At 47.8% G+C, this 126,718-nt stretch overlaps 2 protein-coding genes across 4 annotated transcripts; both read right to left on the minus strand.

The window, feature by feature from the left end:
- Positions 1–20,786: 20,786 nt before the first annotated feature.
- On the minus strand, positions 20,787–83,642 carry GRIPAP1 (GRIP1 associated protein 1). Of its 2 annotated transcripts, XM_081894000.1 has the most exons (26): positions 83,373–83,642; positions 79,530–79,596; positions 78,186–78,247; positions 77,562–77,588; positions 76,156–76,263; positions 75,057–75,210; positions 73,834–74,057; positions 71,147–71,194; positions 70,973–71,004; positions 70,402–70,449; positions 69,538–69,637; positions 68,613–68,690; positions 63,528–63,620; positions 62,925–63,059; positions 61,916–62,011; positions 59,804–60,016; positions 58,717–58,830; positions 58,486–58,563; positions 56,834–56,929; positions 55,385–55,441; positions 53,673–53,772; positions 43,315–43,442; positions 40,568–40,696; positions 39,138–39,231; positions 28,316–28,470; positions 20,787–21,883 (listed from the first exon to the last, which is right to left on the minus strand). In XM_081894000.1, exons 1-26 carry the CDS (start codon positions 83,412–83,414, stop codon positions 21,791–21,793), a joined length of 2,571 nt encoding a protein of 856 aa, XP_081750126.1. In that variant the 5' UTR covers positions 83,415–83,642; the 3' UTR covers positions 20,787–21,790. The 2 variants fall into 2 exon arrangements, with proteins under 2 accessions (XP_081750126.1, XP_081750127.1); XM_081894001.1 differs by lacking the exon at positions 63,528–63,620.
- Positions 83,643–87,527: 3,885 nt separating this feature from the next.
- TFE3 (transcription factor binding to IGHM enhancer 3) lies at positions 87,528–121,688 on the minus strand. Of its 2 annotated transcripts, none has more exons than XM_081894396.1 (10): positions 121,348–121,688; positions 109,463–109,576; positions 100,743–100,956; positions 98,062–98,337; positions 97,857–97,946; positions 96,873–96,990; positions 96,685–96,741; positions 93,503–93,578; positions 90,040–90,187; positions 87,528–89,926 (listed from the first exon to the last, which is right to left on the minus strand). In XM_081894396.1, exons 1-10 carry the CDS (start codon positions 121,455–121,457, stop codon positions 89,618–89,620), a joined length of 1,512 nt encoding a protein of 503 aa, XP_081750522.1. In that variant the 5' UTR covers positions 121,458–121,688; the 3' UTR covers positions 87,528–89,617. The 2 variants fall into 2 exon arrangements, with proteins under 2 accessions (XP_081750522.1, XP_081750521.1); XM_081894395.1 differs by having other exon boundaries at positions 96,685–96,744.
- Between the last annotated feature and the right edge of the window lie 5,030 nt (positions 121,689–126,718).

Genomic DNA, 126,718 nt, shown 5'->3' on the forward strand with positions numbered 1-126,718 from the left:
GGATAAAATGGGGAGGGAAAGAACCATGTGTGGCCCCCTAGGCTCCTGGGATATAGATATTGTAAGTAAATAATAAATAGGAAATAAGCAGGGACCAACCAGGGGGCACTTGCAGAAAAGCAGAGCCTCACACTTGTGAAATCCTGGATTGATCATCTTCATGTTGGTGAGGGGCTCGACAGCGCAACTGCAAAGTGGTGTCTGGTCCTGCAGTTACAACTTCCCCATCATGCTTGGGGACAAATTCCTCTAAATCAGTGGTTCCCAAAGACCTAAGTGCTATCAACCCCCCGTTTTTCAAAAGATAAGCCATGGATCCCTTAATTCAAAAAATAAAATAAAAAATTGATAGTTTTTGCCAATGCTATTTTTCTAGAAAAGTAGGTGCTGGAACTCACCACGAACACCTCTCTCATTCTCTTATTGACAATGGCGCCCACCTGAGAGGTGCCGGAACAGAGTTCCGGTGAGTTCCAGCTGAAAAAGCTTGGGGTTTTGCTATGTGAATGGTGCCACAGACCACCACCAATTGGGAACCACTGCTCTAAATACTAATTACATACCAATAGCACCAGCAAGGTTCCAAAGGGCAGGTCTGGGGAGAATACATATTTTTCTTTCTTTGCAATTACTTTTATTGATAGAGCCTGGGAAAGGATGTGTATTGTGGGACACATGGACCACCAAAGGGGAGCAAGGAGCAAGGGAGCAACCAGCAAAGTATTATGGGAAGTGCAGCTTGTCATGCTGTTAAAATTCCCTCTTAAAGGCACAGGAACCCTGTTGCATGTGGTCACCACCACATAATCTCTTTTCATTCCACCAATAAGTCAACCTTGCATTCATGTAGGGTTGCCAACTGATCAGAAAACAAATAGGCTTGGTCTGCTCTTATGCCTTCAGCAGCAGCCCGGTGTGCAAAAAAAGGGAGCAAAGTCTTTCACAGTACAGTTGAGGAACTTCCAGACTGTCACTATTTTTGGGTGGGATTCAGTCACATACCAGCAAATTGAGGCTGAGCAATTAAAGCTGACTTGGAGCTCTTGTGCAACCAACACGCTTCCGCAAAAGATCAGTCTTTTGTGATAAGGAGAGGGATGGGGGAACACACCAGAGAATGTGGGATAATGCTGGCTTTGACGCAAGAGCTGTCTAACATCTCCGCAAACAAATCAGAGTGAATGCAGCTCATTAAAGAGTTGTCATCTAATCTCCCGGCATGAGTACTCAACAAACAGGGTGTCTGGGAGCACTCCTAAATCTCTCCCCATACCCCATGGATGAAGTTGTTTATTTAAAAAAAGAAAACAGTGACTGTGGCCAGTAGGAAAAGTTGGCAACTCTGCATTTTATGTAGAACTTGGCAGCGCCTGCCAGCTTGCTTGAATGGGACAGGCTCTATTTCAGTGTTTATGCTCCCTAAATCAAGCTGTCTTACAAAATGCAAATATTTGCTTTTTAATAAAATGCCTTCCGTAATAAAACGGTATAAAGCACCTGCTTAAGACAAGCCTCCCTTGAGAGGCCATTTAATAGCGTTTTGCCACAGCCCCAAAGGCATTTGCTCCCTTCATCCTCACCAGCCACACCTTGACAAAGGGATGACAACTGAATGCAGATCTCCAGCTAGTTGTGGGGTGGGGCAGTGAGCAATAATGCTTGATATTTATTTTATTTTATTTGTTGAGCTTTATACCCCACCCTTCCTCCTGAAGGAGCCCAAAGCTGGTCCCAGGTGGCTTAGGGCTTTTAAAAGCCACAGGCAGCACCTTGAATTGAGCCCAGACACAAATTGGTAGCCAGAATGACCGTCAGTGGTTCAGACTCAAGCTGAAAGCCTGGCCACAGCATTCTGAACCAACTGAACTTCCTGGACTTCCTTCAGAGACACCTCAACATGGATTGTATTTCAGTAATCCACTGTGAACCTGGGCATGAGTGACCAAGGCCAGGTCTGACTTTTGTCTAGGAAGTGTAGCTGGAGAACCCGGTGGAGTTAGCAAAGGGCACTTACTGGTTCCACTGTCACCAGTAAGCAAATGGTTTCAAGAACACCCCCTACAATCCATGCCTGTTGCTTTAGGGTGAATGAAACTCCACCTAACACATGGGTAGGCAAACTAAGGCCTGGGGGCTGGATCCGGCTCAATCGCCTTCTAAATCCGGCCTGTGGTCCAGGAATCAGCATGTTTTTACATGAGTAGAATGTGTGCTTTTATTTAAAATGCACCTCTGTGTTATTTGTGGGGCATAGGAATTCGTTCATTTTTTCCCCCTTCAAAATATAGTCCAGCCCCCCACAAGCTCTAAGGGACAGTGGACCGGGCCCCTGATGAAAAGGTTTGCTGACCCCATAACCGAAATACCTCTTCCCAGATCTTCAGTACTTCCACAATAGTGCCTCTGTTGTGTCTGGATTACATTTAGTTTGTTCAATGCCCTCTCCTCCAAAATTGTGATGAGACACAAGTTTAGAACTTTCATTGCCTTCCCAGAATCAGGCAATGGAAACGGGACACAAACTTGAATCCCAACCCACATCTGTGAATGACTTCTCTCAGTGGTTTTGCCTAGATCAGGAGTGAGGAACCTGTGGCCTTCAAGATGTTGCTGGACATCATTCCTGACTACTGGCCATGCTGGCTGAGGATGATGGGAGTTGTAGTTAAAAACATATGGAGGGCATCAGTTTGAGGAAGGCTGATTGAGATGTTAAGAAGCATGAGGGGGCATGGCAACTGTGGGGAACGTTTGGTCCTCCAGTTATTGCTGACCTGCAGCTCCATTCAGTCCCTGCAAGCATGGCCAATAGTTGGGAGTTGTAGCTCAGTAACATCTTGAAGGCCATAGGTTCCCCATCGCTGAGCTACAGGGTGAGGCAGTAGTTCATCGTACCAAGAAGGAGCAAAGCCACTGCAAAAGTGTGCCACTTCTCCTAGAAAGCCTATCTAGGCAGGGCAGCCCAGAACGATGATGTGGTCAATACTATCAAAAGCTGTATTGAAGTCTAGGAGAATCAACAGGTTTGTACTCAACCCTGTTCTCCCTCATCTCTCTCAGCACAGGTCATTCATGGAGGGGCAAGTTTCAGTCCCAGAGCTATGCTAAAAACTAGACAGGAAGGGAGCAAAATAATTAGTTTCAAATATAAAAACCTGGAATCAACTGGTCACCACACATTCTAGGACTGTCGCCCGTGAAAGGTAGAGTGATTTCATTGTAATGGAGAGATTCAGGAACAGGAGAGTTTTTGCTACAGTCTCCGTAGGTGAGATCATGGCTCCCTTGATACCCTCCTTGACCTGGTCACACGCTGTTCTGACATTTATTAAGCGACCACGAGCACAGATCTTAAGTGCACACAGCAGGGGGCCACATCATTCCGCATCCTTGTCTTGCGCAAACTGAAAAGTATCCATCACAAATGGACTATCACTATATGGAGTCTCTGTGACTCTTGGAATGGAAACCATCATGACTAAATAATAATAATAATAATAATAATAATAATAATAATAATAATAATAATAATAATTTGTTATTTGTACCCCGCCCATCTGGCTGGGTTTCCCCAGCCACTCTGGGCAGCTTTCAACAAAGATTAAAAATACATTAAAATGTCACACATTAAAAACTTCCCTGAACAGGGATGCCTTCAGATGTCTTCTAAATGTTAGGTAGTTGTTTATCTCTTTGACATCTGGTGGGAGGGCGTTCCACAGGGCGGGCGCCACTACCGAGAAGGCCCTCTGCCTGGTTCCCCATCCTATGCACACCACACATCCCAACACCATTCCAAAGTGGGTCTGAGTTGGAGCAAGTGCCCCCCACCAGCGTTCACTGCACCCCACTCTCTTCTGAAGAGGCAGGATCCTTCCATAGACACGAACACACCTGAGGCCCCTGGTGCCCACGTCAGCTCTCAATTAGCTCGGCGCCTGTGACAGCCACCGCTCTTTAATCTGGAGCCTTCAAAGCCAGCTCAGCGACAGGCTGGTGACGGTGACCCCGATATGTCAGCGCTTGGGAGAGATGCGCCCCAGAAAAACAACCGGTTTCAGAAGAAGGAGGCTCACTCCACCCTCCCCCACTCCCCAGAACCCCCCTCCCCTGTGGAACCATGGATGCGAAAAGAGGGAAGGACTGTCTTCGCTCCATGATGCATGGAACACACTCTGTTGCTTGTGGAAGGTTTCAGGTTGGGGCTTGTGGCACCTTCCCTTAACAGGGTCCTCAGCTGCAAGACGGGGAAAGGCTCTAGTGAGAATAACGGCTGCTGTTAGCCACACTCCCGAGGAGACCCTGGAGAGCTGCCATATCAGACCACGCAGGGGAGGCGTAGATTTCAGAGGGAGAGCAAGATTCTCAGCAAAGATGAGAAGATATATTCAAGATGACACTGCAAAAAAAAAAAAAGCTGCGGTGTCATCACCTTTTGGGGTTTTTAATACTGTCACAAAATAACTGTAGCAAGGACTTTTTGTGGCACCTTAAAGACTAAGGGCAGTCTTCCTCAACTCCGTTTTCTCCAGATATTTGTGTTGGCTGCGGCTGAAGGGAGTTCTGCTCCCCAACACATCTGGTGGCCACCTGGCTGGGTGGGGATGGCTAAGAAGCGCAAACAGGGAACGTACAAATTATTGTGGCCGAAGCATTTGTGGGCCACAGTCTGCGTGGCGAGCTGCACAAAGCTCCATCCTGAATTGGCAAACATAAGCGCATACATGGGAGGTTTTTTGTGTATGTAGAGAGAGGAGTGAAGTGGGAGGGGAAATAAATGAAACAAGGACAGAGTGGCAATTACCTAAGGTGAAATTGTTGCAGTGACCGATGATCTAGGCAGAATGGTGACAGGGCTAATCTTCTGGAAACTACTGCAAAGTTATCAACACATATCAACAACCTCTCTCCCCTCTATATTTTAAAGCAAAGGGAGTTGTGCCCTTTAATATGAATTGTGCATATGCTCATTGACGCTGGTCATAATAATCACTAGATGCATAGGCCCAGCATGAACTGGTCCATAATACATGTGCCCTTGAGGTATATAACACATTGTGCTACAACAACCTCCCCTTCTCCAACACAAAGCATTGTGACCGCTCTCAAAACTCTTCCTCAGTGGCATCGCAGAATCATTCTGCATTCCAGCGCTGAGAAGAAGGGTTCCAACTTCCCCCATTTTCAAACTACCCCAATCCATTGCAACCTACTGTTGATTTCCAAAGTGAGTGCTTCCAGAGCTCTGTGCCATTGTAGAAGCTCTTCCTGCGTTCCCAGATAATAATAATAATAATAATAATAATAATAATAATAATAATAATAATAATAATAAATTTTATTTATATCCCGCCCTCCCCAGCTGAAGCCGGGCTCAGAGCGGGTAACATCAAATGTATAACACATTAACATAAAATCAGACAATCAATTAAAATACATCCTCAAATCAGATCAGGATCAGAATAAAATCCAATCAGATAGGGGGGAATTATAGTCTATACATGCTCAGAGGCACTCTTAATTGTTGGTTCACACTTCCATTGCCAAGTGGCAATGATTCAGAAAAATCAATGTTTAAAGAAAGGCAAGCGGCACCTGCTGAAATTCCTGCTCTTCTGTGCAATTACTGAAGGTGCAAAGAGTCTGGTTCTCTTTTTTCGCCTGGAGACCCTAACCTCATTTTGCAGCCTCAGTCAAGCCTAATTCGAAGGAAACACTAGCTCTAGAAAGCCCACCCTTAAAACGTTAGGGGAAACTGAGCACTTAAATGCTGGGAAGCCAAGTAACATGACCAAAAGTTAGCTTATTTCCCTGCAAGGGATACATGCAAGGTGAGGGGTTGTATTCTGGTTCATAGGAGCCGACTCCTAGGGGCTGAAGTCCCTTTGCCCCCCCCAAATAAAATATTAGAGGGAGCTGGGACCCCCCAAAGTTGATGGACATTGCTGTGTGTGCACTGCATCTTGTGATCAGTGTATGAGGTGTTACCTGCCCCCCCCAATATTTTATTCAAGTTGGCACCCTTGCCCCCATTTGTGTGCATTGATTAGCAGCTTGATCGCCAAACACTGAGTGGTGCAGTGGTACCTTGGTTCTCAAACTTAATAAGTCCCGAAGTCTGTTCCAAAACCAAAGCGTTCCAAAACCAAGGAACGCTTTCCCATAAAAAGTAATGCAAAAGAGATTAATGCATTCCAGACTTTTAAAAACAACCCCTAAAACAGCAATTTAACATGAACTTTACTACCGAATGAGACCATTGATCCATAAAATGAAAGCAAAAATCAATGTACCGTACTATAAAATAAATAAGACAGTATTGTAGATGATAAAAAAAAATTTCAACAAATTTCTTACCTGCACAGATGATAGTCATGGGGGGCTTTTATCCATTTCCGCAGTCACACCATCAATCATTCAGTAGCTGAACTGGGTTCCACACAGTCACAGAAACAAATTAACCAAAAAAGTCTCAAAAACAAAAATGCAAAATAAATAGCAAAACAAAAGCACCAAACTTAAAAGAGAATTTGGGGAGCTCACAGATAACCATAACAGAAAAAACGAACAAGCATCATTTTCAAGTTTCTGATAAAAGCAAAGAAACAGGCCAGAATTTCTCCTCTCTGATCAGCTGGGAAGCAATAGTTTTCACGTGAGGCTGGGGAACCTGTGTTCCTCCATGTTTCACTGGACTCCAGCTCCCCTTAGACCCAGCCAGCATTTCCAGTGGTCAAGGACAGTGGAGTTTGGAGTTTAGCAACATCTGGAGGGTGACAGTTCACTGTTTTGGGACCCTAACTGGAAGGATCTAGGTCTTCCTTGAATCCAGCTTTGAGGCTCTTAGGAATACAATTTTGCAGGAGGGGATGTAACAGACTGCTTTTCCTGCAAATTCAATTTCGTGTCCCACACTGGCTCCTTCCCATCCCTGAATATCCATCTACCTGTCATCCCCACATTGAATCAGACTAACGGCTCCATTTATAGATTTTGAAAGAAAGCTTACAATCTTTATCCTTGTCATCAACAATGATAGTCCCAATTTTACAATTGCAGACTTTTGCTTTTAGCAGTTGCGTAACGACGGAAACTTCACCTGTGGATTTCTGCCTGTTTTGCAACTGCTAAAGGCATAGAGACAATTCCACATGGCCGATATTTTCAGGTGAGTTTCAATCCCATACTGGCTCATTGCAGCTGAGTGAGAGATCTTGCGCAACAAACCCACTTCCACAAAGGTCAGGTTTTTTGCAGTAAGGAAAGTGATAGGAAAATGCATTGGAAAGTGTGGGGTTACAATTGCTATAACACAACGTTCTGTCTAACCAACGTAATTTAATACTCATTTCGTAGCCAGTGTTGTCTCATTTCCCTGCAAACAAATCAAGATGAAAGCTCAATAAACAGCCCACCTGGAAACACCAAAAGAATCTATCCACAGATATGGTGGCAACTTTAGGCATCTAGTGCTACAGGTTCCATGCTAAGATTGTCAACTGACTGGCAAGGATGGGATAACTGTGGTCTTCCAGACAGTGTTGGACTCCAACTCCCAGCAGCTGCTCCCCTTTTCCCAGCAAGCTTGGCCAATGGTTGGGAATGATGGGAGTTGGAGTCCAGCCATATTTGGAGGGCATTCCAGTGTCAAAACACAGGCAAACATTTAGGATGTACAGTGGTACCTCGGGTTAAGTACTTAATTCATTCCGGAGGTCCGTTCTTAACCTGAAACTGTTCTTAACCTGAAGCACCACTTTAGCTAATGGGGCCTCCTGCAGTCGCCACACCTCCGGAGCACAATTTCTGTTCTCATCCTGAAGCAAAGTTCTTAACCTGAAGCACCATTTCTGGGTTAGTGGAGTCTGTAACCTGAAGTGTCTGTAACCTGAAGCGTCTGAACCCGAGGTACCACTGTATATAGCACAGAAGAGAAGCCAGCTGATTTCTCATCCAGATCACCCCAGATAAAATCTTCAGTTAATTTGCACCTAACCCCCAGCTCAGCTTCTCTTCAATTCAGGCACTGCCAGTTTATTTCCAAAAGGTCCTATACCCACACAAGATCAATTCAATTGTCTTTCCACTAACCCCAGGCATTATCTGCCAAATCACCTCTAGATAAAATCAAATTGATTTACCCACATTCATATCCTACTCAGTAACCCAGATCAGGCCTCCCCACCCAGAATCATTACTTACAGAAGAAGAAAAAGAAGAAGAGGAGGAGGAGGAGGAGGGGGAGGAGGAGGAGGAGTTTGGACTTGATATCCTGCCTTTCACTCCCCTTAAGGAGTCTCAAAGCAGCTCACAATCTCCTTTCCCTTCCTCCCTCACAACAGGCTGAGAGACTTCAAAGAAGTGTGACTGGCCCAAGGTCACCCAGCAGCTGCATGTGGAGGAGCAGGGAAGTGAACCTGGTTCACCAGATTACGAGTCCACTGCTCTTAACCACTACACCACGCTGGCTCTCAAGACACCTAGAAAGGTATTTGGGGACTGTGCTCCTTGGCCCATCCCTATAAGCAACACCTCTCTGCTTGACTTGCTTCTGTGGCTTTAGCAGCAGCTGAAGCTTTCCAGAATAGGGACATAAACTGTAGCTACTGCTAATTGGAAACTGATGCTAAGGCACAACTATGGAGCCTGGCTAAGAAGTTGGCAGCTCTCCCACAGATAGCAAGTATCAATACTTGCCATCATGCCTTTGTCGCTGAGAATCCTTTCTCCAATTATCTATTCCTCTCCACCAAACTAAATTAAGGATTATTAATATTATGGTCATTAAATATATATATTATGGTCATTGATCTATTCTACCCAAGTGCTTTGAAAACTGATCAATGGCAAGCCCGCTCTACTGACAAGGCAGGACGGGAGGGGAACAGGAACAGAGGTGCTGCCACTGCTGCCTAATTTAAGTTGCTAGATAGTCCTGCTTTGTATTAGATGGGGACAGCCAAAAAAACCACCCCAAGCTCTTTTATTTCTCTGAAAATTGGAATTCTTACAATTTTATCAAGAAAAGTTTTTCTCCTGGCCAAGACAGAAGATTCATTGGGGGTGAATTTTGCATACTGCCTGATCCTAGCCGAAAGTGTTTGCCAATCAGGAATCTGGATCCGTTTTTGTATAGAAAATTTAAAATGCAAGTGAAGGACAGAGATGAAGCCATCATGGGGAATCAAGAAAAAATCCTGCAAATTCCCTGCAGGGTACGTGTGTCAGGCTAATCATAAACGGCTCTCCCTAATTTGCTTACACAAACCAAAGCTTACATTATGTTTGGGCAGCTGCATACACATCAGACATTTAAAGAACACCCCCCTTGGCAAAGAATCATGGGAAATACAGTTTACTTCTCACGGTGCTACGATTTCCCAACTACTCTTAAGAAACTACAGTTCCCAGGGTTCTTGGTGAAGTTTTTGTTAGTTTACTGGGCAGTCAGGTTGCAAAGGGACAATATTTTCTCTGTGTCCTGCATCAACTGCACCACAATGGCAACTAGGTATAAGGCCAGGGCTTCAGGTGGTACATGACCCCAGTCAAGCTTGCAAAAATTTATCATTTGCCCGATAATAAATGTTGGAAATGTAGAGAAAATGAAGGCACATTCTTTCACCTTTGGTGGACGTGCCCAAGGATTAAGGCTTTCTGGGAGACGATATATAATGAACTGAAAAAGGTATTTAAATATACCCTCTTGAAGAAACCAGAGGCCTTTCTTCTGGGCATAGTTGACCAATCGGTGTTAAACAAGGATAGAACTTTCTTTATGTATGCCACAACAGCAGCAAGAATACTCATCGCAAAATATTGGAAGACACAAGATCTACCCACTTTGGAAGAATGGCAGATGAAGGTGATGGATTAGATGGAATTGGTGGAAATGACCGGCAGGATCCGAGACCAGGGAGAAGAGTCAGTGGAAGAAGACTGGAAGAAATTTAAAGACTATTTACAGAGACACTGCAAAATTAATGAATTTTAGAATAATGTTGGATTGGAATTAAGTGGTTTCTAGCTGTAATGGGTTAAAAGAATATGAAAAAATGGGTTTATATAAGTAAAAATTCAAGATTGTAATAATTTAAGAATAAAGATTTGGGTAGCATAAAGAGGGAAAGAAATTGCTGAGCTAATAACTCGAATTGGAATACAAAAAAGGGAGGTATGAGGAGGTCCGAGAAACAGGTAAATGAAAAATAATGTGATGGAAAGATTGATTGTTTTTAACAATTTTTATTTTGTATTTTTTCTTTTTTCTTTTTCTTTTTTCTTTTTGTAATGCAAAAACCTTAATAAAAATTTTATAAATATATATATATATAAGGCCAGGGCTTAATGCAAACAAGGACTCGGCTCCAGAACCTCTTTTCCTGATAGAATTGGAGACAGATATTTGTAAAATGCTGGAAGGCAAAAAAAGGCTCCCTGGAGAGTTATTAAGGTCTCTCCCCCCCCTTTTCTTCTTTTCTTTTAACAGCACACCTGCTCCTGTGCTTTTAAAAGCAGCCTGACAACCTCACTTTCAAGAAATTAATCATTGTCCCAAACTCTCCGGATGCTTCAGCAAAGGCTGGCTCAAGATGCTTAGATGCCCTCGGCAGAAAACCTAAATATGCATAATACATACACAATAACGAAGGATTGCCAACTTTTGAACTGGCCCTTTAAAAACCGTGTAATTTGCAGCCATCGGAAAGTAATAACATCTCTCCCCATCTGCACTACTAGCCTTGGAAACCTTAATATAGGCTGCTAATTCCTGCAAATTGAGTTGCTGTTAGGGGTGCAAGAGCAGGTCTGCAGGCTGTTTCTGGCTAGTTGGCAGTCCTGAACTAGGAGCGCATTCCATCGGGAAGTTCTTATTGAAATGGAGGGGGCTCAGAAGAGTTCTAGCGCATACAGCGCTTTCCCTTCTGGACTTTCGTTCCAGCGGGAGGTGGGCATTATAGAACCCTGGAGTACAGTTGCCAACTTACAGGGAAAATTCACTGGCACTGGGGGCTCCAACAGCAGCTTGATCCACAGATACAAGACAGATGATGTTTTTCACAGCATGAGGAGGTGTTAGCACCTGCTAATTCCAGCCAGTGAAGCTGCTGTTTGATGCATGGGTACAGAGGCATGTTGAAAAATTGACTCTACTTGACTGTGGTGCAACAGTAGGCAAAGTGTTGAGTTTGGCCAGAAAAATATGGGTTCAAATCTCTGCTCAGCTAGGAAGCTCTGTGCATGATATTGGGCCAGCTGCTATCTCTCAGACTAATCTACCTTATAGGGCTGTTGAGAGGGGGGAAACTGTGCTTGCATAGCTCATGCTCACTTCTGTGAGGTCTGCACATGATGCACTGGACTCCATAGGCCTGAGCCTTCTTTGAATCAGCAGCTAGGAGCAGCTCTTCTCACCTTACCTCATGGTCATGGCAGTTCCTGGGCTTGACACTTTCTCAGGTCCAGGCCAAAGTCTCCCTCCAATGGCCAGATTCACTTTTTAAAGTCACTTTCACCCCACCTTTCCTGACAGGTTGATCGACAACCTGGCACAATCGCTACAGAGGCTCCAGGAAGGCCAGAAACTGTGACTGTTTCTGCAGATACTCAGCATATTTAAAGGTAAAGGTAAAGGGACCCCTGACCATTAGGTCCACTCATAGCCGACTCTGGGGTTGCGGCGCTCATCTTGCTTTATTGGCCGAGGGAGCTGGCATACAGCTTCCGGGTCATGTGGCCAGCATGACTAAGCCGCTTCTGGCGAACCAGAGCAACGCAAGGAAATGCCGTTTACCTTCCCGTCGGAGCGGTACCTATTTATCTACTTGCATTTGATGTGCATTCGAACTGCTAGGTTGGCAGGAGCAGGGACCGAGCAACAGGAGCTCACCCGGTCATGGGGATTCAAAACGCCAACCTTCTGATCAGCAAGCCTTAGGCTCTGTGGTTTAACCCATAGAGCCACCCGCGTCCCTCCACTCAGGATATTTAGGAGCAGGGAAATCACAAGAGCAGCATTCACAACCCAAACAACACACACACAGATTGTAGCCTTATTGCTTTTGCTGTTCAATTCTTTTCTGCTGTGCAGTTCTGCTTTAGAGTGGCCCTGGAGGACAAAGATGTCTCCACTTGAAATGGCTCTGCAAATGGAGTTGGAACCTCTCAGGAAGTCTTGCTCACTCCAGCTCACTGTCCTCTTTTCCTCGGATCTCTTGTTATCCAATTCCCCCCTGGATTCCTGGTTGGTTGTGATGTAACATACACAGCAATCTCTCTCTCTCCCCTCATCCGGTCCTGCCCATCCCTCTGTCCCAGGGCTTGCCACTTTTAGGGACACCAGCCTTGCACACACATAAAGGAACAAAAACTTCACTGGCTGAATTTCAGCAAAAAGCAAAAAGACCCTGACAGAAGGAAAAGGTGGCAAGACACCTGGAGTTGGTAGATAGGATTGCCAGCTCCCCTTTTTTAAAGCAAGCCCCTATTCCAGTGTCTTTTACCAGCAGCATGGAAAAGTTTCCCTGCCAGTGGCGTAGCGTGGGGGGTGCAGGGGGGCCGGCCGCACCGGGCGCAACATCAGGGGGGGCGCGCTCGCACTCGCAGCTCTCTGCCCCTACCTGGCTCCACGGGTTAGGGGGCACAAAATACTTGCCTTGCCCCAGGTGCTGACAACCCACGCTACGCCACTGTTCCCTGCTGCTATCTGCAAACAAAGCCATTGTTAAAGGCAAACACGCAGGGGAGGTGGTTGCTGTTTTTCCTGGTGAACTAGCAAGCTTCTTTGCTAAATGGGAACAGGGGGCTTAGTGCTAAACAGCAGCATCTCTGTATCCTTGCCCCCCTCCCCAATTGGTCCACAGATGCGCCATAATTACAACATCCAGGCTTAATGTTGCAAAAGGTTGGCCGTCCCATTTCATCTATTTATAAAATAAATATAGTATTTATACAACTATCTATTTATAGTGACATCTTAATCACGCACAAGCTTTTTAATTGCAAGGTGTTTATTGTTGGGCTTAAAAAAACAACACCCAAATGTACACAGGGGAGCATTCATATATACAGTTCCCCTCCTCAAGTGGCACAGTCTCAGTCTCTGTGTTACTTTACAGCTGTGCTCTATTTCTTCAGCATTACCATTTTTTATTTTTTAGTAAATTGCTGAGTGGTCTCCTACTGAGTGGGCACTATATATTTTTGTTAACTAAAATTAATTTGACTCTTTCTGAATGTGTGTGTTAGGTCTTAGCGGTCGTGAGCTGGGTTTGCCGCCTCTTACCAAGAAAATGCCACGTATAGCTTTGAATCTCCAGGTGTGTCTCTCTTGCCTTCCTTCACATCTGAGCTGCCTGCCCTCCTCACCTGCAGCACCTGTCCCCAACTTAAGAGATGGCAAGGAACTGTGGTGAGCGTCGCATGAGCAAGTGGTAGTGACTCTGGATTCCTTATTGTAGAGTACAAGAACCAGTTGCGCATCTACACAGTTAACGCCACTCACGTTACAGACTGCATCTTCACTCACAGGGGCTGTACTGACAAGAACCCAGATTCTAAAAGTAGCTTTGTGTATTAAACATGTGCCAAATTATGCAAAAACAATAATCCTGGATGTTTATGTAACACTTTCAGCGTTCAAACCACTTGACAAACGTTATCAGAGTAACATTTTGCATTGTTTAGAGAGAAGAAGAAGAGTTTGGATTTGATATCCTGCTTTATCACTACCCGAAGGAGTCTCAAAGCGAATAACATTCTCCTTTCCCTTCCTCCCCCACAACAAACATTCTGTGAGGTGAGTGAGGCTGAGACTTCAGAGAAGTGTGACTGGCCCAAGGTCACCCAGCAGCTGCATGTGGAGGAGCGGGGAAGCGAACCCGGTTCACCAGATTACGAGTCTACCGTCTTAACCACTGCACCACCATTGTGGTGTCGTGCTTAGAGTGTCAGGCTAGAGCAGGGGTCGGCAACCTAAGGCCCATGGGCTACAAGCGGCCCACAGGGGTCGTTTAACTGGCTCATGAGCTGCTCCTGAACCGAGCTGTCTGCTCATTGAGTCCCTGCGCGCCACGCTAAACTGCTGCGGTGCAGGAACTCGCTTCCGCGGGACCAAAAATCTCGCCTGTGCATGCGCAGACGCCAGAAATCGCGTCTGCGCAGATGTAGACACTGGAAATTGCGGGCACGCACACTCATGCACATGCGCAATCCAGCCTGCAGAGGGATCTCCGCTGGAGTGAACCAGCCCAGGCGAGGTAAACCTTGCCAAGCCCTGGGCTAGGGTCTCAGGGACCCGGGTTCAAATCCCCACTCAGCCATGAGGCTCCCTGGCTGACTTTGGGGGCTATTCACTGCCCCTCAGCCTAACCAACCTCATAGGGTTGCTGTGGGGATTAAATGGGGGGGCATGTATGTCACCTTGAGCTCCTTGGAGAAACAGAGGAATAGAAATGCAAGATATATAAATACACTCTGTGAGGCAGATCAGTTGCTGTTATCATTATCAGGATGTGAGCAGTCCACCTAAGACCAAGAAGCTGTGGAGTGGAAAAACTTTCTGGAGTATTTCGAAAATAATTGTAAACAGGTGAAAATGCTAACAGCATTAAGGTCAATTCAACAGCATAAGAAGTCCTGGTGTAACTGGTCTAAAAGGAAGGTTTTATCCCTCTCAACTGGATCCTGGGTTGCAGCCGATTTCCTTTTCCTAACAGGAGGAAAGAGGGAGTCATTTGGAATGGTTTGTTACTTGGTATAATGGGAATACTGGGTTTTTATTATAGGTAGGTGCATGTAAAGGAAAGGTAAAGGGACTCCTGACCATTAGGTCCAGTCGTGACCGACTCTGGGGTTGCGGAGCTCATCTCGCTTCATTGGCCGAGGGAGCCGGCGTACAGCTTCCGGGTCATGTGGCCAGTATGACTAAGCCGCTTCTGGCAAACCAGAGCAGCGCATGGAAACGCCGTTTACCTTCCCGCCGGAGCGGTACCTATTTATCTACTTGCACTTTGACGTGCTTTTGAACTGCTAGGTTGGCAGGAGCAGGGACCGAGCAACGGGAGCTCACCCCGTCGCGGGGATTCGAACCGCCGACCTTCTGATCGGCAAGCCCTAGGCTCTGTGGTTTAACCCACTGCGCCACCCGCATCCCTAGGTGTATCCTACCACAAATATAGGGAATCAGTATTGGGGGGGGGGAATTGATGGAGGGGTAGGAAACTAGTCTGATGGATACAATTTGCATCTCCTCCTCGACTGGCAACACCTGCATGTTGGAATGTTGCTAAGTCCCTGATGCACGGATAAATATTTCATTGTTATTGTTTCCCCAGATCAAAGGCCCAGTTTTATTTAGATTCTCGGAGGCGTCTTAAGCAGTAGAAGAAAGGGAGGGGCGGGGGAGGAACAAGAGAAATCCAGGCGCTTTGGTTTCAGCATCTCAAAGAAAGACTTTGCGGGTGAAGAGAGCCTGAAACAGAGCTGCCCTCGAAGGCATCGCTTGAATCCGGGCACCAATCGAGTTGCTGCGCAGCTGGGAAATCCTATTGCTGACACCTGCACAATGAGAGATGGTCTCTCTTCTCATCCACTTTCTTCCCCTCACAAACAAAGCAGGATCCTGGCCCTCGTGGTTGCAGAGAAACACTTGGAAGTTTTGTGAGTGAGCTCAAAAGCAAGGGTCCAGCATTGCTCCATGCCTTCTTCCCAAGATGGTTACAGTGGTACCTCGGGTTACATATGCTTCAGGTTACATACACTCCAGGATACATACTCCGCTAACCCAGAAATAGTACCTCAGGTTAAGAACTTTGCTTCAGGATGAGAACACAAAATCGTGCAGCAGCAGGAGGCCCCATTAGCTAAAGTGGTGCTTCAGGTTAAGAACATTTCAGGTTAAGAACGGACCTCCAGAACGAATTAAGTACTTAACCCAAGGTACCACTGTATTTTCTAGAGCCAGGCATTTGTTTCTCATTTGACAAGGGAGGGCAGTGCTCAAGGCTGCACAGAAACATCACAAACCCAGAAGTCTTGAGATGAGGTTATGGAAATAATTTTGCACCTGATGGGAGGCGATCTGGGCTCTGGAAACAATATTTGACACCTCCTCTGAAAGAAGCTGAGAGACACCTGCTCGCCTTATTTCAGTTACCAGAGCCTCCCTCCATTCTCACAGCATTTTTCAAAGAGGGAGGGGAGGCAGGTTATTTGTACACCTGACTCTTAGAAGCAAAATTAACTATTTTTATGGGACAGAATAGTTGAGCTGCAGAAGCTGCCATCAGGTTGTCTTGCTGGGGTGGAAGGTTCAACACTTCCCTTTTCTTTCGCCAGGGTCAAGCAAGAGTTTGTGTTTTTATGGAACTGCTCTGACAGACGACCAGCAGAGTACACACACAAACTTTTGAGGCACTAAAAGTCTGTTGCAATCCCTGGCATCTCAGTGGAAGACCCACATAAAAACATTATTTTGGTTTTTTCTAGGAAAGGCTGAGCTTGCTGATCATTCCCGCTCTGTGAGGCGAAAGTCCTTTCCTCAATGGAAGCACTGGGGAGGGGGGCAAGCAGTTGCCAAGCTCTGGGGCTGGGCCTGCAAGGTCAGGTTTTCACTGGGGCCACAAACACAGACAAGAGCCCACTGCTCCACCATTCTCCCTTTGCAGGGAGCTCCCAAAAGGTCTGGAGAGAGGCATGAGTAAATCCTTGGCTTGCATTGCCTCTTCCAGACAAAGAGAAGGAGTTGAGAGAGCACCCAAAATGTTGGTGAGTGTCAAAGGAACACGGTGTTATAGGAATTCTAAGCTCCTATAAAATAAATAGGAGTATAGCATCTAGATCAAGGGAAGTAATAGTGCCACTGTATTCTGCTCTGGTCAGACCTCACCTGGAGTACTGTGTCCAGTTCTGGGCACCACAGTTCAAGAAGGACACTGACAAACTGGAACGTGTCCAGAGGAGGGCAACCAAAATGGTCAAAGGCCTGGAAACGATGCCTTATGAGGAACGGCTAAGGGAGCTGGGCATGTTTAGCCTGGAGAAGAGGAGGTTAAGGGGTGATATGATAGCCATGTTCAAATATATAAAAGGATGTCACATAGAGGAAGGAGAAAGGTTGTTTTCTGCTGCTCCAGAGAAGCAGACACGGAGCAATGGATCCAAACTACAAGAAAGAAGATTCCACCTAAACATTAGGAAGAACTTCCTGACAGTAAGAGCTGTTCGACAGTGGAATTTGCTGCCAAGGAGTGTGGTGGAGTCTCCTTCTTTGAAGGTCTTTAAGCAGAGGCTTGACAACCATATGTCAGGAGTGCTCTGATGGTGTTTCCTGCTTGGCAGGGGGTTGGACTCAATGGCCCAACTCTGTGATTCTATGAAATGTTCATAAATGTACAAGGCAAACACATGTGTCCAGGGCAGCTGTTTACCAGCTCCATCTGATACGTAGGCTGAGACCCTATCAGCCTGCGGACCGTCTCGCCAGAGTGGTGCATGCTCTGGTTATCTCCCGCTTGGACTACTACAATGCGCTCTACGTGGGGCTACCTTTGAAGGTGACCCGGAAACTACAACTAATCCAGAATGCGGCAGCTAGACTGGTGATAGGGAGCGGACGCCGAGACCATATAACACCGGTCTTGAAAGACCTACACTGGCTCCCAGTACATTTCCGAGCACAATTCAAAGTGTTGGTGCTGACCTTTAAAGCCCTAAACGGCCTCGGTCCAGTATATCTGAAGGATCGTCTCCACCCCCATCGTTCAGCCAGGACACTGAGATCCAGTGCCGAGGGCCTTCTGGCGGTTCCCTCATTGCGAGAAGCCAAGTTACAGGGAACCAGGCAGAGGGCCTTCTCGGTAGTGGCGCCCTCCCTGTGGAATGCCCTCCCACCAGATGTCAAAGAGAACAACAACTACCAGACTTTTAGAAGACATCTGAAAGCAGCCCTGTTTAGGGAAGCTTTTAATGTCTGATGTATTACAGTATTTTAATATTTTTTGGGAAGCCGCCCAGAGTGGCTGGGGAAGCCCAGCCAGATGGGCGGGGTATAAATAATAAATTATTATTATTAGTAGTAGTAGTATATAAACCACGTGTCTGAAATAGTACAGGAGAACAATCCTGAAGCCATTTTGACTCTCCCAAATTGACCTCAAATATTTCTCTGCAAGAAGGAAGGAAATGGGAAAAGCTTTCCAATTGTCTTTGGACTGTAGGGGCTTTCGCCTCCTTGTAAATACAGTCTGGCAAGTATCTGTTAAGCTGAGCACACTATCAATATGCATAAGACTTTTGCAAACTTTTTTCAAAGAGGGCCAGATTTGATGACGTGAAAATGAGTGAGGGCCGACCTTGCCTGGCGTAAGAGATTCAGGAACTAAGTATTTACCATCTCAAAGGAATGGCCAGGCTGTCCAGAAAAGGCAATCAGATAAGGCATTATCAGGTATCCTGGCAGTACTTGAAAGAAGCAACAGACTCAAATTTCTGCTGGGCACTAGAAGAAGAAGAAGAGTTTGTATTTGATATCCCGCCTTTCACTCCCTTTAAGGAGTCTCAAGCGGCTAACATTCTCCTTTCCCTTCCTCCCCCACAACAAACACTCTGTGAGGTGAGTGGGGCTGAGAGACTTCAGAGAAGTGTGACTGGTCCAAGGTCACCCAGCAGCTGCAGGTGGAGGAGCGGAGACGCGAACCCGGTTCCCCAGATTACGTGACTACCGCTCTTAACCACTACACCACACTGGCTCTCTTTCTGTGATGTATGTACTGTATGATGTTTTGGTGGGTGGTCTTGAGCTACAGGGTAGGCAATTTCAAAAGTCTATAGAAGAGCTTGCACACCAATGTTCAGGGTTCATCTCCTCCCTCCCTGCGTGGGGTGAGCGGGGGACCCTGTTGAAACAGTTTAATAATGATCAGGCTTACTATCTGCTTTGCTTCTCAATATTCTCTGGTTGGCCTCTGATATTTTCTCCTACCGACAGAAAACCTACATAAGGACTCTATACGGGCTCTTGGATACCCCATAAGGGATAAAGGAGCAGCTTTTTCTTATAACACCAGGATGGGGAAGAACCAGGGTCACTTTACTTTGGTGATGTGCCTTAAGTCCCCACAACTGTTAATAATAATAATAATAAGAATAAGAATTTATTATTTGTACCCCGCCCATCTGGCTGGGTTTCCCCAGCAACTCTGGGCGGCTTCCATAGAAACCAGAAAACACTAAAATATCATACATTAAAAACTTGCCTGAACAGGGCTGCCTTAAGATGTCTTCTGAATGTCAGGTAGTTGTTTATTGTTTTGACATCTGATGGGAGGGCATTCCACAGGGCGGGCGCCACTACCGAAAAGGCCCTCTGCCTGGTTCCCTGTAGCTTTGCTTCTCGCAATGAGGGAACCGCCAGAAGGCCCTCAGCGCTGGACCTCAGCGTCCGGGCAGAACAATGGGGATGGAGACGCTCCTTCAGGTATACTGGGCCGAGGCCGTTTAGGGCTTTAAAGGTCAGCACCAACACTGTTGAATGGTTTCTTTAAATGTAACGGTTCATCATTGTTCCACCCAATGTGTATGTCTTTAAGGGGCCAGAGCAAAATAACGAGACCCAGCTTTACGGCTGTGAAACATAGCAGGTGCTGCTGAGTTGTATTGATTAAGCTGTGTCAGCAATTGGGTGTAGTATATAAGGAGCAGCACCTAGCTCTCCCATTACCCTGGGGGATGGGTTGGTGGTTGGGTCTGGTTTGTTGTTGATGTATTTAGTGTATAAGGAGTTTTTGTTTTTCTTATTAAAACCTTGTGTGATGGCCTGGGAATCCGATTCAGAGGCTGAACCGGAGGAATCCCAGCCTGCACACGAGTCCCCGCCTCCAGGGCTGGCTGAGCTGGGGCAGGGCCTTGATTCTGAAGTGCCTACACCTGTGCCAGATCCTCAGGAGCAGGCACCAGGTGAATCCACTCTGGCTCCGGAGGTGGTTGAGGACTCAGTGCCTACAGGTGAGTCTCCCCCTGGGCCCAGTAACCCTTCAGCCTCTGCTGAACTGCAGAGGCTCAGGGCAGAGAGGCGAAGGGAACTGGTTTCTCCCAGGAGGGGTGCTCGCCTTAAGGCCAGGAGAGGTGGGTCTCCTGGGGGCCGGGACCACCCCTGGCCTCAGAGAAGATAAAGGCCAGTCAGCCCAGTCCCAGGTTGCAGGAGCAATGTCGTCGAAGAGCTGTTTTGGCCAGCACCCAGTCCTGTTCCCCCAGAGTTCCTGTCCTTCCCAGCTTCTCGCTGTGGACCCTACTTCGCCCGTGGAGGACTGTCTGCTGACCCTCAACTCAGGTCCTGGACCTCGTCCCACGGTAACCTCCCCCCTGGACCAGCACACCTTGTTTAAGTTATTTTTGAGTCCCTTTTTAATGCATGGTCTCCCCAGCAAGCTCTCTGCAGCGCTACCATACTGCAAATAGCCAACAACAACACCCTTCTCAAGTCTACGAATGGCACCCACTTGCCTCTTCCCAGTAGTAAGGATCCACTGCAGGGCCAGCAAGTGAAGATTTGCAGGGGATGAGCGGAGAGGGGATCTGACTCTGGTCTAACCTCTTAAAAGAGAGAGCAGGGTGGACTTAGCTCAGGTGTCGATGCCACACCAGCAAACACAGCATGTCAAGCGCCATTGGAACAGCCCCCCCCCTTACCATGAATCCAGCGTTCTGGAAGCAACTGACTCAGGCATAGAAAGAGAGCTCAGCCCCATTTCACCCCCCCTCCTCAAAACAAGAACAACACACAGAGCTGAAGCCAGTCAAAAATCATTGTTTGCATTATCAGTTGCTCAACAATTACAGCCTTGTACAAGTCATTGATACGTTAAATAAAACACACACGCTACCCTCACCCAACAGGAGAAAAAAAAGTGCAGCTGGAACCTTGAATGAGCCCCAAGAGTCCCCCCTCCTGGAGACACAAGGGTTTTGCTCCGCTTGGGTCAAGTCCCACCCAGAGGGAGGGAATCAGCACAAATATATATATATATCTATATATATATTTATATTTATTTATCTATAATATTTTACCTTTTTTATTAACAGCAGCAACAGTTGGACAGAGCTGGGGCAGAATAAGATTCAGGACTGACTGAGCATGCAAGGTGATGGGACAACAGGGGAAGGAGGTGGTATGAATGAATCAGGAAGGTAGGATTCAGAGACGTAGCTTGAAGAGTCAGAAGCAGGCAGAGAGGCTTGGGAGAAAGTTAAACATCCCTAGAGCAATAGTATTTCAAGAGCGGTGCTTGAAATGGCTGTTTACCATGGCAGGAATACCTCCCATTCTGCTTTGCAGCTCCTCTGTTATTCCCCTCTGTTCACAGCATCCCACCCCACCCCGGGTCAACTTTAAGAACCAAGCTGCAGTTTGCCCTCCAGCCCACAAGGAGTGCTGCTGCAGGAAGGCCACCTCAACCAGTGCTTCTTAAAGGGCCAGCATTTACAGCCTTGAAGAGAAGCAGATAGAGGATAGTCAGTGTGTGTGTTACTTAGGAGAAACAAATCCGTTTCAGGGCAGGGAGTGGGGAGGCCTGAGTTGGGAGGCGGTTAAAGGGCAGACTTGTTTGTTGGCGCCGAGACGGGGAAAGACAGCTAGCTGGAGAGGACTGAACACCTCCCTAAAACAAAACAAGGTTAAGAGAATTGACCCATTGGGAGGGAGGCAGAAGGCGCCAATAACCACGCCCTCTCCCGTGCCAGCAGTGCAGTCGAGGGCAAAGTGAAGGATGGGCATCACAGGACGGGACTGAGCTCAGACGGCGTCATCCAGGGCAGGCTCAGCGTCAGGGGACGGAACACACTCCTTGCTGAGGCGGACAATCTCCTGGGAGAGCACTTCCAAATCCTAGTGAGGGAGAAAGAAAGGAAGGGGAAGAAGCAGGTCAGCTGAGCCCACGGGAAGATGGTGCCATCATCTCCCACAGGACAAACCCTGCCCATATTCACACTCTGCCCCTACTCAGGTTAATGGTCGAAGTTTGCAGCTACCTGGTAAAACTTTTAATCTCAAGATCAGGCCCAGACGGGGGGGGGGGGCATATGGGCCGGGCCTCCGATTCCAAAGGGGGCCTCAGTCACCGAAAGAAATTGCCGATCAAATACTAAACTTGAATTTGGAAAACGCTTTCCCAAATTTTCTAATTGCATGACGCATTTTCTTATCATTACCCGCTACGGTGGCCTCCAATGGGAGAAGTTTCGAGATATTAAAACGAATTACCGGTAAGTCTTTCTTTCGATCAACATTGGCTCAAGAACGCCTAAATGGTTTAGCAATGATAAACATAAACCACGATAAGGCGACGTTGATTGATTTTTCCTACGTAATTCAAGAATTCACAGAAAAGAAAGCTAGGAAAGCATTTTTAAATGTAAATACTTAAAATAATCCTTTTCCCTATGTACCGTATTTTTCGCTCTATAAGATGCACCAGACCACAAGACGCACCTAGTTTTTGGAGGAGGAAAACAAGAAAAAAAATATTCTGAATCTCAGAAGCCAGAACAGCAAGAGGGATCACTGCGCAGTGAAAGCAGCAATCCCTCTTGCTGTTCTGGCTTCTGGGATAGCTGCGCAGCCTGCATTCGGTCCATAAGACGCACACACATTTCCCCTTACTTTTTAGGAAGGAAAAAGTGAGTCTTATAGAGCAAAAAATACGGTATTTTAAAAAAGCACTATTGTATATTTATATTTTCCATTTTTCCTTTATATGCAGATACTGTTCAAGCCTTGAAATAAAATTATTTGTCAGCATAACTTTTGTGAAAATTATTTATATACTTACTTATCTATAAGACTTCAGTTATCCCCAGGGTAAAAAAGGGGGGCACATTATCTACCTGGCCCGGGCCTCTGCCTGGCTCTGCTCGGGATCATGGATTCAAGCCCCATGTTGGGCAAAAGGTTCCTGCATGCAGGGGGTTTGGACCAGATGACCCCCGCAGCCCCTTCCAATTCTACGGTTCTGTGTTCTGCCAGGCTCCACCCTGGCCGGCCAGTTTTCTTCAAGCCCTGCTTCTGGTCCATCAAGTTCTGGCTTGCCTCTGAGACACTACTGCCTTAGCTCTCTTTGTCTTCTTCGGGGACGGCGGGGGGGCGGGGAGAGTCTTTTTTTCCAAAGCAGTAAGTTGGCAACCCCGACAACAGAGGCACAGGCAGAAGCCACAGGCACAAATCTGAGTTTGGGAAAGGAAGGGAATGCAATGCTTCAGTCCCCTGCCCCATAGTCATACCTCGGGTTGAAGTAGCTTCAGGTTGAGTGTTTTCTAGTTGCGCTCCGCGGCGACCCAGAAGTAACAGAGCGCGTTACTTCCGGGTTTTGCCACTCGTGCAGACGCTCAAAATGATGTCATGCGCATGCGAGGAAGCGGCGAATCGCGACATGCGCAGACGCCTATTGTGTTCACTTCAGGATCATAGCTGTCAACGTTTCCCTTTTTTTAAAGGGAAATTCCCTTATTCTGAATAGGATTCCTCGCAAGAAAAGGGAAAAGTTGGCAGCTATGTTCAGGATGCGAACGGGGCTCCGGAACGGATCCCGTTTGCATCCAGAGGTACCACTGAATTGGGAAAAGATGCAGCTAAGAAGAAACACCAGATCCGAACAGGACACCCTTCTCAGGCTGTGCCTATTGACATACATCAATGAGATGACTTGTGACCAGAGCCAGCATTAAAACCTTATAAATATATAACTTCATTATGGGATTATGCAGTTAAAAATTGCTTATTGATCACCATTGGGCTTGAGTTCAGAGGGAAACTGTTTCTTAAAATCATGAGATAAAGAACCAATCACAATCAATAAAAGAGGCAGAGAGAGAACGAACCAAGTGTGGATTTCGATAGCGAAAGGGTCCTCTTGGATGCAAGCCACGTGCCACCTCTCAGACCACGCTCCCTCGGCTACAGCATGCCCCCCCCCAAAGGCTCCTTCTGACCAGTGCCTCTTCCTACCACACCACCTGCAGTATTTCTGGCTGCACAGCGCCCCCTAGAGGCCCCCACTCAGGTCGCCCACACACCTTAACCTGCCCCAAACCCCTCCTCCCCAGCACTACATTATCTGTGGATTTGCACCCCCTGCAACACGCCCACCCTGTCTCCAAGACAGCATCCTCCCTCTGCCCCCCCCCCGCTGCACTGACCGCTCCTTTGCAGCCCCAACCTTGACAGTCCGTCCTCTGAAGCAGCTCCGCTCCCCCCCACCCCTCCCCACTCAGATGCAGCTATAAATAGCCGCCTCTTTCCGCTGACATCACTCTTTCGTCCCCTTGCTCCATTAGGACGTTGGAAGGATCAGATTCTACATCAAGTTAATATTGAAAAAGGAAAGGGTGGGGGGGGGAGGCCAATATGCTGCAAAGTCTTTTGTTGGGGCGGGCTCCCTCTCGCCTCTCCCTGTAGCCTGTGTTGGTGAGCACTGGTGATTAAAACAGGTGAGCACATGAACGGCCTTGCAGGATCAGGCTTAAGGTCTACCCAGCCCTGATTGCTAAGCAGCCGCCAGCCAGATGCTTCTGAGAAACTTTTAAGAGCATGGCAGGGAGACTGACGTCCGCCCGCTGCTATGTCCCCATCAACTGGTATTTGGAGGTACACTGCCTCTGAATATGGAGGGTTCACTTAGCTCTCGTGGCTGATAGGGGTGCATTGGAAGACATATTTCCCATGAATCCCACCCCCTGCAATAAGCTGCTGCAAGCTTTCCAAAGGGAAGAATACAGTGGAGTGGGGAGAAAACCCTTTGCATATGCTCAGAATATATCCTATACAGTGGTACCTGGGCTTAAGTACTTAATTCCATATTCCTTATCACCGCCCCAAAATCCCCTCCCTGCTCATCAAAAAATAATATGCTAGGGAGAAAGGCTAGCCAGGGGTCAGCAAACTTTTCCAGCAGGGGGCCACTCCAGACCTTGTGGGGGGCCGGACTATTGGGGGGGGGAATGAACGAATTCCTTTGCCCCACAAATAACCCAGAGATGCATTTTAAATACAGTGGTACCTCAGGTTAAGTACTTAATTCATTTTGTTCTGAACCCGAAACTGTTCTTAACCTGAGGTACCACTTTAGCTAATGGGGCCTCCCACTGCCACCGCTGCGCGATTTCTGTTCTCATCCTGAAGCAAAGTTCTTAACCCGAGGTACTGTTTCTGGGTTAGCAGAGTCTGTAACCTGAAGCGTCTGTAACCCAAGGTACCACTGTATAAGATGCTCCTCATCCTTAGGTGGGGTTCTGAGTGGCCAGGTCTTGTGCCCAGGCTCTCACTGCCCCTTTTCAAGGATCTGAGCATTTTCGGCTCTCCGAGCACAAGGGCTGGGGAGGGCACTAGCATCCTCTTCTTCTCTCCCCCACCCCTCTGCATCTTCCCGGGGTGAGGAGGGGCAAAGAAGGGCAAGACCCAGGACACAGCACCCCCGCTGCCATGCCAGAACGGACCCCCCACCCGTCCCCATTCAAGGCTGCGGGGACAATTTCTGCCCTGCGCACCCTATCCTGTTCTGTTTGACTGCTCAGCCCCAGAGGCAGCCTCCCTCTCTGGCTTTGGGTGGTCACTCATTTGTGACACGGGGAGAGAGAGGCGGCTCCAGCCCCAGCAGATCTCTGGCACAAGGAAGCGGCGGTGGCGGCAGCTGCTCCTCTGCAGCTCAAGGTCACCACGGCTCATAATGGGGAGGGAAACCTGCTACTCCCTCAGCTGCCGCTCGGTGCCAGGAGCCAGGCTCCCGCTGGCTTCCTCGGTTCCCCTCGCAGTCACCTTGACCTGCATCCCAAGACCAGGAGGATGGAGAGAGGCAGCGGGAGGGCAGCTGCGGGAGCCCGGCCCCTGTGGACTCACGGCAGGAGCACCCGGAAAAGATGCCAGCGTCCCAGGAGCTGCCAGCTGCCCTTATTTGCCGGGGAAAATATCTCCCCATCTCCTGCAGCTGTGGAGATGCTCCCCCTTCCGCTGCTCGCTTTCAGCTCTCAGTTGTTCCTTACCAACTGGGTACATGTACCAGCCCCACGCCTGAAGTTGCGTGTGAAATCAGGGGTGGGACGAAAGCTGGCTTGTGGGGAAGGGCCCTGGGCCCCTGCGGCTGGTTCGCTGTGATGGCAACCTCCAAGCTGGCCCCTTTGCCACCCTGCTTGCAATCTCTCTGGAACAGGGGTAGGCAACCTGCGGCCCACAAGCGGTCCACAGGGGTCGTCTAAACAGCCCACAAGCCGCCCCTCAACCGAGCTGCCCGCTCGGCGAGTCCCTGGCGCAGTGCGGAGCAGGGACTCGCTTCCACGGTGCCTGCCCACAGATTGATCTCCGCAGGAGTGAAGCAGCCCAGGCAAGGTAAACCTTGCAGACCCCTGGTCTGGAACCACCCCAAGTCCTTACTGCCTCCATTTTGCAGTTGCATGTCCCTGATAAGATGCAGCAGGACTCTCCTCCCACGGACCCCACCTTCTGCTGCTATTTGCTGGGGTCCCTCCCTGGAGCATTTGCCCCACCCAACCCATTTCTGTCCCTGTCAGTCCCTGGGGAGCTAGGTACTCCAATAAGGCTTCCTCTCTTGACCCCATGCAATTTACATGTGCCAATTGGGTTTTTTTGGGGGGGATACCCAAAAAACCCTACTCCCTCAGGTTGTGTGCTTCTGAGCATGTGCAGAGTTCCTTTTCCACGCAAGGAATAGTCTAATAATAAGAAGAAGTACTGTGAGGGGAGAGACTTCGTCAGGCAAGCCCTCCCTTCCACCTGCCTTGCTCCACCCTCTAGCCTCTGCCTCTCTGTTTGTATTGTATTATTTTATGTACTGCGGTTTGCCGTTGTTTTATTGATTATAGTTTAGAAATTATTTATTGCAACTGCTGAGTGGATTTCTGTTTAACTTTTATACGTTGTTATTATTATTACTATTCAATACTATTCTAGTGATTGTTGAACGTTACTTTTTTGATATAGGTTACGTATTTTAAAGTTATGTTTTATTGTCACATATTTCTTTTGCATTAGATTGTGATAAGATGTACGTTTTCGGTTTCTTCAGCTTGTAAGCAGCCTTGAGTATTGTAAGATAGAAATACGGTATACAAATTAAAAATGATGATTAAAAAATGATGATTATAATAATAATATACTGCTTTTCATCACAAGACCCCAGGGTGGTTCACAGGATAAAATACAAGGTAAAAGCACAGGTGAATAGTTAAAACAAAAACAACAAAACAATAACAACAGATCTAGGGGCAAAGTCTCTCCAAGAACACAAGAAGAGCCTGCAGGAGCAAGTGTGGCCCCAGCGCTGAGCAGTGCTGTCGATTCACCCAGCCGGATGAGAGCACAGAACCCAGTTGATGCCGCATGTGGGGGAACTGAGTCGGATGAGCTGGTACCTCCTCTAGGAACTCTCTGCTCCTCCTCGGAAGGACCCTCATCCTATGGTAAAACTGCTCCAGGACTGTGCCATTCCAGACTGCAAGTAGCAGCCGCATAACGGCATGCTTTCTGCCCCTCCAAAAAGTTTGCTAGGACTTCTAACGTTCTCCCATGCATTGTTGTGTGTATGCGCTACATATATAGACTAGGAACACTTTTAACCACATAGAATCATAGAATTGCAGAGCTGGGACCCCAAGGATCATCTAGTCCAACCCCCTGAAATGCAGGAACAGGCAGCTGTCCCATACAGGGATTGAACCTGCAACCTTGGCGTTATCAGCACCACACTCTGTATCCAGGCTGATGTGTGTTCAGAAATGTGCCCATGATCCTATACAGGTAGATCGCTGGTTTCCTTGACGTGACTGCAGCTTTACGTGGAATGGTGAAAAATAAATACATAAACACAAAGGGGAAGGAGGGGAAGAGGAAGGGGGGGATGACCGGCAAACCCATCGACCACTGGGAGAGCATTTGGGTGTGGCTGGAGAGTTGGTGGAGCAGAAGAAGTTGCAGAGAATTTTGGAGGTGCATGGAGAGAGTTGTGGAGGAGGTTGGAGAGTCATCAGAGGAGTGTTTGGGTGATTTGCTCAGTTGTCGGGGTTTTTGTTTTGTTTTTCTGGCTTTGCATGCTAGCCTGGAACGTAACCCCATGAAAGATGAGATCTATCTGGACTATGTTAATGTCCACTTTCAATTGGGACCAGGGAGCGGGGTTCAGGGCTGGCTGTTGCTCTGCTGTCTTCTCTTGGCTCTGCCGTTCTCCTGGAACCGGCTCCCATCTCTAACGCCCTCAGATAACGCCCTCCCCAGGCACACACCTCACCCGCGATCCCCAAGACTGCGCCCACAAACCTTCTGCAAGTGCATGTTTTTGGTCAGCTGCTCCTCCAGCATGTTCTGAAGCTTCTTGTTCATCTCCCGCACATTCTCATCTCCCGGCTTCACCAGGTCTCGCAAGACGCTGCTCAGGCTGCTGCGGTCGACTTGCCCGTGGGCCCCCGACACGTCTGTCAGAATTGGGCAGAGGGGAAGAGAGGAGAGAGAGAGAGAGAGAGTGTTGTGGTTTGATGGGCATCTCAAACTTAGTTCTCAGGGGGGAGAGACAAACCTCTGTCAGGGATGTACCATTTGTGAGAGCAAAAGGGGGCCTCACACGACTAGGTGCTCCTTAACCTGAAAACAATTCTCTGTACACAGAAAGCTAGCATGTCAGGATTCTGCTAGAATCCTGCTCCTTGACAACTACCTTTCTATAGCCCCATCTGCACCATACATTTAAAGAAGTATCATAAAACTGTAAGCAGTCATGGCTTCCCCACAAAGCATCCTGGGAACTGTAGTTCCTTAAGGGTGCTGAGTTGTTAGGAGACCCTTATTCCCCTTGGGAAGGGAGGTTGCTTGTTACACCACACTGGGAATTGTAGCTCTGTGAGGGAAAGAGGGGTCTCTCCTAACAGCTTTCAGCTCATTTGAGAAACTACAGTTCCCAGGATTCTTTGACAGAAGCCATGACTATTGAAAGTGATTGGATATTAAACGTATGATACGGAGGGGACTTGTGTAGAAAATGTACCGTACTTCTCCCCAACACCAGTCTGAAGTAGCAGCATCGGACACGGGTCTAGCACATCAGAGAGGGAGAGAGAGACTGCAAAAAGTCACGTCAGGAAATCTGGTGGAATCCAGCAGAAGTTCAGTGCTAATTTTTAATTGTTCCCAGGAAAAAAAAATCCACGTGCAACTCCATTTCCACTTGCAAATCAGAGAATTTCACCATGTAATGTCATGTGATGAAAGGTGGAGCGGCGTCCCAGCCTACAGTTCTCTTCCACCGTTTGAAATCTGGACTGCCGAAAAGCCAAAGTTCCATAACACAACCGGTAGCGCAGTGCAAAAAGGGAAATGCTGGAAAATAGGACAGAAGCACCAGCACTATAACATGCAAAATGCAACAAACTTCACGCCCAGGACTTTCAGACAGCAGTCTTGCCCCAGGTCCCTTCCTAAACAGAAGACAAGCTATTCCACCTCCCGCTGGAGCCACGTCTCCCAGGCCATTCTGCAGGGCTCTTTCCCCTGGAGACTCCTAGGAAGTGCATTAACAAACACGGTTTCAGGTCGATACTGGCTGGCCTTCTCCCCCAAGCTGCTGAGCTGGCTTTATAGTTATTTTATTGTCAGGGTTTCCATATGACTGTCTGCAAGCTACCTTGAGAGCTTCTTGGCCATTTCTCCAAGGGGAGTAACAAATACCATGAGATACCCTTGAGGAAAATAATTTTCCCTTTCACTTCTTAGGCCCTTCCTCCTCTCAGCGATCCCAGGGATCATGTGGGAGACACGAGGCAATTGCAGCGCCAGATTTGCTTATGTGACAATGTTAAAAAGCCAATTCAGAGTGAAAGCAGGCCATGCTATCCCTCGCTCTGAATGAGCGTTGGGAGGGAGCTCTGCTGAAACAATCTCACCTTTGCTTGCAGGTCCCCATGCCTAGAAAAACCACTAAAACAATGAGCGTTTTCCCCCAGGGGCAAAACAAACACACACTCCTCTCCTCTAGTGGGTGTTACATTAAGTACAGTCATACCTCTTGTTACGTTCGGTTCAGGTTACGTCTTTTCAGGTTGTGTCCCACAGCGACCCGGAAGTACCGGAAAGGATTACTTCCAGGTTTCGTCGCTCGCGCATGCGCAGACGCGCAAAATGACGCCACACACATGCACAGAAGCGGCGAATCGCAACCCGTTCATGTGCAGACACGGGTTGCGTTCTGTTCAGGTTGCAAACGGGACTCCGGAACGGATCCTGTTCGCAACCAGAGGTACCACTGTATACTAAAAACAACAACAGTGACATCCACCACTTTCCTCCCATCACCTGCTCCTCCTTTCAGAACTGGCAGCCTGCAGCTGAGACGCCTCTCTCCACAACCATCTCCTCCCTTGCTCCCTAACCATTGCTCACTGCCCTCTTCTCCAGAGCCTGGGCCTGCTCTGATCTCCTTAGGGAGCTGACATAAATTTGGGGTCTTTCCCTGAAACCTGCTCAGCCACGAAATTAGCAAAACAGCAGGGGAACAGATAACAGCAGCCACCCATCCTCTCTGCCCCCACCCCGAGAAACTGGCTTCAACCAGAAAAGAAAAACTGCGGAAGAGGAACTGAATGAGATTCTTAACTCGTATGCTAGAAGGAACAGCCAAGAGGCCTTCCTGCTGTTTTGCAACTTCTGTGAGTGGGAAGGCAGGCTCATCAGACGGATGACGATGAAATGGCCCCCATTAACATCACAGCCACTGCCTGGACTGGTGGGGTTAGGCAAACAAGCAAGCAGGGCACAGGCTATGACCAGGTACAAACACACATACATGCGTCGCTTTGAAGCCTGTTTTCAAAAAATAGAGCTGATATCTGGATGAACTAGCAAGAGTTTCCTCTGAGCTTGTGCAGAGTGCTCCCTCTTCACCACTGAGTAACCACACTTGGGGACCACACGTCCGGGGATATCAGGGAATGAATGGCCACAGGCTAGATGCAACATCATCGAGTCGAGCCCAGGGATGCCAAGTGGTCAACCAGGCTGCGTGGTAAAACCGTGAGTTAACCAGTACAGTGGAACCTCGGGTTACATACGCTTCAGGTTACAGACTTCGCTAACCCAGAAATAGTACCTCGGGTTAAGAACTTTGCTTCAGGATGAGAACAGAAATCGTGCTCTGGCGGCGCAGCAGCAGCAGGAGGCCCCATTAGCTAAAGTGGTGCTTCAGATTAAGAACAGTTTCAGGTTAAGAACAGACCTCTGGAACGAATTAAGTACTTAACCCGAGGTACCACTGTACCGAGTTTCAAGAAACCAGAACCTGGAATTTACTGCCCATCTCCACCCAACAACCTGCCGGGTTCCATACCGGTTCTGTCTTGGTCCACCGGATTCCTCTAGGTTCCACATCTTGACCCATCACCCCTGGGTTTGACCCCGCTTCTACTCCTTCCTATGGGGCCGGTTATTTTAGAGTGCAAAAGTTCCAACCAACTCCCATTCTAGCCCTGGTTCTATGCACACAGCTCTATTCCAAGCAGCTGTGAGGACGGAGCTTAGATGGTAGCACCCTCGGTGCTTTGTAATAAGTACCGTATTTTTTGCTCTATAAGACTCACTTTTTCCCTCCTAAAAAGTAAGGGGAAATGTGTGTGCGTCTTATGGAGCGAATGCAGGCTGCGCAGCTATCCCAGAAGCCAGAACAGCAAGAGGGATTGCTGCTTTCACTGCGCAGGGATCCCTCTTGCTGTTCTGGCTTCTGAGATTCAGAATTTTTTTTTTTCTTGTTTTCTTTCTCCAAAAACTAGGTGCGTCTTGTGGTCTGGTGCGTTTTATAGAGCGAAAAATACGGTACTTTAAAGCGTAGTAGAGAAAAGGCTACGGCTGAGTACCAGGATTCCTGTGCTCTTTCTTCAGGCATCTCCCCCCGCTGCCCCAGTAGCTGTCCGTTGTAGTTTGCTCCCTTGATTCCCCAGACTGATGCTGAGCGAAAGTAACCCTGACAACTCGATCGATCCCACCTGCTCTCCCTGCTCTGCAGCTTCAGCACTCATCAGCCGGCCTGTCTCTCAAGACAGAAATCCTTCCATCTCTTGGCTGCGCCGTCATGCGTCGCTCACCCCCGCAACACCCCTGCCTTACACAGGACAGGAAGGAGCCAGGAATCCTGACTCCCGGCCTCCGCTCCTCCCGCCACCAAACCCAACTCGTACGCAGGATCGCCTCTGACACCCCTCGGTTCACCCTGAGTGACTACCACAACCACTCCGGTGTCCCTTGCGCACTATTGTCAACATGAGTTATGATCTCTGTGGCGCCCTTCCCCAGGGCTGAGTACAGGCAAGTTTAAAAATTAAAATTCTCCACTGTTAAACAATAACAACAAAAATCCTAATTCTGCAGCCTGCAAAAGTCGTTTACCGCAACCCCACACAGGCCCACCTCTGCCTGTTAGCATTCACTGAAAGGCGGGAGGAAACTCAGCCTTTTGCCCACCTTGAAAACAGTCTAAACTAACAGAAGGTTCTGCCAACCTGAGCATGAAGTCTGCCACAGCTAGGAAGCTGCTCTTTAGGGCAGGATAACAGGTGCATTAGCATTTGGGCCGCTTGCCTGCCAAAACTTCCCTCTGTGCTGTGCTTAACTGCTGTTGATAAAGAGGGCAGACCTGCAGCAGCATCCAAATGACGAGGCATGTCTTAAAAGCACTGAGTGAAATCCCTGCATCGCCTCCAACAGCCCAGGCAGCTCCTCCACCTTCAAAATCACCCCTGCCGTCCAGTAGGGGCCGCAACCTCTGAGTCCTCCTGCTCAAGTCGGTCAGTGTAGGGCTTCTGAGTGCAAAAGCCCTTTCTTCCCACTGATGTTATCATCTCTCTCCCACACCACCCGCAATTTGTTTTTGATTTTTTGCAATGGAGATATGAAATATTTAAAGGACCTGTATGTGCATTTTGGCTGACATCATGCTGTACTAAAGCAGAGGTGTCACAGAAACAGAATAATTCAGGCCCAATATATCTATCTATTCCCAATATATCGTATGCCTCATTGCCAAACTGCTCACTTGTTCAATCTCAAATCGTTTTTCTTTTGGTTTGGTTTGTTCCATGGATCTCTCAATAGCATTTTTTAACCTAAGTTGGAAACATTTAATTGTCAATGCTTCCCCCCCCCTTTTTTTTTACAATGGGAATGGAAAACCACCGATATTTTGTTTGTGGCACCCTTGGTGTTGCTGCTTCTCTCTCCCCTCCATCCTCCTAGCTGATAAGTACATTGACATCAGGCCCACTTTTCTCTGGCTGGTCCCAGAGTTCACAAGCCTGGCCCGCTCTCACAAGCTTTAGGAATAATGCCTAGAGCAGTGTTTAGCATCCTCGGGTCTCCAGCTGTTGTTGGACTTCAACTCCCAGCATCCCTGACCACTGGTCCTGCTAGCTAGGGATGATGGGAGTTGTAGTCCAACAACAGCTGGAGACCCACAGTTGAGAAACACTGGCCTAGAGTATGAGCCACTGTCTGCCCCCACACAATTCACCAGGCTTACTTTCCTTGGACCAAGCCTCCCACCTGAAGCTTATTGCTCTCCTCTCAGCCTCCTATCTGCAAAGCCCAAATCCACTGAGCCCACTCCCCTCCCAGAGATGGGGCGAGAGGGAACCTCAGTTCAATTATCAAAACCTAAGATAATTGCCTGAGGCTAAATCCATCTAGTTTATATTGTAGGAGAGGTAGAAATAAAAGAGGAGTTAATTGGAGAAACACACACACACACCCTGAGGACTCCTGGGGCAGCAGGGTCAAGTGGTTGGAGCAGAAGGGCCAGCAGTGACTTCTGGGTTCGGTTACAAAGATTTGGAGGACAAATCTGCCTGAGAATGACAGGCAAAGGCAGAAGGAAGAGGCACAAGATGCAAGAGGAGGAGGAGGAGGTTTGTATTTTTAGCGTTCATGAAATATTCACTGGCTGGGCTGTGTGTTGCCAAGCTGAGGCAAAGGCGACCCTGCGCAAGCTATTTATAACCGGCTCCTGTTCCCTGCCCGCGGCGCAGTTCTGCGTGGAAGTATGGAAAACTTATCCACAGCCGCTCAAGAGGACCCACCACCCCGGCTGCCGGATTTTTACCTCCAAGCACAGGAGAGGCCCTTTGCATGTCGCCCCTCAACATCGCTGGACCCTCTCTCTCTCACCCTCAGCACTGAGGCTGAGTCCAACACCACTGCTCTTTGGCAAGTTCAGGTGGGCCAAAGGAATGGCAGCTGGATCCAGAGTAGGGTGGGGATTCTTATAGAAGGGGGGGGGAAGAGGGGGCTCAAAGCCAGGGAAAACAAAGCAGAACGGAGGAGACAATCCCAGTGTGAATGCTATGTGGGTTTGTGGGACTGGGGGGCGGATTGCAGAGTCTGTCGGAGAGGGACTCTGGGAATGAGAATCGGGAATGAGAATCGCATGGCCTGGCGGCCTGGCTTCTCACTCCAACTGACTTGCCAAATGAATCTGCTGAGCCCGCACATTCTTGTGCCAAGAGCAGAGAGTTGAGGGCCACCTGTGCTTTCCACCTTGGTGCGCAGAAAGCGGGACAAAAAACCAAGAGAGCTCTCCCTGGACTCTCCTTCCACCTATAACAGAACATCCAATCTCCAATTCATGCAAGACTTAAGAGCCCTGCTCCTCCTCCATCTCTTTCCCTCTTGCCAAGGAGGAAGCCCACAAAGCACAGAGAGGCCACTTCCTTAAGAGATACAGGGCGCTTCTGCTCTCTCCACCTGCCCCAAAGTGAAGCTGAAGTCCCGAGCTGTTGTCTCCCTACTTCAAACTCCCCCCAAACTTGTGGAATTTCTACTTCACTAGTAGCCGGAATAAAACCAGAGCAACTGCAAGCCATGGTCAGATCCTCGTCTGGGGCCTAGCTCCCTTTCCCCCAAGTTGGTTGGGACTAAAGTTCTGTATAGGCTATGGTTCTGCAATCACACAGCAGAGCCGTGGACTCTGGTGGCAGATGCAAATTTCAGTAGCATGAGATTTGCAGCTTTGATTTTAATTTTTTGAAGGGAAAGAAGCTTCCAGTCCTTAAGGCTGCTGGAGTGGAATTTTGGAAGGCACAAGATAGAGGGAGGGAGGAGCATGGAGGAAGATCTCCATTGGTCAGGAAATGGGGCTTCATTGCAATGCAAAGCATCTTGATTCTGTCCCACCATGATCCCCAAAAGCCAAAATGGGAATTCCAAAAGCTTCAACAAGCTTTGGGAACATTCCAGGTGGAATGGTGGCAAGGGTGCCGGAAGTATGAGAGAGGAATTTTGAAAAGATCCGTGGAATCAAACTTGCAAAGGATCGGAAGGCTCTCTTATATCAAAGAATCCTGGCTGAAGGCCATGGCAGCAGCTCTCCCGTCAGCCCCCTTTCACATCAAGGGTAATTTCACACCACACAGGGCTTGATGCCTCAGTCAGGTTTCTGATGTGAATTCAAAACCTACGTTGGCCACGATGCACATTGCATAACCAGAGCCTCTCCTGCACTCTCTCTCTTACATATTAGCCATGCAGGTAACATGCGGCCATCGAGAGACCCCACCAGCACCATCCAGAGGGCAAATGGCAGCAACCCAGAGGCTGTGAAAGCCACATTACCAAAGATCTGCTCTCTGAAAAGCAACATTAAGCAGGAATTCTGTCACAAGGATTATCTGATCTCAGAAATGCTGGAGTTAACATGCTAAGACACCAGTTCCATCCAGCACTGAGCACAAAAGCAGCTTATTCAAGGCAGCAGATCTTACTTCTCCCCACAATTTGCGTGTGTGTGTGTGTGTGTAGCGAACGAAGACCCCCCAGTTTGTGGAGCTCGGGATCCTATCTGAAGCTTAATACTGAACTCATGTTCACACCCACACAGGGTTCAGTCCTCTCATCCTCGCGGCAAAATTATACAGTAGAGGAGAAGGAGTGAGACATGGGTGGGCAGCAGGGGGGAAAATGGGCAGATCTATTTTTATTTGTACTTATTTTATTTTCCCCTGCCTTTCCTCCACAACAGACCAAGGCACGGCTGCAAAGATGGGAGTTCCCAGGCAACCTCCGCACACAGGCCACTGTCTGGACCTGCTTCATCCTGTTCCATCGGACCACCTTGTGGGACTGAGGACAGCTGGCCTGGGACTGAGCTGTCGAGTGGAATCACCTCCCAGAGGGCCTCTAGCCAGAACAACAACTCTTTCAAGCTTATTTCTGCAACCACATGGGCTAGAAACTTGTAAGGAAAACAAAATTAATAAATTATTATTATTAATAATAGTTGTTGTTGTTGTTGTTGTTGTTGTTGTTATTATTAATTTATTTATTTATTTATACCCCGCCCATCTGGCTGAGTTTCCCCAGCCACTCTGGGCGGCTTCCAATCAAGTGTTAAAAACACTACAGCATTAAATATTAAAAACTTCACTAAACAGGGCTGCCTTCAGGTGTCTTTTAAAGATAAGATAGCTACTTATTTCCTTCATATCTGAAGGAAGGGCGTTCCACAGGGCGGGCACCACTACCGAGAAGGCCCTCTGTCTGGTTCCCTGTAACCTCACTTCTCGCAATGAGGGAACCGCCAGAAGGCCCTTGGCACTGGATCTTAGTGTCCGGGCAGAATGATGGGGGTGGAGACGCTCCTTCAGGTATACAGGACCGAGGCTGTTTAGGGCTTTAAAGGTCAACACCAACACTGAAAAGCCAGGACTTCTACAGAATGTTAAGGAGAAGTGTTAAAAGCAAGCCCTCCAGCAGATCCTGCAGGCTTTGCAAGGCCTGCAAGAGGAGCCGCAGAGAGCCGAAAAGGCAGCGCAAAGGAGGAGATGGCGCAGCCAGACAGAGGGACCTGGGATAGCTGCGCTGCACATGGTTCCCTTTGTACCGCAGTGAAGCCGAGTGGGAACAGCCCTTTCCTCCTGCCTTTGTCTGTGCCTGGTGATGGGAAGTGGCGCTAACAGGGTTTGACAGCAGGTCCCCACGGAGGCTGTCATTCTGGCTGCTGCAGGGGGGGGGCCTGCCCCCTCGGCTTCACCGATGGCACAGAAAGGTCCCTTCCGCAGGCCCGGCCTGTCACGGAAGGAACACAGAGGTGGGAGGGACAGGGACACGGGCGAGGAGGAACAGCCACACGCAGGCAGGGGACGCTTCAAAGAGCTCTTTCCAGCTCCACCCCTCTTCGTGGCCTAGCTTCACGGGCCGAAAAACCTTTCCAGCGCTTAAAAGAGGACACCTGCGCCCTACTCCTAAATACGTGCAAGGCTGCTAACGTAGAGGCCACGGTTCATGCCTGCTGCCCAAATTCACTCTGTGCCCGTTAGCAGTCAAATATGCAAAAAGGGGGAGTTGCTAATACAGTGGTACCTCAGGTTACAGGTGCTTCAGGTTACAGACACTTCAGGTTACAGACTCCACTAACCCAGAAATAGTACCTCGGGTTAAGAACTTTGCTTCAGGATGAGAACAGAAATCGTGCGGTGGCGGCAGCGGGAGGCCTCATTAGCTAAAGTGGTACCTCAGGTTAAGAACAGTTTCAGGTTAAGAATGGACCTTCTTCACCCAAGGTACCACTGTATGTGTGTACACCTGCCTGTTCCCTACAAGCTTCAGTTCTGCAAATAAGGCCGGTTTGAAATGATTTAGCTTCTTCCGATGACAAGGCTTTCTTAAGAGGTGGGGAACAAGCTGAAGGCAAAGCATTTCTCCCATGGAATGGGCAGGCAGGTGCTGATTCAGTGGGAAAGTTGTGTGTGGCTGGGACCCCCCCCCCCATAGCATCAGGCCTTTAACGAAATGTCACAGGTGTGCCATGGGATGAACCTACAGAAAGACATTTCCCAGGGCGCCAGTGTAACATTTAAAGGGCACCTCCTTTCCATTCTAGAGTGTGAAGTGTGGAATTTTTACCATCCTCTCTCTTCCCTCGTGTACTAGAGGGATGGCCCCATGGTGGAAGAGAGAGGTTAGCCAAAAAAGGAGGTGAGGAATCAAAGTCTCAGGAGACCCCTCTGAGATCCATCTTCTTCCCCAGTTTTAGCCAACGTTATCCACACACCCTTGACATTTCTCCCCCTAGCAGCCATGATGTTGGTCTTTCTTTAAAACAAAGTTGAGACATGTCAGATTCTGGACTTGTAAGCTAGCGTGGGGAGAGGACTCTCCACTATAACACTATTTTTGTTTATGATTCATGTTATTTCTTTTATGGATGTATATCCCTAATCATAAAATATTTCCAAAGCACCTTCAGTTTCTCCTAAGATCTATGTACAGTGGTACCTCAGGTTACATACGCTTCAGGTTACATACGCTTCCGGTTACAGACTCCACTAACCCAGAAATAGTACCTGGGGTTAAGAACTTTGCTTCAGGATGAGAACAGAAATTGTGCTCCGGCGGCGCGGCGGCAGCAGGAGGCCCCATTAGCTAAGTGGTGCTTCAGGTTAAGAACCGTTTCACGTTAAGAACGGACCTCCGGAATGAATTAAATACTTAACACGAGGTACCACTGTATACAGAAAGTCTCAGATCGGTTGGTTATGCTCCAGTGTGACCAAGAGAGACGGTGCAACTATGCCTGCCCAGTTCCACCCCTCATTTGCTGACAGTACTCCTGAGGGATGTGGGCACTGCACTCGAACTTCCTTCTGGACTTAACATCACCTCTTATTCCCTGCAGACCCCAAAATGGTGGCCCTCCCTCACCACAGAAGAAGGGATGAGAGAAGATCTACACCAAGAATAAGGTGGGGGTGAGGAGAAAGATCAACATTGAGATCTGCTGCACCGGTGGTTCCTGCTGCCTGAGGCAGCCGCCTCACTTTGCCTCCTGGCCTGACCAGGCACTACCCATTGGGAATTCCACCAGAGAGCTGTGTCAAGTGTGAGGCCCCGATTCAGAGCTCACCTCAGCTGCAAGCCTATTCAGCAGCCTCAGGGTTCCCTAGGACCACTACCTAATGGAAGCGGAGAGAATCCTCAGGTGTCCATAGTAGATCTGAAATTCCTGGACACACAATCTTTGCTTTGATCCACCCCCTTCCACCAAGCTGAGGTCAAGGCCACTAGCCCCTGGTTTGCTCAAGCTTATTCCCTCCTGACTGCCAGGAGTCCTCACCGATGCGGCTGTCCATGACGTAGGTCTCGATGATGGCACTCTTCCGACACAGGTCCTCAGCCATGGAAGCACTGCTGACCTCCAGGTGTTTCACCTAGCAAAGGGAGATGGCATCATTCCTCACAGCCAGTGCTGCTTACCTGCCCCTAAAACCCTGGAATCCAGAACCTCCACCAATGGCAGGCCAGCCCGTGCCTCTTAGATCATAGGATCATAGAATTGCAGAGTTGCAAGGGACCACGAGGGTCATCTAATCCAGCCCTCTGCAACTCAGGTGTTTCCCTCCCCCCAAGGGGGGATTGAACCCACAACCATGAGATTAAGAGTCTCATGCTTTTACAGACGGAGCTCCTGGCTAAATATATTCCTCCATCTAACCCCAACATCGCTGACTTTCCTCTTGGAAGTCATCTCACCAGTCTGGGCTCTATAAATAATATCCAAAAGATCAGAATGTGCTGCCACATGGTGGTTCCTCTGGGGACTTTAGAGGCCTTGGGGGCCAGATGCGGCCCTCAGGACTCTCACTAGGCCAGGGCTTGGGCCCTGCCACATTCTACTCGCTGGTACTGCTCCACACCCTCTCGGAAGTGTGTTTTGTGTGGATGGAATGTAACCCCAAACTGCAACGCCTCTTGCTTTTCTGAATGGTTGACAGGGACAGGGGTCTATGTAGGAACCTCTGGCAGTGTGTGGCTCAAAATAACCTACTGTACAAAGGTTAATAGGGGATGCAGGTGGTGCTGTGGTCTAAACCACAGAGCCTAGGGCTTGCCGATCAGAAGGTCGGCAGTTCGAATCCCTGCAATGGGGTGAGCTCCCGTTGCTCAGTCCCAGCTCCTGCCAACCTAGCAGTTCGAAAGCACGTCAAGTGCAAGTAGATAAATAGGTACTGCTCCGGCGGGAAGGTAAACGGTGTTTCTGTGTGCTGCTGTGGTTCGCCAGAAGCGGCTTAGTCATGCTGGACACATGACCCGGAAGCTGTCTGCGGACAAATGTCGGCTCCCTCCGTCTATAGAGCGAAATGAGCACCGCAACCCCAGAGCCATCCATGACTGGACCTAACGGTCAGGGGTACCTTTACCCTTATACAAAGGTTAATAGTCACATCCATCAACCCACCTACTTTTTGCCCCCGATCTTACCCCCATCCCTCGCATGCCCCCCCCTGAAAAAAAGTTATCCAGGGGAAATACCGTCCTCAGGCTGATAAAAGTTCTGTTCTGCACCCCTACCACAGAGTCAAGCACAGGCAAAACTCCCGAGAGCTAACATTCTCAGTCACTGGCGGGAGCTGGTCATGTATCACTGTGTACAGACATCTGGCTGGGCCAGCCATACTGCAGGAGAGCCAGTATGTACCTGTCGTAAGGTGCCACACAAGAGCCTATTCTGCCATTCCAAAACCAGGCCTGCAGAGGTTTCCATACCTTCTCCTCCAGCAGCCATTTCTCCTGCTGAACTTCTGCCAGACGCTGGAAGAGCTCAGAGATCTCCTCATCCGACAGGTCAGCTGGCCGAGGGGGTTGCGACTGTGACTGCGGGCTGCCTGTGGTGGACTGCAAGCAGAGAAGAGGGTTGGCAGGCAGGCTGGCAGCCAAAGCAGTCTTTCACTGCATCCATCATCCTCCGCCCTCAAAGTAATTTTTAAACATTTTTAAAACAATTATAGGGATGCAGGCCCCAAGCTACCAATCTAGCTGCTAGGCACCCACAGAATATCTATCGTCCTATAGTGTAGGACGAGAAACCTCATGCCTGACACCCTGGCCAATTTTCCAATAAAGAACTGATTGGCTGTTTCTTCTTCTTGCAGAAACCCATTTTCTACAATCTTCAGACAAGACTTTGGGAGAAAAGAAGCCAATGGGTGGGTGAGAGTGTCGGGAATTCAAGCCCATATCAGCAGAAACTGGCAACAATCCAGGCACCTGGCTTGATTCCCTGTTGACCTCCCTGGCTGCATTCCCCAGCAAGCGCAGGCTAGGTCTCGATCGGCGATTCTTCTCACACATGAGAAGAACACACCCCCTCTTTCCTGCCCCCCCTGGGAGGGGAAAGAGATAGACAGAAACGTATTTACATGCCTTTATTTCTGTCTTTGCAGCATTACAAAAAACATGACTGCTCTCTTCAAACTCCAGCAGTGTAGTGACAAACACTTCCTGTACTTCCTGGACAGGAACAAATGGAAGAGCTCATATTACACTCTGAGCTAATTCCGGTGCTTCGCACTGTGAATTGACTGTCCCTCTGTTTCCCACGGACAGTCCCAACATTCCCATTATGTTTACTTTTCAAGCTAGCACTTTGCAGCCGCATTGCTTCAGTATTGTAACAGAGAGTTTCCCTTGGATATGTTCAAGATTACTGTATATTGCAGGGGTGGGGAAGAACAAACCCAGTTAATTTTAAGAGTCTTTGTTGTGGCAACTTCAAAGGCAGGTCAAACCACCACACACACACACACACACACACACAGGCAACCTTTAAAAACAACAACAAAAGGATTCCTTTGGCTTGTGCAGCTAATACATAGATCATAGATCAAGTTGATCAGTAATAATAATAATACTACTAATACTAATAATACTACTAATAATATATTATTATTTATACCCCGCCCATCTGGCTGGGTTTCCCCAGCCACTCTGGGCGGCTTCCAACCGAATATTAAAAATAATGCAGCATCGAACATTAAAAACTTCCCTAAAGAGGGCCTTCAGTTGTCTTTTAAAAGTAAAATAGTTGCTTATTGCCTTGACATCTGGTGGGAGGGTGTTCCACAGGGCAGGCACCAAGAAGGCCCTCTGTCTGGTTCCCTGTAACCTCACTTCTCAAAGCGAGGGAACCGCCAGAAGGCCCTCGGCACTGGACCTCAGTGTCTGGGCTGGACGATGGGGGGTGGAGATGCTCCTTCAGGTATACTGAACCAAGGCCATTTAGGGCTTTAAAGGTCAGCACCAACACTTTGAATTGTGCTCGGAAACGTACTGGGAGCCAATGAAGATCTTTCAGGACTGGTGTTATATGGTCCCGGCAGCCACTCCCATTCACCAGTCTAGCTGCCACATTCTGGATTAACTGCAGTTTCCAAGTCACCTTCAAAGGTAGCCCCACATAGAGCGCATTGCAGTCCAAGCGGGAGATAACTAGAGCATGCACCACTCTGGCAAGACAGTCCGCGGGCAGGGAGGGTCTCAGCCTGCATATCAGATGGAGCTGGTAGACAGCTGCCCTGGATACAGAATTAACCTACGCCTCCATGGACAGCTGTGAGTCCAAAATGACTCCCAGGCTGTGCACCTGGTCCTTCAGGGGCACAGTTACCCCATTCAGGACCAGGGAGTCCCCCACACCAGCTCGCCCCCTGTCCCCCAAGAACAGTACTTCTGTCTTGTCAGGATTCAACCTCAATCCGTTAGCCACCATCCATCCTCCAACAGCCTCCAGACACTCACACAGGACCTTCACTGCCTTCACTGGTTCTGATTTAAAAGAGAGATAGAGCTGGGTATCATCCGCATATTGGACACCCAGCCCAAACCCCCTGATGATCTCTCCCAGTGGCTTCATGTAGATGTTAAAAAGCATGGGGGAGAGGACGGAACCCTGAGGCACCCCACAAGTGAGAGCCCAGGGGCCTGAACACTCATCCCCCAACACCACCAGTTATAAACAATCACCCCCTGGGTAGAATCAATGAGCTGGCCAGAAATAGAGGCGATCCTAAGGAGTTCTTGTGCTGTCTGCAAGACCAGTTGCATGGGGAAAGGGACTCCCGCAGAACCATCCCTAAAATGGCACCATAGGAAAACTACCAACAACCCAGGAGTGAAAGTTTGGAACACAGGAAGCTGATTTGGGTCCATCTACCTCAGTACTGTCTACACTGACTGGCAGCTGCTCTCCAGGATCTCAGGCAGGGATGTTTCCAAACCCTACCTAGAAATGCCAGGGACTGAACCTGGGACCTTCCGCTTATAAAGCAAATGATCTACCACTGAGCTATGGCCCTTCCTCAAATCTGAGGAAAGGCCCTGCTTTTGAAAGGCAAGCTCCAGGTGTCTGCTCCCATCTACAGGGGCAGGAAGAGAAATTACAGACCTCACCCCTTCGAGAGCTCTGGCGTCCTTGGCACCTACAGCCAAACCTCTCGACACCTATCATGCCTCACCTTGTTGCTGCCGGCTCCAGATCCCTCTTTCATGATTTCACGGTAGCTGAAGGACGAGATGCTGCTGCTGTCTCCCGTCTGTGCCCTGCTGGGCGAGCTGATATCTGCCAAGACAAGATCCTCGATTCCTGGAGGGCAGAGCACAATGTTAGAAACGCAAATAAGGGTGGCAGTTCTGGGGTCCAAAGCGGCCACAGCCGCTCGCCATTGCCCTGTCCTGTAACCCTCAGGTGTGTAGGTGCTAGCTGGGGGCAGCTCCTTGGCACAGGAAGAACACTCTCTACATGCTCAGAGACAATACTTTCAACAGTCAGAAAGTACACAGACGCATATACCATAGCCTAGGTAATGTCCGTTGCACATCACAGGCTGGTATCTGCTCCTCAAACAGGGCTGGCATGAACAAGATCCAGTTCATATTAAACACAGATTCAGGCTCTTCTCTCTCTCCCTCTCCACCCTCAAATCTCTGAAAGTACCTGGCTGCAAATAACCAGCTGAGTGGTTAGTTTAGTTCCCTGGGGATCTGATTTCCCGGAAGGTGTTATTTCCTAGCATATCCCAAGGAGTATTTTGAAAAAAGACGGTGTTAGAGACAGTCTCCCAAAGCAGGATTTACCTGAGCGTTTGGATGTTAGTCCCACCCCCCTCACTGCTCTGCGGCTGAATCTTGTCCTAAACTGATCTCACTGTTCTCACATCTCCCCCCCCCCCAAAACAACACCAACTTCTTTCCTTAGGAGAAACCACCTCTCTGCTTTTGCAGAACTCCCAAGTGGCCCCTAGGAGCTAGACAGAACCAATCTTGTTTACATAATCAGGAACACACAAGGTTCCCAGTGGAGGCAAGCATTCAGAATCCATTAACCACAGATTAGGGATCTGGAGCAGGCTGCTGGATCCTAGAGTCGCATAGACCCATGCCTCCACCCCCCGTACAAATTCGACTTCCCTCTGCTGGCTTTTACTCTCAGCTAATACTTCTTATAAGGGACGCAGGTGGCGCTGTGGGTTAAAGCCTCAGCGCCTAGGACTTGCCGATCGAAAGGTCGGCGGTTCGAATCCCTGCGGTGGGGTGCGCTCCCGCAGCTCGGTCCCAGCGCCTGTCAACCTAGCAGTTCGAAAGCACCTCCGGGTGCAAGTAGATAAATAGGGACCGCTTACCAGCGGGAAGGTAAACGGCGTTTCCGTGTGCGGCTCTGGCTCGCCAGATGCAGCTTTGTCACGCTGGCCACGTGACCCGGAAGTGTCTCCGGACAGCGCTGGCCCCTGGCCTCTTGAGTGAGATGGGCGCACAACCCCAGAGTCTGTCAAGACTGGCCCGTACGGGCAGGGGTACCTTTACCTTTACCTTTAATACTTCTTATAGAATGGTTAATGCTATGCATCTCAACCAGGACCCATAAGCTGGTTAAAATGAAACATTGGCCATTGTAAAGGTTGGTGTCAATGTAACTCTCAATCATGCAAAAGGCCAGCAGGGGGATATGAGAGAACCCACCCCAAAGCCCACTTCCCCAACCATGATTAATGTATTGGGAGCATGGTGTTCGCACACAAGCCCAAGGTGTTTGTCACATGGGAGATTCCTGGCAGTCTGAAGTGGTTTGCTTGTGTTGAATTCCCAGCTTTAAGCTTCTGTGCTATGTCTGCTCACGTTCATGAAAGATTATGCTCAATGTACCAGCCAGCCTCATTTGGAATCCTTCCTGCCAAAGGTACCCTATATTTTATTTCTGGTCAGGATACACATAGCAGAAGTCCAAGATATTGTTACTGTTGAAGTGTTGTGGGGATCAAGGAGTTAAACACTCTCCTTTCATGTGATGACTAAGCATCACGAGACATGGGGCGTTGCCTAACTGATCCAGCTAGTTTAAAGAGGCACAGTTGAATTCCCACTTCAGTTAATTGGTAGGGGTGTGAAGGAGTGATGGCATCTCCCTGAACATAATTCCACCTGTGTGCTGTGTATCTTGAATGTACCAACTGCTTGTTTTACAATGCCGCAAGACTGCAACTGAATAAACCCATACTGAAAATCCAGCTTGATTCCGGAACGCTTCCTGTGGAGCTCTTGTACATCACAAGTTACTACTACTACTACTACTACTACTACTACTACTACTAGCAGCTGGGACACGGGTGGCGCTGTGGTCTAAACAACAGAGCCTAGGCTTGCCGATCAGAAGGTTGGCAGTTCGAATCCCCACGATGGGGTGAGCTCCCATTGCTCGGTCTCAGCTCCTGCCAACCTAGCAGTTCAAAAGCACATCAAATGCAAGTAGATAAATAGGTACTGCTCCGGCGGGAAGGTAAACAGTGTTTCTGTGCACTGGTCTGGTTCGCCAGAAGCGGCTTAGTTATGCTGGCCACATGACCCAGAAAAACTGTCTGTGGACAAACGCTGGCTCCCTTGGCCTATAGAGCGAGATGGGCACACAACCCCAGAGTCGTCCGCAACTGGACCTAACGATCAGGTACCTTTACCTTTACCTTACTACTACTAGCATTAGCATTATTATTGCAATTTCTTCTCTTAAGGCCAGGAAGAGAAACCTGTGGCCCTCCAGATGTTGAGCATTGGTCATTCTGGTTGGGGATGATGGGATGGGATCCAACAATCCCTGGAGGGCTCCAAGTTCTCCATCTCTATTCTAAGGGATAGGACCAAGGAGCTGTCCAAAGTGCTGGAACACACTGCAAAGCCCAAGTGCTGAGAGCTGATGTACAGGAATGAACCAACTAGTCTTGTGTGGTCTATCTTTTTAAAAATAGAATAAAAAAACCAGAAGGCTCACAATCTACCAGTGCATTTTATAATATACACATCAAGAGTACATACTCAAGATCTCTAACACAGCTAAAGTGTAACTCACATGTATGAAGTGATCCTGAGTCTATATTCTTGCTGCTGAAGAGCATAAAGTAGTACCTTAATTTATCAGATCAAGCTCTAGCTAGTCAAGCATTCTCTCAGAATCCCAGCAATAAATGCCCGCTAATCCATTAGTGGGTCAAGATTTAGCCCACCCTTGGTCCAATAAACAAAACTTTGCTATTAACATTCTTGCTTGGGCACAAAACTCGCTGGATTACCGTAGGTTATTATTTCTCAGTCTTACCTACCTCACATGGCTATTGTGATTATATAAAAATGGGAGTGGGGAACTGTGTACTCCACCCTGAATTCATTAGAGAAAGGGCAGGATATAAATCTGCTTGAGTACACACACACCCAAACACACACACACACACGAAAGATGAGGGACACTTTTTACACAGCAGATTGCAGAATGAAGCTTCCAGTACAGACCATCTGGTGCATTCACCAGACCCCCTAAACAACGGAGCTGGCTTCTTTTGTTTTGTTTTTTTAAAATGCGTTTTAGCAAAGCTGACTGCAGAGAAGCCTCTGGAAGGGGAATGAGTATCCAAGACCAGAGGGGTTCCCAAACTATCAGCTCAATGGGGATCCAAGTGCCCTTTTTCCTTTCTTCCCCGTTCTCCTGTCTCAGTCCTCCTACCTGGGCTTGGCTAGTATCCCAAGGGTCTCATCTACCAGGACTGCATCATTTGACAGTGAATACAAATTTATCGTAATGTGGGATGACCCCCTTTGGCAAATCATTTGATACGATTTTCAAAGAGGGGAGCGAAAGCAGGAGCTTGTCAATGAAACAACTGCAAGACTGCTATGAATTAAAGCCTGCAGTGAATTAATGAATAAAGTGATTTAAAAAAAAACAAAACCCACAAATTATAAAGTTAAAAAGAATCTGGCACTGTCACTAATGTCTTGCTAACATCCAGATTATATTACTTGAAACAATCTACATGGCGTGTGACCTTATTTTTGTATTCAAATAAAAATAGCAGAAGATGCTGGACTACAAGGCTGAAGATCACTGGTACCTTGAAGGTTGCTGTTTGACAGTCTGCCTCGAGAGAAGGGGTGAGGTCTGTAATTTCTCTTCCTGCCCCTCTCCTTCCTTGCAGGTGCTTCAGTAGAGGCCGGACAGACATCTGTCAGGGATGCTGCAGTTGCAGATCCTGCACTGAGCAGGGAATTGCACGAGAAGACCTGCCAGGCACTTTCCAGCTCTAGGAGTCTTGCATAAGACGCTATCTGGGCCCTTGAATCACCCTCAGAGGCTCTGCTTTGCCATCTGAAGTGGGATGGGTAACTACACAAAGCACAGCCTTCTGAGCAGTGTGCGGAGGTTACGAAACTCCTGTCCAGAGGACACTCACAAGGCTTTAAATGACAAGCAGAAACATAGTTTTTACAGGGAAAATTTGGGCTTGTTATGGTGCATAATGTTGCTGGATTTTGTTTTTGCTTGTGGTTTGCAATGTCTTATGTGTCTTTATGTGGCTGGACCAGAAAGAAGGCTGATTGCCGAAGAATTGATGCTTTTGAATTATGGTGTTGGAGGAGACTCTTGAGAGTCCCGTGGACTGCAAGATCAAAACTATCCAGTTTTGATCAGGAAATCAGCCCTGAGTGCTCACTGGAAGGACAGATCCTGAAGCTGAGGCTCCAAGACTTTGGCCACCTCACAAGAAGAGAAGACTCCCTGGAAAAGACCCTGATGTTGGGAAAGATTGAGGGCACAAGGAGAAGGGGACGACAGAGGACGAGATGGTTAGGCAGTGTTCTTGAAGCTACTAACATGAGTTTGACCAAACTGCGGGAGGCAGTGGAAGACAGTGGAAGACAGGAGTGCCTGGCGTGCTCTGGTCCATGGGTCACAAAGAGTCGGACACAAACAAGTCTTAACCAACTGTGTTTTATGTTATTGTGGTTGTTTTGCCATAAACCCTATAGATTAAAAAGTTAGGATATCAGGCACTCCCACATCCCCACACCATGGGACAACTAAAATGGACAGTATCCTTTGGAACAAACCAAAAAGAACTAAAAGAGCACAAATTCCTACTCTAGAAAGACAGCAGAGGAAATGTAGAGAGAAGCTGAGCAGCAGACCCAATTTCCCCTCCATTGCATGGAGATGTGAAGACACTAATACAACTCCCACCTCTGCCACGAGTTTGGTAGTTAAAGGAGAGCCACATCTGCTGCAGCTTCAGCCCCCCACTAGCCATGGGAAACACAAGGGATCAGAATGCCCCCGTATAGCACAGCTGTAAGCATCGCTGAGATAACCTAAGTGAAGCACTTTAAGCCTTTCTGAGCCTTTTATTAGCAAAATGCCCATTGTGACGATGGACGGGCTGTTTGTGTGATAGGGACTGAAACTGGGCTATTGGCTGCTTGCAAGGCGTACACTCTGCAATCGAGCAGAGGCCATTCCCCAAACAGGGGTAATATGGACGCTGTTCATTTTTATGGGCGGAAGTAAAATTTTGTATTCCAGGACACCCAAAGGCTAAATGTGAAACCTGCTCCCTTCTTGATCCCAGCCACTGAGAACCAAGAACTGTTTACATATGCACAATCCCAACCCTGCCCCGTTCCAGCCTGGATTCCGTTTCTTGGGTCAGGCTAGAGTGCCACATCTCCCTAAATAAAAATTCTCAGAAACTGTGGTTAGTTATAAAAAGTGGGGGAGTAGGGAAATAGAGGACGGGAACAGAGTCAGAACCTGGAAGCAACATGGCAAGCAGACAGTCGCCGTTTATCTGCCATGCCTCAATCAAAGAAAGAGCAAAAAGAGGCATTTTTTTTTTTTGAAACACACACACACAAGCTTGTAATAGGTATGCTCTTGCATGGGGCCTCATGAGGAACTCCTATCCAAATGATCTATCAGGTCCTTTCTCCACTTTGCTCCACTAAACTCCGAGCACCTGGTGTTTCCAGACTGTTCCACAAGCCCAGAAATGGCATTTCTAGCCATTTGTGCTGCTTGCCTGCCTGCCGGAGAGCTTTGCAGAGGTAGAGTGCTGGGTGTGTAGGAAGTGAGAAATCCTACAAGCAAGTGCTGCAGCTGCCCAGGACGGCTGGTTAATTTTTAATCCGGTGGTGAAAACAAGAGACCCATTCAGTGCTGGGAACTGCCGACTATAGGCACCTCCTGAACTCCCTACTGCAAGTGGCCTCCAGCGCCTTTCAAACCCACCTGTTAACTCAAGCGCTAACCTCCCCTGGGACCAACTGATGCCTTTCAATGCCCCGCCTGTGACTCTCTTCCTCTTTAGCTCAGCTTTCTTTCTTTTAAAGGAGCAAGCTGAGTTGGAGGTCACTGGCTCTTTGTTGAGAGGGAGAGAGAAGAGGGGATTACGCAGACGATGGCTTTTCAACAGAACTCCATGCTGGGAGAAAGGACTCTTTTGTGCAGGCTGCTCTGGAAAAAACAGACGTGCACACACAAAACGGAGGAATTCAGAAAGCAATGAAAGTCCCTTCACACTCCAGGGTGCATTAGATCAAAGCAGGGAGATAAAAGGCATCCCTCCCAAGCAATTTGCCAGGGGCCAAATGACAGTGCCTCTTGGGGACCAAGGAAGGAATGGCGCTCACTTCAAGGCCTCCTTTAAAAAGAGAGAGGGAGAGGGAGAGGAACAGAGAGAGAGAAAGAGAGCTCTCCGCAGGTTGCACTAGCAGCAACAGCTGACAATCCCTTTTCCCAACCATACTTGGAGGCAGAGAAGCAGGACACAATCAGGAAAATCGCTTTCAAACATGGAGGAACTGCTCCTTTAAATACCTTTTGACTGCTCTGCTGCCCTGAAAGCCAGGGAGCAGAGAAAGGGCTGCACTTGCAACCCATTGAACGCATGCCTATGGTTGGAGGAAAGATTTTCTAAGTGCATGCAAATGATTACCCGGTGCAAGGGTGAAATCTTGTGCCTGTGGCCCAAGAAACACAAAATGGTGCAGCATCAAGGGATAAGGTGGTCTCCTGGGAGAGGAATGGATCCTAGTGGGTGGTCCCAGGAGGAGACTGGGCAGGTTGGAAGTTTCCTGTGCTTTTGTCCTTTAGTAAGTGAGCAGCGTTTAGTGGCTTAGAACATGCAAAGGGAGGTCAAGAGATCTGGTTTCTAGAACTTGACTGCAGGAGTTGATGGGACACCTTTCCGAGTGCTTGAAAACACTTTGTGCAGATTATGCTATTTATTTTATAACTGCAGACCAGGTGAAGCCAGGATCACCCCCTGTAGTACTGATGGGCAATGGCTGAACTTGTGAAAGAGACAGACAGCTTTCGCTTGAGAGATGGTGTCTGCAGGGCAAGGCTAGGAGTTCTAGTCTCCAAATTAAGGCCACGTGATTAAATTCCTACATGGAACTCTTTTGTGCACTGGAAGACAGTAGAAATTCAGCAGCCCTAAAAGCTTGGGTCTACCAGGTCTACTCATCTGGTCCTTAAAATACAAAAACGGAGGAAGCTGCTTTATATTGGGTCAGACCCACTGGTCTACACTGACAGGCAGAGGCAATCCAGGTCTTCAGACAGGGTTCTCTCTCAGACCTATCTGGAGATGCAAGGGATTGAATCTGGGACCTTTTGCATGCAAAGCCAATGCTCTATGACTGAGCCACAGGCCTTCTCAATAAGCCCTTAACATAAACCAAGACAGAAGACACTGAGAAAGTCTTACTTGCATAGAATCATAGAATTGTAGAGTGGGAAGGTCTCCCGAGTCCAAACCCTTAAAAATGTAGCATAAACACCGACAACTGGGAAACACTGGTCTGCAAGTGCTCTAATTGGAGGACAGCCTTTACCAAGGGTGTCATGGACTTTGAAGACTCTCAAACGTAGGACGAAAGGGAGAAACGTGCTAAGAGGAAGGCATGTTTGGCAAACCCTCATCATGATCAACTCCCATCCGGAAACCTATGTCCCCACTGTGGAAGGACATGTGGATCCAGAATTGGCCTCCATAGTCACTTACGGACACACCATTAAGACCGTGTTCATGGAAGACAATCTTACTCAGCTACAAATGATTGCCAAAGGAGAAGATGACACTCAGCTTCCCCTTGCCTGTGTATAATGAAACCCAAGAGGACATGATCACTTCCTCCCAAGGTTCCCTGTACTTTCACTTCGCCGCTTAAAAACTCTGATGTGTTTCATCTGCAGCAAGGGGAAGTTCTTCCCGTAGAAAAGGGAACATTTTTCAAATGGTTCTCTTCTTCCTACTGTGTCCTGACAATGTCTTCCAGTTTCCTGTTGATACTCTACAGAATCAGCCTTTTGACTTCCTCTCCCCACCTCCGTTACCTTCCTTTTCGCTTGCAGTCCTCATAGATGTCACCTGTTTCCTCCATGGAGAGCAGCTTGCTCTGTGACCTCACACAACCCAGCTCTGCCCCAGCAGCAGCACTCCTACGCACACAAACATATGCAATCGTGGTGCAGGGCTGCCAGACACAAATCTGACACCCACACTCTCTCTTCCACATTATCCTCTCTCTCTCTCTGAAGCCTCAACCAGATGGCTCATTTAAGAGATCATCTGTTTTCATACTTACGCACCTGCAGGTCAACTCTACCTTGGCACAGTTCCTTCTACCCTCCCTGGGCCACACAGCTGACACAGCCAGGTGTCGGACTGACCACAGCACCAGCTGGGCAGCTGGCTTCCTACTGCAGCGGTGTCCGGGGATGGAAGAAGGGGCTGTTTTTCCCATTAGGAATGCTACCCGTGTTCACAGCAACGCTGAGCCAGGAGCTTTGAAAGCTGCTGCCTGAGCAAGTTCTTAATAAATTTTCTGGAAATGCATTTGCTCCGAATGCTTCATTTATTCCAAACACAGAATTCAAGCGGACTTTGTTCAGCACTGCAGGGGGAGAGGTGACGTCTCAAGCAGGCCTGCTAAGAATCCAGTGGCTCCATCCACCATAGCTCTCCTATTCAGAGGTGGCTCTAAGTCCATATCTTGAGCTGAGTCTCAAGAGTCAAGTCTGGAAGTTCTTCAGTATCTAAAGGCTGAAGACGCAAACGCTTTACCTGCTAAAAACTGTAATATTTTAAATGCCTACCACTCACCATTTTTAAACCTTCCATTATCTCACAACAATGAGTCATCACTGCCTCCCCTCCCCGGGGTGCATCTAACATGAGGTTGAAGACACAGACATGTTATGTGCTGCTAACATTATAGTTGGGGCTAAATATATATGCTATGATTCTAGAAGAACTGTGGGCTGGGGGAAGGAAATCCTATTCAGTATAAGGTGCAAAATTCAGCTTGTCTGTGAGAATATCAGTTTTTGCTTTGCTTTTGCTTTGAAGCAGGTTTCTAGTCCTTATAGTTCCACATGCAGACTCAAAGGAAGTGTGAGCAACGGCTGGTCAAGCTGAAAAGCCAGAGAGGGGTGGCAGAATAATAAAATTTCTAGTGGTCAGCAGGCAACCCTGAGTGGCCCTACGCACGGCTCTCTGCTCCACTCTACATGTAATGAAACCAGAATTATGCAAAATAGCAAACACTGGGAAATCAACTTAAAGTGCATGACTTATATAGCTTGGAAAAAACAGCTTTCTCTTAGAGACGAAGTTAGGTTTCATTGGAGCAAGATTCTCATTATTCTTTTTAGGGCAAAGTGCACCCAGCTCCAAATATCATCTTAGTGGGTATGAAATATGGGCCTGTTAGAAGAGTTTTGTGTGAAGGGGCCCCTAGAGAAGGACAGTTGAATAGGAAAAGCTACTTCCCAGATCCCTATCAGCTCACCCACGGGGCAACTTGTCACACTGTTTTCTACTTGGGTACAAGCCACCAATCACTACATGTTATTATTTTACCAGAAAGTCCCACAGCAGGTTACAGCAGTATAAAACGCAGCATTAAAAGCTGTTTAGAACAGCTTGCAGCCTGCCAACTGAAAAGAACACAAGCTTGTAAATCAGGGTGGGAAGTCTGAGGCTTGAATGTGGCCCTCCAGACTTTACTATCTGGCCCTTGGCAGTCTCCCCAAGCCACACCCCTCACTGCCCCCTTGCTTTGTATCCTGTTTTCCCCCAGAAAGAATGCTGATAATGCCTTTTGCTTGCCTAGAGGAAGGAGAGAGGGGGGGTGCTAAGCGCATGCAGAAAGCAGCCCACTGTACAAAGGCAGCATTTCCATTTGTTGCCCCTCCTACTTTTGCCTCTGGCACCACCTGCCACCAACATGTGGCCCTCAGCAGGGAATACCTCCACCCTTCTTGTAGATAAGACACAGGCAGTGGTGGGACAGTGGTTGATTGACCCCTTTCCTACCCAGCACTTCACAAGGAAAACATAGCTATTTTGAAAACACCTGTACTCTTCACAGCTGATCCACCAGGTGCATCTGTTCCAGGTACAGAAACACAGGACAATCCTCCCACTTCTGAGCACAACATTCTCTAGAGGGGAGGGGAAGTTCCTTCCTCTTCCTAGGAGCCCCCTCTCACCTGTCCGGCTCTTGCTATTGGTCAAGATCTCCTGGAGCCGCTCCTGGAGTTTGTCCGCTCGCTTCCGTTCCAGGTGCAGCTGCCTCTTGAGGTCCTTCAACTGTTGGGGGAGAGGGAGGGAGGCGCAAGGGAAATCAGGGCTGGAGGCAGCCTTCAGCAAGGCTTAGCCCCACAACCCATTTTCCGTGCCAGAACCCAGCCCTGAACAGGCCAATGCAACAGCATAAAAAAGGGTGCCACTGAGCATGGGCAGAGTTAATACTCCCCCCTCTCTCACACCAGTGCGAGCCCACAACCATCCAACCCAGGAGGAAAGGTCAGAGTTGCATACACATTACAATTTCTAAGCTCCGGTTCGAAAACTGCTGCTCTGAGTGCCGGGACCACGACGTGGGAAGAACGAGGTTCTCTCCCCATCCAGCTTCGAAGGCTGCCACCCAAATAGCTGCTATCCAGTGGAAACAGGAGACACCAGTCTAACTAACTCCATGGAGACCCCCAACCCTAATGCACTTCTGCAGTTAAAGGTCAGAAGACACACACTTCCAGGGAGCTTGGGACTCTTCAAAATTGGGCATCAGTTGGAGGCCACAGTGACCTCCTCATCAGGGGTGGGTAGAGCCTTGGGAGAGCTGAGCTTCTAAGCAGGGGAAGGGGGCAATTTCTTAGTGAGGTGCAGGGGAAGAGGCATCAAATAATAATAATAATAATAATAATAATAATAATAATTTATTTGTACCCCATCCATCTGGCTGGGTTCCTCAGCCACTCTGGGCAGCTTCCAACAAAGATTAAAATACATTAAAATGTCACACATTAAAAACTTCCTGTGCCTTCAGATGTCTTCTAATATCAGGTAGTTGTTTATCTCTTTAACATCTGATGGGAGGGCGTTCCACAGGGCGGGGGCCACTACCGAGAAGGCCCTCTGCCTGGTTCCCTGTAGCTTTGTTTCTCGCAGTGAGGGAACCGCCAGTAGGCCCTTGGCACTGGACCTCAGTGTCCGGGCAGAATGATGGGGGTGGAGACACTCCTTCAGGTATACTGGGCCGAGGCCGTTTAGGGCTTTAAAGGTCAACAAAGTGTTAAATTGTGCTCGGAAACGTACTGGGAGCACAGGGATGCTGTCCATAAAAAGAAGAGTTCAGCTGCAATTCTGTCCTCTGCATCCCAGCCTCTTTGCGTCTGGCCGCTCGGATAGCCAGCTGGGAGTAAGGCAGACAGGCAAGAGGGCATGCGTGAGATGCAGCTCAGCACAGAGCCAGGAGACCCAAAGCAGCAGAAACAGCAGCAGCAGCTCAGAGTTTGATGCACTTAAGACCCAGGCAGGGGGACAACCAAGGGAGCCCAGTGGCTGTTGTGCCTTCACAATTCACAGCAGCTCCTTCTTTCTGGGACTTCAACCATAGTACCCCACCCCACTGCAAGTGATACATTTCAGTGGACAACTATTGGCCTGCTGCTCCTGATATTCTCTCTTTAGCAGGGATGGGGAATGTAGCTCAAAGAGGGGGGTCTTTAAGACCTCCAGCAGCCTCCAGGTACAGGCTTTCTTGGAGAGAGAGTGCCCTGCCTCTCAAGATGAAATGAGCCCAGAGGGAGAAGGGCAGTTAAAGGCCTGCGTCAACAAGGAATGGCAACCTGGGTTCAAAGAGAAAGATCTTGCCTTGCCCGCCCCCCAACCCACTTCCCTTGGGGAAAGCCCATCTCACCGCTGCGCTGCCTTTCTTCTCGAGGATCCGCTGCCCGTCAACCGTGTCCTTCACCTCCTGCCAGGGAGACAAGGCTGTCACAAACCACTGGGACCAGAAGTGCCAAATGATGTTTCTATCACACTTTCGGGGGGTGAAAAGGCTTGGCAATTCTCCTCTCTGCTCCGTCTCACCCTCTGAGAGGCAGAACAGTTATCATGCAGGGGACAATGGTTGTGTGGATCACGGCTGTGCTGAAAGCTGTGGAATCCGGGTCCCACCTTCCGTTTCCCAAAAAAATACTAATACCTCTTTCTTTAAAAAAAGGACACATTTGTACTCCTCATGAAGGACTGGACATTCAGTTTTGGCCCACATCTCTAATCTGTTGAGGTCATTTTGAATTCTGATTCTGTCTTCAGCGGCACTGGCTACTCCTCCCAGTTTGGTGTCATCTGCAAATCTGATTAGGATCCCCTCAATTCCTTCATCCAAGTCATTTATAGACATTGAACAACAACAGGCCCAGCACAGAGCCCTGTGTCACCCCACTTGTCACTTTCTTGCAGGATGACAAGGAACCATTAGTGAGCACTATTCACACTTAGAATCTTCACACTTTGCTGTCTCTACTCATAGATCTCCCTTCCAAATCCTCTTGCCCCCATCAACCCACCGCCAGGGGCAAATTCCTCCTGTCACTCTGCCATTTTTCATTTTTACCTCCCAACCTTTGGTCTAAGTAAAGGTAAAGGGACCCCTGACCATTAGGTCCAATCATGGCCAACTCTGAGGTTGCGGCGCTCATCTCGTTTTACTGGCCGAAGGAGCCGACATACAGCTTCCGGGTCATGTGGCCAGCATGACTAAGCTGCTTCTGGTGAACCAGAGCAGCGCACGGAAACGCTGTTTACCTTCCCGCCAGAGTGGTACCTATTTATCTACTCGCACTTTGATGTGCTTTCAAACTGCTAGGTTGGCAGGAGCAGGGACCAAGCAACGGGAGCTCACCCCGTAACGGGGATTCGAACCGCCGACCTTCTGATGGGCAAGTCCTAGGCTCTGTGATTTAACCCACAGCGCCACCCGCGTCCAACCTTTGGTCTAAAGTAGGATAAATGGGATAAAAAGACTGGTGAGACATCTGAAGAGAGATCCAAGGGACCCAGACACAAGGATCTCTGCTACACTCAAATGTAGCACAGGGCACTTTCCACCTAGAGCACCAGACGGGGAACCGGTACTCATTGAGAAGGATCTGCAGAAGTCCAGTCTGGATATGTGACTTGGGGTGGGACAGCACCACCTGCCTATCTGTGCCTGACACTGCAAGCATGCTGGAAAGAAAAGAGGCACAATCCAGCAGATGGGCAAACCCATCAGGAGGGAAGGGAACAGGTGGACCCAGGAACCTCATACTGCCAAGCACCTGCTCCTGGGGGAAGCTGGCAGGCAGCAGCACGCACACACCTGTTTCAGTCGGCTGATTGTGTCCAAGTGTTCATCCTTCGCTCTTTCAATCTCTCGCAGCTTCTCCTTGGTTGCTTCCACCTCACGGTCCTTTAGCTGCAGAGGAGAAAACCCAAGAGCAGGCATTGGGGAGCAGGTACAGGATTTTCCCAACCCTGCAATTGTTGCTGGTTTAAAAAATGTCAGTGGCTGAGAAGGAGGCACTTGGAGGGGAGAAGAAAACAGGATCATGCTTAATCTTACCACCTGCACCCCAGTCATTTCCCCCTGCCCATTTGACCAGCAAACATCTCAAAATCACCAAAAACTCCAAATCAAAGAGCGGAAGCGAAAAGATATCAAGAGAGAACCCACCCACCACCACTTTCCTCCCCTCTGCTAAATGCCAATGTTGTTCTCTTTTAGTTTTGGGGATTCATCCATGTGTTTTAAAGTATGTTTTCTAATCTTTTATGTGCTGTTCTGCTTCAGGTGGTTGCATTTTAAATTTGGGTCCCCACCCTGCTCCTATTATTGCAAATTGCCCCGAGATCCATTTTGATGTAGGGCAGTATAAAAAACATTTTTGAATGACTGCAGCAATAGCTAAATAAATAAGAGGGTGAAAGAGGCATGCTGCTGGTCATCTGAATAACTGAGCTTCACTGTGCAGTTGCTGTAATTCATGGGTAGGCAACCTAAGGCCTGGGGGCCGGATGCAGCCCAATCGCCTTCTCAATCCGGCCCGCAGACGGTCCGGGAATCAGAGTGTTATTACATGAGTAGAATGTGTACTTTTATTTAAAATGCATCTCTGGGTTACTGGGGGGGCATAGGAATTCATCCCCCCCCCCTCTAAAATATAGTCCGGCCCCCCACAAGGTGTGACGGACAGCCGACTGGCCCCCTACTGAAAAAGTTTGCTGACCCCTGCTAATTGGTGAGAAAATCCATTGCTAATTGGTGAGAAATTGGTGAGAAATCCATTGCATCAAACGGCTGGTCCACACCAGAGACACTTCACCCATCAACCTCCTGCCACAGGGTAACCCACACATACCTGGGCCATTATTTATTGCAGTGCCCGTTATATACAGACCCAAGAGACCGATTTATAAAACCCCTGTTTACGAATGGAACCCATTTGAATAGGGTGGAAAGGGTGAAATGGCTGCTGAGCGACACCGACGACTTTGTTACTTATAAAGTAGCACTCTATGTGCTGGCAGCTAAGAAGATCAGGAGGAAGGAACTAGATAAAATAGCGGTCAACTGCAAGGGGGATTCGGATATTTAATTTGGCACATCTTACCAGAGAATCTCCTGCTACTCTATTCTATTTAATGCAACAAATAATTTTAGTAGCCGTGACCGTGGTTTTATTGTATGTGTGGCGCCCTGTGATTTTTATGGTTGTTGTTGTCTTTCTTGTTGTTCTCCTTCTGAATGATGCCATGGCCTATGGCTAGTGCAGTAAAAAGTTTAATTGGGATTGGGTAACCCACACGGTCTGCATCAAGGCAGCTGCTGGAGAGTAGAAGTCAAAGAGGAGCATCCGCCAACGGCGTCACCTGGGTTCACTAGCCTCCCACAAGACTGTGGAAGCAGCTCAATGGCCAGAGTGGATCACTGCCATTTCTCCCAACTGGGAAAGCCCAAAATATTTCCTGTACCTGCAAGTCAGCCACATGCTGCTCCTTACAGACTCGCATGGCCTCTGTGTGCTCTTGCTGATGCTTCTCTATCAGCTCCTGGGAAAGAGGATGGGAACAATCAGATCCCTGGAGCAGGACAGGAAGACTTGGTGGGGTGGGAACCAAGCGTTTGGGCCCTACTGGCCCTCTGGTAGGGTATGCCAGTTCTGCCCTGTGACATGTCACTAAGGGGAAAGGGGGACCAGTCACCTCCGCCTCTTTCAGCCGCCGTTCAAACCAGCCCTTTGTGCCATCCATGGACTGTATTTGGAGGCGCAGCTCTTCCACGGTTTGCTGCATGGACTCCAGTTCCTGACTGCGCGCCTGAAGGGTGAAGAGAAAGGGATACAATCATAGAAGTGGAGACTTGGAAGGGACCCTGAGAGTTATCAACTCGGCAATGCAGGAATCTTTTGCCCAGCGTGGGCATCGAACCCACGACCCAGAGATTAAGAATCTCATACTCTACTAACTGAGCTATCCCAGATGCAGGCAACCTAGGAAGTGGCTTTTGAAAGCAAAAATGTACAGCATTACAAAGGACTGTGTGGCCTTTGCTGTCCATATTCTCTCACCGCAACGGCATTGTGAGGAGAGTCAATGCTTTTCAAATTTAATAATAAAATAATAATAATAATAATAATAATAATAATAATAATAATAATAATAATAATAAATTATATCCCACCCTCCCCAGCTGAAGCCAGGATCAGAGCAGCTAACAACAGTAAAAGTAACACAGTTTACATAAAATCACAATCTATTAATTGAAATATACATTCTAAAATCAATTCATTCTAAAAGCAATTCAGAATCAAATTAATGGCAACCATTGGGCTAGAGTTCTGTGAGGATTACCAAAGGAGGGGGTCAGACTGTGCCTTGGCCAAAGGCCTGGTGGAACAGCTCTGTCTTGCAGGCCCTGCGGAAAGATGTCAGGTCCTGCAGGGCCCTAGTCTCTTGTGACAGAGCGTTCCACCAGATCAGGGCCATGGACGAAAAAGCCCTGGCTCTGGTTGAGGCCAGCCTAACCTCCCTGTGACCCGGGATCTCCAAGATGTTTTTATTTGAAGACCATAAGGTCCTTCGTGCGACATACCAGGAGAGGTGGTCCCATAGGTACTAGGGTCCTAGGCCGTATAGGACCCTCGTACCTACAGATGGAAGGCACAGAAATTCAGCCTCCTGAAAACCTCAGCTCTCGTTGAAAGAAGTTATACTAAGGTTCTAGTCCTTAAGACCTGAACATGCCCATGGGAAGACCAGGGCCCGGCACCCAAGCTCCTTTGACCAGTACCTTCTCCTCCTTCAGCTGGCCACGCAGCTCATCCTCCTGACGTTTCTTGTGCTCATGCAGCTCCCTCAGCTCCCGCTCATATCGCGCCCGCACAGCGAGCACCTCTTTCTCGTGCTGCAGGCGGAGGTTGCCCAGCTCTTCCTTGTGGCGCCCCTTCTCCTGCAGCGTCTCAATGGCCATCTCATCTAGCATGGCCTTGCGCTTCTCTGCCGTCTAGAAAGCAGGCACAAGACAGAGCAGTCTTATGAGACTGATATTTTCTATTTTTTATGATTTACCGCACATTGTAGCAATTATTATTATTATTATTAATTTATTTATTTATTTATTTATTTATTTATACCCCGCCCATCTGGCTGAGTTTCCCCAGCCACTCTGGGCGGCTCCCAATCAAGTGTTAAAAACAGTACAGCGTTAAATATTAAAAACTTCCCTGAACAGGGCTGCCTTCAGATGTCTTTTAAAGATAGGATAGCTGCTTATTTCCTTCACATCTGAAGGGAGGGTGTTCCACAGGCTGGGTGCCACTACCGAGAAGGCCCTCTGTCTGGTTCCCTGTAATCTCACTTCTTGCAATGAGGGAACCGCCAGAAGACCCTTGGCGCTGGATCTCAGTGTCTGGGCTGAACGATGGGAGTGGAGACACTTCTTCAGGTATACAGGACTGAGGCCGTTTAGGGCTTTAAAGGTCAGCACCAACACTTTGAATTATGCTTGGAAACGTACTGGGAGCCAATGCAGATCTCTCAGGACTGGTGTTATGTGGTCCCGGCGGCCACTCCCAGTCACCAGTCTAGCTGCCGCATTCTGGATTAATTGCAGTTTCCGGGTCACCTTCAAAGGTAGCCCCACGTAGAGCGCATTGCAGTAGTCCAAGCGGGAGATAACTAGAGCATGCACCACTCTGGCGAGACAGTCCGCGGGCAGGGAGGGAGTACTAATTAGAGTACTATTTTGTATCATGCAGCTTTTCGGACTGATGAAGCATGCAGCGAAACCTGTACTATATCCAGAGAACAGGTCTCCTTTTGCCCATTTGCGTTATTCGCACCAGGGTGGTGGCTTTGATTTGCCTTTCTGTGACTGATCCATGCATACATCTTTTTGTTTCCCCCCTGCCTGCCTTCCCGGGAGAGCGGAGAAACGCAGCGCTGCGTTTCTCCGCTCTCCCGGGAAGGCAGGCAGGGGGGACAAAGACTTTTGCCCCCTGCCGACCTTCAGGACCTCTTCTGAAGGCTGGCGGGGGGCAAAAGACTTTGTCCCCCCTGCCTGCCTTCCCGGGGGCTTTTAAATCGCCCCGGGACAGCGGAGAATTCATCCGCTGTCCCGCGGCGATTTTAAAATGCTGGCGCCCGCCAGCACTTTAAGATCGCTCCGGGACAGCGGATGAATTCTCCGCTGTCCCGGGAAGGCAGGCGGGGGGGAAGCAAAGACTTTCGCCCCCCCCCCCCGCCGGCCTTCAGAAGAGGTCGGGGGACAGACTGTCCCCGGACCTGGTCTGAAGGCGGTTTCCATAGGAACGCATTGATTGATTTTCAATGCATTCCTATGGGAAACCGTGCTTCGCAAGACGAAAAACTCGCAAGACGAAAAGACTTGCGGAACGAATTAATTTCGTCTTGCGAGGCACCACTGTAACTAGGTACCACTCTGGCGGGAAGGTAAACGGTGTTTCCGTGCGCTGCTCTGGTTCGCCAGAAGCGGCTTAGTCATGCTGGCCACATGACCTGGAAGCTTTACGCTGGCTCCCTCGGCCAGTAAAGCGAGATGAGCGCCACAACCCCAGAGTCGGCCAGGACTGGACCTAATGGTCAGGGGTCCCTTTACCTTTATGGTTTGAGGAAGCCATAGCATGCCATATTCAGACACAACAACAAGCCAGATTTTGCTAATGATTGGGGTGGGTGTCAGTTCAGAGACCTTGGTGCAAAGGGGGAAGGAAAAAGTAACACACAAGCTTCAGGCTCTGTGTTCGATACCATGGTTTGAAGCTACATCTGAATGTGGCCAGAGTCCAAAGTGAAGTGGTGAGTTTCTTCAGCTAAACTGGGTGCCAAACAGGATTAAATCCACTGCCTGCCCCTCCCTCCTTCCTGCCCCCAAACTCCTCACCTTTCTGGTTTCATCGAGGTCTTGTAGCAATCTCTCCTTCTCCTGTCCTATTTCTTGTAGCTGCTCCAGGAGACGAGTGTTGGCCCGGAGAGACTCCTGAGGGAGAAAATTAAAATGGCTGTAGAACAAGGCTCTTCCCCGCCCCCCAAGTTATTTCCTCAGCACCCCAATTCTGTCACAGTCCCTCTTAGGCCTCTGAGAGAGGGACTGCAAACATCCGAGAGCACATCACTGAGAATAGATTTCCCATAACACATTTTGGCCCACCTTACAAGGCTCTTAGAAGGATTACTGAGATCAGCTACATGGTCACTTTGAACACACATCTGCCCTCCGCCGCTGCCACAAGCACTTCATGTACATGCTAAGAACTTTAAATACCCTTTTGTGCTCACCATCCAAGTTAAGAATGAAAAAAGGGTGGAACTTTTTCCGCAACTTAACCAAGTCATTTTTGTTAAGTGATCCTTCAATATACTTGAGCCACCGTTTTGCACCCACCACCTAAAAACAAGTTAGAGAGACAAAGTCCAGCACCGAAACGGCGGTGAAATGTTTCACCTGGAAACAGAAGGAAGGGTGGTGAAGGGGAGGGGGAGAGAAAATTGACTAAGTACCCAAAGGAATAGTTGAAAGGAAGGGAAAGACGTGGCTGGGGTAGAGTGGGAGACTAGAAGCAAGAAGGGGTACTATAAAGAGATAAAATGAAAATAGAGGAGAAAATTAATAAGTCACGGAAACAAACTTTTGGGCAGTGAAGCAGGACCCAACCCTGCTTTCCTACCTTCTTGCTGTCTTCGCAATCTGAACGGCAAATGTTCTAAAACTGGCCATTTTGCATAGTGTGCCCCAAGGGGGGTGGGAGGAAGGAAACGCAGCGTGCTGAGAAAGGCTTCCTCCCTCCCCTCCTGAATATGCAAAGTGGGCCAGCTGACCCCTGTAGGATGCAGCAGACTCCCCTGGGGGCCTCTGGAAAGGCCTGTGAGGATGAACAGCACCTTGGGCCTACCTGCAGCTGAGTGTTGAGGTCCTCCCGCTGTGCCGCCAGCGCCTCCTTCTCGCTCTGCCGCTGCTGCAGCTCGGCCCCCAGTGCCGCCACCTGATCTCGCATCAGATTCATCTCTTGGGTCTTGGAGGTCTGTATCTACATGGTGAGAGAGAGGGGGGCAGGGGAGAGGGCAGGCTTTTTGAGGAAACCACAGGATGCCTTGTAGACTGTACACCCACCCAAGTCACGCTTGGCCTTCTGGGATCTGGAGGGCCACAGGTTCCCCAAGAGTTCCTTGCCAAGAGGGACCGGCTGTTAAACCAATCTGGGAATTGTGAGGGGAACAGGGGTCTCCTAACAACATTCGGCACCCTTAACAAACTACAATTCCCAGGATTCTTTGGGAAGTGGTGACTGTTTCAAGCGGCATGATGCTGCTTTAACTGTATAGTACAGATGGGGCCTCAGAGCTCTGGAGTTGAAAATAGGGTGCGTGCACATGTATGTGTGCGCAAGCACGCACGCACCTGTTAAAAATTGCCAGCCTTAGCCTTTCCCATCCCCGCTTCCGCTGCCACCCTATACCACTCTATTGAGCGCTTGCATCCACAGAGGGTCTGGTACCTGTTCTAACGCTGCCAGATTGGTTCTCAGAGCATCGTTCTCAGACAGAATGGTCTCAACCTGTTCCTGGCTCTCCGCACTTTGGCAAGCAACCTGATGCCCGACGAAGCACAGGATGGGCAAAGGACAGGGACCAGAGGGAGACAGGGAGAAAGAAAGAAAGAAAGAAAGAAAGAAAGAAAGAAAGAAAGAAAGAAAGAAGGAAAGAGCAAAGCAGGAGAAAAAGGAGAGAAGGGATTAAAAATACAAAGCAGAACACGGAGGCAGCAGTATTGCAATAGGGGGTTGTTGTTGCTTTTAATAGAAAAAAGCAGGTTTCCTTTGCTTTAAAACCAAATGAGGAGGGGAAATCAACACGAACTGCAAATTTCAAAGAGACCAACAAAACAAAACAGGTTCCGTACACATAGTTATTGAGACAAGGCACTGTTATTAAAGACTCAAAATAAGCACAAGACATATTTAGAAAAAGGAGGAGTGTTGATAAATGCAAATGAAGAGGGGGAGGGGAAACCTCTTTGGAAGAGAAGAGGCCTAAGAAAAGAAACGTGAAAGCAAAACACGAAGGGGAAAATATCACTGGATGGTAAGATGGGAGGGGTCGAGAAGGAGGTTATGGAGGGGAGCTGGCAAGCGCGAGGCAGGCCCTCCCTCCACATTATGGTTCAGGGCCAGGGCATCTGCTTGCCTGCAAAGGTTCCAGCTTCAATCCCTGACCTCTCGAGTTAGGGCTGAAGCCCTGGAGAGCCATTGCCAATCACTGCAGACAAAACTGAGTGACGTGGACCAAAGGTGTGACTTGGTATAAGGTACCTTCCTATGTAGGGACATGGGTGGCGCTGTGGGTTAAACCACAGAGCCTAGGACTTGCCGATCAGAAGGTCGGCGGTTCGAATCCCTGCGACAGGGTGAGCTCCCGTTGCTCGGTCCCTGCTCCTGCCAACCTAGCAGTTCGAAAGCACATCAAAGTGCAAGTAGATAAATAGGTACCACTCCGGCGGGAAGGTAAACGGTGTTTCCATGCGCTGCTCTGGTTCGCCAGAAGTGGCTTTGTCATGCTGACTACATGACCCGGAAGCTGTACACCGGCTCCCTCAGCCAATAAAGCGAGATGAGCGCCGCAACCCCAGAGTCGACCATGACTGGACCTTCATATGTTCACCCACAGTGCCTTGGGCACTCTTAAACTCGGGTGGAGTTAGAAGACAGAGGGTCTGTACACTGAACTATGAACAGGGTGGATAAAAATCTCTTTTTTATTATTTAAATTGGATTGTTTTGATTTAAATCAGATTTTTTTTAAATTTAAATTGGATTTTTAAAATAAAATGCTTTCGGAGGAAAACTCTTTCTAAAGGAAGTTTTCTATTAAGTTACATTATAGTCCAAAGGCTATTCATCAGGAAATAAGGATTTGTTTTAAGTTTTTCACGTGTGCTAAAACTCAATCTAAGTTGTTGTTTTTTAAATTGTTTAACCACACCAGTTAACAAACATGGATACATATGCTATAATGTTATTGTTTTAGCTAAATAAATTGTTTAAATTGTTATCTCCTTCCAATAAAGTACAGCAGAAAAATTGTCCAAATATAAACAGTTAACCTCACAATAATTTCATAATTATCTGTCTATGTATTTCTAATAGTGTAACCAAATCTGTAATTTTGGATATAACTGTAAAAACTACTCTGAAAATTTATTATTCCAAAAATGAAACCTTCATCTGCTTGTAAATGTTAAGATTATACCAGCAAGAATGAGTCTTTCTGTAAAAGAATGATTTAACTCAAGTCTTACTGACTAGTGATTTAAATCAAGTCTTACTGACTAGTGATTGAAATCGATTTGATTTAAATCAAATCCACCCTGACCATGAACCCCCAGGCTAAGCTATGCAGTAGGGATAAGGAATCTGTGATCCCCAGGCAGCATGGCCAATGATACAGGATGATAGGAGTCTAGAGTCCAGCAATCAGTAGAGGAGCACGGGTCCCTCATCCCTGCTACAGAGGTCCCCAGGACACTGTGCAGCCCACACCCCAGAGTCCTCTTCAGGACAGTAGGAATAGCTACAGTCACTGCCAGGCAGGCTGGCATCTGGACTGGCCTGAATAGCCCATGGCTAGGAGTCTGGCTAGTTGCCATTCCCTGATAAATAAGGCTGAGCCTCCGCCTGCTCTGTTCCACATCCTGACTCAACCCCCAACCCCACAGCTCCCGGTAACCTGGGGTTAGAAAACAAACCCTCCAGTTGATTCCTGACAAAACCGCCCACTGGGCAGGATCCCCTGCCAATAGTGCTCCGCAGAAGAGGCACCCTGTACAGTTTTAATAGGCAAGTCATCTTCTAAGCTGATCCAGATGGATTGCATATAACAATCCAGATGGCTCCAGAATAGTGAGCTAGTATCTACTCTGTTAGAGAAGGGTGAAAACTTCCAGGATTTACTATGCCACTCTAACCAGCAGCAGAAATCCTTCAAGTCCTTCTCCTCTCTAACACAACAATCAATTTCAACTCACTTATGAAGAAGAAAAGCCTACCCATAGCAAAGCTTCTCTTTGCGCTCTCTCTCTCTCTCTCCCTCTCTCATATGAGCCCCCAATTCAACTCTGGGAAGGATGCGTGTGGTGCTGTGGGTTAAACCACTGAGCCTAGGACTTGCTAATCAGAAGGTCAGCGGTTCGAATCCCCGTGATGGGGTGAGCTCCCGTTCCTCAGTCCCTGCTCCTGCCAACCTAGCAGTTCGAAAGCAAGCCAGTGCAAGTAGATAAATAGGTACCACTCTGGCAGGAAGGTAAACGGTGTTTCCGTGCGCTGCTCTGGTTCGCCAGAAGAGGCTTAGTCATGCTGGCCACATGACCCAGAAGCTGTACACCGACTCCCTCAGCCAATAAAGCGAGATGAGCGCCGCAACCCCAGAGTCGGTGACACATGGACCTAATGGTCAGGGGTCCCTTTACCTTTAACACTCTCTCTCTCTCTCTCTCTCTCTCTCTCTCTCTCTCTCTCTCTCTCTCATAAGAGCCGCCAATTCAAGTATGGGAAGCCTAGGGGCAGATTAAACTAAGCCCCAGCAGTTTTTCAGGCCACATCCAAAGCTATATGCTCCACAATCCTGTGTTTGTGCCACACAGACTTTGAAACTGGTATAGAATTCAGGATCCTGAGAATCCCAGCTTTCCTTAAAAATAAAAACCTGGGTCTTTAGACTGTAAAACTTGGTGTAAAAATATATGGGCAATGATTGGTGAAATCTCAAAAGCTGGAGATGGATTTCCAATGGTTAGTGTATGATAAGCCCAGTGCAAGGAACTTGCATGGTGGGACATACACTGAGTCCACACACCAGGAAAGCGTCCCCATCATTCACTGCAACCAAACGCTAACACCAGATTTGAGGTGGGCCACTATACAAATTGGCACACTCTATGCAAGCTACAAAATCCAGTTTTCCTGGTACAGAATCTGAGCTGTAGCACACAATTTGAAATGTTCATACTTCAACATTTTTTGGCAGGGAAGGAACCATGGGGGCACTAGATTAACTCTACATATCTTCTCAATGTTATAAACTCATAATATAGTTCTTTGCTCCAGAACTTGCCCTGCTCTGTAGCTTTTACACATTTCTACATTTCCTGCTCCGATTTTAGAACATGAGAAATGTAGAATGCACCATGAAAATGAACAAGCAATGGGATATTTAAGATAGATGTAAAACATCCTTTGAAGGAGCTCAAGATGGAGGAGGGAGGAAGTGAAATTCAACATTTAACACAAGAAATCCCCTGTGGGCATTACAGTTCAGAAAACAGTAACTAAAAGTAAAGCACCATCCTTTAGAGGGGAATCCTCTCTCCAACACAATTCACAATCAGTCAGGCAGCCCAGATAGCAGATTGCCTCTCAAAGGTATCCGCGTGGTAGCGAAGGTTTAGGATCAGAGTTTTTCTTCTCCTAGACGGGCTTTCTTCTCAGGTTGAAGAGCCCAATCACTTCCCTCTACAGCATGTGCAGAAACTGCCTTCTTGACGATTGGAACCACTATTGTTCTTGTCTGCTCCATCCGCCAGAGACAGTCTTTCTTTCTTTATTTTTACATTTCAATAATTTTATAATCATTTTAACATTTCAAAACTTGACTTCCTTCCCCCTCTTTCTGCAGTTCCTTAAATTTATTTTTTATATTTTCTGCATATCCAAATTAACTTAATTTACTCATTTATTCATCTACTTTAAATATATACTCTTATAAAACGGCAGGTTATTACAATAATCCCACCAATGTTCTTATCTGTTTACAATTTCTTTGTAAATATTCAACAAACCATTTCCATTCTTTTATAAAAAGTTCGTTATCTTGATTTCTTATTTTTCAGGTAAGTTTCGCCATTCCTGCATATTCCCTAAGTTTTTGTATCCATTCTTATTTTGCTGGGACTCCTCTCCTTCTTTCCAGAGCCTGTCTTCACATGCAGGGCAAGTCCCTAACTCACCAGGGGTTTGAGACTTTTTAAATAATAGTAGCAATAATATTTTTATTATTTATATGCCACCCATCTGACTGGGTTGCCCCAGCCACTCAGGGCGGCTCCCAACAAATTTTGGGACCAGAAGCAAAATTATGCAAAATACAGGACACAGAATTCCATTCTCTTGGTGTCAAATCTGGCTGCTTCACAAGGAGTTCTGCCCTACCTATCCCAGCAAAAAAATAAAATAATTTCTTACCATATGACAAAGATACATGTTCAAATGGAGAGATTATTTACTCTGCATAGACCATGGGTAGGCAAACTAAGGCCCAGGCCCAGATCTGGCCCAATCACCTTCTAAATCCGGCCCGCGGACAGTCCGGGAATCAGCGCATTTTTACACGAGTAGAATGTGTCCTTTTATTTAAAAGGCATCTCTGGGTTATTTGTGGGGCATAGGAATTCATTCATTTCCTCCCCAGAAATATAGTCCGGACGCCCACAAGGTCTGAGGGACAGTGGACCAGCCCCCTGCTGAAAAAGTTTGCTGACCCCTGGCATAGACCCACAATAAAAGGGAGGGTGTGTGGCAGAGGGAACTCACTTGGTCCTGGAGAGCCTGCAAGGCCACCTCATGCTCTTTCCGACGGCTCTGCAGTTGGTCCTTTAAATCTGAGAAGCCCTGTGAAGTGAGGAACAATCTGATCAGGCAGTGAGATTCAGGGGAAGATTTCACCAACATACCAGTCACCGATATACAGGTGGTTCACCAATAAGGACTATGTAGATAAGGAGGAATCTGGCTCACAGCAAAGCAGACAAGAGTTATGATATATTGTAGCCTTTCCCATTTTAATGTTGTTGTTTTTAAGGCTGTTCTATCTGGGCTTATTTATGGTACGTTAGTCATAAAAAAAGGTAAAGGACCCCTGACAGTTGCAAATGACTCTGGGGTTGCGGTGCTCATCTTGTTTTACTGGCCGAGGGAGCCAACGTTTGTCCGCAGTTTTTCCGGGTCATGTGGCCAGCATGACTAAGCCGCTTCTGGCAAAACCAGAGCAGCGCACGGAAACACCATTTACCTTCCCGCCGGAGCAGTACCTATTTATCTACTTGCACTCTGATGTGCTTTCGAACTGCTAGGTTGGCAGGAGCTGGGACCGAGCAACGGGAGCTCACCCCATCGCAGGGATTCGGAATGCCGACCTTCTGATCGGCAAGCCCTAGGCTCAGTAGTTTAGACCACAGCGCCCCCTGCCTCCCCTACGTCAGTCATAGCTCTCCCCAAACCAAGGAATTCTGTGAGGATGGGGTACGTGGGTGGAGAGAAACAGATACAGAGTTGAGGGGCTAGGCTGAGCTTTGAACCCAAAGCTTTCAAACACTTCTATCAACAGGTTTTCCACCTGAAGAATTAAAGGCCCTGAACTCTATTTCTGAACCATGAGGGGCAACCAATGAACTCGTGCCTTGAGCAGAGCTAAAACTGGAGCTCATCCCTTCCAAAGGAAGGGGAGAGCAACTCTTACCTGGTTTGCTGTCTGAAGCTCCTGCTGCAGCTTCTGGTTGCGAACCTGCAGGGATTTGAGTTCATCCTCCTTCCGCTGTTGGATCTCCTCAATTTTGGTCCTGAAAGGTGGGCAAGAGGGCTTACTAACAGAGGGAAGGGGCTTCACCAAAATGCACCCATTTTCCCTCTCACTGGTAATTCTCACAGCCATTTCAATCTCATTTTCAGCCTTAACCTCTCTGACTACAGCATGTTGCCCGGTTGCGGTTCAATATCATGCTGCATCACTACGAGTGTCCTGTGCTCTTTGAATTACTTGCAACATGTAGTTAAGCTGCCTTAAGCACTCTTCTCAGAGTGGAAAGTCAAGGTCTAAAATGGGTAAAGAAAGCACAATAAAATATGGGTGGAGGCTGGGAAGAATGCAACATTTCCTGGCACAGTGCAATGCAGGAACGTTCCTGGGCTTCCTGGGTATGTGCCCATGTGCCTTTGCTCCAGCCCAACCAGGCATGCGACGCAGCTCATTCCACCCATTGACTGGCCTTCACAAGCTCACCTTCCAGGTCCCAGCCTGCCAGGCTACAAGCAATGCCACCAGCCTTTTGTGGTCTTCTGCTGATCAAGGCTGTAGCCACCAGCAGTGACTTCCACCATTGCCTACTGCTCACTTTGCCCCTCCAGGAGTCTTTGCTCCACCCAGGGGACTTTCTCCCATGGCCTTGTCCAAACTGTGAACCAATAATAATAATTTATTATTTATTCCCCACCCATCTGGCTGGGTTTCCAATCACTGTGTGTATGTAGGAACCACTAGCTAGGGTCCAAAAACAGCCAGAGACCTACGTTTGGAAAACCCTGCTCTAGGAAACTTGCTCCATACCTGCTGTCATTGTAGAGAGCTTCCTTTTCGGTCTGAAGCCGCAGAAAGCTAAGAAGGGGGGAGGCAAAGCAGAGAGAAATGTTAAACACATGCATCAGGGTAGGTTTCCCAAAAGGACACACTGTCCTAAACACAGCAAGAACTCCCCCCACAGTACAGTGGTACCTCGGATTAAGAACTTAATTCGTTCTGGAGGTCCATTCTTAACCTGAAACTGTTCTTAACTGAAGCACCACTTTAGCTAAAGGGGCTTCATCCTGAAGCACAGTTCTTAACCTGAGGTACTATTTCTGGGTTAGCGGAGTCTGTAACCTGAAGCATCTATAATCCGAGGTACCACTGTATTTTATGCTGTTGAAGTGTTATATGAGAATATATAATAAAGATATGCATATATATATAAACCCAAATCAAACCAGTTGCAGAATGACAGATTCCAGATTCTACAAAGATGCAGAACAGACCCGGCCCTGCCTGTAACACTCCTGCGTGTCAATGCCCAATGACAGGAAACATGCTTATTAGCTGGGTGTGGCAGAAAGTCCTGACTGCTAATAAGAAAGAAACTTACCTTTCCTGTTTCTTCTTGAGCTTCTCAGCCAGCTGCACAGGGGAGAGAATAAGTTGTGAGTTCCCAATGGCAACCATGATCGCCCCTCAAAAACATCCATGCCGCCCACCCAAGCCACTTTTCCTGCCCTCAAGAAGTGGAAAGCACACACAGGTGTTTACATCTCCTCCTCACCTTGCTGAGTTCTTGCTGCAACCGAGACATCTCTGTCGTCTTGCATGCCTACAGGAGGCAAAGAAAAGCACACATTTCTCAAGGGTTCAGAGTGCTTCTCCTCCCTCCCTCCCCCCCCCCCTCTCTCTCTCTCTCTCTCTCTCTCTCAGAAAACCCTTCCAGGACCCCTGCCAGATAGGTCTGCAACAGCCTTCACAATCAAGCTGTGCTGGCTGGGGCTATGGGAAGCTGTAATCCACAATGTTTGGAGCACACCTGGTTGGGAACAGGTGGCTTAGTGCAGCAGCAAGCGAGGGGCAAGACTTGCGCTCTTCATTTCCACCACCAAAAAACTAGGGCTGACTCGGGGGTGAAATCCCCAAAAAGGGTGCTACTTTTTTCTGTATGCCACAACAGCTGCGAGAATTTTATTAGCGAAGAACTAGAAGAAACAGGATTTACCAACTATCAAAGAATGGCAGATGAAGATGATGGACTATATGGAACTTGCCAAACAGACTTGGAGACTCCGAGACCAGAGAGAAGAGACGGTGGAAGAAGATTGGAAGAAATTTAAAGAATATTTGAAAATATATAATTGTTTTGGAAGTGGATATAGGCTGTAGGGTTAGAAGTAGAACATAGTGTATTTTAAAATAGTATTACTTGTAAGGGATAAAATGTTAAGATTGTTATGGTAAAAGTAAGTGTGATTAAAAATGCTTAAAAATTATGATATATGTAAACTGCTAAAGATGAGGTAAAATGAAAATCAGGTAGGGGGTACTTGGGGAAGCTCACCTAACAATGTTTAGGAAAAATAAGGATAATACAAGAATTAGTTTGTATTGTCTGTTTTTCTGTTTGTGTTGTTGTGTTATAAAATGAAGGGAAAAAATTGAAGAAGAAAAAAAGAAACCAGGGCTGACTCAGCCCCCGACATAGACAAATTCATAGAAGAGAGGATTATCAGCGGCTTCTAGCCACGATGGCTAATCTCTGCCTCCACTGTTAGCGGCAGTCGGTCTCTGAAAACCAGCTGCTGGGAATCACAATTAGAGAGAAAGGTCCCACTTTCCATAGACCTCTGGTTGGCCCCTGTGAGAACAGGGCGCAGGAGGAAGTGCGCAACAGCCGGGAAGAAATACTGAATGACTTGTAGCACCCAGATCAGGGCCAGTTCCCCTGGAGCCCAGTTGGCACAGGGATGCTGAGCCAGGGAGTAGATGGCAGAAAACTGGAGAATGCCTAATCTTTTCCCTTGGTCAGCACAAGGCTTGAACAGTAGCCCTCGACCCAGAATCCCAAGCTCCCCACCATGTCTTGCTGGGCTCCCAACATGCTCTCCAGTTTTTTGAAGGGAGACCAGAACTGGGTTTAATTTGCTGAGCATCTGAATTCCAGAAGGGGGTGCAAAAGAAACAGCTCTCCTTGCGGGGGGCCACTAGGGGGCGCATTGGAAGATGGCTGACAATACCACCTCTCCGACCCACACGGGGTAATTAAGAGGCTGTTATGGGAGTAGGCCGCCTCCCTTGTTGCCCCAAGGAAATGGGGAACACTGCCCTTGCCTGCTGTGCCCATAAATCACCCCCTAATTCGAAAGAAGGGGGTGAGGGCCCAAGGCAGAATGCCCCCGTGTGGACCTCGGCTCTCCTGGACGCTGTCTCTGATCGCGCACTAGTTGCAGCAATTTGGAATAATTAATTACAAAAGAAGCAAATGCACATATTTCAAGTGAAGAAGGGGAGTGAAGTCTGCTGATTTAAGTGACCTATGCGAAAGAAGACAACGGGTTGGAGAAACAGGAATATTTTACGATGAAGATACACCAAAGGCTGGGTATGTTGACAATGGGACTGAATGGGGGGGAAGGGCCTTTTTTTACTTTCCTTCTATGTGATTTACAAGAACCCCTCCTCATTAGAATCATCGGTTGAACTGACCCAAGCAGGATGATTAAGGTCTGTGTGGAGATAAACTTTAACCAAAAGTATGCTTTATGGAGATCGAGAAGCAATAAGAGCTTTTGGAATGGCGCAGCAATTAATTCGGAGTCGCCATCTTGCCAAAGGATTTATAGCCGAGAGAAGCAACAGACTTGTTTTCAGACTGCATTCTTGGTGAATCTCCTCAGAGGTTTTGAGAAAGGAGGCAGATTGGTGAAGATTAATGACGCTAAGACTGTTTTGATGTATGGAAGTGATGTTACATGGAAAACGTCTGGATATGGCTACTGGATAAAAAATAATAATATCCACGCAGGATTACAAACTGTCTAGCCAGCTTGTGGAGACTATCAGAGGTCACAAAGAGAAAGGAAAAATATATGAAAATAACAACAAGAGATGTGGAAAATCAAGAAGAAAGGACTGGATAGTACTGTGAACATCATAAGGTTAGATTTGTGGACATTAAAACAGCAGTAAGAAGCAAGAAGTTGATTGGATCCCCTTCAGAACTTGAAATATGGGTACCCCCAACAAAAAATTAAAATTCGGCTGTGTAATTTGGAATTTATGTAATTTGGTTTGATTTGATGTGATTGGTCGGTTAATAAAAAAATATTCTTAAAAAAGAAAAAAAGAAAGAGCTCTCCTTGCAGGCTACTTTTGACCAGCTCAAGCTGCTGCTCCTGGCTAGAAGCCAAAGGCTGGCAGGAGGACGGCAGCAGCACCCAATGGTGCCTCCTCCACACGCCCACGCACCTCGAGGCTCTGCAGCTGCTCCTTCAGGAGTCGTTTCTCCTCCCGCTCCGTCTGCCACTTCAGTTCCACCTCTGACAGCAGCTGCTGGGAGGTGCTGCTGTCAGCTGCCTGCGGCTCCGAACCCGCCTGGCCAGCAGGAGGAGACTCCACGGAGGCGTCGCCCTCCCCGCCACCTCGGTCTTCTCCCTGCCGGGCCACTTCCTTCTCATAGCGCTCCTGCAAAGCTGAGGAACAAGAGATGTGGGTCCCCAGATTCAACCCAGATTGCCTCGAAAGCCCTGCCCCCATCTCAACCAGTGCCCCTTTGCCCTGTGAAATTATTATTTGAAACCAGCCTTTTGAAAATGGTGCCAAGCGCTTTGCCATCGTTACAGTCGTGGGCCTGAGAAAGACTGGCAAGACTCAAGACCACCCAATTTCAGATCTGAGACAGGATCTGAACTCTGGAGGCTCCAACATCCCAGCAGCTGGAAGCTAGGGAACCTATGGCCTCCAAGTGTTGTTGGGCTCCAGCTCCAAGCAGCCCCAGAAAGCACGGCCTATGATCAGGGATGACGGGAGTTCTAGTCCAACAATATCTGGAGGACCACAGGTTCGTGTGTTCTGCCGCAGGCAAGGATCTCTCTCTAGACCAGGGGTCGGCAAGGTTTACCTCACCTGGGCCGGTTCACTCCAGCAGAGATCCCTTTGTGCGCAAACGCCTGTGATTTCCAACATCTGCGTCTGTGCAGACACGATTTCTGGCACCGCGGAAGCAAGTCGCCACACCACACCGCGCCGGTTTAATGCAGGGACTCACCAAGCGGGTGGCTCAGTTTGTGAGTGGCTCTTGGGCTGGTTAAACTACCCCCATGGGTCGCTTGTGGCCCATGGGCCTTAGGTTGTCGACCCCTGATCTTGACAGGACTGGGATGACAGTCCTGGGATACAGGACTGGGATGACAGTTCATCATGCACATGGGTTATACAACAGATACATGGTCAGGGCTGGAGAAGCTACAGCCCTTCAGGATGTTGCTGGACTCCAACTCCCATCTCCCCTGACCACTCACTGGCTGAGGCTGATGGAAGTGACAACCCAACAGTATCGAGAGGCCACCAGATGTTTCACTCCTGGCTCTTAGTGCTCCACTTTGTTGGTCTTCCGCTGCATCCAACCAACCCCATTTCCTGGACTTTCTTGTGTTTATCCTGAGCAAGCCCAGCCCAATGCAGAGCGGTACCTGCCATGTTCTTCTGCAGTGCAGCATTCTCTGCCTGGAGCCTCAGCAGCTCCCCATCCGCAGGGCTGGCCGGGGGGGCCCCTTCGGGGGCTGCCGGCCCCCCTTCCCGGAGACTCTTGTTCTCCTTCTCCAACTGCTCGATCTGGGCACACAGCTGGGTTAGAGAGACCAGAGGGTTAACTGCGGGCAACAGCACAGTCTTCAGTGAAGTGGGGAGGCATTCGCAGCTGATCCATCTGGGCAGAAACAGGCACACTGCTACACCAGGATCTTCTTTCCCAGAGGAAGCAACGGCTACCTGCCCCCTTCCGAAGAACAATCGTTGGAGCCAGCCTTGTTCCAGCATGACGACTGCACAGCTCTTTTGCTCCCCTGACTGTTCTTTGGAAGGGTGCAGGAAAGGGCTGCAACAGCTCCAACTTCACAGGTCTGGAAATAAACCCATGATTGTTATCAAAAACTCCTGCCCACATTAATTAACCCACACTATCCAAATTACAGTAACGCTGCAGCTAACAAGGTGCCTCCCACGCAGGAAAGCATTCAGTAACTCGGTCTCTATGACTCAAGCAACACGCTATGGCGAGGGAGGAGGGGAGGGGAAACCCTGTACTGGTGCCACCTACCAGCCTGACTGGCCAGCTGGGGCACAGGAGTAAAATATATTATTTCATAAACCCAAAGAAAGCCAAGCAATCAGGGAGACAGCTCTTGACAGCTGGTCCTTTGGCACACCTACCATGCTCTCTGTCTGGTACGCTATTTTGTTAAACTGTGGACCCCACGATAAAGGGTGTAATAATAATAATAATAAATTTTATTTATAACCCCCCCCCCCAGTGTAGGGGAACACAAGATCTCGGAGGAGGAAATATCTCCTTGTGGCCACAGCTGTGGATGGAAGACTGAAAATACAGCATCATATCCACAGTTAGCCTACTGTGTTCTGACAACAGTGTGATTCTTGTGCTCCTGTGAACGTCCGTGCCAGAATTCTGGGTGGCTCATCAGCGACTCTCAATGCCATATTATGCCTCACAGCAGCGCCCCCTGGTAGGCCCCTAGCGCTACTGCAGAAGCAACTTCAGCAGTCAAGTACCTTGGACAGCTCCTGCATGAGAGTGCTATTTTGCAGCCTAAAGTCATCCTCCTGGCTGTGCAGTTTTCCCTGAAGCATTTCATTTTCACTAAGCAAGGCATCCACCTCCTGTGGGTGAAAAGAGAGAATTCAATGATACCTCATCGTCCCTCCACGAGGGGCCGGCACCTAATCCACAAGCAGAAGATTTGTTCGCTTGTTTCCCAACCACAAGAGGAAATGCCCCTTACTATCTTCCTATTAGCTCCCTGCCTTTCTCCCAGTTACAGAGCCACTCAGCCCTAGGCAAGTGGTACTTACCCATAGGCAGAGTGCCACAACCTATACGATGGGTAGCAGAGGTACTTGATTGGACAAGGGTGTAACTGGAAGGGAGGGAAGGGGGAGGAAAACCTGACCCCCCTTCTACATTTAATGAAAGATGTTTGGAAGGCATTATTCCTACCTCAAGGGCCCACTGCCAGTTCCCAGATCTTTTCCCTACTTGACACTTAAAGATAAAGGTAAATGGATCCCTGACCATTAGGTCCAGTCGTGGCCGACTCTGGGGTTGTGGTGCTCATCTCGCTTTATTGGCCGAGGGAGCCGGCCTACAGCTTCTGGGTCATGTGGCCAGCATGACTAAGCCACTTCTGGTGAGCCAGAGCAGTGCATGGAAACGCTGTTTACCTTCCCACCAGAGCGGTACCTATTTATCTACTTACACTTTGACGTGCTTTCGAACTGCTAGGTTGGCAGGAGCAGGAACCGAGCAACGGGAGCTCACCCGCCACGGGGATTCAAACCGCCGACCATGCGATCGGCAGGTCCTAGGTGCTGAGGTTTTACCCACAGCGCCACCCGCGTCCCTACTTGACACTTAGAGCCAGATATAATGACACAAAATGTAGCTGTGTCACTATATCCTGAATCTTCAATTGGCCCATCTTCCCAGAATGCTAGAACGTTTTCAAGATCTGGGGTGGAGATGGGCTGGGTAGGAAAATCAGTTTTTTTTTCTTTTCTGGGAGGTAGGGCTGCTTCCACCTCAGCTTCGGTTATTGATACTCCCTACGTATGGGGAGGCGGACCTTCATCAGGGGAAAGGAGGCCTTGCAGAGCAGGGGCACATCAACAGGATCTCCCGCCACCTCACCTCAAGGCCAAGTTCGACAGGTGGAAAAGGTCAGTCACTCTACCCAGATGCCCGTTAGTGTGGCAAGTAGGTATGTGGTCTGATGAAAAGAGCTGGACTAAATGGGGGGACCTGGTAGGCTCAGATAGGCCCACAAGTTGGAGGTGCTCCCCAAAGCATTGACAGACAGATGATCAAATGATGACAGATGTTGATGGGAGAGATGGAGTTGACCTTGGCAGGATGATAACTGGGAACACCCACAGCAAGCAACGCATGAAAGGAGCCTTACCTGAGCCTTCTTGCTCTTATTCAGAGCCTGGGAAAGAGAGAAATTGGTTAATAATACATCAATAGGAAGGTGGGAAAACAGTTATCATTACACCCCAGAGTCAGAGTCAATTATTTCTATGGAAGTGTAATGGTTGTGAGGGGTTACTTGTGCGTAACCTTACTTCAGTTCAGTTAGTTTGCTTGCCCCAACCATGCTTAGGGTCGGAGCTCGCCCTCCGTGACCTGTTAGTCACTTGCAGAATCCGAGAGTGGGCGTCTCTTGAACCTCTTCCAGCATAAAAGCTGTTTGACCCCGAGTCTCCTCCTATGTTCTCTGCGCGGAACGCGTCTGCGCGAGTAAGGGGAAGGCAGGGGCGTCCCAGCGCTCTCTCCACTAGTTTCGGGGGAAGGGTCTTGGAGCCCTGTCACCAATTCCTCCATCTCCCTCTCTTCTCTATGGGTGTTACGCTGAAATCCTTCCCCCCTGCTCAACCCCTCTCCGGCATCGCTGGGTAGCCCTGCCTCCGTTTCTTGCTCTGATGGCAGTTCCCTGACAGGCAGGGTATACCCACTTGTGCCCAGTGCCTTGGTTTTGTGGTTCCCCCACTCCCTCCCACACATCCACTGCAATGAAGAACTTTACCTTCTGAGCTTTGGTAAATTCCTTATCCAAATAGGTCACCCGTTGCCGAAGACCATTTAATTCTAAAAATATCAAAGGAACAAAGGATCAGAATTGAAGAAGTACTTTAGAGAGAGGGCTGCTGGTTTTCTATGATTCTGTACTTGTAGAACACGGCATGAACTCTGGTATCTGACACAGAACTCGAATCTCAACATTTTAAATACATGGATATAAAAGAGCAAGTTTCGTGTCCTCTCTTGTAACCGCATTTCAGAAGAAGAGTGTGTGTATGTTTCTGCTGCAGCGAGATGTTTTTCCTGGTCATTGGAAATGACAAAGAGGCCACAGGCTCGGGAGCACGGCAGCAGCACAGCCAAACAGGAGTGTCAGGGGAAAGTTTCACAAGAGGTAAGAAGGCATAGAAAGACGTTAGGCCTTCCAACAGTGCACAGAGAGCAGTCAGCCAGTCATCTTAAGGAAGGCAAAAGCGGCCAAAAGAAGGACAAAGGACGAAAGAGGATGCCAGTAGCGATTGGTTGAGGTGGAACCCCACTTCCTATCTGATGGCAAGGCTAAAGAGCTTCAAGCTGGAGAGGGAAGTTGTCTGTTTGGCAACCTCTTCATCCCTTGTCCAAGGATGCAGGGGGACTGGCAAGCCCCTGGAACTTCAGCATAGTTTATTCCGCTTCTGCTACTTCTAGGAAGGTAAGAGGCACCAACACCCAACCCTCTAACCACAGGAAAGGTGATAAGGCAATTTGCTTCAATTTTACAATTTCACCAGGCACTGCCTGTACACTTCTAAGCATGCCTTTGCAATCATATTGACTACTGGTGGTTTTTAATGAAAGCTGAATTCTGTGGTCAACACCAGATCCCACCCACCCCTTCCTTTTTGTTTTTTTGCGCTCCAACAAAACCACAGCACGCAGGTAGCCTGGTGTGTACAGAAAATGCCACTCCTACTTAATGTTTTCCTCCTGCAACCATTATTTTCCTTAAAATTCCAGACTCTACACCAGTTCTGTTGTGAATCACAGAACAGAGCACACGTTACATGTGTGCAACAATTAACATAAATAAATAGGAGTCAAGGTAATTGTGATACTTCAATCCAGCCTTTCTCAACCTGAGGATCCCCAGATGCTGTTGAACTACAACTCCCATCACCCCTAGCTAGCAAGGCCAGAGCTCAGGGATGATGGGAGTTGTAGTCCAACAACATCTGGGGACCCGTAGGTTGAGAACCGCTGCTTTAATCTCAGTTGCAGAACACAGAAGCCTGTGAACAGCATGCTGTGCCCAGCAGCCAGAGATACTGGCAGTTTCAAGGGGGCTGGCAGAGAAAGGTGCGCTTCTTACCAGCAGTGTTTTTGCGGAGTTCATCAGAAAGCTGGTAATTCTGAGTCCGAAGTTCCAGTAGCTGAGCCTAGCAAGAGAAACAGTAAAGAATGAAGAAGCTGGCAGGGTCAGTCAATGCAGAACTCTGGCCGGGTTTGTGGCCAAGAGCCCAGGGCTTTTTCCACTGATCAAGCCGGGAACATGAGTTCCTTGGGAAACAATGCGTGGGACACCTTTTGAATTGTGGACAATGTAATCCAAATCTTATTTCATCTGTCCTCAACCTTTAGGAAATAAGCCTGCATTACTCTCATTTTGCAGAGGTGAAGCCCAGAAATCACAGAATCATAGAGTTGGAAGGGACCAAAAGTGTCATCTAGTCCAACCCCTTGCAATGTAGGAATATTTTGCCCAACATGGGGCTCAAACCCACAACCTTGAGAAGAAGAGTCTCATAATAATAATAATAATAAAAAGTAGTAGTAGTAGTAGTAACAGTTCAAGGTGATCACAGAGATAGGACTTGACCCAATCTCAGTAACTACCCATTTAAGAAATGACTCTCCAAAGCTCATCATCTCTATAGAATTCTTCATAAAGGTCCATGAAACCTTATCAAAGGCCTTCTATGCATCTATAAACATCAATGCCCCTACTTTTCATTTCTCACCTCCAGATATTCTATTATTTTAGTTGTATTCCTTATATTGTCTTTCAACTGATGGCCTGGAAGAAATCTGGCCTTGTCTTGGTGAATTATATCCTTTAATACCACTTTCATGTGGTGTGCTAATATAATTGCAAACAGCTTATAATCCATTAAGAGATTGGCCTATAATTTTTAACAGATAATAGGTCCGTTTCCTGTTTCGGGATAAGTGTAATATATATGTCTACCCTGGAGTTTGATATGGGGGATATGGAAGCAGCAATCTGGAAGAAATGGAAAGACTGTCATCAGCCTTCCATATATCTGCATCAGTTTCCCCCATTTGTTATTTTTGAATGCAGCCTTCCCCAACTTGTGGCCAAAGCTTCCATCGCCCCTAATCCCTGGGCTAGGGCTGATGGGAGTTATTATTATTAAATTTGTTAAGTCGCTTTATCTTGCCCAGGGCAACCCAAAGTGACTTACTACCAAAGAGACAAACAACCCCTTCCCCACATTAAAACCAACACTCCAAAACACCCGTAGGGGAGGGCACCAGCTTGGGGAAGGCTGTTTTGGCATCAAAAGCCTTGATAGCAACTAGTTTTTCTGGCCACCAATAAATGACTCTGGGATTGTGGGACGAGGTGCCAAACACCACGCAGTTGGCCATATTTCACCCAAGAGTTCAGAGCTGGGGACTTTCTGGGGAACTCCAGAGGTTGTACTCAAACAACACCCATCAAGCCCAGACAGCAGGGCCAATGGTCACAGCTAATGGGAGTTGTGGCCCAGTAACACTGGATGGTCACAGGTTTTCCCACTCCTGCTTTATAGTCTTAACTCTGTTCCCTCACAACAGCACACCCCACAACTTGCATGTTTTTGATCTGTGAAAGAAATCATTGTATCAGCTGCCTTCTTCCCCACAAGAGATAGTTGTGTTTCAGCAGCAAAGCAAAAAGCATACATTGTTTGAGTGCTGGAAAGAGTTGCTGCAGGTATCAGAAAGGCAACATAACCAAGTTTGGAATAGGGCAGAAAGAGTCCTTGTGTTTATCACATGACAAACCTCTTCTACGGCTCCTTTCATTGCTAGCTGGTTTCTCCTGACACTGAACTGACCCCCTCAAGGTCCTAAAACAAAATGAAGTGGACCAAGTTTCTTACTGTGTTATATTCATCAGGAACAGGGAACCTTGCTGGGAAACAACTGAGGAAAGCAGCACCAAGAGAAGAAAGCAAAGGAGGACGTGACACTGATTCCCCTGCAGGGATAAACTGAGCCCCCAAAGATTCTGGGGCACAGCAAAGTGCAAGATGACGGATATCAGCGAAGATGCCTTGGCATACATTTGTGTATGCTAGGAGGACCAAATAGCAAATGAGAACAGGGCTCCATGAATAGTTAAATAGAAGAGGTAATGGTGGCAGGAGAGGAAAGCTACATCTGCTAGAATACCCTCTTCTACAACTATTTAAAACAGATGTGAAGAAGCTTTGACCCTCCAGGTGTTGCTGGACTACAACTTCCATTATCCCTGGCCATTGGCCATGCTTCCTGAGGTTGATGGAGTTGTAATTCAGCACCATCTGAAGAACCAAAGATTCTCCACATGATTTAAAGGGCAAAAGAACTCCATTCTTCGTTCTCTTTGTCTCTTAGTATACAGAAGACCAGCAAGTCCTGCAAGAAGTAGGGAGGCAAAAGTAGAGTTAGAGCATGGTAAGGTGGGTTAGGGGAAGCATGTTTATTCTACTTTATTTCTTTAAAATATTTAAATACCGCCTTTCATCTGAAATGACAAGATTGGAAAAAAGAATGCACAATGCTGGCATCAATGGACAGTGAAGGCCAAAGAAAATAAGCGGGTTTTGAACATGGGTTTTTAACGACGTCAGTGTTGGTGATCAGCTTAGTTCAAAGGAGGTGACAATTCCACAGACAGGAAGCCATGAAAAGGATGGGGTTTTTTATTTTAAAAAATCTGTGAACCATCCTTTTACTGAAGGGCAGTATATAAATTAAAATAAATAAATTTATTTACAGTTCATATGAGAATTTGCCAATGATAATTTTGGGGGTGGCAACAGAAAGGTTTAAAGCAAACATCAGCAGAGGCTGCCAATTCAAAAGTACTGTGTTTGATAATTCCCACAGGCAAAGGGCTGGCTTAAAGGTAAAGGGACCCCTGACCATTAGGTCCAGCTGTGTCCGACTCTGGGGTTGCGGCACTCATCTCGCTTTATTGGCTGAGGGAGCCAGCATACAGCTTCCAGGTCATGCGGCCAGCATGACTAAGCCGCTTCTGGCGAACCAGAGCAGCGCACGGAAACGCCATTTACCTTCCCGTCGGAGGGGTACCTATTTATCTACTTGCACTTTGATGTGCTTTCGAACTGCTAGGAGGGCAGGAGCTGGGACCGAGCAATGGGTGCTCACCCCGTCGCGGGGATTAAAGCACAAGCAGGGAACCTGTGGCCCTCCAGACCTTGTTGAATTCCAGCCCCAGCTGGAACACTCAGTGGTCAGGGAAAATAGGAGCTACAATCCAGAAACATCTAGAGCAGCCGTTCTCAACCTGGTGGGCAGGATGAGGACAGTTCCCAGATTTTGTTGGACCACAACTCCCATCACCCTTGACAACTCTTCCTGCTGGCTAGGGATGATGAGAGGTGTAGTCGAACCACACCTGGGGACTTAAGCTTGAGAAAGGCTCATCTAGAGGGCCACAGGCTCCTCAGCCCTGACTTAATGCGTTTTTAACTATGAACCCGAAAGAACAAATGCAGCAAACACACACACACATATATATCACACAACTGATTAAACAATCTACAGCCTTTTAAATATGTATTTTGGGTGGGGGGCGGCGTTGTTGGTTTGTTTTGGGGGTTTTATCATTATGTACTTAGGTTCTCTTTATGGGTGATCTTGGGGTGAAAGGCGCTATACAGATTTAATAAACAAATAGCAACAGCTCCCACAAAGCTCTGCCCCCCAGCCTCAAATCTTCAGGAATCATCACTCTCTGCATCTCTACCCTGACCCCCCCCCAAAAGAAATCATAATGGCAACTGGACCCCCACCAGCCCTGAATACTTTCAACGGCACCCACCCCCACCCCCCGCTCATGACACCCACTGGGTGCTGTTCCTCCCAACACCCCGCCCCACTCCGCTCCCCACCCACCGGGCCGCCCGGCCTTACGCACCTGCATGCGCTCGAACTCCTCCTCAGACAAGGCCTGCGCCATCTTCCCTCCCCCTCCGGCCCCCGGTTCGGATCCTGCTTGGTTCGACCCACGAGAGGAGGAGGGAAGGCGGGGGAGGAGGAGGGGGAGAAGCCCCGCCCCCGCCGGCCCGGGATGGCTTTAAGAGGAGATCATAGAGAGGAAGCCGGGAAGAGGAACGCTCTGAATGGGGGGTTTCAGGCTCTCTCGCTCTCTCCTCCCTCCCCACTCCCACCGGAAGCAGAGCGGCATGAGCGAAGGCGGGGGGAAGAGGGAAAGGCGCCTGGAGGCCGGAAGTGGGAAGGGTAGACGGGCCGGAGACCGGAAGTAGGGGAGCATAGAGGTGCCGAAGACCGGAAGTAAGGGAGCATAGAGGTGCCGAAGACCGGAAGTAAGGGAGCATAGAGGTGCCGAAGACCGGAAGTAAGGGAGCATAGAGGTGCCGAAGACCGGAAGTAAGGGAGCATAGAGGTGCCGAAGACCGGAAGCGCGGAGGAGGAGGAGGAGAAGCGCGACGAGCGAAGATGACCAAGAGGTCGGGCGGCAGCTTAACTCTTCGCGCTTCTCCTCTTCCCTTCCCCGCCAGTATTATGGGATGGAACGGGGGAAAGAGAGAAAGTGCAGAGGCCACTGGCTCAGGAGGGAAGCTGCGCGCTCCTTTCCCTGCGCCTTAAGACGCGGGGCGGGAGGACGGGGCGGAGGTGGAAGAGGCCGCAGCGGAGCCCACAGAGGCCCGCGCTCTTGTATAGATTTCGGCGCTTTCCACAGCCCCCCTTTTGGCGGAGGGCGGAGGCACCGCAGCCCTCCTGGCCTGACTGGAAGCAGGCGAGGGTCGTCAAGCTCCATCCTTTTACTATCTCTCTCTCTCTTCTTGCTGTTTAGTCGTGTCCGCCTCTTCGTGACCCCCTGGACTAGACTAGAGCACGCCAGGCACTCCTGTCTTCCACTGCCTCCCGCAGTTTGGTCAAACTCATGCTGGTAGCTTCGAGAACACTGTCCAACCATCTCGTCCTCTCTCGTCCCCTTCTCCTTGTGCCCTCCATCTTTCCCAACATCAGGGTCTTTTCCAGGGAGTCTTCTCATGTGGTGGCCAAAGTATTGGAGCCTCATCTTCAGGATCTGTCCTTCCAGTGAGCACTCAGGGCTGATTTCCTTAAGAATGGAGAGGTTTGATCTTCTTGCAGTCCATGGGACTCTCAAGAGTCTCCTCCAGCACCATAATTCAAATGCATCAATTGTTCGGCGATCAGCCTTCTTTATGGTCCAGCTCTCACTTCCATACATCACTACTGGGAAAACCATGGCTTTAACTATACAGACCTTGGTCAGCAAGGTGATGTCTCTGCTTTTTAAGATACTGTCTAGGTTTGTCATTGCTTTTCTCACAATTTCTTTTTCTCTCTATTAGCGGACATTTTTTAGGAAGTGAGCTGTGTAGAACTATTGCAAGAGAATTCTCAGAGATTAGGAAAACTACTAGAATCTTACTGCGGGGGGGGGATTTAAATGTCCTCCTTATTCCCGCCCCCGCCTTCCTCTGCCCCCGCAAATAATTAAAGAAAACAGCAACAATTTACAGTGTAGTCAGGGAGAGGAAGTTACATTCACACAAAGTAAAAGTGGGCTCCATGGAGATCAGGCACATTTGCCTCCTAGTCAGTGGAGGTTGGTTGCCCTTGGATAGGAGAGTTTAAGACAGGCTTCCTCAAACTCAGCCCTCTGGATGTGTTGAGACTACAATTCCCATCATCCCTGACCACTGGTCCTGCTGGCTAGGGATCATGGGAATTGTAGGCCAAAAACATCTGGAGGGCGGAGTTTGAGGAAGCCTGGCTTAAGACATGATTATAATTGCCGTTGCCAGGTTATTCTTGCAGAAGCACTAGAAGCTGCCTTGCAGCAGAGTGAGGCCATTGGGGTGGGTGTGGGTATGTATATATGTCTGTATATAATATATACACATACATAAACAGGTTGGGAGGGGTGTTAGGGGAGGGGTAGTACCTCTGGTGGGTGAGACTTCCTGCTCCTTCTGGGTCATTTTGTCCACCTTTGGTCTCCACCCTGCACTTGGCTCTTACCTGTGGCTCCTACAAGCTGTCAGCATGCACCAGCAGCTACATCCCAGGAAGCAGCTTTGACTGGCTGGCTAAACCAGGTGAAGGGAGCCAATGGATCTCAAACCCTTGGGGCTTCCCCTGCACGTGAAGACAGGCTCTGGCAGATGGACGAGAACCATCATGGGTCTGACGGTCAAAAGGGCGGTTTCTGCACATGCTGAAGTGGGGAGCAAATAGGGCTCGCAAACCTGGAAAACTGATCCTAAACCTCTGCTGCCTTGCAGGATATATTTGGGTGAAGAAAAGGTTAAGGAGTAAGCCCTACACAAAGGTGGTTGGCTGGTGCTTTGTACACCTCCTTCCAGAAACTCCTGCAGCCAAGCTGATGCCTAATGTATTACTCTGCTTTCATTTGGTCCACATCAGCAAGGCAGAGGAGGGTGTTGTTATCTGGGCAGCAGCCCTGGACTTCCATACAAGCTTGTGTCCCAGGGAAGTCATTTTGGTGCTGCAAATGCAGGAGTTTGACTTCACCTGTAGAGGTGCACTGTAATGTCTCTCAAGACAGATTGATGCCAATAAAAATACACATGAACACACACATACAGTATGTGTATCTATCAGTATGGTTTGGCATTAGCCGTGCAGTATTTCACAGTATGGCTGCCATATAAAAAAAACGCTAAGCCTCTTGAAGTCTCCTAGAGTACAGACATGGCTTCAAGCTGACTGTGGTGTATAATATGGTTCTTTCATTCAGTCTCACCAAGAGATTTAAAGTACTTGCCCTCAGGTTCTTGTACCACAGTTATCTGCCACTTACGAAGGGTAGACACCTGTATGATTGGCAGCATTCCCCCATAAAATATTCACAAGTGGCAAGAGAAATTACCACATCCCAATCTGAGAGTGACAAGTGAAAGAAGTAGTGACAAGTCGTACTGATGCACACCTTTCCTGACTATATGTGTATTTAGCAGTATGGTCTCAGAATTGGACTCTCAAGTGCAAAAGTATACTGTGGATTGTTGTTGTTTAGTCGTGTCCGACTCTTCATGACCCCCTGGACCAGAGCATGCCAGGCACTCCTGTCTTCCACTGCCTCCCGCAGTTTGGTCAAACTCATGCTGGTAGCTTCGAGAACACTATCCAACCATCTCATCCTCTATCGTCCCCTTCTCCTTGTGCCCTCCATCTTTCCCAACATCAGGGTCTTTTCCAGGGAGTCTTCTCATGAGGTGGCCAAAGTATTGGAGCCTCAGCTTCACGATCTGTCCTTCCAGTGAGCACTCAGGGCTGATTTCCTTATGAATGGATAGGTTTGATCTTCTTGCAGTCTATGGAACTCTCCTCCAGCACCATAATGCAAAAGCATCAATTCTTCAGCAATACTGTGGATTAATGACCCTAATTTTGTTGTGCCTAGGTTTAGTATATGACTCCCAGAATGTTCAGCATCCAGATAGTAAATTGGAAGCCCCACCACCCTCAGCTATACCAAAATTTTAATCAAGGTGTGGGAAAATGCTGCCCTGAGTAACCAAGTGACCCCTGCAAATTCAAAAACTGACCATCCCTGGCCTAAAATAAGGTGTATGTACAAACTTGATGGCTGCTGGTTTCTGCCAGCCTTAATGGCATCTTTTGAACTGAATAGCAGTCTACTTATTCAGCACCAGGGGTGGAATTCAGCATCACTCTCTTATTCCATCTGGTCAAGCATTTGAGTTTGCAGAACAGAAAGACCCCCCCCCAAAAAAACCCCCACCCTTCCCCCATGCTCTGCTCTGGAGGATCTTCTGACCAGCACCCTGAGCCAAAGGGGGCTTCTCTTCCATGGAGGTCAACAGGGAGGGTGGGGTGGAAGAGAAGGGAGGAAAGCCTTATAGAGCAAGCAGAAGTCTTAGCACAACACTTCCGCTGACAGGGTCGGGTTAGGTGAATGGCACCACCAAAGTCCTTCCCTCTTATGACATCCAGCTTAGTGTGGCTTTAAAAACAGAGAGAAAAACTCTTTATATACACTCATAACTGAATTCTCTACATGACACAATGAGGAAACAGGTACTACAGTAGCTATAGAAAATGGTCATTGCTGGTTTATTTGTTTAGAAGCCTCTAGTATTGGTAGTGGGAATGTTTAAACATACAAAGTAAAAGGACAGAAGGTGCAATCTGGGTCATCACTGAGGGTGTAGAATCCACAACAGGAAAACCAGCCCCTTCCCTCAGCCTGAAATTCTATCCCTTTCACCCCCTTAATCAGACTCAACCTTTTGTTAATGGAACCCAGTTCTACTCCTTTTAAGATCTACGACCACTTGCCCTAATCTCATCTTTGCAACTTCCTCTGCGCTCGGTCCTCTTGCTTCTTACGAACAACACACACTGGAATACCACTACAGCGTCTGGTTTACATTGAACACTCACTCCTGTTACCCTCATTTCCAGCTCAAAAAGGTCCCAGCCTAGAAACCACCCATATTTCCTCCTACACAGTGACAACCTCCAGTAAGGCAGCTCTTCTCAGTTTCAAAGGGTGAAATTCAACATCATGCTAAGGTGATTGTTCCTTTTTGGCTTGCCAGATGGAGCAATCCCCCGCCCACTGTTCCAGAAGTTCTCCCGACCTCCCCAGAGCCAATTTCATGGGACGTGCGGATGAGATGAAGAGAAGCCCCATAGTAGAAATGGAGGTTCGGGCAGTGGGCTTCTGTGGACAGGCCTCATTAGTTGAATCCCACCCAAAATTACACTTCCTGAAGGACAGACATCTGGTATTCCATTTTCCAGCACAGACTTCAGACTATGCTGTGATTCTAAAGTGCGGGAGAGACGCAATGCCCTCTAGAAGCTGTTGGATTTAAGCTGCCATCAGCCGCAGGCAGGATGGCCAATGATCAGGGGACGACGGCAGGTAGAATCTAATAACTTCTTAGAGGGGCACAAGTTACCCTAAAAAGCCATAAAAGCTTAGTGCTTTTAGATAATATTTTGAGACAGCTACTCCTGGGTGAGCACTTCTGTTTCGAGGGGGTTCATTCACACAGTGGTGAGGCTAATACTGGAGCCCAAATGATTGTCTCTGCAGCAATTGCGGCCACACTTTTACACCCAACAAAGAGTTGGGTCATACAGAAGCCCGCTTCCAGTATTTTAAAAAAACTAGTGGATTCAATAAACAGTACAGTCTCATTTGCTCTCTGTTTCTCCTAATGTCCATTTGGTATGCAAAACGTTTTTGAGTATATAAAAAAACTTGATTATAGTTTCATTTATATTAAAACAAACAAACAGGGGTGACAATTAAATGCTGTGTGGCAGTAATGTACCCTTAAATGCAACCACATGAGCAAGAACATTATTTCACCAATTTTTCTGCCTCTGCACCCCACTCCCTTTCTTTGCCCACAAAGTCGTCACAAGGGACAAAAATCAAGTTTTTCTGCGGTCAGGTCAGAACTGAAGGAAAGAGACTAAGAAAAAAAAATATTAAAAATTAAAAGCGGTAGATTTGATAAAACGTTGAATCTGCCGACTTAAACAAGAAAGGGTGAGAGTTACGAATAAAAAACGTCCGATAACTATATAAAATAAACCTAACTTTTTTTAAAGGGGAGAGTGCCTCTAAATTATGCAAAGCAAGGAGGCCACTTTCTCCTCCTCTCCCACCTTAATTTCCCCAAATTATATACAGCAAAGGCGCAAGAATGCAAACTGAGGGCTGGAGTGGATGAACTGAGGTTTGTGGCTATACGCTCCTCACACAGTGTTAAAGAAACGCCCTACTAACGTTTAAAACGGCAGGTTTAGGGAAATGCAAAAATCCACTGTTCCCAGAGTTTCTGAAGCTTGGGTCCAGAAGGCTTAGGGCCCCTCACTTTGTGACGGGATACCCTATTTCTCCTGCTCCAGGGGAGGACTGGTACTATGTGGCTCTGCAAGCCCTCTTTCCCACGGCCCTCTTGCTAAAGAGGCAGCAGCTCAAGCTCTCCCAAAATATGGAATGTCGGGGAAAGGAAGGGGCACAGCCTATAGCAGTAGAGGGGAGTAGCCTCCAAGATTTGAGGGAGAGGAATAGTCAAGAGCAGGAGCAGGGCACGGTGAGGAAGGGCGGGAGCCTTCTCCGGCTCCTCTTCCACTGCCCAAAAATCCCAAGCGCTGCCATCACGAATCGTCTTCCATGCTGAAACTGGAGCGGCGGCTGCTGCCCTTAGAGGCGCCAGGCGAGACGGAGGAGAGGAGCGGATCAGAGGCACCCAGCGGGGACAGAGCGGTCCCATCGTCCATGAGAACATCCTGCAGGGCTCCCCCGTCGGAGCCCAGAGCAAGGCCCAGCCCCAGTTCCTCTGCCGTGAAGGGCAGGTCCAGGGACTCTGCAAAGGAAGGAACCGGGTCTCCTCCCAAGGGCTGAGTCAGAAGCCCCTGTGCGGAAGTCAAGGGCAGCCCGTGCATCTGCACCTGCAGTTCCAGCTCCTGGGGAAGAGAACAAGGACGGGAGAGTGAGACCCAGCAGCATGCCTGAACTACACCTTCTGCATCCCGCCCCACCCCTGTCCCCTCCTGAGCATGGCACCCGCTTCTTCTACCTGCACTCGCAGCTGCAGGCTGCGGTTGGCCTGTTCCAACTTGCGCTGCCGGAGTTCCATCTCTTTCGAGTGCTGCTGCTCTTTCTGCAGCTTCCGGATGTAATCCACCGAGGCTTTGAGGATGGTTCCTTTGTTCCAGCGCATCTCCCTAGGGAGGAGGGGGAAGAGGAGCTAGTCACCTGGACAAGCAAGGTCTGTGCATTGCTTTCCCCTTCCTTCTAATTTTATTTATTTATTAAAGTTCTTACGTTACATCGGTAGAAGAGTTTGAATTTGATATCCCGCTTTATCACTACCCAAAGGAGTCTCAAAGCGGCTAACAATCTCCTTTCCGTTCCTTCCCCACAACAAACACTCTGTGAGGTGAGTGAGGCTGAGAGACTTCAAAGAAGTGTGACTGGCCCAAGGTCACCCAGCAGCTGCATGTGGAGGAGCAGAGACGCGAACCCGGTTCCCCAGATTATGAGTCTACCGCTCTTAAGCACTACACCACACTGGCTCATTATCATATTACATCGCAAGGCTTATTATACTATACTTTTCAACATGTATACAGTGGTACCTCTGGATACGAATGGGATCCGTTCCAGAGCGCCGTTTGCATCCTGAAGTAAACGTAAGATGCGACTGCACGTCTGTGTGTGCATGGGTCACGTTTCACCGCTTCTGCGCATGCACATGATGTCATTTTTGAGTGTCTGCGCATGTGCAAGCGGCAAAACCCGGAAGTAACGCGCTTCGTTACTTCCGGGTCGCCATGGAGCACAACCCGAAAATACTTAACTTGAAGCTACTTCAACCCGAGGTATGACTCTACAAAGTTTATATACTAAAAGGCGAAAAAAGAAAGAAATAACAAGGGCAAAAAACTATTCCAGAATCATTCATATACACACAAACACACACACAAACACACACCAACACTTTGGACTTCCTGTCTATCCTGTTGCATATTCCTTTTTTACAAATGAATGTACTCTTATTTTTGCATATTTCTTTACATTTTATCTAATACATTCCTATATCAATATGTACCCTTGGTCTTATTTCTCAACTCAGTCCCTCTCCAACGTCAACTGAATGCTAGCACAGATAGCGAACCTTTACTGTATTTTTGAACATATATCTTATATGTTCACTTTTCCTTAAATTTTTGTTTTGAATTGCCTCTCAGGCTATTTGTCAACTGCGCCATTTCAACAAATTCTTGTAGCTTGTTATACCAATCCGTTATTGTTTGGGACGTCTTCTTCATTCTACCCCTTTGCCACCAAAGTCCGAGCTGCAGCCGTTGCGTATAAAAATACCTCCCTAAAGGCATTTAGGATGTCCCTGCCAACAATACTTAACAGAAATGCCTCTGGTCTTTTTAGAAATGCTTCCAAACATTTTTTTAAACTCATAAATTAAGGTCCGTGCGCTCCAATACATACATACACACTAATAAGAATTGCCGGGCCAAGGTCCGGTTGAGTCCAGCATCCTGTTTCCAACAGCAAGAAAGCCAGATACCCCATGGCACTCGCAAGCAGGGCACCAAAAGGATGCCAGTCCTAGAATCTGCAGCCCTAGTTATCATGGCTAGTGGACTAAGCAATGTAGGGCCTCCCACAAAATGTTGCTGTGTGTACATGGCTGGCTGGCAGGCTCCCTACCCGCTGCCAGGATACTCCATTCCTTCCTTCCTTCTCTCCCCCTGCCAGTCAGTCAGTTTCCATGACTACTGGGCATGCCAAGTCCTCATTGGGTTGTTTTCTGAATTTTTCCCTTTCCCTGCCACCCAAGGGATTTTATCCTAAAGATTTTGGAGGTTCTGCAACTTTGGGGTTGCACCAAGCCTGCTGACACCTCCCCACTTCTACGCAGACGGTATCATTCTGGCTACATATGGAGAGGCATTCAGAGAATGAATCCTTCATGGGTATACAGACATATATACAATATATTCTACTCAGCACTGTATACATTGGTAAGATATAGCTCAAAGGACAAAAAAACTTGCCACCCAAACAGGCAAGCTATCAATACTGAAGACGCATTTAGAATACAAAGCAGTTAGAAGGTGGGTGAACGCACTGCCACCAGCCTGATCCCCCCCCCCCCCCGATATTTTGGATTACAATTCCCATCTGCCCCAGTGAACACAGCTCATGGTGGCTTAGGGCCCTCGTATTTACAGAACTGCCTCTCCTGGTATGCCCTGCAGAGGACCTTAAGGTCCATGAATAACCATAGTTTAGAGGTCCCGGGCCCTAAGGAAGTCAGACTATCCTCCACCAGGGCCAGGGCCTTCTCAGTGATGGCTCCGACCTGGTGGAATGCTCTGTCCCAGGAGACCAGGGCCCTTCAGGATTTAACCTCCTTCCGTCGGGCCTGTAAGACAGAGCTATTCCACCTGGCCTTTAATTTGAATTCAGCCTGATCTTTTATTTCCCTTCTCTTCTCTTCCCTCCCCCTCCCCTTTTATGAAGATCACCCACTCTGAGACCCCACAGCTAATTCTCCCTTGGCCTCCTCGCTGGCCCAAGTAGGACCGATTCAGCCAGCTAGGCCTGGGGGTTATCTAATGCTTATTTCCCCCTAAATTGATTTCTGAATTTTGAATTTTATTGTTATTCATGTTTTTATACTGTATTTTATGCTGCTTTTACAATTACCGTATTTTTTGCCCTATAGGACGCACTTTTTCCCCTCCAAAAATGAAGGGGAAATCTGGGTGCGTCCTATGGGGCGAATGCAGGCTTTGGCTGAAGCTTGGAGAGCGAGAGGGGTCGGTGCGCATCGACCCCTCTCGCTCTCCAGGCTTCAGGAAGACATCCGCAGCCTAGGCGGATAGCAGTCTGCTTCCCGGAGTGCCGGGCGCGCTGAAGGCAGCATGCCCGGCGCTTCGGGAACACATCCGCAGCGTGGGGAACCCTGCGGGAGTTCCCGCAGGGCTCCCTACGCTGCGGATAGCAGCCTGCCACCCTGCGCGAGGGGCGCCCTGAAGCAGAGCGCCCCTCGCGCTGGGCAGACATCGGCCAGCCCCACAAGCTCGGGGGATAGCGGGGAGGCGCAGCACCGCCATCCCGCTGTTCCTCGACCTGGTTTGGTTTCCCCGACCTGGTTTTGGGGGGAAAATAAAGGGGGGGGAATTTCCTTTATTTCCGCCCCCAAAAAACTAGGTGCGTCCTATGGGACGAAAAATACGGTAAGTGTTTTAAATTTGTTGTTAGCCACCCTGAGCCCAGTTTTTGAACCGGGAAGGGCGGGGTATAAATAAAAAAATATTCTTATTATTCTTATTATTATTATTAGAGCTGTGGCCCAATACTTCCAGAGGTGCCAGGTTGAGAGAGGGTGGCCTACACTTTCAGGCTTCTCAAGGGAGGGGAACTCACAGCCTTCCTCCACGCATACACCCCACCCAACAAGCCCTCATCTCACGGTGCTGATTCAGTTGTCATTCATCTACTATACTTACGGATCATTCGATTTGGGGATGAGAGTTCCCAGCTCTTTGATACGGTCGTTGATATTGAACCGCCGCCGCCGCTCAACTGCCAAGAAGGAGAGAAACGTAAGTGGCACTAGATATTATTAAAGCACAGCTACTTGTGTTATCTTTATTGGTTTAAGAAAATAAAAAGGCTAGGCACAGAATGCGGTACCCTGCCCAAAGCAAGCCAGGTATTTCTCTCTGTCTGGTACACCTCCAAACCTCAAACTATACCTTACTGGCATGAGCCCTGGATTCAGGACTGGGGGTATGATGAAATGCCACACAAGCAAAGAACCAAGTGGAACTGGGCACCAAGGATCTCAGGTTTCTTTAGAGAGAGAACCCAGGCTTCCAGCCCTTATGGTTGTAAAGATAGGCTTGTAAACATGTAACAATGCCGGATTTACGTTTAAGCTAAACAAGCTATAGCTTAGGGCCCCCAAAAAATTGAAAGGGAAAAAACTGGATGTACATTTCCAAAATACAGTGGTACCTCGGTTTAAGAACTTAATTCATTCCGGAGGTCCATTCTTAACCTGAAGCTGTTCTTAACATGAAGCACCACTTTAGCTAATGGGGCCTCCCACTGCCGCTGCACGATTTCTGTTCTCGTCCTGAAGCTAAGTTCTTAACCCGAAGTACTATTTCTGGGTTAGCGGAGTCTGTAACCTGAAGCGTCTGTAACCTGAAGCGCATGTAACCCGAGGTACCACTGTATAAGATAAAACCTACATACTGCAACAGTGTTTTGTGTTGGGTAGGCTCCGGTTTGTTATGTGCAAATGGCTTTAGATACCTGTTAGGTCCATAAATTGCCATATAGCATATATTCAACACAAAAAAAAGCCACAATTTGTTGTTGACAAAGGACAGCTGGACATATAAAGGGCCCCATTACCTTCAGTAGCTGAGGGCCTCATCAAACCTAAATCCAGCCCTGGCATGTAGGCAGCACCGCTGGTGAAGTCTCAGCTGCCAGACAGACTGCTCAATAATATTTCCAGTAGTCAGGAATTCAGTGACCTGTTCCTCCCCACCACCATCAACATCATGTGAAGGAGAAGCTGCCTGAAGAAGCTTAATTTCCATAATTATAAAGGCCGCAAGAATCCAGTGCCTTTTTGCCACAGAAGCTGGGGGATCTTGGTGCAGGATTTGCTCCTACTGCTGTGCCACAGCCTGTTCCAGTACCACACAAGGTGCTTTTTCCTCAGTGCTTGTGCAAAATCTAGGCTTATACATGGTCACAAAAGCAGCTCAGCTACAGGGCCCAAATGGTGTGGGGTACATCACACAAAATGTTTGGGGAAATGCAGGGGAGAGAGAGCGAAGTTACATTGGCCACTACCAAACAAGCTGAGTCAGCCAATCCTGTTCTTAACCCATCAGATTAGCCCAGGGCATACTCTGTTAACTGGCTCAGTCACTTTGCACACTCCTACATGATCAGGTCCACAAGCCTAGCAGCCTTGCACTTCTACTTCCTCTCCCAACACTGGTTTGAGTGGTGTCAACCAACCATCCCTCATTCCTTGCCCCGCTTTTGTATCAATCCAACAGGACCAACCAGTTTAGCATCGAAACCTCCAAACATACACCTTGGTTAACACCACCACAAATTTCCTCTTGGCCTTTGCTTTTAAACAATACAGTGGTACCTCGGGTTACATACGCTTCAGGTTCCATACACTTCAGGTTACAGACTCCGCTAACCTGGAAATAGTCCTTCAGGTTAAGAACTTTGCTTCAGGATGAGAACAGAAATCGTGCTCCGGCGGCGCAGCAGCAGCAGGAGGCCCCATTAGCTAAAGTGGTGTTTCAGGTTAAGAACAGTTTCAGGTTAAGTACGAACCTCTGGAACGAATTAAGTACTTAACCCGAGGTACCACTGTAATAGGTAACACAAAATTTAAAATATGCATTCAAGTTTGGTAGGTTAAAATGCATCAGTGGACCAAAGGCATTCGAGTAACTAACACCCCAAAACAGTAGAATGTACTGTTGGGGTCAGCAAACTTTTTCAGCAGGGGGCCGGTCCATAGATCTTGTGGGAGACTGGACTATATTTTGAAAAAAAATAATGAACAAATTCCTGTGCCCCACAAATAGCCCAGAGATGCATTTTAAATAAAAGGGCACATTCTACTCATGTAAAACCACACTGATTCCCACACCATCTGCGGGCCAGATTGAGAAGGCGATTGGGCCGGATCCAGCCCCTGGGCCTTAGTTTGCTTACCATGGTGTACTGTATCAACTCTAGCTTAGCCCCAAAATTCTACCCTCCTAGGATAGCTCAGTTGATAGAGCATGAGTCTCTTAATCTCAGGGTTGCTGGCCAAAAAGATTCCTGCATTGCAGGGAGTTTGGCTAATGAACCTTTTGGTCCCTTCCAACTCTATAGTTCTATGATTCTATGGCAACTCCCCTCATCTCTGAACTTTGGTCATGCTGGTTGGTGATGAGACCGATCCTCTGTCAGGGACCCTGGGGGAGCTGCCGTCAATCAAAGCAGACTATGCAAACTGTCTTGAGTCAGTATAAGGCCCCTTTCTATGTACCTACAAGCTTCTCCGCCCAAGTATGCAATGCTTAAAGGTAAAGGGACCCCTGACCATTAGGTCCACTTGTGACCGACTCTAGGGTTGCGGCGCTCATCTCGCTTTATTGGCCGAGGGAGCCGGCGTACAGCTTCCGGATCATATGACCAGCATGACTAAGCCGCTTCAGGCAAACCAAAGCAGCGCATGGAAACGCCGTTTACCTTCCCACCGGAGTGGTACCTATTTATCTACTTGCACTTTGATGTGCTTTTGAACTGCTAGGTTGGCAGGAGCAAGGACCGAGCAACAGGAGCTCACCCTGTCGTGGGGATTCGAACCGCCGACCTTCTGATCGGCAAATCCGAGGCTCTGTGGTTTAACCCACAGCGCCACCCGCATCCCCATGCAATGCTTAGGTTTCGAAATAACAAATAGATAACTAAATACTCTCCTGCCGTCACCAAGGTATACAGCACTCCTTATCCTCAGAGCAGGCCCACTGAAATTTGCAGACATTAATAACTTTGGGTCCATTAATTTCAGCAGCACTTAAGTGGGACACAACACAAAATCGCTTTAAACATTTCTAAGATGGCGTTTTCAGCAGTAAAGGGTACTCACTCAGATTATGGTTGTCTTTCTTCTGCCTTTCCTTCAGGAACGCTTTGGCTTCATTTTCTGCTAAGGAAGACACACAAGCCACAAAAATGATGGTCAGGGATGACTCTGAAGTCGCTACCCCTTCCCAGCCGTACAGCCTCTTGCTTCTGCTGAGCCCTGATGGTTTGGAAGGCAAGAACCCCCAGTACCTGACATCTCTCTCTTGATATTGGGCAGGTCAGCCGGGCAGGAGTTGCTAACCGTCACAGCTGGCTCCATCATTCCTGGGTTGTTGTACACATCCAGGAGGTTTCCAGACACTGGCAGCTGCACATAATCATAGGAAGAGTTCAACGTACCGTATTTTTCGCTCTATAACACGCACCGACCATAACACGCACGTAGATTTTAGAGGAGGAAAACAAGAAAAAAAATATTCTAAACGAAATAGTGGATATATGATTTTTGTGGTTCATGCTGTGGCCACAGACATGTGATCTGACAGTGAGTTTGGAGTAGCCCAATGCAAAAATCCTGAGGATCCATGTGGATCCATGCTTTGTAACCACGGAGGAGGGAAGGAAGGGGAACCATGGATCCTCTGCTCACGACTGCAGCAGATCCCCCCCGCCACCCGCAGGCATTCGCTCCGTAACACGCATAGACATTTCCCCTTACTTTCTAGGAGGAAAAAAGTGAGTGTTATGGTGCAAAAAATACGGTACTTTCATATGGATAAGACTGGCCCAAGTGAGAAGTGGGCATGGTCTCCAGGCCACAGAGCTCTGACACCACCTTGGCAGCTCTCTGCTCTTCAGTGTATTACAATTCACCCAACAGCGCTGCACACAAGCTGGCTCCAGGTCCCTTTGGGGATTTGGTTAAAACAAGATATACGCTACCGCAATTAACAAAGGAGAAATTTATTCAGCAACGGCATCCTCTCGTTTTTATCAGAGCTGCTGACGAAAGCAGAAGCTGAAAAGTTTCTCTGCATAAGTAAGATTTATTAACTTCCACCCATTAATGCAACAGATTAAATCAATGAACTGTTTTTTTAAAAAAAAATTATAATAATCAGTTGACAGCCCTATAAGTTGTGCTAGCTATGGCTGGAAGTCCTGATCCATTTTAAATTCCACTTCCCCCCACAATCACGTCTCTGCCGAGAACCAACAAAAAAGGCTACTCACAGTGCTGGGCATCTGTAGGCCTCCGTAGTTAAGGATTTCATCATTGTAGCTGGATTCCAGGCTGATGATCTCATCAATTACATCATCAATCTAATTTTTAAAAGGGAAGCAGTTAAACCTGAGATAAGAGACCTTAATCAGAAGTCTTTATAAAAGCAAGGAGGGAGGGACAAACAAAAGGTAATTGAGGCAGAGTTTTACTCACCTCTTTCTCAGAGCTGGAGCCAATGTTCAGCATAGCCATGGGGCTATTGGGAGCACTGCCAGGACCCCCTGCCACTCCCGGCTGCTTGGCCAAACCATGTTGGGGCTCAGGAGCAGAGGCAGCCTGTGGGGAGCAGGTGGAGGCCCCAGGACTTGTCCCAGCTACAGCCTGTGTTGCTATCTTGCTCCCCATGGCAGTGGAGAGGTACTGCTTCACCTGTTGCCTCTGCGCCTGTTGGATGTGATACTTGGTGGGGTTCTCCAGGTGGGTCTGGACCTAAGCTCACAGGTGAGAAGAGAAGGGCCATTAGCCACAGGAAAAAGAACGCCAGCCAGCCAGAACTCAAGCGACTGAAGACCAACCTCTGCACTTACGAGGGAGAAGGATTCATTTCGAAGAATAAGGAGCAACTGCAGGGGCAGCCTATGTGCTTGCCAGATGTTCTGGACTATCCCTGCCTTAGAGCATGCTGCTGACTCTTCCATGGGATCCTTCTGCCCATTTCTTGAGCCGGGCTGAGCTCAAAGCGATGAGGAGTATTATAGCCCAAAGCATTGGGAGGTGCACCATGTTGATAAAGTAAAGGTAAAGGGTAAAGGGACCCTTAGGTCCAGCTGTGACAGACTCTGGGGTTGCGGCGCTCATCTCGCTTTATTGGCCGAGGGAGCCAGCGTACAGCTTCTGGGTCATGTGGCCAGCATGACTAAGCCGCTTCTGGCAAAGCAGAGCAGTGCACGGAAACGCCATTTACCTTCCCGCCGGAGCGGTACCTATTTATCTACTTGCACTTTGACGTGCTTTCAAACTGCTAGGTTGGCAGGAGCAGGAACCAAGCAACAGGAGCTCACCCCGTCGCGGGGATTCGAACCACCGACCTTCTGATCGGTAAGTCCTAGTCTCTGTGGTTTAACCCACAGTGCCACCCGCATCCCTTATAGCATGTTGATAGCAAACCCCAAAGAGCACCTCAGCTGGCTTGAGACCCTAGAGATAGTCACGCTCAACAGCAATCGTAAAAGACACAGATTGTCTAAACCAGTAATTCTTAAAACTGAGCAGCATAAGTGTCAGGGAACTGCCATCGGAGCCAGAGGCGGAGAGAAGGCTCCAGAGCGATGCTGGAGAGGGTCCCAGCAGGGAGAGAGGCAGCCCATCTGCTGGGGAAGGAAATCAGCGTAACACCAGGGGTGAAGGGGGGCAGATGGGGGAATCGGAGGGAAGGCTCCAGGACTCTTCACCGGAGACCAGTGGGGAGAGCACGGGTCCTCCGCTGCCCACACCCTCCCTGCGCAGAAGACTTCCGCGCAGGGAGAGTAGGATTAGACTTGGCGTCAAAGAACTTCTTTGCTGGAAGAAGTTCAAGAAACGCCCACTGACGGATTCTGCCAGCGATTGAGAGCCACGGGTGAAAGGCTGTCCAGAGAGAAAGGGTTCAACCAGGTAACCTAGCCAGGAGTGGCGGCAACTTACGCACGAGCAACCCCTAGAACCATTACAATAAGCGTGAGCACAATGAGCCTAGCCTTGAGTAACAACTGCTGGACATGGATGCAGTCACAAGCAAACGCCGGTGTCAGCAGAAGGCAATTTGGTTATGTTATCTTGGTCATTAAGCAGACGTGAGCTCTCCAAATAAAAGGCAGGATGGAAATGTTTTGAAATAAATAATGCATTTGAAGGGAATCAAAGAGGCCAGATCGAGACCCTTCATGTCACGGGGCAGAACCACTGACCCACCAAGCCCACCAGCTCTGCTGATGGGAATTGCAGTCCAAAAACCTCTGGAGAAACACCACATTGGGGGAAGCTGACCAAGCTTCTTCCTGTACTGACCTACCGAAACCAGAGGCCACCAATGTCATGCCACTGGGCATGGTGCCCGTGAAGCCTCAGAGACCCCCTTCCCTATGTAATCCTCATAGAACTCTAGCCCTATGGTTGCCATTGATCTGATTCTGAATTGATTTTAGAATGTCTTTTAATTAATTGATTGTGATTTTATATAAACTGTGCTATTTTTATTGTTGTTAGCCGCTCTGAGCCCGGGTTTGGCTGGGGAGGGAGGGATATTAATAATAATAATAATAATAATAATAATAATAATAATAATAATAATTAATAACCTCACCAGCAGTGAGAATTGCTACTTTTTTCTCCCTTGAAATGCACACAGAGCTTAAGGAGGAAGTTGAAAGAGAAATGTTCTTTCCCACTTCCTTTTTTCGCCTTTATTGCACTTTTCAAGGCTCTGATTCCGCTGGATCTGACCTTTGGGGAAAGCATTTGCGTGTGTGGGGGGGGTGCACACTTCCTTTTTGTTTCTCTGGGTGGGGGCTGATCCAGGGGAGGGGAGAGAGGAGTGACTGGAGAGGGTGGCCCCCACTGAAAAGTTCAAATGTACCCACGGATCTAAACAGTCAATGAGCGCTAACCTCAATGGTACCACAAGCACGCAGCAGAAAGACGATTCAATGATGACTTATGCCATCCAGCTCAAGCCATCAACCATTTCATGGGCATCTTACACTTTTCCCTGTTACAGTGCTGTAGCATCCCACCCCCAAAGAAGAAAATGCCCCCACCACTAGGCCACCCAGCCCTCCTCCTGCCACACAGTCCCTCTGGGCAAGATCAGAGCCGACTACCAACCCTCCTGGACTTCCTCTCTCCTTCCGACTCACCTTCAGTACCTCCACAGGAACCTGGGCAGGGGCAGGGCGGGCGAGGGGGCTCATGGAAATGGCGGGCGTGGAAGGGGCCGGTGGCGCCGGAGTGAACTGTGCCGCCTGCTGCTGCTCCCGGCGCTCCTGTTCTTGCGTCTGCGCCCGCATCAGCTGCTGGCGGAGAAGCACGCGGGACGACATGGCGGGACCCTGAGCTGGGGCACTCGGAGGGCTGCCGGAAGAGAGGAAGGAGAGAACATTCAGCAGCCATCAAGGAAATCTCACTACAGTCATACCTCAGGTTGAATATGCTTCATGTTGAGCGAATTCAAGTTGCGCTCCGCGGCAACCCGGAAATAACGGAGTGAGTTACTTTCGGGTTTCGCCACTTGCGCATGCGCAGATGCTCAAAATGACATCACGCGCATGTGCAGAAGCGGCAAAAAGCGATACGTGTGTACACAGACATGCCGTCACTAGTTACGTTTGCTTCTGGATGCGAATGGGGCTCCGGAACGGATCCCGTTCACATCCCAAGGTACCACTGTACCAGGGTTCTGCACACTCCTGTAATGAAACTACAGTCATACCTCAGGTTACGGTTGCTTCATGTTACGTTCTTTCAGGTTACGTCCCGCGGCGACCCGGAAGTACTGGAAAGGGTTACTTCCGGGTTTCTTTGTTTGCGCATGCGCAGAAGCGCAAAGTGACATCATGCACATGTGCAGAAGTGGGTGGGTGGAGTTTGGGAATCCAAAGGGTACATAAATATAGTTTGTTCTGTTTTTACTTTGCTTTGCTATTGGTATGGAAATTGGGAAAGTCGTGTAAGGGAAATTTTGGTCGACTTTAGGAAAAATGTTTAAGAAAAAATAATGAGGTATAAATATTGATGTGTAAATTTGGATAAGTTAAAATTGGTTATTAAAATGGTCTAAACTAAATGAAAATAAGGTTTGTAAATATAAATTGAGGAAATGGAAGAAAGAAGAAAAGTAAAATAATAACATGTTAGAATAAATTAAATGGAGAAGTAAGTTAAGGATTTGCTGAGCTAATAATTTAAATTGGAATACAAGAAGGGGAGGCATGAGGAGGTCTGAGAAACAAGTTAAAAGAAAATAAGTATTTGAACTTTTAAGTGTTTTTAATTGTTTTTAAGTTTTGGATTTTTGGATTTTTCGTTATCTTTTTTTTCTTTTTTCTTTTTATATGTTTTTTCCTTTTTTTGAAAATGCTAATAAATCTTCATTTTAAAAAAAGAAGAAGTGGCGAATCGCAACCCACGCGTGCGCAAACGCTCCACTGCGGGTTGCGCTCTTTTCATGTTGCAAATGGGCCTCCGGAACGGATCCTGTTTGCAACCAGAGGTACCACTGTAGAGACAAGATTCCCTGACCTAGACAAACCTGGACGCAGAACAAAACAGGCAGTCGAAAGCTGATGTTACTAACGAAACATTAGATCAAGCACGTTAGAGAACTATTTTTTTAAAATGTATAAAACTGGGAGGTCAGCCTCAGAGATGGAATAGAAATAAAAACCTACCGAATAGGAGAATTTAATGTTGAATGTCAATAGAATACTTAATGCTGAGATTCTGATCCATTTGAGTGTACATCTTTGTCAGACAACAGTTCCGTCGGTTGGTAAAGTTGTTTTAAAAGATAAATTTGTTTTCTACACTCAGAGTTCTGCACTGGTTTCGGTTGAATGTTAAATATTTGTCCCTATCGCCATCTTGTGTCTCTAAAAAGTTGAAAAAAATAAATGGAAGCCACAGGTGGGGGGGGTGATGTTACTGAATTTTATTTGGATAAACGTTAAATTATGCAAGCTTTCCTTTTTTAATATGGAACAAAAATACATTTTCCCTTCAAGTTCAGGCATGAGGAACCTGTGCCCCACCAGATTTGGCTGAACTGCAACTCCCATCAGCTCTAGAAATTATGGCAAATGGCATGGGTTGATGGGAGTTGTAGTCCAGCAACTTCTGGAGGGTCACAAGTTCCCCACATCTGCTCATGATGTTTTTCACAAGGAACACGGAGGGTATAAGCAAGTCGGACCCCTGACAATTGAGTCCAGTTGCGAATGACTCTGGGTTGCAGAGCTCATCTCACTTTAAAGGCCGAGGGAGTCGGCGTTTTTCCGCTTCCACAGAGTTTTTCTGGGTCATGTGGCCAGCATAAGCTGCTTCTGACGAAACCAGAGCAGCGCACGGAAACAGCATTTACCTTCCCACCGGAGTGGTACCTATTTATCTACTTGCACTGTGTGCTTTTGAACTGTTAGGTTGGCAGGAGCAGGGCTGAGCAACGTCGTGGGGATTCGAACCGCCGACCTCTTGATTGGCAAGCCCAAGCGGGCACAGTGGTTTAACCCACAGTGCCACCCACATCCCAGGATTCTCCAGTGAGCAATGCCATCTAAAAACCATTTGAAACATTGCTTCTCTGACCTGGGCAATGCGTTTCCCAAAGATTGTTGCCTCCAGCGTCACCATGGAAATCGTTCTCCCAACAATCTGTCAAACCTTGCAAATCCTCTCTCTCTCTCTGTTGTTATTACCGTAATTGCTTGCAGGTAGCCTTGAAACCCGCCCTCTAGCACTGATGTCATGGGCAGAACTCAGCCCTCAGTTGAAAGGGGCTCCTTGCACAGAAGGAACAACTGGAGGAGAGCAGTGTTGAATTCCACATTGTCACTCAACATAGATTCCACTCTTTGGCAGGTTTTAAATAATTACACAAGATTCTTTAGAGAAAGAATCTTGTGTAAAATTCTAATATTTGCAAGACTATTATTTGTGTGAATGAATTTGTAAAATCAATTTTTTAAAAAATAAAAAAGACTGATTCCAGCTCAGCTCTGTTTCTCATGGCTTGCTCCTGTAGAGCTACTCTTCCAGTAAACGTCAAGGAAATACACAACTATTTGACTTTCCAGAGACATCTGAAGGCAGCCCTGTATCAGGAAGGTTTTACTGTTTGACGTTTATTGTGTTTTTAATATTTTGTTGGGAGCCACCCAGAATGACTGGGCAACCCAAATCAGATGGGTGGCACATAATAAAATTATTATTTTTTATTATTATAATTTCAGATTTCAACAAAGGCTAGAACCTCCAGATACTTTTTATATGCTCTGGCATTCCTTTATGTCCTATGTATCAAAACCATCATTTTCAAGACAACCCTCGTCACAAGCGTGATAGATTTGGAACTAGACTTGATGATCTGATAAAGTTGATAATCTTTACTTGAACTTTGTTATTTCAAATCATGTGCAACTACTCATTTTAAATGCCTATTTTATATTTTTGTTTTTCATCTTTTGATTTGCCTGTTGTTATAAATGTTCTCTCTCATACACATCATAAAATGAAATAATAAAACTTTACAAAAAATAATAATAATAAAGATCACAAAGTCTAATTTCTTTCCAGCCTACAAAATACCAAGGTCTGTCTCCATTTTTGTTTTTTAAAAAGAGGAGGTGGTAAATAAGTTATGTGAGTGGGGACTGAACAAGTGCCAGGAGTTTCATTCTAGCTTTAAAAACTACACAGACAATTTATAAGAATGGGCTTTGTGTTATTGATTGTGTTTATTTATTGGACTTATTACCTGCCCTTGAACCCAGAAGTTCCCGAGGCAGCTGACAACATTTTCATTACAAAAGCAACAAATCAAACAAAACATAGAAACTTGTAAAACTTGTCATGAACCCACAACCCAGCAGAAGGGACTATAAATCAGTTCTATAAATCAGTCACCTCCACAGACCCGAACGAAAAAGTACCGTATTTTTTGCTCTATAAGACTCACCTTTTCCCTCCTAAAAAGTAAGGGGAAATGTGTGTGCGTCTTATGGAGCGAATGCAGGCTGCACAGCTATCCCAGAAGCCAGAACAGCAAGAGGGATCGCTGCTTTCACTGCGATCCCTCTTGCTGTTCTGGCTTCTGAGATTCAGAATATATTTTTTCTTGTTTTCCTCCTCCAAAAACTAGATGTGTCTTGTGGTCTGGTGCATCTTATAGAGCGAAAAATACGGTACATCTTGACTTGATGGTGACCTACTGACATGGGGGACCACGGTATGTCCAGTGGGAAAGAGTTTCACATCCAGAGTGCTGCAACAGAGACGGCCCTGAGCACAGAGGCTGATGAGGTCCGTTCAGCCCGGACACTGAGGTCCAGCTCCGAGGGCCTTCTGGCGGTTCCCTCACTGCGAGAAGTGAGGTTACAGGGAACAAGGCAGAGGGCCTTCTCGGTGGTGGCGCCTGCCCTGTGGAACACCCTCCCATCAGATGTCAAGGGAATAAACAACTATCTGACTTTTAGAAGACACCTGAAGGCAGCCCTGCTTAGGGAAGTTTTTAATGTTTAACACTGTATTTTAATATTCAGTTGGAGCCACCCAGAGTGGCTGGGGAAACCCAGCCAGGTGGGTGGGATATATACAAATTATTATGAATTATTATTACAGTGATCCGTGCAAGATGCACATTCACAACCTGCAGCATTCGCAACCCGCGTCTATGCATGCGCGGGTTGCAATTCAGTGCTTCTGCAAATGCACAAAGCGTGATTTAGCGCTTCTGCGCATGCGCGACTGCTGAAACCCGGAAGTAACCCATTCGGGTACTTCCGGGTTTCGGCAGTCTGCAACCCGAAAAAACGCAACCTGAAGCGGCTGTAACCCGAGGTATGACTGTATATTATTATGAATAAGCAGGCCACCTTTGCATATGTAAATTAAACAAGTAATTGTGGGTGCCATTAAAGGATAGGAAACTCCATTAACTATCCATACAGTAACAACAGAAATGAACAAGCTTGGCTGCTTTGATCATTGTGCTGGGAGGATGTCCTGATCCGTAACATGAACAGAGTACAACATAACTGCAGCTGATCTGCAGATCACCAGACTAAAACACCCAGAAATGCAGAATGAGGTTGCTGCCGTAGGATCCTTAAAATCAGAGCTTCAAGAAAGAGGAAAACGGGCTGGGGGAAAGAGGGAGGAACATTTTCAGGCCCCCTTGGATGTGAGGAAGAAACTCAAAGATATGTGGTCAATTTCTGCTTAATAATTAGCCACAAGAACGGCAGATCCCTGTGATTAAGGGCCTATCTCCACTCACTGGTCATAGTCCTTTTTAACTGCAACCCCCAACCCTTCTCCTCCAACATACCTAATCTCCCTGCATTGTTCTCGTTCCCTGCTCTGCAACCTACAACTCTGAACCTCTCTCTCTCTTTAAGCAGCCCCTGCCTACATCCTGCAAGGGAGAAGTTGTAAAAAAATGGACTACTGGTAAAAACACACACACACAAAAACCACTATGCCAGTTGAAAAACTGTGGCATACCCTCACCCTTGTTGTAAACAAAATATGTCCTTTTTCCCTTATGGGGTATCCAAGAGCCCGTATAGAGTCCTCACATGGGTTCTCTATTGGTAGGAGAAAATATCAGAGGCCAACCAGGGAATATTGAGAAGCAAAGCAGCTAGTAAGCCTGATCTTTATTAAAGCTGTTGCAACAGGGTGCTCCCCTCACACGCAGGAGAAGGAGGAGGACCCCGAAACAAGGTGTGCATGCCCTTATATAGAAATTTTAAATTCCCTGCCCTGGAGCTCCAGACCACCCCTCCATACATCATACCTACATCACAGAAGGGGTGTAACCCAAGAACCCCCCCCCCCACATCATACCTACATCACAGAAAAGACGGTCTACAACAGAAATTTGAATGTTGTTGTTTTTCCTGTCTCCCTGGTTATCTAATAATGCCTTATCTGATTGCCTTTCCTGGCAGTATTTTCCTGGTAGTCTGTCACCCTTTGAAATGGTGATTACTTAATTCCTGTAACATTACTAAATTCCTGTAATGACCGATGGAGAACCTGCAAAGGGCTCTTGTGTTCCCCATAAGGGAATAAGGGCAGATTTTCGTTTATTGCAGATTTCGTTTATTACACTAGGAAGCTAGATGGTCCATCTAGCTCATTATTGCAACTGCAAACAGCTTTCAAGGGTTTCAGATATGACTCTACCTCCTCCTAGGTTCAAAAGGAGATGCCAGGGATTGATGTGGGAAATTCTGCATGCAAAACTGATCCTCTACCTCTGAGCCAATTGCAGATCTTGTGCTCTGAGTGAAGAATTGGCTGCAGGAGACAGCAATGGGTTGGCAAAGGAGGGGAATTTCCCCGTCTTGTTTGCTTCCCTCCTCACTGTTTGGATTGCATCAGACGGCTGCCTGCCTCACCAAGTCCAAAGGTGAACATGGGTCAGAGAACAGCAGCCAGCTTCTACAGCCACTGCCTACCAAACCCAGTCCAACTGACAGGCGATCGCCGACTTTTGCTGATGCACACATGGGAAACCCCATGCAAAATGGTCACCACCTTTAAAAAACCCCAGAAGCCTTCCTTTGGGAATTATAGGGACAGAACTACCCAAACTGTACAGAAATATATTCATGTATGTGACTACAGTGGCAAGAATGCTACTTGCCCAAAAAATGGAAAGAAGAAATCCTAGTGAAAGAAGAATGCATACAAAAACTTATGGAATACGCAGAAATGGCAAAACTTACCGGAAAAATAAGAAATCAAGATAACAAACTTTTTATAAAAGAATGGAAATATTTATATTGACAAATAAACTGTAAACAGATAAGAACATTGGCAGGATTGTTGCAATAACCTGCAGTTTTATAAGAGCATATATTTAAAGGAAATGACTAAATGAGTAAATTAAGTTAATTTGGAATATGCAGAAAATATAAAAAATAAATTTAAAGAACTGCAGGAAGAGGGGGAAGGAAGTCGAGTTTTGAAATGGTAAAATGACTGTAAAATTATTGAAATGTATAAAAAAGAAAATAAATAATAATACTGTAATAATAATAATAATAATAATAATAATAATAATAATAATAATAGAATGGTCGCTGCCTGTACACCATGCTCAGCGAGACGTTTGTACAGAGAGACTCATAAAGGAACAGAGGACACGGGGGCAGGATAGGAACCTCAGGGAGAAAGTGTAAGTCCATAATGCCAGGCCACCAAGGGAAAAGGGTTCCCTCACGTGTGCAAGGAAACATCCGGGGTACAAATCCCTCACAACTGTTCCCAAGAACCATTTGGGGCCTTTATGAAAATCCAGTGTTTACCACGCTACGCTGGAGAAAATGCCCAAGCAGTCTGAATTTAACTTCTGTTTCAAATAAGGAAGCTTCCTTCTAAGTCTCCTGATCAAGGACAAAAAAAATCTAGCTGTGTCGGCAGAAGTCTCAAACGCCTTGGTTCTCAAACACCGAAAACCTGGAAGTGTTCCAGTTTTCAAACGTTTTTTGGAAGCTGAACATCTGATGTGGCTGTCGGCTATTGTTTCTGGGGCACCTGCACCAATCAGAAGCTGTGCCTTGGTTTTGGAACATTTCAGAAGTCAAACAGACTTCCAGAATGGATTAAGTTTGGAGCTTTGGTTTTTGATATTTAATTTGCGCTTTTTTGGCATTTTTGGTTAATTTGTTTTAGTGACTGTGTAGAACCCAGTCCAGCTACTGATGGATTGATTGTGTGACTGTGGAAATGGATAAAAGCCCCCCATCCAAACAATGACTATCATCAGTGCAGGTAAGAAAAAAATAAAAATTAATTTTTATCATCTACAATACCGCCTTATTTATTTTATAGTACAGTACAGTGGTGCCCCGCAAGACGAACGCCTCGCAAGACGAAAAACCCGCTAGACGAAAGGGTTTTCCATTTTGGAGGCGCTTCGTAAAACGAATTCCCCTATGGGGTTGCTTCGCAAGACAAAAAAAATCTTGCATCCCCCCGCGGGTTTTTTTCGCTTTTTTCTTCCTTTTTTAAAGCCGCTAAGCCGCGTATCAGCTGTTCCGCTGATAAGCCGCTTAACAGCTGATCGCTGGAAGCCGCTTGACAGCTGTAGCGCTAATCCGCTAAGCTGTCAATGGGCTTGCTTCGCAAGACGAAAAAACTGCTATACGAAGAGCCTCACGGAACGGATTAATTTCGTCTTGCGAGGCACCACTGTACCTTGATTACTGCTTTCATTTTATGGATCAATGGTCTCGTTAGATAGTAAAATTCATGTTAAATTGCTGTTTTAGGGATTGTTGTTTTTAAAATATGGAACGGATGAATCTGTTTTGCATTACTTTCTATGGGAAAGTGCGCCTTGGTTTTGGAACGCTTTCGTTTTGGAACGGATTAAGTTTGAGAACCAAGGCACCACCATATTAGAATCTTCAGCAAGGGCAGCAATTCTGTCCGGAGACATCATCGCTGCCAAGGGACGTGGGCAAGGTAAAGAGAAACCATAGCTTAGCCTGACCTCACGTCATCTTTTCCTCTCCCTAGGAGGCTGAAGTCCTTAAATGAGCCACCATGCTGCTCTAAGGATCATCAATGCAAAAATAATGGAGGCATCTACACATCCTTCTGCCCCAGTGAGGGGTAGCAGAAGCACCGCAAGGATCCAAACATGAGGAAACGTGGGAAAGGATGGTCCGTCTTTGTTTCCCTTGTTTACTTGCGCAACAGCAGCAGATCAAGCAAATCATCCCGACTGACCTCAAGGTGATCTTGGGGTATTCGGAAAGCCTTCCCCTTCTCTCCCCGCCGCAGCCCAGAGGCCCTACCCTCAAGCTTACAAGACGGTTCCAAGATGGCGGCCCTCTGGGCTCCTTACCTGACTCCAATGGGCTGGCTCTTCAGTTCGTAGAAGTTGTCGCTGCTCAGCGAGAGGATATTTTCCAGGTCAATGTCAGCCACAATCCCAGACTCTGGAAGGAGGGAGTTGAAGCTGTTGGAAGAAAAATACAAAGGTCACGGGGTCAGAAAGGCGAGTTCTCTTTGAACTGCAATGGCTATTATCTCGGACAACAGGCTGAGACACAGACCCAACTCAGCCTCTCTCCATAGGAGCAGAAAACATGCATTTAACCAGCTTTGCTGAGGAGATAAGCTCCTTTTCTGGAGACATCTGACTTGCCCATGGCCATTCACAATCTTCACAGTGGACTCCTGAAACATGCTCTACATGGGACTGACGTGAAGAAACATTCCTAACATTCAACAGGTGCAGAAACGCCACCACTGGACTGCTACCTGGGCCAGGTCAGTCAGAACATATTATTCCAGCCTTGTCCAATCTGCACTGATTGACTATTCATTTCCAGGTTTCAAGACTGACAAATTCACAGGTAGAGCAAAATGTAGCAGCCCGTTGCTTGACTGGGGCTAGCAGTATGGAGTATAATATATCATGCCAGTTTTGAAACACTTACTCTGGGCTACCGGTCAGTTTCTCGGTTCAATCAGAAGTGCTGGTTCCCACCTACAAAAGCCCTAAAGCGTTTGGGACAAGGGTACCTAAATGACCACCTGTTCCCACATGATGGCACCTACATATTGAAATTGCCTCAGAGGACATAAGCCTACCAACCAAATCTCAACCTTTTCATATTTACAGTGGTACCTCTGGTTAAGAACTTAATTCGTTCCGGAGGTCTGTTCTTAACCTGAAACAGTTCTTAACCTGAAATACCACTTTAGCTAATGGGGCCTCCCGCTGCTGCCGCACAAATTCTGTTCTCATCCTGAGGTCAAGTTCTTAACCTGAGGTACTACTTCTGGGTTAGCGGAGTCTGTAATCGAAAGTGTTTGTAACCCAAGGTGTTTGTAACCCAAGGTGTTTGTAACCCAAGGTACCACTGTACTTCAAAAGAGTAATCTAGATGAGTTTGGTAACTCCATTCAATGTACACCAAGCTTGGCACAGATATGAAGTTGGCTTGCTTCTTAGATTCCTCCTCAGTGTATACGTTCCTATTCCAACACTACCATTGTTGTCCAACATGCATCTGATAGCACAGGGACTGTGAGCAGATCCATAAAGCACATCCAACACTGTCGTTCATTAAGGGTGCTGGGAATTGTAGCTTGTGTGGAAAACTACAGTTCCCAGGACTCTGTGGGATAAGCCAAGTGCTTTGAAGGTGCATTGGCTGGGCTTTCAATGTATGGTGTTGATCTGCCTTGCAAGCGCCTCGGTTTGCAAAGTGCCTAATTCAATCCCCGCTGCCTGATACCTTGAAGATTTGGTGTCAGCATAGACAATATGGATGGATCCATGTTCTAACTCTATATAAGGCAGGTTCTGGTGCTCTAATAAGAATGCGGGCCCACATCGCAATGCATATATCAGTCTTTTTAACATTTATTAGCTGGCCTTCAGCCTTGGCTCTCAGAGCTGCACACCCTGTAGACTGCCAAATACAATAAAACAACAAACTGCAGCAGTAGATTAAAAGTCTGGATTGTTTGGTCTATAATGTCACTCCTGAAAGCACTACATAAACATTGAAGCATTCTTATTAGTCATGTACTACTTGTAAAATTGCTAGTCACAGACCACATACAAGGAATGAACTGCCTCAACTACACAAATAATTTCAACACATGCAACCTGCATCAACACAGAGAACCACAGGCCATGCAGCGGTTCCTATGAACACACCCTGTCAACCTTCTGGACCAATAGGCAAATGGCCCACAGCATTATCTCCTTCCCAAGTTTCATCTTACCCACTTGTGACAAGAACACTTTTGCTTTTCACACCTCCCATCAACATATATGCATCTCTAGCACAATGTCAAAAGTGTCCACAATGTCCAAAGGTGTTCATCCCACTCGGATTGGGGGTGGTGGAGGAGAGAAAACTGGTACAGAATAGCATAAAACCTGGGGAAGAGGAACCTTCAGGTGCTGTTTTACCAGGGTTAGAATAATGTCACTAGAGCTATACCTTCCTTGGTGGCCAAATTTCTTTTTTTAGCTTTTAAGCGTCGCAAGACTATAATTGACTGTATTGATATGGGGCTATCTGTTTAGCCCATTTTAGTGTTGGCTAAGTTCTAAAATCTTCCTGGATGTTTTAACTGTGTATTGACAAATGTATTTTTTTCTGACTGACGGTCGAATAAAAGGTTGATGATGAATACCACTGTTAGAAACTCAGATATATAAATTTATCACCAAATGGCATTTTAAACCTAGGTTACAGTCTCCATAACAGAATAGGGATGTGCTTGGGGGGGGGGTGAGATTTATTATTATTATTCATTTAATTTCTATTGTTTTGTACGTTTAAGAAAAAAATATCAAAGTTGTGTAAAGGTAAAGGTAAAGGTACCCCTGCCCGTACGGGCCAGTCGTGTCCGACTCTAGGGTTGCGCGCTCATCTCGCTTAAGAGGCCGGGAGCCAGCGCTGTCCAAAGACACTTCCGGGTCACGTGGCCAGCGTGACGAAGCTGCTCTGGCGAGCCAGCACCAGCGCAGCACACGGAAACGCCGTTTACCTTCCCGCTATAAAGCGGTATCTATTTATCTACTTGCACTTAGGGGTGCTTTCGAACTGCTAGGTGGGCAGGAGCTGGGACCGAACGATGGGAGCTCACCCCGCCGCAGGGATTCGAACTGCTGACCATACGATCGGCAAGTTCTAGGCACTGAGGTTTTACCCACAGCGCCACCCGCGTCCCGTTTACAAAGTGGTTTACAACGCGTTAAAACATCAAATAAAACAAGACATAATAAAACAAATTCAAGCTTCAAGGAAAACATTTCAGATCCTTCCCTAAGTGATGTTTGGCTTTCCCCATATTTATTTACCTACTTTATTTTATAACACTGTCCCATAGCAGAAATACTCTAGGAAGCCAGGGTGGTCCCCAGATGTTGTTGGACTACAACTCCCATCATCCCTGAGCTCTGGCCTTGCTAGCTAGGAGTGATGGGAGTTGTAGTCCAACAACATCTGGGGACCCCCAGGTTGAGAAAGGCTGGGTTAGAGTGTCGGACTAGGACCTGGGAGATCAGGGTTCAAATCCCCACTCAGACATGAAGCTCACTAGGTGACCGTGGGCCAGTCAGCCTCTCAACCAACCTCACAGTGTTGTCTTGGGGATTAACTGAGGAGGGGAGTGAACCATGTACTCCATGGAGAAAAAGATGGGGTATAAATGTAATAGATAAGCTCTTCTGCTTAAGAAAGTTGGAGGGGGAAGCCAGAGGGAGATGTCGGTCGCCACTGGACCCACACCAGTCACAAAACGTGCCTGGGGGATTTAAAAAACAGGGCTGTTCTCTCATGAGACCCAGCCAACATGGTGAATGGTCAGAGACAGTGGCGGGTGTAGTCCACAGACTGAAGGGCCACAGACTGGCCCTTCCTAGTGTAGTGGTTGAGAAGCACATGAACTGGGAGATGGGCTTCTCCAGTTCATGATCTGAGCTCAGCCATGAAAGCACCAGGCCTTCGGCTAATCAGTACCCTTAACCAAAGGTCCCTGTCAGCAGTACTGAAGGAATAACACTGTCTCATCCCATAGGATTGTTGCTTGCAGCAATAAAGATTTTTCAATATATACAGCACCATCAGTGCACTCAGTATGTGAAGCACTCACCGTACCTGAATTCGCTGTACAGTATAAATAAATATCAGTTATTAGAGCTGAAATGCTTAATTAGCTAATCAGCTTGATCAATCAGTTAGAAGTACTCTGATTAAAAACATGGCCCCTAAAGAAGAGCAGGATTTTTTAAAAAAAAATATTAAGGGAATTGATTTTCTATTTAAAATTCTGGACTTAGCGGCATAATCGTATAAATGTTTACATGGAAGAATGTCCCACTGCAGTCGGGGGATTTACTCCCCAGGAAGTGCCTATAGGATTTCACCCCTGAAGCATTGATACATTCCAAACCAACATAGAAGCCATTACTCCAAACAACACACTATTTATGTCTCGCTCCTCTTATCTTATACCCGTAGTGATGTATGGAAGTGAGAGCTGGACCATAAAGAATAAAGAAGGCTGATCTCTGAAGAATTGATGCTTTTGAATTATGGTGCTGGAGGAGACTCTTGAGAGTCCCATGGACTGCAAGAAGATCAAACCTCTCCATTCTGAAGAAAATCAGCCCTGAGTGCTCCCTGGAAGGACAGATCCTAGAAGCTGAGGCTCCAATACTTTGGCCATCTCATGAGAAGAGAAGACTCCCTGGAAGAGACCCTGATGTTGGGAAAGATGGAGGGCACAAGGAGAAGGGGACGACAGAGGACGAGATGGTTGGACAGTCTTCTTGAAGCTACAAACATGAGTCTGACCAAACTGCGGGAGGAAGTGGAGGATAGGAGTGCCTGGCGTGCTCTGGTCCAGGGGGTCACGAAGAGTCGGACACGACTAAACAACAAGTCTTATCTATCCACAGACGCTACCATGCCCTTCCAAAACAACCTTTCCACAATTCCCCTTGTGCAGCATTCACACAAAACGCAGCTCAAGTTGCTGCTCTTCTATCTATGATGTACATTCTAGATCTGTGGGGTAGGTACAAAAGCATTTGAACAGCAACATAAAGGAAATCCTCAGGGTTATCCGTACCGCAAATGTTGGGCTGTAATCAATTTATGAGCACACTAGACAATCCAACAGCAACAAACCTCTTAACCTGATTTTAAAACCTGCAACCTGGGATTACCCCCTCCATTTCCATTAGAACTTTGCTTTTCATTAAGTGTGTGGATGGATCAGCCATGCAACTTTTGGGCAAAGATATTCACGATTGGCTTTAGCCAATATCAGCAATTAGGGGTGCAAGTTGTCACTGGAAGATTCATCAACTACAGCTGTTGCCGTGTTTATTTTTACAGCAATAAACACTGGTGTTACCAAAGAACTGGGGGGGGGGGGGAATAGAATAGAAGGCAGCTTGTGCTCACAATGAATGGTGGTGGTTGTTTTTTTCAGCTAAAGTTGTAACAAGAGCAGCCTTCCTGAACCTGATGTCCTACAGATGCTGGACTCCAAATCCCATCAGCCCCAGTCAGCACACCCAATAGTCAAGGAATATGGGAGTTGCAAGCCTACAACATCTGGCAATCACTAGGCTGAGAAAGGATATTGTATGTCCACTTCATACTCTCTCCAATATATATCCCCACCACTGCCACAAAAAACACCATCTATGATGAGGTTTGGTAATATGTACATCAGGCATAGGCAAACTCCGGCTCTCCAGAGGTTTGGGACTACAATTCCCATCACCCCTGACCACTGGTCCTGTTAGCTAGGGATGATGGGAATTGTAGTCCCAAACCTCTGGAGGGCCGGAGTTTGCCTATGCCTGACGTACATCAAACTTACCAACCAAACAACTTGTTTAAAAGCCAGTAATTAATCAACTAAAATTCTCTAATCAGCTGACAGCATTTATATAGCACGTTTCAGCAGCCTAAACAATTCATCCAAATTGGTGTTTCCCAAACTTGGGTCTCCAGCTGTTTTTGGATGACAGCTCCCATCATCCCTAGCTAGCAAGACCAGTGGTCAGGGATGATGGGAATTGTAGTCCAAAAACCGCTAGCGACCTAAGTTTGCAAAATATTGATCAACAGTATTTCTGTGCGCTCCTGCAAAGGTCAGTATTATTAGTGCCACATGGCAGACAGGAGACAAGCACACTAATCCTGTAAGTATCTACTCGGAGGTAAGTCCCAGTGAGTTAAATGGCACTTCCAGATTGTGTTAGGTGCTGCAAAGCTGCAATCCTATACAGTGGTACCTTGGTTCTCGAATGGCTTAGTTGTTGAACAGATCGGCTCCTGAACGCCACAAACCCAGAAGTAAGTGTTCCAGTTTGTGAATTTTTTCAGAAGCTGAACATCCAAAGCTGCTCCCGCTTGAGTGCAGGAAGCTGCTGCAGCCGATTGGAAGCCTCGCCTTCATTTTCGAACAGTTTTGGGAGTCAAACGAACTCCCGGAATGGATTAATAATAATTTATTATTATTTATACCCTGCCCATCCGACTGGGCTTCCCCAGCCACTCTGGACGGCTTCCAACAAAATACAGTATTGAAATACCATAATGCATCAAACATTAAAAGCTTCCCTAAACAGGGCTGCCTTCAGATGTCTTCTAGAAGTCTGGTAGTTGTTGTTCTCTTTGGCATCTGGTGGGAGGGAGTTCCACAGGGCAGGTGCCATAGAAGACCTCTGCCTGGTTCCCTGTAACTTGATTAGTTTAAGAGCTAATGTGCAAATACTGTAAGCCCCAATGACCAGTAAAAGCCACAGGATTGCACCAGAAGGCAACTTAGTGAAGGGATTGAGAACCGGTGGCCCTGCAGATGTTTTGGGCCATGGCTGATGGGACTCCTGCTACATCGGCGGGTCACAAGGTTCCTCAACTCTGCACTGAATGACTTCTCAGGAGCAAAGATGAGATTTGAAGGGTGGATGTCCCAGCAGCTCCTCTTCCGAGAAACTGCGCCGCCCAGCTCTGTGCAGAGGAGTTACGAAACCTCCCCACCAATCTCCTTCAAGTGGACTAGTAACTTCCGACAAAAAAGCCAACTCTCTCATTCTCTTGACACGAACCGGGGGAGGAAGGGGGAGTGGCAAAAACTTCCTGCAATCCTTGGCTGGGGGCCAAGCTCGCTGAACGAGATGGGATTCATTTCGAACTTGGGATTGTTGGGGGCGCACATTTAAAAAATAATATCTGAATCTTAAATGCCACGTTATGTATTTTGCTTTGCTTTGCTTCGACCTGTCGTTATTTGTGACCATTGATGCGCGAGAGGGCGGTGTTATAAGAAGCTGCGAGAGGAGATCGTTCTGCTGGCTGGTTTTGCGTAAAAGCGCATTTCTGGAAAATAAACCCCAGCCCACAACTCCACCTCTTCTCTTCCCCACCCCCAAAAAAACACCCCCAACCAGGTTAGACGATGTTGGGAAGGAGGGGGGCGTTGCTGGGAGTTTCCTAAGCCCGTGAGAACTAGGATCGGGCCCGGATCTCGCTCACCTCCTCCTCCTCCTCCCTTGCCGGCGTCTTTTCCCCAGCTGGCCGCGGGCTGCTCGGGCTGCTCCTCCACCAGTTCTCCGCGGGCGCCGCGATCCTTCGCTTCCCTGCCCCACTTTAGGCCTCTGCCCAGGGCTGGCGGCGGCGGCGGCGGCTGCATTTCCTGGTGCGGGCCATTTTGGAGAAGCATTTTAACCCGGCATCCCTGGCTGCGTGGGGAGGAGGCGAGCGCAAAAGCAGAGCCCGCCCTGGGTGTGTGTGTGTTGCACGCACAGCGCCTTCTCCACCAGAAGCCCCAGCTGCTTTCCCGCGAAGGGAGCCACTTCCCCACCCCCGATCTCCCTTTATCTCCCCCCCCCCCAATCCACACGAGCAAACGCAATCCGTGTTGCGCATCCGCAAACGCGCCCTTGTTTGGAAGCTATTAATAGCGAGCCCGGGAGCGCAAGAGGCTCGGCAGTGCGCCCCGCTGGCCGCCAGGGGGCGGCAGGGAGGCTTCATTCCAATCCCCCAAGGGGCCCCCGCCCTTTCCTTCAGCGGTGGGGGGGGGGACTGCTTAAAGGGACCGCGCCTGGATTCTTCAATATGGTTACTATAGGTCTTCGTTTGCTGCGTTGTCGCCGCACCCTGAGCAGAGAAGCGAGTTGCAGGCATGGGAAGGAATGTATCGGAGGCAAGATTTTAAACAGATCAGTCTCTGTTATGTCTTGTAAATTTATCATAATATTTTACTTTTATATTTTGAACACGGTTTCTCAAAGTGATAAAAAAACAAACACATTCGCTCAACGATGTTGCAAAAGAGACTAGTTGGCTTGGCAACTGTATCAGCTAAACATTTACAGGCACCAGCGCTGGACCAGAAGCAACCAGCGACAAAACTTGCAAAGCAGAAGGAACAAAAACTGAGATTTTGCTGCGCCTGGAATTGAAACTTTTAAGACACTTAATTTTTAACATCACAATCCGCAGGATTCTTCAAAATGATTTGTGTGCTGAAACATTTTCTTTTGCATTTGAGAAAGATCATCACCCAGTGCGCCATGTGGCTGAAATAAGACAGGGGGGCTGCAACAAAATGTTGCAGTGTGGCTTCCTCTCCTAAGGGGATGACTCCAGCCAGCCTGGAAGGAACAGAAGCCCCATGGGCGGGGGGGGGGGAGAGGTGTGGGGGAAGCAGATACCTTTGCTTGACCACTCCACAAGCCTTCTGCTGCTGTGCTACATAGCTACCCTCAGGAGAAGAATTCCCTCTCCCACCCAACCCTTCCTTCTGTAATATCACTCTATAATACAGGCAAGGAGTTTAAATTTCACATCACCCCACAATCCTGATTCCCGCTTCTGAAGCTTACTCTAAGGGATGTGAGTTAATTCCCCTTTTCCTCTCCCCTCCCAAGATCCAATCTTTCCCTCATCTCCACAACCGGTACCTCAACATTTCATCCTGGAAACTCACAAGTCCTTGTCAGTCCTTTGAGGGGTGTTATGGTTTAAATTTACAAATTTATATACTTTTGTATACCTAGGGCAGGTGTAGGGAACCTCTGAGCCACTAGATATTGCTGAACTACAATTCCCAACATCCCTGGTCATTAGCCATACTGGTTGGGGCTGATGAGAGTTGTAGTTCGGCAACATCTGAAGGGGCAAAGGTTCCCCACATCTCACCTTGGCAGTACGTAGAAACTACTAGCTTCTTTTTGTGTTGCTCTGTTTCACTTCCAGTTGATAGTGAACTTAGTGGTTGAGTGCCTATTAGAAGGCATGACAATACATTAAAATAATATAATATTATCCCTGTTTTGCAGATGGGACAAACTGGATCTGAGAGAATGACTCACTAAGCCCATTCCAGAGCTGTATCTATGGGGGGGGGGAGCTTTCTTTGTCCAGAGGGGCACTGTTGAGGCTCCCAGCCTATGTGTGTGCATACACAGATGCCAATCTGGGTCTTTGACCCGGGTGAAATGAAGCCTAGATTCACCCCTGCCCAACCCTAACCACGTCTACTCAGAAGCAAATCCTACTGAATCAAATAGAGCTTTATTCCAAATGAATGGGGTTAGTTAGGATTGCAACCAAAGTCTATGAGAAAGGTAAGACCGGAACCCGAGTCTCGCAAATCCACATCCAACTGCCCATACCTTACAAGCCACAAATGTATCTACTCTTAAGTCCACGGTTTCCCAATCGCCTCCCCAGACATATTTCAGACATAATGTGGGTAAACTACTGGGGTTTATCCAAAGGTGGCCCCGGAATTTATCTTCCCACCCGGCCAATGGTCTGGGATGTAGCCAATGGAAGCTGTAGTCGAGCAATACAAGTGTCTTTTAACCCTGATGGCTATGTTCTAGCCATAGCTGTCAACTTTCAGATTTGAAAATAAGGGACCAGCAGCCTCAAAAATAAGGGATCAGCAGCCTCACCTGTCCCGGGGGACAGTCTATGGGATATCTAACGATCCGAGATAGCAGCGGGAAACAGCGCTGGAATAAGGGAATTTCCCGCAAAAAAAGGGAAGGTTGACAGCTATGATTCTAGCTCTCCTGGAGGGAGGGAAAATGCAGTTGCACTCAAATCCTGTTTCTGAGCTTATTCCCCAGGCTGGGCATTGTGAGTGCTGCTGGTCTGGATTGGACCTTCACCTGATCCAGCAGGGCTTTGGCATTCTTATGTTCTTGAGGGCCAGAGGTTCCCCATCCCTGCCATGATCAACAGAGACCACTATCCCGTTCCCCACATCATTGTCAGACTTGCGTCTCAAAGGTCCATCGTCTACATTTGTTGTTTTTCCAAAGCCCAGTAAGCCAAGAGTGCACATCTCAGCAAAAGTCCAGCTCTTGAGTCTGAGGCAGGTGGCCTGGGGGTTGGGGGCAGGGAGAACGGAGCAGAAATGGGAATTTGAATGACAGTCAACAAGAGAGCCCAAGGCTGGCACTGATCGGTTTGCAGGTAAAAGTTGAGATCAGCAGAAAGTTTTTGCAGAAAAGGGAAGAATTGGAAGCTAACTGCACCCAGAGAGGCACTGCTGTCAGCAAAACAGGAGGAAAATGAGTCACTGACTGAGCTACTTCTCTCTCCTCCCGCCCCCCAGACACACACCACGAACACACAGATAATTTTGTGGTTTTCTGCAAATTCAAACCACGGGGCTGGGAAAACACCAGGAGCCGGCAGGACACAGAGCTTTTGTGTCCCTCTTCCAAACCCGAGAGGCCTGGATTTTGCAGGGGAATTCCTATTCCCTTAAGGGGTTTGGTCTAGGTCTTCTGTTTTCATTTTAATTGGGGTTATATAGTTAACCCTAGGTCATGGAAGTCCAGCCTCAGCTGGGTGAGAGGTGGTAAGAGACATGCTTTTGGCACATGCTCAGAGACACCTCCTTTCCACTCTTCTTCCAGGCTTCTGAGATTAGAACCAGCTCTCTGTGCTTAGCCCAGGTGAGCCCAGACTCAGATGAAAAGCAGTTTTACATGCCATGCACTGCAAGGAGGGAAATAAAATAAATAAAATAAAATAAAGTTCCTAAAGCCAGCTGGTCTACAGCTAAAGTGTCTTAAACTGAAAGCAGGAAAGTATTATCGACTTGCATATAGGCCTCCAAGCAGGGTTCGAAACTCCCATTTTTCTAGGCGCATTTTGTGACAGGGAATTTCATTAGTGCGAGGAGTTTCTAAGCTCTGGGCGCAGTACTGCGCCTAAGATTTCAGATTAAAATTGCAGAGTGGAAGGAAAGGAGTGCAGAGGTACCTCGGGTTAAGTACTTAATTCGTTCCGGAGGTCCTTACTTAACCTGAAACTGTTCTTAACCTGAAGCACCACTTTAGCTAATGGGGCCTCCCGCTGCCGCCGCACCACCAGAGCACAATTTCTGTTCTCATCCTGAAGCAAAGTTCTTAACCCGAGGTACTATTTCTGGGTTAGCAAAGTCTTTAACCTGAAGGGTCTGTAACCCGAGGTACCACTGTACCTTTTCTGCCTCCCCACTTCCAGCTACTCTCTGAAGACTGGAAAAGAGACCCTCTTAAGAATATATAGGGGTGGGGGGGCAGGGGAAGGACTAGACCATATGAAAAATGAACGTACTATTTTAGCTGCAGTTCATTCATTTTCAGCTTGGTATTCTCGTTCTAAAAATGTGCACCTAGACAATCTGTTGTTGTGCCCACAACCTAGAAAGTTTAACGTGCCATTTAGCTCCTAGCTTTCATATCTCAGTTTCTAACAGTGCCTCCAAGAGCCCTAACCAATAAACAACACTTCCCCTTCCATAATGGGGGGGGGGGGAGAGAGAGAGAGAGAGAGAGAGAGAGAGAGAGAGAGAGAGAGAGAGAGAGAGAGAGAGAGAGAAGAAAATCACGGACCCCGATTCCCAATAACGCCAGTGCTCCAGGAGTCACTTCCTGTGCACAAGAGCAGAATTCTCTTTTTTTCACGCCGCTCCGTTCAGACGTCGGGGACCAATTGGACCGCGACAGCGAACACGCGTCGGGCCTCTCCCCACGAGTCGTCCCGTCCGCGCGCCTTGGAACGCTAGCCTAGCGGGAAACGCAGCCGGCCTTTCTTGCACGGGGATTCACAAGTGCCGTTGCACGGATAAGTGATCCGGGAGGCGACTCGGATTCCCCAGGGGCGCCTGCCGAAGATGCCCCGCCCGATCCTAATCCCGATCCTAAGCGCGCAGCGGGCGCCTTCTCACCTGAGCAGCTGGAGCGCGTCCGTGGATCGCGGGTCTTCCACGAGGACGTAGACGGTGGCGGGGGGCGGCTCCGGGTTGGGGGGCCTCTCGCTCGTGTCATGGGACATCATTCCCCCGCCCCCCCCCCGACTGGAGCCCCCCCCCGGTAGATAATCTGGGGCTCCCGGCGGCTAATGCGGGGAGAGGCGCTCCGGATCCAAGTTGGGGAGAATGGCGCAGAAGCGATTCAGGCCCAAGAGCTGCGGGTTCAAGAGACCCGTCTCCTCCCAGCGCGGGAGAAAAACATCCAGCCGGAGTGTTGCTTCATTTTCCGGCTGGAGAGGGAGCAAGCGGGGGGAGATCTCCACGGGAAATGACATCAGACTGGGATCCTCCCCCGGGTGGAGCTGGGATCGGTGGCGATCTCTTTGCCGAGGCGAAGCGACGGGGTCTTAAAATTGCTCGGCGCTCAGCTGGGATCTAGTGATGTATGGAAGTGAGAGCTGGACCATAAAGAAGGCTGATCGCCGAAGAATTGATGCTTTTGAATTATGGTGCTGGAGGAGACTCTTGAGAGTCCCATGGACTGCAAGAAGATCAAACACATCCATTCTGAAGGAAATCAGCCCTGAGTGCTCACTGGAAGGACAGATCGTGAAGCTGAGGCTCCAATACTTTGGCCACCTCATGAGAAGAGAAGACTCCCTGGAGAAGACCCTGATGTTGGGAAAGATGGAGGGCACAAGGAGAAGGGGACGACAGAGGACGAGATGGTTGGACAGTGTTCTCGAAGCTACAAACATGAGTCTGACCAAACTGCGGGAGGCAGTGGAAGACAGGAGTGCCTGGCGTTCTCTGGTCCATGGGGTCACGAAGAGTCGGACACGACTAAACGACTAAACAACAACAACAACAACAGCTGGGATCGCTAGCAAGCGTGCCTCTGAGCGTGTGCAGAATGATCGCCGCCGCGGATGACTGAGATTGCAGGTCCGAGTCCGGCTTGTCAACTTGCGCCCTTGAACCTCACATTTTTAGACGGATGGGCCACCTGCGTGATGTTGCCAACTGGGGGGGAAAGGTTAGGTCTCCCTAAGGCAACCAGTAGCTGGGGTCTGTGAGAGAAGCATCGAGGTAAATAGATTCCAGGGTCCGGATCTGATCTGGTGCTCTCCCAAAGCAACTTGCAATACTCTTCCCATCCTGTATTAATTCGGCTATCAGCTAAGACCCTGTTCCAGCCTTGCTTGTCTGAATTTGCTAAACTTCTGTCGTTACTTACGGTTATCATATTTTATTCATTCCTTCGCAAGAGCACCTAAATTATTGAAGAGATTTGTTATACAGACAAATATGACAGTATTGCCATCAGAGAATCGAGCTGTCGATTCCCGCATTGCAGGGGGTTGGACTAGAGGACCTTTGGCTCCCTTCCAACTCTTAAGAGTCTATGATTCTAGAAATCAGTGGATTTCATTACCACAAGTAATAGTTGCTGTCTCACAGGCTCTTCTGTCTTGTCCCTTTGCCAGCAGACAATATAAAGCTGCCATACATACAGTGGCGTAGCGTGGGTTGTCAGCACCCGGGGCAAGGCAAGTAATTTGCACCCCCTAACCCGTGGATTTGCACCCCCTAACCCGTGGATTTGCGCCCCCTAACCCCCAGATGTTGCGCCCGGTGCGGCCGTCCCCCCTTGCACCCCCCACGCTATGCCACTGCATACATATAAGGAAAGAATCTACGGAATCTCATAAACACCAGCAAAATAGATATTATTTGTTGTCATTATCTTCCAAATCTTCCTTATGCTGCAGTCCGAGACACGTTAATTGGCATTTCCCACAATAATCACATGTGAGTTTAGTGGTGAATCATACACGATTCCTTCCCACCTCCTGATTTCCAAACAAGTTGCTAGTACCTTAACTACCAAAAACACAAACGTAACAGGCTATATGTAACTCTATAAATTCGTTTTCAAATGCAACTCAACATATATCAAGATATATGATTCAATAGACCAATTTATCATATAAACGAAACATATTATGAGACGTTAAAGTCCAGCAGATTGATCAGGAAATACAATCTATTCAGTTCTTATATTAGCAATATCCATGGGGTGGAATTCTAATATCAGTCTTGTGGTGTTCCATGTGAAGATGATTTCAAGAATTCTAGCGTTCCTGGTATGCAGGTTCCAGACAAAGAACTTGGAAGAATGGCACATACAGAAAATAAGACAAGGATTCCAGGATAATTCCTTGTTTCACCCAACCGGGCTTTGTCAGCCGTGCCTACTCGTATTCTTGTATATCATAGACATGGAACATAATGGATTCAGGCATAATCTTACTACCATCTTATAATTCCACCAGTATGATTTCACTAAATTATTGTTTTATCACTTTTAGGAATATCACCATGAGCTACTGGATGTCACATTTTCTACCATCAGGAATTGTGGGGCATATTATAGACTTACTTCGTTTCTTTCGTAAGATTTCTTAGCAGCCTTTCACCATATGGAGTGGTGTCCAAACTTTTTTCAAAGAGGGCCAGATTTGATGTAGTGAAGGGCCGTGAGGGCCGACAAAAGGGCTAACCCATATTGTTGACCTTTTTTTTAGGATTGAAGTTGTTGAGGTTTTAATACTTCAATTGAAATAATAAAGGATTATGATTGGATATATTAATTGGATGTTTTTTATTGGAAAATCAATAAAAACGATTTTTTAAAAAAAGAAGTTGAGTTTTTTTTAGGATTTTACCCCAGAAAACAAACTGTCACAGGGGCCGGATTAAACCGGATTAGGCCCCTGAAACGGACTTTGGACATGCCTGCCATATGGTCTCTGGGCAGGGCAGTTTACAACAGTAGAATATAGAATTATAAAAGCAGATACAATGTTTGCAGTTGTAAAAACATGTAAAGCCACTCCAAGTGGAGCTATGCCTTCACTATGTTAGATGGACATCGGCAGGGAGGGAGTCCATAGTTCAGGGGCTGCTGCAAAGGAAGCCCTTTCCTGAGCCGCCCGCAGTTTTGAGGGTGGCAGCAGGGCTGGTCCAAGACATTTGGGCAACTGAGGTGAACCACCAAATGCTGCCCCTTCCCTGCCAGCGAAGATGGGGAAGAAGGCTTCACCTGACCTCGAGGGAGTCACACCTACCAAGATCTCGCACACAAGCAGTGGCGTAGCGTGGGTTGTCAGCACCCGGAGCAAGGTAAGTAATTTGCACACCCTAACCCGTGGATTTGCGCCCCCTAACCCGTGGATTTGCGCCCCTAACCCGTGGATTTGCGCCCCCTAACCCTACCCCCCAGATGTTGCGCCCGGTGCGGCCGGCCCCACCTGCACCCCCCACGCTACGCCACTGCACACAAGAAGCTTGGTCAGTAGGGATGGAGACATTCCTTTGGATATTTGGGGCCTAAGTTGTTGTAGGGCAGAGCTCTGCAAACTGTGTGTCACGACACGTTAGTGTGTCGGATGGAGTCTGTAGGTGTGTTGTGCGAACGCTCCCAGGGTTGGAAAAGGATTGGTGGTGGGGGTGTACAAAAATAAAATGAAACTAATAATAATAATTATTATTTATTCTTTATACTACGCCCATCTGGCTGGGCTTCCCCAGCCACTCTGGGCGGCTTCCAAAAAATATATATTAAAATACTGTAATACATTAATTTATGAGGAATTAAAAAAAAGTTTAAACAAACATTTGCCCCCCCAAACCCGGAAGCCTTTCTTCTAGGCATTTTGACAACAGATATCCCAAGTGATAAAAGAAGGGGATTCCTATACACAACAACAGCAGCGAGAATGTTGATCGCTAAGAATTGGGAGGGAAAGAAAATTACTGTACAACGAGAAAAAAATGGCAGATAAAACTTTCTGAATATTTGGAACTTGCAAAAATGACAGAAATAATCAGGAATCAAACCAGCCAAAATTTTATAAAAGACTGGGGATGCTATGGAGGGTACTTTAATAAACATTGCTTCCAAATAAAATCTTTAGTGTGCTTTGATTAATTTTCACAAATTGCATGACCGATGGATAATATAGTGTATATAATGCTGATAATTGATAAGGTGAAAAAGGACACAGTTAAAAAAGGAGGAAATGACCCACAGTGAGGCAGATGGAAGTCACACTGGAAAAGTAGATTATTTACGATTTAAAGTTATGGAGGTGTTGAATTTTTAAATTAATTTTGGGTGTTTTTTCATGATTTTTTCTTTTTTGTACTCTGTGATATTTTTGATGATGAATGGAATAGATGTAATATTGAATGAAATCAATAAAGAGCATTGACCAGGAGGGGGAATGGAAAGGGGTTAGTTTAACCTCCGGTTTGCTAGTAAAACTGAATTACAGTGGTACCTCGGGTTAAGTACTTAATTCGTTCCAGAGGTCCGTTCTTAACCTGAAACTTTTCTTAACCTGAAGCACCACTTTAGCTAATGGGGCCTCCTGCTGCCGCCGTGCTGCCAAAGCACGATTTCTGTTCTCATCCTGAAGCAAAGTTCTTAACCCAAGGTACTGTTTCTGTGTTAGCGGAGTCTGTAACCTGAAGCGTATGTAACCTGAGGTACCATTGTATTGTGTCGTGAAATCATGCATGTCTACAAAATGTGTCACCAGCGTAGAAAGTTTGGAAAGCTCTGCTGTAGGGCTTTAAGCACTAATGTGAGCACCTCAAATTACATTTGCAAATGAACTGGCAAAGCAGCGCTAGACTGGAGCACACACTCAGAAGCATTGCCTACACCTGCAATAAAATCAAGGGCTGGATCCTGAGGTGCCCTAGTGGGTGTACCACTTCAGAGCTGGAGTTTGGGGATGCTTTTCTTTCTTTTTAATGTTGCTGTACGCTGTGGTCTAAACCACTGAGCCTAGGGCTTGCCAATCAGAAGGTCGGTGGTTCAAATCCCCACAACAGGGTGATCTCCCATTGCTCAGTCCCAGCTCCTGCCAACCTGGCAGTTCGAAAGCACGTCCAAGTGCAAGTAGATAAATAGGTACCACTCCGGCGGGAAGGTAAACGGCGTTTCCGTGCGCTGCTCTGGTTTCGCCAAAAGCGGCTTATTCATACTGGCCACATGACCTGGAAGCTGTCTGCGGACAAACGCCGGCTCCCTTGGCCAGTAAAGCGAGATGAGCACCGCAACCCCAGAGTCGTTTGTGACTGGACTTAACTGTCAGGGGTCCTTTACCTTTACCTTTTTACGTGAAAGAGTCCTGTCACTCCTGTAGGCTGTAGAAGTAGCATCGAGAGCTGGGAGAACAGCAGTTACAAGTACAGTCATACCTCGGGACAAATACACTTCAGGATAAGTATTTTCGGGTTGTACTCCGTGGCGACCCAGAAATAACGGAGCCCA

This window comes from Podarcis melisellensis (genome assembly GCF_964234715.1).
Source record: "Podarcis melisellensis genome assembly, chromosome: 17".
NCBI classification, from domain to species: Eukaryota; Metazoa; Chordata; class Lepidosauria; order Squamata; family Lacertidae; genus Podarcis; species Podarcis melisellensis.

Bases quoted from the DNA above. Each gene is read 5' to 3' on its own strand.
- TFE3 (XM_081894395.1), bottom strand. From the start codon at position 121,457: ATGATGTCCCATGACACGAGCGAGAGGCCCCCCAACCCGGAGCCGCCC. The intron at 93,579-96,684 runs GTGAGTACCCTT...CCTTCTTGGCAG, and splicing joins GAAAGACAACCATAATCTGA to TTGAGCGGCGGCGGCGGTTC. The intron at 90,188-93,502 runs GTAAGTATAGTA...CCTCCTCCCTAG, and splicing joins ATCCCCAAATCGAATGATCC to GGAGATGCGCTGGAACAAAG.
- GRIPAP1 (XM_081894000.1), bottom strand. From the start codon at position 83,414: ATGGCGCAGGCCTTGTCTGAGGAGGAGTTCGAGCGCATGCAG. The intron at 58,831-59,803 runs GTACTGGTCAAA...TTCACCCTTCAG, and splicing joins GCCAGCTGAAGGAGGAGAAG to GCGCGCAGTCAGGAACTGGA. The intron at 39,232-40,567 runs GTATGGAAACCT...TCCCTTTGCTAG, and splicing joins AATGGCTGCTGGAGGAGAAG to GTGAAACACCTGGAGGTCAG.